Raw genomic sequence first — 144179 nt, 5'->3', positions numbered from 1 at the left:
GTGGTAGGAAATAGAAAATATTTTCTATCGCATGTTTTGTATTCATGTCAAAAATGGAATTACTGCGTGGGGCACACAGTAGCTAGGCGGAGGTTCCAATTAGACGTGCATTGGGTGCGCATAGGCGCCTACTTGCCTTAGTAGAATGGCTCCTAAGTGCTGAATATTGCATTTAACTGGCTATGTTTTTACCTGCACCACGTACCCGGAAATTCAATGCTACAGCCTGGATATGACCCAACATTGAATTTCTGGGGATAACACTGGCAGCAGCCAGCAAAACGCTGAGCACCAACGACTGAATATTGGGCCTACCATTTCTATGTTCAGACTTAACCAGATAAGTTATGAAGATAGCAGGTGTATATTGCTATCGGCATGATTTTTGACCACCAACTCCAGAGCAACCTGGCTCCTTTTCAACTTTAATGGCTAAACTTTGAACATATTTCAACGTACGGCCAAATTTTATGCATTTGCTGGCAGTTGATTTACAAACAAAAACACTTTTTTTGGCCAGTGCTCCATGCTGGATGCATAAGAGTTTTAAAATATTGACGCCCACTTTATGTAATACATTTTAGTAACGTTTTCCAATGAAATAGTTACTTCCAGGCAGGTAAAAAGACAGTAGAAGAGGCAGCTATTCTTGGGGGTGAGGGGTGGGGTGCTAACACTTCATAGATTAGCAGGTCCAGTTATTCTATGTTTGGTTATTTCTATTTCTTCTTTTGTGATATGGGACCAGTGTCAATTGTTTCTCAGAGAGCCAAAGCAAATAATATATATTTGTTTTGTTTTCTTTTTCAGGGGGTCTTTTACAAAGCCATGCTAGTGTTTTTAGCTTGCGGGAAAAATCAGCTGGTGGTAAACGCTAGCGCGGCTTTGTAAATCGAAAGAAGATAAAACCTTTCTTATTTAAGAAATATGTATTATAATTAGATTTCTGCTTGCCTCCAAAGCAACCATTGTAATTCTCAGAGGAATGTTCTGATCTCTATTTCTCTATAAGAAGTTTGTAAACCGCTCAGAACCTAAAAGGTGTTAGTGGGATATAAGCCCAAATGTAATGTAATTTGTATTTCAATACAATCAATACTACTAGTTGTTCATGGGTAAAGAAAGCTTAAAAAAAAACAAGAACTGAGCTGTTAAGAAGGGTAACATTTCAAGCATTCTTGCTGTATAAAAAAAGATTAACACAGGTAGATGCCCTTTTTGAAAATTGTTCACCTCAGTGTGCTCTACACTGGTCTGACTACAAAGGGTCTGCACCAGCTCCAATTGATTCAGAATGCTGCAGCAAGACTAATAGAAGGTTGCAAGCACAGGGTCGCCGAGAGACTGGCTCGGGCCTGTTGCCCCCGCCCTCGAGGTCACTGCCGCTGCTCCCCCTCCACCCGCCCCCCTCCGTCTGCCACCGGGCCGGGCCCCCTGCATTGAAATCACAGACGCTTCTCACCTCCGGGTGAAAGCGCTGCAGGCAGCAGGGCAGCATCGCCCCCCTTTGGCCCTCCTTCCCTCCTTGTGTCCCGCCCTCGTGAAAGTTATGTCAGATGAGGGTGGGACACAGGGAGGGAAGGAGGCCAGAAGGGAGGCGATCTGCTGCCCTGCTGCCTCCAGCACTTTCACATGGAGGTGAGAGGCGCTGTGATTTCAATGCAGGGGGCCCGGCCCAGTGGCAGACGGTTGACGATGGAGGGTGGGTGGGACTGCGACGCCGAGCCCCCCTTGGAGGCCCGGGCCCGGGGAATTTTGTCCCCCCCTGCCCCCCTTCTCGGCAGCTATGTGCAAGCGATGTGACCACATCGCACCATTGTTGCAAAAACTTCACTGGCTACCAGCATAATACAGGGCTAAATTAAAAACTTATCTTCAAGGCACTTAAAGGAAATGGCCCTGAGTACTTGAAGAACAGGATGACCCTCTACACATCTTCAAGGACACTAAGGTCCTCCCAAGGTGTATCCCTAACCACACCCTCTCCAAAAGACATTACACTATGTGATACCTGCAAGGAAGCCTTCTCTGGAGAAGTCCCCACACTCTGGATTGCACTGCCTGAAAGGCTCTGCTTAACAGAAGACTATCTGTACTTCAGGAAGCAGGTGAAAGCTTGGCTCTTCAACTAGACCTTTAATGGAAGAAGTAACTAACTTGTTAGTGTCATTCACATACACAAGGAGTGACATGGGCTGCACATACTGCAGCAGGACATGTTTATCCACTCCTACTCTAGCTGAGATAACATTTTATCATCTCTCTGATCTCATATGCAACTTTCTTTAGTCACCTTATTTTCTAACTCCTCTTACTCTCTTACCTATCTATATGTTAGCCATCTTTTTGACCTCATGTGCATCTTTCTTTAAATTAGTCACCTTATTTTCTAACTCTTTTTACTCTTTTTCTTATCTATATGCTCCTTCTTTGCTTATACCCTATGCTGTCTATTAAAATATTCTCTTACGTACTATGTTGACATTGTAAGTAGTGTACTATGCCAGTGTTTCCCAAGTCCGGTCCTGGAGTATCCCTTGCCTGTCAGGTTTTCAGGATATCCACAATGAATATGCATGAACTTAATTTACATATAATGAAGCAGCCAGTGTATGCAAATCAAGGACTATTCCAGGACTGGACTTGGGAAACACTGTATTATTCTTACTGTACACCGCCTTGAGTGAATTCTTTCAAAAAGGCGGTACATTTATTTATTTAACTTATTTATTTATTAGGATTTATTTACTGCCTTTTTGAAGAAATTCACTCAAGGCGGTGTACAGTAAGAATAGATCAAACATGAGCAATGGCAGCAGTAAAAATAGTCAAATAACAATACAAAGTATGGCTTAGTATACTACTTACAATGTCAACACAATATGCAATAGAACATTTTAATTGATAGTGAAGGGTAAAGCAAAGATGGAACATATCTATATTAATAAATCCCACCTTGAACATTCTGAAGCTCACTCCAAGGCAGAGAAGCTCACTCCAAGGCAGAGAAGCACAAAAATCCTGTAGTCTTCATAGGCTAGGACCAGTCACCCTCACTCATAGACCCGCCCTCAGCCACGCCCCATCTGTACATAAAATGCTACCTCAACATTCTGAAGACAACCTGCTGAAGCCATCTGCAAAATCCCTAAACAGTTCGTAAGTTCATGGTGGTGAAGCCATCCAACTCACCATGTCTCTCTGCCCCGCCCTCGAGGGCGGAACACAGAGAGTAAAGGGATCCATAAAGGCACCCCTACCAACTGGCAACCCCCTCCAACAAACAACGACCCAGGCAGGGGGAATGTTTCCATACTCCTCCCCCTGCCTAGGAATCGCTACAGACTGCTGGCAAACTCCTCAACCACACGACCACAAAAGCCACCCGCAACCCCCCCCCCACACACAAACACACACACACACAACACATACACACACACACACACAAACACATACACACACATAAACACACACATACACATACACACACATAAACACACACACAAACGCAAACACACACACACACACATAAACACACACAAACACACACACACAGAAACACACACACACAAACACACGCACAAACACAAACACACAAACGCAAACACACACACAAACACACACACACACACAAACACACACACACGCAAACATACACACACACATAAACACACACACACACAAACACACACACACACACAAACACACACACAAACACACACACACGCAAACATACACACACACATAAACACACACACATAAACACACACACACGCAAACACACACACACGCAAACACACACACAAACACATACACACACATACACACACACATAAACACACACACACAAACACAATCACAAACACACACACAAACACACACACACACACAAACACATACACACACATAAACACACACACAAATGCAAACACACACACAAACACACACACACACACACAAACACACACACACATAAACACACACACACACACACACACACAAACACACAAATACACACACAAACACACACACACACGCAAACACACACACATAAAGAAAACAAACAAACAAAAAAACAACCTCCTAAAACGCATCTCCGTGGAGAACCATCTCACATTGGCTGACGTCTCTGCAGCCGCTCCTCCTCTCCCCTCAACATCAGTGCCCCTGCCGGAAGACCCTGGAGAAACGCCGAGATGTCAGAGGGGAGAGGAGGAGCGCATGCTGAGACTTCAGCCAATGTGAGATGCTTCTCAACGGAGGTGCGTTTTAGGAGGATTTTTTTTTTTGTTTTCTTTATGTACGGGCTGCTGCTGCTGAATACAACCGCTAATACAAACTGTGTCCGGCGGCTGCTGCTGCTGAATAGCAGGAGCAGCAGCCGCCGTACACAGTTTGTATTAGCGGTTGCGGGTGGCGAGGGGGTTGATGAGGGGGGGAGGGGCTTGGTGATGTGCCACGGTGGGGGGGTCGGGTGATGCACGAAGGGGGGACAAGGGGCTTTCTTTGGGTGCTGCGCCGGCTGGGGGGGGAAGGGGTCTCGCTGGACATGGGTGGCTGGAAGGAAGCAGGGGGAGGGGAGGGGAGGGTCGCTGCACATGGGTGGCTGCAGGGGGGCAAGGAACAGGGAGATAGGGATGGGGCTCCACACACCACATGGGTGCCTACAAGGGGGACAGGGGATACAGGATGGACACTGCAGGGCGGGCAGGGGGACAGAAGGGTTGGTGGTCATCAGGGGGGACAGGTGGGTCCATGGACATGGCTGGCCACAGGGGAGGAACAGGGAAAAGGAGAGGAGTGTCCTCAGACATGGGTGGCTGCACAGGAGAGGAGGGTCGCTGGACATGGGTAGCTGCAGGGGGGGCAGGGGGACAGAAGGGTCGCTGGACATGGCTGGCTGCAGGGGGGACAGGGGAGAGAGGAGGGACGCTGCACATGCGTGCCTGCAGGGGGACAGGAGGGATGCTGGGGGGGGGCTGAGACCACATGGGTGGCTGCAGGGGGAGCAGGGGAGACAGGAAGGACGCAGCAGGGGAGAGGAGGGTTGATGGGCATGGGTGGCTGCAGGGGGATGCTGGACATGGGTGGCTGCAGGGGGAACACGGGGAGAGGAGGGTCGTTGCACATGCCTGGCTGCAAGGGGGCAGAGGAGAGAGAGGGGGTGAGGGGGTTCCTCATACCACACACGCAATTCACTCATTCTCTGTCTGCCACATACACTCACTCACACACTCACTGTCTTTGTCCCTCTCTCTCACACAGTGTCACACAGAAACATAAACACTGTCTCTCACACACTCTCTCTCTCGCACAAACACATACACTCTGTCTCTCTCTCTCTCACATTCTGTCTCTGACACACACGCTCCATCTCTCACACATGCTCTTTCTGAAACATACACTCCAAGGAAAACCTTGCTAGCGCCCGTTTCATTTCTAACAGAAACGGGCCTTTTTTACTAGTAGATAGATAAGAGAGTAAGAAGAGTTAGAAAGAAAGTAAATAAATTCTAATAAATAAATAAATAAATAAATAAATAAATAAGTAAGTAAATAAAGGAATGCATAGGCTTTCAAAATGTGCATACATTTGCCCACTTTCCTAGGGGTGTGCTGGGGAAACAACCCCCCAGATTCTATGTAGCGCGACTTAAGTTGCGTGTGTAAATCCAGTCGTATTCTGGATTTGCTCGCACAGCTTAATTAACAAGCTAATCAGTGCCGATAATTGCCACTTAACAAGCAATTGTTGACTCTAATTGGCATTAATTAGAATTTACACATACAACTATCTAAGCATATTCTATAACATGAGGTGCATAAATTCTAAGTCGCATAATTGAAAAGGGGACGTGGCCATGGGCATAGAATGGGTGGGTCGTGGGCATTTCTAAAATCTATGGGTGCTGTTATAGAATACACCCGATCTGCACCTAATTCAGTGTCGGCATTTATACCGTTTTACTTGGTGTAACTGCCTGCGACTAAATGTAGATTGTGTTACATTATACAGTCGGTGTTTTTGTTGAAAATTATCAACACTTGAAGAGGGTGTTATCTTTTTCTCAGGAACACCTACCTGGTAATGTTTGTTGATGCTTCCAGGGATGCTGTCAAAGGTGCTGGTGATGTTTTTCCGTTTGTATGTTTTTACTTAATTATGTATGTGATGCTTTTTATGTAAGCTGCTTAGTTGTAGGCAGGATAAAGGTTTTTTTTTAAAAAAAATAAGTAAATACAATAAATAAAAAGTGTCCCCATTCTCTGGTGTCCTCTGATAATTTTTTATTATTTGTTGCATTTGTATCCCACATTTTCCCACCAATTTGCAGGCTCAATGTGGCTAACATTGTTCTGTCATGGCAGTCACCATAACAGAGTAAAAGATACAATTAGTATTACATAAAGAACATGGGTGACATAATAGAATTAAGCAATCAATATGCAAAGGTCGTATTCCGAATAATAGATAAAGTGTTAATGCGATACAGTTCTTATGATGGATCCTCACCCAGAGGACCTTCTGTTCACTAATCCATGTTCTCACCCTCCTTGACACAAGATCCCCCCCATTTTTTTTTTTTCATTTCTCCTGTCTCCCTCATTTCCCTTCCATTTATTATTCTCTCAAGGGCCCCTTTTACTAAGCCACTGGAAAAAGTGACCTGCGGCAGTGTGAGTGCGTCTTCTGAGCATGCGCTAGACCATTTTTTGCCATGCCTTTTTTTATGGTGCCGGAAAATGGACGTGCAGCAAAATAAAAATCAACATGTGTCTATTTTTGGACTGAGACCTTACTGCCATTGACTTATTTAGATTTTGCTCACACCTTTTCAGTAGTACCTCAAGGTGAGTTACATTCAGGTACACTGGATATTTCTCTGTCCCAGGAAAGCTCACAATTTAAGTTTGTACCTGAGGCAATGGAGGGTTAAGTGACTTGCCCAAGATCACAAGGAACAGCAGTGGGATTTGAACTGGCCACCTCTGGATTGCAAGACTGGTGCTCTAATCACTAGGCCACTCCTCCATGCCTTAGTAGTAAGGTCTCACACATTACCCAGGCAGTAGGCTTGCAGCGTGTGCACACTGCCATTTACTGCTGAGTAAGCGCCATGTGATAAAAACTAGAAAATATGTTCTACTGCATTCTTTTGGTGCTCACCAAATTCAGAGATATCGCCTGAGGCATGTGGTAGCCGGGCAATAATGCTGATTTGGCGTATGCTGGACACGCGTAGGCCCTCACGCGCTTTTATAAAAGGGCCCCTTAATTTCCTTCATCTTCATTGGCCTCCTCTCTCTCTCTGCTGCTCCCCTCTGAGATCGCTCCCTCATTTCACAGCTCTACCTCTCGGTCTCCTGTTCCATTCCTTACATCCCCCTCATTTCTCTCCACTTAGCCTCTATCCCCCTCTTTCTTTTCATAATGAAAGATGATGCAGAATTGACACAGAATCTACCCTTGAGTTGCTGCAGGAAATTAGGAACTTTGGGTTTAGTGTTCTGTTAAGATTAGTAGTTCAGCTTCCTGTGAGAATAAGCAATGCTGGGTGGCTCTAGCAGTAGGGACACTTTTGATTTCCATGACAATTTAAGAGTAATTGTCTTAAATGAGAAGTTTTGTGCACTGATTACTTTGTGTAATTTTAGGCTAAGAATTCTCTGAAGAGAGACTTGAGTAGTGAGAAGTATCCTTAAATTATATAAAGAGCAACAGACGCTAAAGTCAAACGAGTATGTTTAAGTAGATTATAATGTACATGACAGGATTGGAAGAAAGAGGTATTGTCCAAGTCTTTTGTTGCATCATTGGTGCTCCTGAGCTTCCATGGTTCTAGTGACCGCTTTAACCAAACTGTAAATTACGCATTGTTCTGTGTTTCATATTTTTATGGCATAGGACCTGCTATTTGCAGTGAATTGTTTCCTCTTTTACCCTCTTAGCTGTACTTCAAGCAGCAGGAGATTAAATGAAATAAAAGCTTTCCAAGTTCCTTTTTCTTTAATGTAAAATGCTTAAAAAATAAAACATTTTATAGTACTATTTGGATATTCTTGTACACGTGCAATGGCGAATGAAGCTGAAATGTGAGTTTTCTAACTTTTTTTTTCGGGGTTGCTGGTTGATACATTTATTTAGGAGAACTTGATATACTGCCTTAAACTAAGGGTAGATCTAGGCGGTGGACAGTAAAAACAATAATAAAAAGCATAGAAAGGAACCACAATTTGAGGACAGGAAAGTATACACATTCATTCCATAAAACTAGGATAATACAAAAGAGGGTTATAAAGACAATGAAGGAAAAGGAACAATTTACAACTTAGGGGAGAGGCAGGTAATAGCGGGTAAAAGGGAAGGGAGAACTGAACCTTCGGCAGTAAACATCTTACAAAGTAGTATAGGCCTGATGGAATAACCAAGGGCCCCTTTTACCAAGCTGCAGTAAAAGGGGGCCTGTGCTGGCATCAGCGCGTGTTTTCCTTGTATGCCAAGGCCCTCTTTTATTGCAGCTGATATAAGGGAAGTCTTGCTTTCCTACAGGAAATGGTCATGCGGCAAGTAAAGCACTTACCGCACGGTCATTTCGGGAGGGAGCCCTTACTGCCACCCATTGAGGTGGCGGTAAGGGCTCCCGCGCTAACCTGGCGGTAACTGGGCAGCGTCAAGCACTGCCCAATTACCGCTGGGTATACTCCGGAGCTGCAAAAACTAAATAATGTTTTTTTAGCTCCGGAAATAATGGCACGCTAGGGATGGGAAGTACCGCTGGGCTGCTATGGTAGCCCGGAGGTACTTCCTGTGTAGGAGCGGTAAGCCCGCGTTGGGCTTACTGGCGCTTATTAAAAGGAGCCCCAAGTCTTTAAGGCTGATTTCAATATTTTAAAAGAGGATTCAGCTCTGATATCGTGGGGGGAGGCTTTACACAGTGCAGGCTTTATACAGTAATTCAAAAGGAAAGTGACAATATCAAATAGTGCAAATGTACAGATGTGTTGGATGATCACCTACACTACATCTAACAATTATGGGGTAAATATTCAGCTGCTGCTGCCGGATATTCAATGTTGAGCCACGTGTGGGCATCGGCACTGAATATCTAGGTTTGTGTGGCTGGTTATCCCTTATCTGATTAAGGGGTCTTTTCAGTAAGCTGCGGTAAAAAGGGCCCTGCAGTAGTGGCAGGGCCCATTTTTGCTGTGCGCTATGACCCTTTTTGCTGCAGCGGGTAAAAATGCCAGAAAATAGCCATGCCGTGTGGTAAGATTGCTCTTACCACGTGACCATGTGAGGGGGAGCTATTACCGCTACCAATTGAGGTGGTGGTAAGGGCTCCCACATTAACACGGTGGTAACTGGGTAGCATGTGGCGCTGCCCAATTACTGTCTCATTAGCGCTGTGTTAGAAAATAGGCAGCTATTTTTCCTTAGCGCAGCAAATGGCGCACGCTGGGGCTGGAACTGTGTAAATAGTGCATGCATTGGGCTGGTGGTAGCTCCAGATTAGAGTGCGGTATGCCCACACTGGGCTTACCACCACTTTGAAAAGGATACCTAAGTGATATTCTGCATTTGACTGCCTAAGTAAAACCAGACAAAGTTAGGACTGCTGACTCCATTCCCGGACTGCCCACAAAATTGCTGGGTAGGGCTTCAACGGATAGGGCAGATATTGAGTGATAGATTTATAAATCTGCTTTATGGAACAATTCACAACTAAGCCACAACTATAACATTTCATGATTTTGTCATAAGTCAAGGAAGTAAAGAAAGGGAAAGGGACTCATCTGTCATCGATGAGTTTGAATCATTTCAAAAAGGAGAACTCAGATTGAATATGAACCAGTCCACCTGTCCGTGGCAGAAGCATCCTCTATTCCTTAATATGCACAATTTGGACTTTTGAGACATCAGAATCTCATCACTTTAGTTCACAATTTCCATCTATGTATAAGAACACTTAGTACCAGAAAAATACTCTTATGCGTAAACACTAGATAATTATATTTCAGCATAACAGAAGATATGATGAATTCATGGCCATGTAAAAGGAATCAACATTATATATTGTAGTGTCAAAACCATTTAATCACTTTCAGTAGAAAATCCAATGCTTCACTTTCACTCTCCTGGACACTCCATCAGTTTATGTATTTGATAATAAAGAATTTTAGAGTAGTCAAACAAGATATCAGCATTTAAACATTTTCCTTTCCTTCTACACTTAAAACATATTGAGATTTATCTGCCTTATTTATGCTTTATAAGATTAATTGAAACTTATTTTCTACTTTGTTATGCACAAATTGCATTCTTCTTGGATAAGTGGCATCAGGCAAAACTATATGAGTATTTTATTTCAAAATATTGTTTCTGGTTACTCATAAAATCATTTGACATATCGCTGAGTAAGCCTTGGATTTAAATTATGCTGCAGGGAGTTTGTAAGCAGCATCAAGCAGAGGGAATCACAGAATCTATTAAAGATTACATTTTAATAAAGAAGGGTAGAATTTAATTTGCAAAAATTGCTATCCAAAAGGTCATAGAACTTAATTATGAAATTGGTCACCTAGCCTCTGAATTTTCTATACTGTTGAGGAATTTTAAGTTTCACAGTTGTGCTGGATTGGAAAAATATGGGGTGATGAGTTGCAATGTACATATTTTCCTATCTAATGAAGTCAATTTTTATCCAAGCAATATAAGTATCCCTCTCAGCTGTCTTAACAAAATCCCTTTATTTTAGAGGTCATAGAAGTGTTTAGAATCCTCTTACTAGTGATAAATTTTGTCCTTAGGGATCCTTTTACTAAGCTGTGCTAAAATATGGCTGGTGCAAGGCTACAGGGGGCGGAGCAAGGTGGCAAACTGAGAGGAAGCAGGAGAATCAGCTCTGTGCTTACCTTGTTTCCTTTGTTTTACTATCGCCTTCTAAGCATAAGGGGAAGGTGCGGTTTTTCCTCCCAAAGCCACCTCTACCCTCTGGGTCAACAGAAGCTTGATTCATTCGTGTTCCCGTATCGGGCAGGAAATGAGGGCAAGATCCTGGCTCAGCGTGGGATGCAGGGAGAGTCCCAGCTTTCTGGAGAGACATCTTTATCCCCCTCAGACCAGGTTGCTCCACCACTTCGGCAGCAGCAGACCATGAAGGAGATGACTGAGAATACCCCAAAGAATGACGCGGTGTCTTCAGCAGCCATTGTGGGGGATTCTCCTGGATCTAGCATTGTCGTTGGCTTGTCAGTGGTGAGTGCAGAAGGAAAACCATCCAGAGACGAATCATCTAGACATAAGTACATAAGTAATGCCATACTGGGAAAAGACCAAGGGTCCATCGAGCCCAGCATCTTGCCCACGAGAGCGGCCAATCCAGGCCAAGGGCACCTGGCAAGCTTCCCAAACGTACAAACATTCTATACATGTTATTCCTGGGAGTTTTGATTTTTCCAAGTCCGTTTAGTAGCGGTTTATGGACTTGTCCTTTAGGAAACCGTCCAACCCCTTTTTAAACTCTGCTAAGCTAACCGCCTTCACCACATCTTCCAGCAATGAATTCCAGAGTTTAATTACACGTTGGGTGAAGAAATATTTTCTCCGATTTGTTTTAAATTTACTGCACTGTAGTTTAATCGCATGCCCCCTAGTCCTAGTATTTTTGGAAAGCGTGAACAGACGCTTCACATCCACCTGTTCCGCTCCACTCATTATTTTATATACCTCTATCATGTCTCCCCTCAGCCGTCTCTTCTCCAAGCTGAATAGCCCTAGCCTCCTTAGTCTTTCTTCATAGGGAAGTCGTCCCATCCCCGCTATCATTTTAGTCGCCCTTCGCTGCACCTTTTCCAATTCTACTATATCTTTCTTGAGATGCGGCGACCAGAATTGAACACAATACTCAAGGTGCGGTCGCACCATGGAGCGATACAACGGCATTATAACATCCTCACACCTGTTTTCCATACCTTTCCTAATAATACCCAACATTCTATTCGCTTTCCTAGCCGCAGCAGCACACTGAGCAGAAGGTTTCAGTGTGTTATCGACGACGACACCCAGATCCCTTTCTTGGTCCGTAACTCCTAATGTGGAACCTTGCATGACGTAGCTATAATTCGGGTTCTTTTTTCCCATATGCATCACCTTGCACTTGCTCACATTAAATGTCATCTGCCATTTAGCCGCCCAGTCTCCCAGTCTCGTAAGGTCCGCTTGTAATTTTTCACAATCCTGTTGCGAGTTAACGACTTTGAATAACTTTGTGTCATCTCTGCCTATATCTGGCAAGGCCCCAGAGGAGGTTCCCCCAGATTCTTCTGGAAAAGTACCTCCTGCTTTAGCTACTACCAAGAATTTTACATTTGAAACTCTGGATGAAGCACTGATTCATCTAAGTCTTCCATACAGGACTGTTCTTTGGAAATTTCTTCTTTGGTGCAGTCAGTGCAGACATTGGCTCAGGCACATGAAGACAGTGTCAAGGACTTTAAAGATCAAGTTAATGCAATAAAGGAAGAACCTGGTAAGATTAAAGAAGTACAAGTTGTTATTATTAAGGACAAAAAAGTGTTAAATAGAAGAATGGAGAATTTGGAAAATGAAATAAGACATCTTAACCTTCGTGTGCTGAGTTTTCCTATAAGTGCAGTTTCACCATTGGAAACTTTCAAAAGATATCTTGCAGAAGTTTTGGATTACCCGCTTGAAGCAATACCACCATAGGCGTAGACTGGGGGGGGGGGGCGAGGGGGGCAATGCCCCCCCAAACGACGAGGACGTGGACTGGCGCTAGAATGAAAAAAAAAAAAAAACAAGCAGGCACGCGCTCGTCTCCGTCCGCTTCGCTGCTTCCCTGCCCTCTCTGTCTGCGTCCCGCCCGAAAGGAAATGACATCAGAGGAAGGCGGGACGCAGACAGAGAGGGCAGGGAAGCAACGAAGCGGACGGAGACGAGCGTGTCTATCTACCCCCTCTCTTCCTACCCTCCGGCGCAGGCAGCACCAATCTTCTCTAAGCCTTTCTTGTTCCTGGCAGCGGTAGCGACATACACGCTGCCTTCAGCTCTGCCCCGAAGCCTTCTCTTCAAGTTCCTGTTCCCGCATAGGTGAGAACAGGAACTTGAAGAGAAGGCTTCCGGGGCAGACCGAAGGCAGCGTGTATACGTCGCTACCGCTGCCAGGAGCACAGAAAGGTTGAAGAAGACTGCTGCCTGCACCGGAGGGAGGGAGGAAGAGAGGGGGTAAACGGAGTCACGATCCTGGACCTCGCGGGGGGGGGGGGGGCAGCAGAGGGAAGATGAATGGGACTGGGAGGGTGGGAAGCAGTGGGAAGGAGCAGGAGATGGATGGGACTGGGAGGGTGGGAAGCAGAGTGAAGGAGCAGGAGATGGATGGGACTGGGAGGGTGAGAAGCAGACTGAAGGAGCAGGAGATGGATGGGACTGGGAGGGTGGGAAGCAGTGGGAAGGAGCAGGAGATGGATGGGACTGGGAGGGTGGGAAGCAGTGGGAAGGAGCAGGAGATGGATGGGACTGGGAGGGTGGGAAGCAGTGGGAAGGAGCAGGAGATGGATGGGACTGGGAGGGTGGGAAGCAGTGGGAAGGAGCAGGAGATGGATGGGACTGGGAGGGTGGGAAGCAGTGGGAAGGAGCAGGAGATGGATGGGACTGGGAGGGTGGGAAGCAGAGTGAAGGAGCAGGAGATGGATGGGACTGGGAGGGTGGGAAGCAGTGGGAAGAAGCAGGAGATGGATGGGACTGGGAGGGTGGGAAGCAGTGGGAAGGAGCAGGAGATGGATGGGACTGGGAGGGTGGGAAGCAGAGTGAAGGAGCAGGAGATGGATGGGACTGGGAGGGTGGGAAGCAGTGGGAAGGAGCAGGAGATGGATGGGACTGGGAGGGTGAGAAGCAGAGTGAAGGAGCAGGAGATGGATGGGACTGGGAGGGTGGGAAGCAGTGGGAAGGAGCAGGAGATGGATGGGACTGGGAGGGTGGGAAGCAGTGGGAAGGAGCAGGAGATGGATGGGACTGGGAGGGTGGGAAGCAGTGGGAAGGAGCAGGAGATGGATGGGACTGGGAGGGTGGGAAGCAGAGTGAAGGAGCAGGAGATGGATGGGACTGGGAGGGTGGGAAGCAGTGGGAAGGAGCAGGAGATGGATGGGACTGGGAGGGTGGGAAGCAGTGGGAAGGAGCAGGAGATGGATGGGACTGGGAGGGTGGGAAGCAGAGTGAAGGAGCAGGAGATGGATGGGACTGGGAGGGTGGGAAGCAGTGGGAAGGAGCAGGAGATGGATGGGACTGGGAGGGGTGGGAAGCAGAGGGAAGGAGCAAGAGATGGATGGGACTGGGAGGGGTGGGTGGGGAGCAGAGGGAAGGACCAGGAATTGGATTGGACTGGGAAAGGAGGTGAGCAGAGGGAAGGAGCAGGAGATGGATGGGACTGGGAGGGGTGGGTGGGGTGCAGAGGGAAGGACCAGGAATTGGATTGGACTGGGAAAGGAGGTGAGCAGAGGGAAGGAGCAGGAGATGGATGGGACTGGGAGGGGTGGGGAGCAGCGGGAAGGAGCAAGAGATGGTTGGGACTGGGAGGGGTGGGGAGCAGAGGGAAGGAGCAAGAGATGGATGGGACTGCGAGGGGTGGGGAGCAGAGGGATGGACCAGGAGATGGATGGGATTGGGAGAGGTCAGGCACAGCAGAGGGAAGGAGCAAGAGATGGATGGGACGGAGGGATGGTGAGCAGAGGGAAGGAACAGAAGATGGATGGGACTGGGAGGGGTGGGGAGCAGAGGGAAGGAGCAAGAGATGGATGGGACTGGGAGGGGTGGGTGGGGAGCAGAGGGAAGGACCAGGAATTGGATTGGACTGGGAAAGGAGGTGAGCAGAGGGAAGGAGCAGGAGATGGATGGGACTGGGAGGGGTGGGGAGCAGCGGGAAGGAGCAAGAGATGGTTGGGACTGGGAGGGGTGGGGAGCAGAGGGAAGGAGCAAGAGATGGATGGGACTGCGAGGGGTGGGGAGCAGAGGGATGGACCAGGAGATGGATGGGATTGGGAGAGGTCAGGCACAGCAGAGGGATGGAGCAGAAGATGGATGGGACGGAGGGATGGTGAGCAGAGGGAAGGAACAGAAGATGGATGGGACTGGGAGGGGTGGGGAGCAGAGGGAAGGAGCAAGAGATGGATAGGAGTGGGAGGGTGGGGAGCAGAGGGAAGCCTACTGGAAAGAAGACACTGCATAAAACAGAAGACACTGGGATCAAAGCGAATAGAAAAACTACATGATCAGACAACAAAGGTAAATAAAAGTTTATTTTATTCATAATTTATTAATTGAAATGTGTCAGCTTTTTGAAATGTGCATCTGTGATATTTTGCCTGTAAATTTCATTTCCTTCCTCCATATTAGCATATTCATTTGCATATGTATATATGCAAATGATATGCTAATATGCTCCGCCCATTTTTTGCCCCCCCCAAATGAAACAGTCAAACTACGCCTATGAATACCACCTATTGGAAAAATTAACTTTTTAACCTAAGATAAAAGATTCAGCATCTGTAGGAACGTTGAGACCTAATTTGGATGCCTCTTTGGCTCAGTAGATAGTTTAGATACCTCAGGAGTTCTTCAATCCGCAATTGCTATGGTGGAAAAGGGCTAGTTTATTTGTTTCTTTGGTATTTGAATAAGACCTGAACTCATAGATGCAGATATACTTTAGGAAACCTTCGAAGACGTTTGAGGGTCAAAAGGTTTGGATTTTTCCTGATCTGTCCCGGGCTACCCAGGAGAGACATAAATGATTTCTTGCAATGCGTCAAGAAACTATCTCTATAGGTACAGTTTTTCAGTTAAGATTTTCTTTAAATGTGTTATAATAACGAACAATATGGTTTCATTATTCCTCAACAACTGAGATCCTTTCTTAATGTGAAGAAATTTGCCTAGAGGGGATTGGTGGTTTGACCGTTTTTGGTCTCTGATGTGATTCTTGGATAGATAAGCTTGGTTAAAGTGACAGCCTGATACCAATCAGCCTGTATTAGATTGTTTTTCTTGGAATTTTCAACTCCCTGCTGTTTTCTTTGTTCTCTTCACCCCCTCTCCTTCTTGTGGACTACTTAAGAGCAGAAGTGTATAGTTTATTTTTTGTATGGATAATTTGTTTATATTATTACACTATCCTGCTTATAATCGAACGAGAATAACGCCCAAGTTCCGACCTAAATCGGGAGATGGGCGTTCTTCTCACAAAACCGAGTAAATCCATATAATCGAAAGCAATGTTTCAGTGCGTCCGTGTCGCTCGTACGTGGACGTAAAAACGCCCAAATAAGAGGCGTGTCGGGGGCGTGTTAGGGGCGGTGATACGACGTGGACGGGTACAACGTATAACGAATAGCGAAATGGCTCTGGTTGAGCGGGAAGATGGGCGTAATCTGATGGACCCGAAATAAAAGCGACCAGAGCAAGGGGGAAAGCGTCTTTAGACTCATTAGCGATTGTGTGTAGTTGGAGAGTGGCGATATTGTTGGTGGAAGAGCTGAAGTGGTGGTTGCAGAGAGAAAGCCGAGCGTGTTGAGTACCTGTGACGGTCGTCTGTGTGCCCTGCCTCTTTTTGTGTCTTACCCTTTCACCGTTCCTTACTCCTACTCCTTTGCTCCATCGCCCCCTTCCCCCTCCCCCTATCCTTCCCCATTCACTCTTCCCACGTGTGTACTCTATTCCCTGACCTCCGTTTGTCTCTGTGTGCCTGTACTGTTTGGCGAGTGAGTGGCCAGAGGGCGTGGTGGCTGGAAGTGACAGATCTGTGTGTGTTGCTGTTTGACTACTAATCCTAATACTTGCACTGGTGGTGGGGATATGGATGCACTTAATGCACTTGTGGCATTCATGCTACACGAAGAGGCCACCCACCGCAGGAGGTATTCACGGCCCCGAGTGTTTAGGCCCCGCACCACCTTCCTACAACTCACTGACCAGCAGTGTCTAACAAGGTTCAGGTTTGATAGGGCCACCATTCGTCAGCTGTGTGAGCAGCTGAAACCCCTCCTTCAGCCCCAGACACGTAGGAATAACCCCATCCCTGCCCACCTCAAAATCACTTCCGCTCTCTCTGTCCTGGCCACTGGCAGTTTTCAATCCGTATTAGCTGCTAACACAGGCCTCACCCAGGCTTCTATTTCACACTGTCTCACCCAGTTCCTGGATGCCTTCATAACTCACACCTCACACTACATCACTTTCCCCACCACCCCCCAGGCTCTGCACAACAACATGGCCGCCTTCTATGCTGTTGCTAGATTCCCCTCGGTCATCGGTGTGATAGACTGCACACACGTAGCCCTCAGACCCCCCCGGGCACACGAAGCCACCTACAGAAATAGGAAGGCATTTCATTCTATGAACATGCAAGTTGTATGTGATGCCCAGGGGGAGATATTAGACGTGTGTGCCAGGTACCCCGGCTCCAGCCACGATGCCTACATCCTACAGCACTCGGGCATCTTCCGCAGGTTCGAGCAAGGGGAGTTCACTGGTGGATGGCTACTAGGTAAGTGCAACATGCATGTACCACCCATACTAGACCTCCTCCACTGGGCAACCCTCCGCCCTGGCTTCCTCCACCACAACCCACTATCCAAATCCCCCCGCCCCCCCTGTACCTGCTCCAAGCGATACACACTCATCTATCTCATTCTGCTTTTCTGCAAAGGTGACCGAGGCTACCCGCAGAGGACATGGCTTATGACCCCCCTGATCCACCCACAACCAGGGCCAGAAGAAACCTACAACAGGAAACATCGCAGCACCCGGGGGATCATTGAGCGCACCTTTGGTTTATTGAAAAACCGCTTCCGCTGTCTGGACCGGTCTGGAGGAGAGCTGCTCTACAGTCCAGAAAAGGTGGCCAAGATCTTTGTGGCGTGCTGTATGTTACACAATTTGGCCCAGCGCAGAGGACAGCCTCTCCCAGAGGAGCCACAGCCACCACCAGAAGAGGCCCCAGATGAGCTGGAAGAGGAGCCCCCTCCACCCCCAGCCCACAGAGCAGAGCTCAATGCCTACCAGCTTGGTGTAAGAGCAAGACAAAGACTCATTGAAACAAGTTTTAGGTGAATGTAAGTGAGCATTTATTATTTACATACAGTGCATATGTGTTTGGTCAACCCCACCACCACCACCACCACCCCCCTCCCTCCCACACCCACCCCCCTCCCACCAACCCTCACCCTACAGCATGTCCCATCATTTTCCCCTTCCCTTCCCCCGTCCCCTCCTACCCCTCCCATGCCCTTCCTTTGCAGCTGGTGCTGCACGGGAAGTCTCTTCCCCCTCTTCGGAGCTGCTGCTCCCAGTGTCCTCCTCCCTATCCCCACGGCAGCCTGCGGCTTCGGCTGCACCGTGGAAATCGGGCCACCTTCTTGGTTGTAGTGGTCTGGCCACAGGACCCAGAATGGGAGCAGCAGGAGTGGGTGCAGAGGCTGAGGAGCGCAATGCCCACCTCTTAGCTGGTGGTGGTTGCTGGTGGTCAGTGGAGGAGGAGGTTGATGGCAGGGGCTGCTCCAGCAGCACGGGGGCTGGAGTAGGCGCGGTGCCCTGAGGGTGCAGGTGTTGGATGCTCTGCTCCAGCCGTCTCAGTTGCTGGAGCACCTCCTGGTGGCCTTCACGTTGCGCCTGGAGGAGTTCTTGGTGTGCTCGCTGCTGTGCCTCCAGTGCTTGGCGCTGCAGCTCCAGTTTCTGCTGCCGGTACTCCTCCAAGCGCACGTTGTGGCGGAGTAGTTCCGTGGCCAGCCGCAGGAGTTGCCTCCTTTGGGCGGATGGCCTCTGGCGGGGAGCTGGGCCCTCCTCCTCCTCACCAAAGTCCTCCGGTGCTGGAGGTGCGGCCTCTGCTGGTGCAGGTGGTGGTGGTGGTGGCAGAGCCTGGACAGCTGGTGCAGGTGGTGGTGGTGGTGGTGGTGGCAGAGGCTGGACAGCCGGTGCAGGTGGTGGTGGTGGTGCTGGCAGAGGCTGGACAGCCGGTGCAGGTGGTGGTGGTGGTGCTGGCAGAGGCTGGACAGCTGGTGGTGGTAGAGGCTGGACAGCTGGTGCAGGTGGTGGTGGACGCGGAGGATGCACAGCTGGTGCAGGTGGTGGCGGCTGGACTGCTGGTGCTGCAGGCTGTGGAGGTTGAGGCTGGACAGATGGTGTAGGGTGTTGGCCTTGCAGGCCACTAGGGCCAGCCTCCTCTGAGTCTTCACCTGTATAGCACAAGAGTGAGGAATAGTGTTGGTGCAAATAACCCACTTTTGTCTTTCAGCATTCATATACATTGGTATGTCCCCCAACCTGATGACCCAGCAAAGAGATGGTGAGGAGAAATGGAATTGACACGGGTACGAAAGAGAGAGGCCCGCAGGCAGCTGGGTAGAGGTGGTGGATGAGCAGCCAAGAGAAGGACACCACTCACAACGTTGTGCACAAGCTGTTAGTTGTATAATTGTTAAATTGAACAACATTGCAGCATGTGTTGTGTTACTACTGACTTGCTAAACTGCATAGAACTGCTTTATGACCCCCATTACAGGCTCCTTCAGTTGAATGCATGTGGCCCACACTCAGTAGAGCACAGAGGTCACAGGAGGAACTAGGCACAGTTTGGTAATGGGAAAATAGGAGGGAGTAGTAGGGAAGGACGGCCCCCAGAGTTCTGCCACAGTAGTAACCTACACACACCCATAGGAGCCAACTGGAAAGTAGTATTGGGGGTGCTAAGCCCAGTGACCAACACTCCTCCCTGCACAGCTACATGATCTTTCCTCAATATTGGGGGTGCTCTCACACACACACAGCACCCACCCTGTCTGCTTGCTCCTATAACACACATGACCACTACCACTACTCAAATAGAGCTTACAATTAATTCTATAAATATGGGCACACAGGACAAGTAAGAGGAAACCCAATGACAACGGTAGGGATAGGGAGTAAGGGTAGAGAGCTAGTGAGTAGGGGTTACCAGGTCACAACAGCATCATAAAGGTGGCCTGTTAATATACAGAAAGACAGCCAGAGATACTCCCCCCCCACCCCCACCCACACCCACACCCACCTCCCTCCTCCTGCCCCCCACTCCTCACCTCCCTCCCCCTGACCCCAACTTCTATAACACAAGTGTACTGCAGCACAACAGATACCCCAACTGCATAATGAAACACCTACCTGAGTCCTCAGCCTGGCCCGAGGTGTCCATGGAGCCAATCCCGTGGATGCCCTCCTGGGGTAGGAGGGAGTACACCATCAGCTCCATTGGTGTAAGGTTGGCAGTGTCATTGCCTGGGGGATTGGCCCCTGCCTTCCTCCGAACATCCCTCCTCAGCTTCCGCCACTTCCTCTTGCAGTCCTCCACGTCTCTCCCAGCATGGAAGACAGCATTCAGGCTGTCCCGTACTGCCTCCCATTCCCGCTGCTTTACTGTTGCTGCCAGCCTCTGCCCTGTGGGAGCAAACAGACTCCGGTGCCGCTGTACAATTTCTTGTACCAGGAGCTCCACCTCTGCCTCGAGAAAATTACCCTTCCGGGTCGGCGGCATGCGTGGTGGCATTGTACCAATGGTGTTTTCGAAAATACGGAGTGGGCGTTTATATAGGCGCCAAGAACGCCCATTGAGACGGGGGAATAGGCGTTTCTGATTTGGGCGCTACTTTTTCAATTATACACATAATTCCTAAGCGTGCCCAGCTCAGATAGCGATTAGGAACACATGGTTTTGATTATGAGTAGATAAGTATGGGCGTCTCCACCTGCCTTCCCTTTCTTCATTGCCATTTTACCTGCCATTTCCTGCACTGAGACCTTGCCGGTTGTTCGTAATAATCATTTACAGGGTTTTACCCTCACTTAGCATGCTTGGGTACACCTGTGTATTTAGGGGGTGGGGGGGAAATAATTGTTGGCCCTCAGCCACCACGCCTTCCGTTTCCTGTCTTCCACATCGCCTGATGCTCCCTTCCTTTCTCCCATTCTCTCTGCCTGGTTGTAGCAGGCAGTGTGTGGGGGCCACGAATTTGCTACACTCACCCCAAATCAAGCACCCCTAGGTAAGGGTCATTTCAATCAGGGAGATGTGCAGCTAATGTTCCAGAAGATAAAAGGCGCACTACACAGTCTTGAAACAGACGTTCATGGTAAGCTCTCGTTTGTCTGCCACCTCTTCTCTTTGTGCTCATAGTCAAGGAGTGTGCATTCACTGTATGTATGTAGTCTGGAGTCAGATGTTAGGTAGCTCTGTTTTCACCAGGTTCCTGTGCACTGTACTGTGGGGTTGGCAGGTCCTCAGTGGTGTGGGCCAGCTGTTGGAGGTGCTGTATTGGTTCCCGGTAGCTTCCATCTTCCTTGTTTATGTGGTGTACCCCAGTCCCCATTTATGAAGTGGCCACCCATTCTCAAGGTCCATAGGCGGGGGAGGGGAGAATGATTAATGCAATGGATGTGTATAGCACTTTATGCAACACCTTCCTAAATTGCTCCATAGGTAGTAGGGTAGGGAACATGCACATTACATTGTTTTTAATCGGTAGCCTGGACAAAATGATCGAGGTGGCTACAGGTAGTGCCACTGAGGCCTATGACGTGGTGGTGAGGGAAAGGGGTGTGTGTACAGGTACCAACCCAAAGTAACTGGTGGTGGATAAAGCCTGGTGGCTGCTGTGGCCTAGTGGTTAGAGCACCAGCCTTATAATCATAAGGTTGCTGGTTCAAATCCCACCTAAGGCAAGTCACTTCAGAGACAAAGTTGGACACAAACCCAGAATACTTGAATGTAACACACCTTGGTTCACTACTGGAGAAAGTGTGATCACACCTGCAAATAATGAGCACCATTGTTATTTGTGCCCTTCCCTAACACAAGTATTACATTGCAACTGTGATGAAGTAACCATCCATCTATTGGGTTTCCCATTGTTTCCCTTTTGCTCCTCAGCATTATATACCATAGCTGATGTATTCAATGTGAAAATATGAGCCAGCTGTTTGTAGGTCCTTCTTGGGCCCCCCCCCCCACCCCACCAATGTGGCTTGTGGGTAAAGATATGTGTCCATCAGACAGCAAACACTGTGTATGTGGTACCTGGAGTTATGTGGAAGGGTGTACCTGGCAGATCACACGTGGTACAATATTCATCTCTTATTGATGGCACTCTGTATTGTGGGTCAGTATGGTGGAGGGGAGGGAGGAAGGGAGAGAGAGATGCTGGCTGGCCATTTTTATTCATGAACACAAATATCCAGCCAGCCTCCCCGGCCCAACCCCCCTGCACATATATAGCCATGCAGGTTGGAATGAACAGGTGGCGTTCTGTCTGGCCAACATTCTCAGACATACATCACCTTCTCATTCACACAGCACATTTAATGCTATGCATATTGCTGCCTCCTTCCTCTCAACTCAACAGCACCATTTGGTGATATGTAATGCACAAGGGAGACAAACACACACACACACACCCTGATAGTTATATTATAACAAACATTTATTTGCCCCCCACCCCCACCCCCACCCCCACCCCTACAAAATAACCCCAACAATGCCCTCCTCCCCCCCACAACTCCCCACACACCCCAACAATTCCCTCCCCCACCCCCCACAGAACCCCCAACATTTCCCTCCCCCCACACACACAACCCCAACATTTCCCTCCCCCCACACACACAACCCCAACAATTCCCTCCCTCCCCCCACACACACAACCTCAACATTTCCCTCCCCCCACACACAACCCCAACATTTCCCTCCCTCCCTCCCTCCCTCCCCCCACACACACATCACCAACAGGCCCCCCTATTTAAATTAAGGGTGGCCACGCCCTCTTAGTAAGGCCCTCTGTAGCAGGGCAATGAGCAGCCCCAGCAGTACCCTTAGTGGGCCCTGGAGCTGCTCATTGCCCTGCCGTAGGGCTCTCACCTCCTGCAGCAGCTGGTGCTGGCCAACTATAATCTGCTGCTGGCCATCTACCAGCTGCTGCAGGAGGCGCACTACAGTCACCGGCCCAAAGGCTGGAGGTGGCCCAGGGGACACGGACGATGGCCCAGGGGATGGAGGTGGGCCAGGGGACATTGAAGATGATGGCCCAGGAGATGGAGGTGGGCCAGGCGATGGCGCTGGCTGAGGCGATGGAGGTGCCTCAGGGGATGGAGATGGCTGAGGGGAGGGAGATGCCTCATATGGAGGTGCAGGTGGGGAGGGGTCCTGATGTATGTCCTCATCCTCATCAATGATGAGGACCCCCTCCTCCGAGTCCTCCTCCTCCTCCTCCTCCTGGTGGCCCGCCTCCTGGCCTGGCTGCTCCTCCTCCTCCTCATCCAGGTGCCCCTCCTCTTGCTGTTCCTCCTCCTCCTGCTCCTGCTCCTCCTCCTCCTCCTGGAGGTGGTGGCCCTCCTCATCTTGGCGCTCGGCTTCCTGCTGGTGGAGCCCTGTGTATGTAAAAGGAGTGTGATTGAGATCAGTGCATACAACATGGCTTGCATAGTGCAGTAGCTGGGTGGCGTGAGGCAGGGGATGGGGCAGGGTGTGGTAAGGCGTAGCCTATGCCCATGGGGAATGAGCTGCATCAGATGACATGACACAGAACCCTGGACCCTCCTCTGATACACACCACGCAGGACATGTTGCCATACCAAATTCATTGCTGACCAGCATGTTTGCATTGTGAGATGCAACGAGGGGTTGATGGGCAGTTGTTGTAGGAGTTATTGGGGGGGGGGGGGCAGTGGGAAGGGTGTTGAGCACAATTCTTTTATGTGAGTTAGGCCATAACATGCAGTAAAAGTAGGGCCTCAGGCAACTGTACCAGGACACACTAATCAGCCACCACAGTAAGGGGAATAGTAAAGTGTGGCATATCATCTCATTCATCTCGGGGGGATGGTGGGACGTTGCAAGCACGCTCATGGGAGAACCCCTGCAACCTGCATCCTTGATCTGGGACAGATATGGTATTACTAGGTGGCTATTAGGCACATGGGAAGTGATATTGTACAACACATTTGCTTTATTCATGAAATGTATGTAGTAATCTGTACAGGTGTCCTGTTTTTGAATACTTACGGCGAGCCCTGAGGTGCCTTCGCACCGCCCGGATGAGGTCGGGCCTCTCCCGCCTCACCCTGCGGAACCGCCTCCGCAGGGACTCCAGGTCCCGGTGGACTCCAAAGCGTCTGTAAGATATAAGTTTGGAGAGCAGGGGTCAGGGGTGTTGGTCCTTTTTGTCCTCTGCACACATTCATTTGCTATTCACATACCAGAGAGAGAGGGTCTACAGTGTTGGGGGGGGGGGGGCACCTCCATTGGTAGTGAATCATAGGAGCCACCTTTTTTCCATTTTGGGGGGTGGAACCCCCAGTGGAGATGACCCCTCCCTCCATACATATTTGATATTGGGGGTGGGGTGGTGAAGCACCCACAGCAGCCACCGAGTTGGTTCCTATGCAGATGATGCCAGAGAGGTGGCCATGAGGCCAGACAGTACCGTTTGTATACATTATAATGTATGCTTGTTAAACTACTTTATATGTGTTATCATGACCATGTTATAAAGTATGGTATAGGTTTCATTGGTCTCATGCTTCCACTATTCGGAGGCTCCAAAGAGGGGTTGGAAAATGTGGCCTTCACATAACTAACGAAATTGTCACATAACACTAATATAATAGTCACATACCTAACCTAACGAAATACATTCTTGTAGGGATGTGGGAATGGTGGTCGTTTCAATAACATACAAATTATTGGTGATTGTGCATGTTCCTATATTACTCATGATCCTTGCATGGACACTCCAGTTACTGCTGGTAACATTGATGACGGAGCTGTTATATGTGTAGGTACAGGAGGGGAGGGGGGTTGGGCCATAACCTTACCTCTCTAACCGTTCCCGGATGCGGGACCAGGCTCGCATGGCCTGCAGCCTGGGGGGCAGATGGTGGTGCTGGATAAATAGGCGATGTCGGTGCCTTAGGCACAGCCGGACGAGCATCAAGCTCTCCTCCTGGCCAAAATTGGGCTCTCGCCGTTGTGCCATTTTTCCACGTGTTGGAAAAGAAGTGCCTTATATAGACGACCTTGCGTGAGGGACGTCGTTTCATGCACAGCTCCATATATGGATGACCATTCCATATATGGCCCCTATCAGCACGTGGACGCCCTCGTAAGCATAGACGTCTTTGACGTGCACATGCCTGCAGGAGTGTGAAACGTGCCTTCTATAGATGTGTATGACGCACCCCACCCGACCCTTTTCACATATACACAATATACATTTACTGCATGTTCAGTAGGTGTACAGTGCATGCAGATCCGCACATTCAGATGGGCACATATGATGAATGTATGGGTGGAGCAGCATGATATGTCTGTAGTTGACACATATATGCGTTCGTCATATATTTCCGTACCTGGATGGCCTGAACAACATGTACTGTACTTGCGATACACCTATGTACATTATTTTACACACCACGTGATTTGGTCGTTTGCACCTGCAATAGTCGACCGTGTTAGGGCGCCCAATTTAGTCACGCTTATGCGCTCGTCATTTGATTGTTTTCTTACAGGGATAATCGATTGTCGAAAAACGCCCACACTATTTTTCCATTATACAGGTCTATTTTTGGACGTTATCGTAAGAACGCCCTAATTCGTACTTGGACGATCTTTCCATTTTGCCCCTCTATATGCTTCTTTTCTGCAGCTCCTATGCAAGAGTGCTCTTGTATTTAATTTTGAAATGCTAATTACAAAAAAAGTGGCCAGTGCTGCTGTCAGCATTGTGGCCACTTTTAGGGCTATGTTTACTAAGCGGCGCTATGGGCACGTTAGCGTTTTTAATGTGCGTGAATGGTTTACGTATGTTAAATGCTAACACGCCCATAGAAATGTATAGGTGCGTTAGCGTTTAACGCGCCTTAAATTTACAGGCACGTTAAAAATGCTAACGCACCTTAGTAAACATACCCGTTATTGTGGAAGCAAAATGGCCATATTTGGTTTTCTTTAATGGCCATGGGCTAATTTCCCCATTTGTGCATGGCCATTACTGCTGGGAGCCCTTACCACCATCTTTTTAGGAAGCAGTAAGGGTTTTTATTTATTTATTTATTTATTGCATTTGTACCCCACATTTTCCCACCTCTTTGCAGGCTCAATGTGGCTTATATTACATTATGAATAGTGGAAATCTCTAAGAAAATATACATTTAGTATTGCTTAAGGATCTTGGGTAACATGATAATAGTTAAGCATGATAGTTCCCGCGCTACTCCCATGTTAATCAGGTAGCACACAGTAATGTGCCCGAACTACACGATTAGCGCAGGCACACCTACTCTCTGCCCCCAGACATGCCTCCCATTGCAATAAAATAAAATAAAATAAAAAATAATAAAATTAAAAAATATATATATTTTGCAATGGGAGTAGCCCATATTGATAGCCAAACTATCACAGGATGCCTCAGTGTGTCCCGCAGTAGTGCCCTTCTAGCATGCTGTAGGCCCATGTTAGGTATTTTAACTGTAAAAATTAAAGCATGGTAATTGTTGGGAACTATTACTTCTACCTATCCTTTCTATAGCGCTACTAGATGTACGCAGCGCTATACACTTGGACATGAAGAGACAGTCCCTGCTCGACAAAGCTTACAATCTAATTAGGACATGGCCAGCATGCCCCCTACAGTGACCACATTGAAATGATCTTTACCAAGTGTTAAGTGCATCCATGCCAATTGCAGCAATCTTAAATGCACCCTGACTAAGGTGTCCTTTTAATAAGCTGTGGTAAAAAATGATCATAGCATACCTTTGCGCAGGTTTTTCGTGCACGCTGAGCCCATTTTTACTGCACTCATAAGAATGGCTTCTTTTCTATTTCCTGTATTAATAGCCATGGGCTAATGTTGCCAACAGTTCTCAGCCATTAAAAAAATTAGCATAAGTGCACTTACTGTCACCCATTTTGTAGGTGATAAAGGCTCACGCATTATTTGCACACTAACTAATGTAGCTATACCAACTGATTAGCGCAGGAATGCCCACTCTCTGCCCCCAGACATATCCCCTCCCCCAAAAAATGTAAAAATATTTTTTAGCACGTGGTTAGCATTTACCTCAGGTAAACAAAAGAAGATGAACAACCCCATGAAACAACAGCAGGTAAAAAACAGTGAGGCAATCAAACAAAAAGACTACAAAGATATTGCTTCTTCTTAATCAGAAGAAGCAATATCACAGCTGTGTGGAACAGTTAAGATTCAAAGAAGACTCGACATGGCTGTGTTTCGGCGAACATATGCCCGCGTCAGCAGTTGTGTAAATCTAGGAACACCATATCTATCTATCTATCTATCTATCTATCTATCTATCTATCTATCTATCTATCTATCTATCTATCTATCTATCTATTTCTTTTTCATGTTTTATTCCTCACTGTTTGTTACATACCTGTGTCTCATGGTACACCATTCTAAGCTGTGTTGGATTCACATTACCACCTAACACAGCTTAGTAAAAGGACCCTTAAGTACAGTCCTGCAGTAAAAAGTGTTCTGCGGTAGTGAAATTGGCGCGCACTGGGCCGTTTTTTTTACCACGGCTGGGAAAAAAGGCTTTTTTTTATCGGGGCAGTAAGTGGCCATGCACTAAAATTAAAATTAGCGTGCCGACTGAACCAGACGCGTTTCTGAGCTCCTGCGATTTACCTGAAAACTTTCTCTTTTTGGAAATGCCGAAGAGGAGAGGCAGAGCTGCTGCTGCTGCAGCCTAGCAGCAAAGAACCTCTAACCTTTCCGGTTTGATAGAAGCATACCTGCAGAGGGTTCAAGCTTCGATGTTGCCGTCGGAGAGCGGTTTGCTAGGGCTCCCCGGAGCTGGAGAATGAGGGTTGCCCTTTGAACTGGAAGTCTTTCTGAGCCCCGACAGAAGGGCGCCTCCTCCTCAGCCTGTACGGAGCAGTTCCCCGCTAGCAGCACCCACCACCCCAGGTACCGAAGTAGTGGTGAAGGATGAGTTTGGACGGGAGGCAGCCATGGCTATGGCGGGGACACAGGGAAGTGGTTTACCTCTTTCCCTGCCTGCCCACACAGCGGAAAATCTAAATGATGGGGAACGGAAGAAAACTGAAGGTGAGACACATGTTTCATTTGGTATTGCGGAGGATATAGCACTTGGAAACTTTTTTCAAAAACCTAAAGAAGTGACTTTGGACAGTCTGTGGCTGTTAATTGCAGAGTCGGGGAGAACTTTATGCCCCCAGATGAAGAAAATAAATGAAGAAGTTGTGGTTTTAGGTAGAAAAATGAGGGAGATTGAGAATGAGACGCAATCACTTAAAGCTGTAGTTGTTAAACAAGAGAAAGAACATCTACAGATGCAGACACTTCAAACAACTATGCTTAAAGATTTGCTTAATTTGCGGAGAAAATCAGAAATGTTAGAGAATACTTCGCGATTTAATAATTAATGCTTTATCAACTTCCCTCAGCAACCACTAATTTCTCCCAGAGAAATGTTAAAGAACTACTTCAGAGAAGTTTTAGAGGTTGATGAAAAAGATATTCCACCTTTCTCGCAGGTCTTTTATATTCCTGTGAGAGGAGTAGAAACTCAACAACGAAATGCTATTGCTAATAATCAACCTTTGGACATTTCAGCTTTGCTTGAAATGTCAGACACAGAGCAAATAAAAGCGACAACTTTATTGGCTACAGTGGCGTTACCCTCGGATAAGGTCTGGATTTTAAGGAAATTTTTTCAAAAAAGGGACAAAACTTTTCGTGGTTTAGCAACTTGTGTTTTTCCAGACCTGGCGATGGAAACGCAGAAACGAAGAAAAAAGATTTTGCAAATGAAGCAAGAGACATTACAACTGGGTGCTACATTCTACCTTAAGTACCCCTGTAAATGTGTGATTTCATATCAATCCATGAAATATGTGTATTTTGATCCTGATCAGCTTTCTTCCTTTTTAAAAGAGCGCCTATTTAAAAGATTCTAACAGAAATACACCTGTTTCTTAATTAGTTTAACTAGAAATTTTCTTCTTTGTTATCTCCAGTTTTAGGAATATTGGACTCCTATAGTGGACTTTTATGAAGCTAAAGAGTAAAATTTCTTTCTTATAATTTGACTTGTGATGTTGATCATTATAGTGGAATTTTTCCTGTAACAAGTGATATGCTTGTGTAAAATGTAATAATTATAAATAAAAATAAATAAAAAATAAAATTAAAATTAGCGCATGGCTGTTTACTGCCTGAGCCCTTACCACCACCCATTGACCTAGCGGTAAGGGCTCACACGCTACTTACGCGGTAATCATGCAGAGTGCGCTAATGTGACCATGCTGCCGATTACCACCAGGAACACCCCCCATGGTAGAAAATATAAAACTATTTTCTCCTTTGGGAAAAAAGCACACGTCAGCTTCAAAATTACCGCTGGGTGCATGCGCTACCTGGGTGGTAGTGTCGATTTGGAACATGCAACCTGTGCATTGCTTAGTAAAAGGGACACTAACTGCACTGTGCAGTCCATTCCCACTCTCCACCCATAACTTGCCCAATTGCCACCCTCATAGCCCAGCATGCACTTAGTATGTGAATTATCTTTCAGTCATGCTACTACAGTAACAATTACAGTGCTCATGCTAATTTGCACACTAATTTGCACATTTACCTGCTTAACATGGCTTAATAGACAATGGTAAAAGGGTGGAGGTGTATGGAGGAGTTTCCTAGTGGCTAGTGTAGTGGACTTTGATCCTAGGAAACTGGGTTTGATTCCCACTGCAGCAACTTGTGACTCTGGGTAAGTCACTTAGAGGGGCATTTTCGAAAAAAAACATCCGAGTTGCGATTTGGACGACTTTGTAAAACGGCGAAATCCAGGGGTGGGGAAAACCATATTTTTGAAACAAGTTGGATGTCCATCTTCTCTTTCGAAAATACCATCAGAGACATCCAAATCCTTAGATTTCGACGTCCCTAGACTTGGACGTTTCTGACTTTCAGCGATGTTCAAAACTAAAGATGTCCATGACAAAAACTTCCAAATGCAAGCCATTTGGATGTGGGAGGAACCTGCATTTGTAGTGCACTGGTCCCCCTGACATGCCAGGACATCAGCCGGGCACCCTAGGGGGCACTGCAATGGACTCCATAAAATGCTCCCAGGAACATAGCTCCCTTACCTTGTGTGCTGAGCCCCCCCAAAACCCACTACCCACAACTGTACACCACTACTATAGCCCTTACGGGTGAATGCGGGCACACCTATATATGGGTACAATGGGTTTGTGGTGGGTCTTGGAGAGCTCGCTGTTTCCTCCACAAATGTAACAGGTAGGGGGGGTATGGGCCTGGGTCCACCTGTCTGAAGTGCACTGCAGTACCCACAAAACTGCTCCTGGGACCTGCATGCGTTGTCATGGACATGAGTATGACATTTGAGGCTGGCATGAAATATTTTTAAAGATGTTTTTTGAGGGTGGGAGGGGGTTAGTGACCATTGGGGGAGTAACGGGAGGTCATCCCCGATTCCATCCGGTGGTGATCTGGTCATTTCAGGCACCTTTTTGTGCCTTATTCGTAAAAAAAAACATGTCCGGGTGAAAACATCCAAGTGTTCGTCAGGGATGTCCTTGCTTTTTTCGATTATGGGTCAAAGACATCCAAGTGTTAGGCCCAAGTCCTGCCTTCGCTATGCCTCCGACATGCCCCCTTGAAATTTGGACATCCATGCGATGGACTGCAGTTGGAGACGTCAAAGATCAGGTTTTGATTATACCGATTTGGACGTCTCTGGGAGATGGACGACCATCTTCCGACTTATGTCGAAAGAAGGACGTCCTTCTCTTTCAAAAATGAGCCTGTTAATCTTCCATTGCTTCAGGTACAAAATAATTATGTGTATATAGTATGCAAACCGCTTTGTTTGTAACCACAGAAAGGCAGTGTATCAAGTCCCACCCCCCTTTCGTAAGTTATTTAAGGCCTCTTTTATTAAACAACATTAGCAATTCCCAGCGCTCACAAATTAGATACGTATCAAAAATAATTGTCAGATCATACATAATGATGGAACAAGCATATGATAAATAATATAAAAAATAAAATTAGATACATAAGGAAAAATAATCTTATAATCATATATAATAGTTGAAAGAACATATGACAACAATTTACAGTCAAATTAAAAATGGGATAATTGAAATACAAATCAGGATGGATTATTGAAGGATAAGGTAAAAAAATCATTATGTGTTGGTTAGAAACAAATAAACCTTGATGCGTGTACTTGATAATCATGTTTATTGTTGATGATGCTTCTTGTGAAAAGAGCATGAGCTGGTCTGAAAAAGGAAAGTGGAAAATTAAACCTAACTTTCCGTGAAGTGGTGTGAAATGTGATGAAACAGATAAAAATACCAAAGTGATGTTGGGAAATATGTGAATATACAATCCAGCAAAAGGAAAATTAGATAATCAATATCTGTGATGGCGTGTTAGTTGGTATAATGAAGTGTGAAAAATATCTATATCTGTAATGGTGTGATAGTTGGTATGATAATAAAGTGTGAATAAATATATAGTGAAATAGGAATGACAATGCAATGAAATGTAGGTAAAATATGGACATGGATATGTATAATGGATGCGGTTATGAAGTGTAAATGCTTGGGTTAAAGACAAAAGACTACAATGGTGTATGAAAACCAAGCAGACTGCAGTGGTGTGTGAAAAAAATATCTTATTACTGGTGTTTCTATTCTGTACCACTATTTGCAAATATGTTTATATGTATTTACTATAATCAGCGCAATGAGTCCTATTGCAACTTTCTATAAAAAGGTTATGTGTATATAGGGACACAAGGAGTTATTGAACATATGTGCAGTGGAACATTCTAAAAAACGGCTCAAAAAGAAATAGAGCTATTAAAAGTGTTATACTGTGTAATTACGTAAAAGACATCTGAATGGAAGGTTGTTTGAGAAAGCTTATCCCCCCAAATAATGCTCAGTCTCTCCCTTCCTCACATTGCCTATACCCGTTTAGCCAACGTGTACTATCCTTATGTCCTTTCCCGTCCTTCTGACTTTTGTATCATTACCCTCCATGCATTGTAACCTTTTGTAATTCTGTAAGCCACATTGAGCTCGCACTAGTAGGAAAATGTGCGGTATAAATGTACCAAAAATAAATAAATAAATAATGAGAATTCAATGTATTCAAAAAGTAAGGTGAAACCGTTTAGTTAAAAGTCTTTTAATGAGAATACAATATTGGAAAAAACATTGGACCGTTTGACTGTATAAAGAGCGGCAAGGGTATAACTACTTGCCAAAAATGCTGTGTTGTAAACAGAATTGTACAAAAATGCTAGAGAAGGAATTCCAACCTTACAGTTGACACTGAGCGGAATGACAGAGAACAGTTAATGGCGTATTAAACCATACTTGTGCAGCTGCCCAAATGAAAAAGAAATCAATGGAAGGCATGTGAAGTCTTCCAAATATTATTGATTGTGGACAAATCATTACATTGTGAACAATCAGGAAGACTGGGTTAATGTTAAGGTGTGGTATTATCAGGCTTATTTTCGAAAGAGAAAGACGTCCATATTTCGACCCAAATCGGGAGACGGGCATCTTTCTCCTGTGGGCGCCTAAATCGGTATAATCAAAAGCTGATTTTGGGCGTCTTCAACTGCAATCTGTCGTGGAAACGGCCAAAGTTGACAGGGGCGTGTCAGAGGTGTGGTGAAGGAGGGATTGGGGCGTGTTTATAGGCCGAGGAGAGATGGGCGCCCTCGACCGATAATTGACAAAAGAAAGGCGTTTTTATCGTGAATTTGGGTCACTTTTTTTGGACCCTTTTTTATCACGAACAAGTCCCAAAAAAGTGCCCTAAATGACCAGATGACCACCGGAGGGAATCGGGGATGACCACCCCTGACTCCCCCAGTGGTCACTAACCCCCTCCCACCAAAAAAAAAAACTTTAACAACTTTTTTTTCAAGCCTGTATGCCAGCCTCAAATGCCATACCCTACTCCATCACAGCAGTATGCAGGTCCCTGGAGCAGTTGATAATGGGTGCAGTGGATGTCAGCCAGGTGGACCCAGGCCCATCCCCCCCTACCTGATACACTTGTGGTGGTAAATGGGAGCCCTCCAAACCGCCCCCAAAACCCCTGTATCCACATCTAGGTGCCCCCCTTCAGCCATAAGTGCTATGGTAATGGTGTAGAGTTGTGGGCAGTGGGTTTTGGGGGAGATTTGAGGGGCTCAGCACCCAAAGGAAGGGAGCTATGGACTTGGGATGCGTTTTTTTTTAACTGTTACAAGTGCCCCCTAGGGTGCCCGGTTGGTGTCCTGGCATGTGAGGGGGACTAGTGCACTACGAATCCTGGCCTCTCTCATGACCAAATGCCTTGAATTTGTACATTTTTGAGCTGGGCGCCTTCAGTTTCCATTATCGCTGAAAAACGAAACCGCTCAGCTCAAATCCGCACGAATCCAATGTATTTGCCCGGCACAAACCGTATTATTGAAAAAAAAGATGGACGCCCATTTTTTTCGAAAATACGGTCTGTCCCGCCCCTTCACGTACCCGCTCTCGGAGATAGATGCCCATGGAGATTGGCGTTCACATTTGATTATGCCCCTCCACGTGATCTATGTGGAGGGTGATGTAAAGGGTGGTTTTATGTAATGGATTGAGCATTATTTTGTAATTAAATATAGTTTGGTAATAATCTATTCTTATTTATTTATTTGTAGCATTTGTATCCCACATTTTCCCACCTATTTGCAGGCTCAATGTGGCTTATTAGTTGATAAAGTCCAGATTCCAAACACAAAAGGTAACAGGAGAAGTGGAGATATGAGGGTGCAATGAAAGGTCCAGGTTTCTAACAAAAAAAAGTAACAGGAGCAGTGGAAATATAAATATGTGGGTGATTAAAAAGGGAATATAAACTCGCATGCTGTAATAAGGGAAAACCTATTGGAAGAGAGAAGAGTATAACAAATTGGTATTGGAATAAAATAATTGAATATAAACATTTTTAATACAGGTGCCTGTGCCTATCTAAATTGACATTTGTTCTTTTGTGAAAGATGTCTAACAAAGTGCCAGTACTGAAATAAAAGAAGAATCTGCTTCTGTAATATGTAGCTTGTAAAATGCACTGCTTGAAGAATAAAGCCAGTTGTAAAATAAAAAGGCAACCATTGGTGAGAAAAACAGAACTATGAATCTTACTTTTAGAAAGAACATTGGTGAAAGAAATTATTGTTGAGTAGCATGTAAACTGCCAATATTGTACTAAAAAAAGTGCTGCTTGCTGAAAGAAGTTTATAAAGAAGTAAAAGGGCGCCAAAAGTGAATGCATGCACGATAGTCATAAATTTTATAAATGGCACGGAGGTGAAGAATGCACAGTGAATGAACTGCACAAAAGTTGCAACTAAAAATATTGGAAAAACGTTTTGTGCCATAGCTCGTGTAAGTGACTGTAAAAATATAAAACAAGGAAGTGCACATAATAAATTAAAAACTATCTGTATATAAATGCAAATGAGAGTGAATAGGTTGACGTGATCATTTAAAGATAGTAAAGATCCTTAATATTGTCATTCACACCATTTCCTTGCATACAAATTCACACAAATAACTTCATTAACAAATTCTGAAATTGACACAACATATGGCCACAGCTTTACTAAATTCTTACAAAAGCAAATATCAAAACAGTATCAATCCTTTTCTCCAAGATTAACAAATAAACACCTCTCCAAGAGTGGTTTTCTTCTCTTTTTGCAACATCCATATCACCCTCCAAACAATAGCTAATCTGTGTTGAATTAGCTGACAATAATCAGTACAAGATAACAGAATTAGGGTGGAGGGTTGGTAATGCCAACCCTCCACCCATGATTATGATGGTGTTGTACAAGAACTACATAGTAACATAGTAGATGACGGCAGAAAAAGACCTGCACGGTCCATCCAGTCTGCCCAAGAAATGTGCCACTTTTTTGTGTATACCTTACCTTGATTTGTACCTGTCTTTTCAGGGCACAGACCGTACAAAGTCTGCCCAGCACTATCCCTGCCTCCCACCATCGGCTCTGGCACAGACTGTATAAGTCTGCCCAGCACTATACCCGCCTCCCAACCACCAGCCCCGCCTCCCACTACCGGCTCTATTATCCAATCTCGGCTAAGCTCCTGAGGATCCATTTCTTCTGAACAGGATTCCTTTATGTTTATCCCACGCATGTTTGAATTCCGTTACCATTTTCATCTCCACCACCTCCCGTGGGAGGGCATTCCAAGCATCTACCACTCTCTCCTTGAAAAAATACTTCCTGACATTTTTCTTGAGTCTGCCCCCCTTCAATCTCATTTCATGTCCTCTCGTTCTGAAATTTCATTATCCCCAAATCCCCCTTAGAACCCTATCTGGGATCAAATTTTTCCCATTATCTTTCTCAAGCTGTGACCCCCAAGTCCCCACCTCCCACTGGCCAAAATTGTTCTGCACCCCAACTACTAATTACAAGCCAAAAAAATCCCACATGGGTGAGCTGGGTAGGCACAAAAGTTTTCAAAATTAGCTCACACCTGAACCTTCACTCTTCCTGCCCAGCACCCTCCTAAAGCAATTACAAAACCCAGCCAACAATCACCATTACTCAGCTGCTCCTTAACCCCTCCCCCTTGTCTCACTGCACCAATGAACACTGCCTCTGTCACACCATCACTCTAATCCTAACCTTCCCTCCTCCACTGTGTCCTTGCTTTCTCAACCATGTTATCTACCTTCATTTATATTGATAAGGGTATTCTTTAATTCACAGAGCTCACTTTGTTTTTATTTCTATTTTATGGCACATAAATTGTGGCTGCTAATTTTCAAAGGTAAAGCATGTCAGTGCATTTTATGTGCTCCAAGAGTGCCTGCAAGCTATAGGTCATACCTTTTAATTGAACTAACTTAATACACCTATGACTCTTGAAAGCTAGTCACAGATGTATTTTTACTCCAGTAATAAGGTATTATCTACTTAGGCAAGCAGACTAAGACAGCATCACCACTCTTTGCTCATGCGGAACCTTCCTTAATGGAGCCCCTTTTAAAAAGCAATGCAGTTCTGCTGATAGCTCCCTGGAGCTGTTTGAAAATGTTTCTGTAGTCTAGTTTTAAACTGGATCTCAGATTTTGTAGGCTGTTGCTTAAAGCAGCACTTAGAGAATTCAGACAGGCATTTGCCTGAGATGGATGAACCACCTGTGAGTATTACTTGAATTTAGAAATCACTTTGTAAACCTGAACAGTATTTTAATTGAGAAGAAAGATGTTCAAATGCTTTTGGATGTTTTAAGTTTTGGCATGGCTCTGTGGATTTCTAAGCACAGATGGCTTAAAGGAGAGTTCTTTCAAGAGAACTGTATTAACTGAACGTGTACATTTACAGAAGTGTAAGAATGGTATGCTGGATTTTCCCCCAGTAATCCTGTAGAAATTAATTGGAGCTGGTAGTAAATGAACTTTTCATGAGGGTTGGAGTGGAAATTAAATATTTTAAAAAGATTTAAGATGGTATTCCTTGTAATTCTAATGGAAAGGAAATTATACATAAGGAGTTAAAAATGTCTGTCAGCCTATCTAAGGGAAAATAGTTATCCAAACTTCAATGGAATGGCACTGAATTTGGTATGAGGGGAAACTGGTGAAAAAACACATAAAGTTAAAAAATGGGCCACATCGTACTGGGAATTCTAGAGAAATAAAGTTCCTCCAAACTGGCCTAATGGACTTCTATGGAAGAAGCAGTTTTCCAGCTTCTGAATCACGCAAACTTTGTTACACTGAAACATAGCAGTTAGGGAATTTCCCTTTCAAACTGCCTTTCCCCTTGTCTCTAATCTCCCAGTCAGACACATACAGTACAGAGCCAACAGAGGTACAGTATATCCACCCACAGATACACACAGAGAGCCACACCCTCCATGAATACATATATATACACACCCACCCACAAAAACACAGCCCGTAGACACAGCACACAAACAGCATACATATATAGGAAAGTTGCAAACAATTCCATGAGAGATTTTTGCTCACACTTTTTTCAAGAGTAACTCAAGGTGAGTTTCATTCAGGTACACTGGGTATTTTGCTCACAATCAAAGTTTGTACCTGAGGCAATGGAGGGTTAAGTAACTTGCCCATGATCAGGAGGCATAGCAGTGGGATTTGAACTGAGCACCTCTGAATGTCACATCCAGTGCTCTAACCACTAAGCCACTCCTTCACTCCAATAAGCAAACATTGTCACCATTCCTCTTCACCTGTTGCAACACTTCAATCCTTGCTGGGCTGGTTCTTAGTGATTCAGATGTGTTTTTCATTTTCTTTGTTGTAACTTTCTTAATGGTTGCTATATATATGCAATGTCACTGCTGCACTATCTGCACTGGCTACCAATGAGAGCGAGAGTGGTCTTCAAAATTTGTACCTTTGCATATCAGGTTATATACGGCACTGCACCAAGCTACATGACATCACTAATAGAACTACAACTACCAAACCTCAAGGAGAAACTGAGAGGCCAGCTCATGGTCTACTTTCACACCTGCAAAGGGGTGACCTACAAATCAGCCCACACTGCAGGCTTCTCATGTAATGCGGCCAGGAGGTGGAATGCACTGCCCAAAGACACATAATACAACACTGCCTACAACAGCTTTCACAAAAAACTGTAAACATTTTTATACAAGAAATTCCTGCTGAGAGATGCAACTTAACTCCAAGCTACAAGACATCCTGATAAGCTATACCTGATGGAGGACCCCTTTTACTAAGCCGCATAAGCATCTACACGTGCCCAATGCATGCCAAAATGGAGTTACCACTTGACTAGTACGTGCCTCTTGCGGTAATTTCATTTTTGGCACGCATCCACTACGCGCGACTGAAATTTTTTTTATTTTCAGACGTGCATAACGGACACTCACCAAGTGGCATCTGACACGTGTAGGTCGTTACCGCACAGATTCCTTACTGCTAGGTCTATGGCTGGCAGTAAGGTCAAACACCCAAAATGGACACGCGACAATTTTGATTTTGCCACACGTCCATTTTTGGCAAAAATTTTAAAAAAAGCATTTTTGGTACTTGCGCTGAAAAATATTTCTGCGTGCACTTATTTTCGAAGGAGAAGGGCGGCCATCTTCCAACACAAATTGGGAGATGGCGGCCTTCTTCTAATGCCGGCCAAATCGGTATAATCGAAAGCCGATTTTGGCCGGCTTCAACTGCTTTCCATCGCAGGGCCGGTCAAAGTTCAAGGGGGCATGTCGGCAGTGTACCAAAGGCGGGACGGGGGCATGGTTAAGAGATGGCCGGCCTTGGCCGATAATGGAAAAAAGAAGGCCGGCCCTGACGAGCATTTGGCCGACTTTACTTGGTCCCTTTTTGTTCACAACCAAGCCTCGAAAAACTGCCCGAACTGACCAGATGACCACCGGGAATCGGGGGATCACCTCCCCTTACTCCTCTAGTGGTCTCCAACTCCTTCCCACCCTAAAAAAAAATGTAAAACACATTTTTTTGCCAGCCTCAAATGTCATACCCAGCTCCATCACAGCAGTATGTAGGTCACTGGAGCACTTTTTAGTGGGTGCAGTGCACTTCAGGCAGGCAGAGCCAGGCCCATCCCTCCCCTACCTGTAACACTTGTGGTGGTAAATGTTGAGCCCTCCAACCCCCCCAAACCCACATGTAGGTGCCCCCCTTCACCCCTTAGGGCTATAGTAGTGGTGTACAATTATGGGAAGTGGGTTTGGGGGGGTGGGGGGCTCAGCACCAAAGGTGAGGGAGCTATGCACTTGGGAACAATTTTTTTTTTTTTTTGTTACATTTGTACCCCGCGCTCTCCCACTTATGGCAGGCTCAATGCGGCAGGCAATGGAGGGTTAAGTGACTTGCCCAGAGTCACAAGGAGCTGCCTGTGCTGGGAATCGAACTCAGTTCCTCAGTTCCCCAGGACCAAAGTCCACCACCCTAACCACTAGGCCACTCCTCCACTCAATTTGTGAAGTCCACTGCAGTGCCCCCCTAGGGTGTCTGGTTGGTGTCCTGGCATATGAGAGAGACCAGTGCACTACAAATGCTGGCTCCTCCCACGACCAAATGCCTTGGATTTGGCCGGGTTTGAGATGGCCACCATTAGTTTCCATTATCGGTGAAAACCAATGGTGGCCATCTCTAATGCCGGGGATCTCTAAGGGCGGCCCAAATGTTGAGATTTGGCCGGCCTTGACTGTATTGACCACCCACCCCTCTACCCACCCACCCCTAGGGTGATAGTTCTTATATACCCTCCCAAGCAACCTAATCTGCCTGCAGATAACTGCTCTGTCTCTGTGTTCAGGCTCTTCACCTCCTTTCCTCCCACATTTTTCAAACATAGTGGGTGTGACTTGTTCTTACTGGGCAGTGCCTACCTGCCTGCTGCCTACCATTCCAGTTTTAAGCCTCTAATCCAGCTCTGCCGTTCTATCTATCGCTTAACACCTCAGTCACTACATATATACCCGTAACACCTCAGTTACTACTTATGGCCCCTTTACACATTCTTTTCCTTGCCCTGTCCCTTCCTAATCTTTTTCCCCTCCCCCTACCGCTGTCTACCACTGGAACTCACTGCCCACCCATGTCCTCTCCCATCTTGCTCACTACTGCAATACCCTACTCACCCCCGTCCCTCACCACCTCACCATCTCTCCTGTCCCCCTCCTCCTTCCTAGCTCTCAACCTTCAACACTTCCTTCCTGCCATTAACCCATCCCCATTCCTCCTAAGCGCATCCCGTCTTCGTCGCCTTCGTCGCCCTACCTCCCCCACCCTCCTCCGCACTCTCTTGCTCCTCCTCCTGCTATCCGCAGGAGACATCAATCCCAATCCAGGTCCCCCACACCTGTCCTCGTCCTATCCATGCAAACGTTTCTGGGATGTCTCCAATCTCATATCTATTCCCCTCCTCCCCCCCTCTTCCCTCCCCTTCTCATGTGCACTGTGGAATGCCCACTCGGTCTGCAACAAACTTCCCTTCACCCACGATCTCTTCATCTCTCATTCCCTTCACCTGCTTGCCCTAACTGAAACCTGGCTCTCCCCTGACGACTCTGCCTCAGTTGCGGCTCTATGCCATGGAGGCTATCTCTTCTCCCATACTCCCCGCCTAGTTGGCCGTGGAGGAGGCGTCGGGTTACTACTCTCGCCCTCCTGTAGCTTCCAACCCCTCCTCCTACCACAGTCTCACTGCTTCTCATCCTTTGAAGTCCACTCCATCCGTCTATTCTACCCGTTGCCACTCAGAGTGGCAGTCATTTACCGCCCCCCTGATAAATCCCTCCCTTCCTTCCTCACCGACTTCGATGCCTGGCTTTCTGTTTTTATTGAACCCTCATCTCCATCCCTCATTCTCGGAGACTTCAACATACACGTTGATGACCTGTCCAACTCTCACGCTTCTCAGTTCCTCACTCTAACATCCTCCTTCAACCTCCAGCTATGTTCCACCACCCCTACTCACCGTGATGGCCATTGCCTTGACCTCGTCCTCTCCTCTTCCGGCTCACCCTCCAATTTCCACACCTCAGCTCTTCCTGTCTCTGATCATCACCTGATCACCTTCACACTTCTTCACCCTCCCCCTCAGCCCCGCCCAACATTAACCACTACTTCCAGGAATCTCCAGATTATTGACCCTCCCACCTTATCATCTAGTATTTCTAATCTCCTCCCCTCCATCATGTCCTCCGAGTCTGTTGACGAGGCTGTCTCCGCTTACAATGCCACTCTCTCCTCTGCTCTGGACACCCTTGCACCATCCACCTCCCGTCCCACAAGGCGTACTAATCCCCAGCCCTGGCTGACCCCTTGCATCCGTTACCTTCGCTCCTGCGCCCGATCTGCTGAACGCCTCTGGAGGAAATCTCGCACCCATTCAGATTTCCTTCACTACAAATTCATGCTATCCTCCTTCCAGTCCTCACTATTCCTTGCCAAACAGGACTATTACACCCAATTGACTAATTCTCTCAGCTCTAACCCTCGTCGTCTCTTCGCCACCCTTAACTCCCTCCTCAAAGTGCCCTCCGCTCCCACCCCCCCGTCACTCTCTCCTCAATCACTGGCTGACTACTTCCGCGACAAGGTGCAAAAGATCAACCTTGAGTTCACTACCAAGCCACCTCCTCCTCTTCACCCTTCAACCCTCTCCCTCAACCAACCAACCCAGACCTCCTTCTCCTCCTTTCCTGATATCTCCGAGGAGGAAACCGCCCGCCTTCTTTCCTCCTCAAAATGCACCACTTGTTCCTCTGATCCCATCCCCACCAACTTACTTAACACCATCTCTCCTACTATCACCCCCTCCATCTGTCATATCCTCAACCTCTCTCTCTCCACTGCAACTGTCCCCGACACCTTCAAGCATGCTGTGGTCACGCCACTCCTCAAAAAACCATCACTAGACCCTACCTGTCCCTCCAACTACCGTCCCATCTCCCTCCTACCCTTCCTCTCCAAGACACTTGAGCGCGCAGTCCACAGCCGCTGCCTTGATTTTCTCTCCTCTCATGCCATCCTTGATCCGCTTCAATCCGGTTTTCGTCCTCTTCACTCGACAGAAACAGCACTTTCTAAAGTCTGTAATGACCTGTTCCTTGCCAAATCCAGAGGCCACTACTCCATCCTCATCCTCCTGGATCTATCCGCCGCTTTTGACACTGTCAATCATGACTTACTTCTTGCCACACTGTCCTCATTTGGGTTCCAGGGCTCTGTCCTCTCCTGGTTCTCCTCCTATCTCTCCCACCGCACCTTCAAAGTTCACGCTCATGGATCTTCCTCCACCCCTATCCCCTTATCTGTTGGTGTTCCCCAGGGATCGGTCCTTGGACCCCTTCTCTTCTCAATCTACACCTCTTCCCTGTGCTCCCTGATCTCATCTCATGGTTTCCAGTATCATCTCTATGCTGATGACACCCAACTGTATCTCTCCACACCAGACATCACCACGGAGACCCAGGCAAAGGTATCGGCCTGCTTATCCGACATTGCTGCCTGGATGTCCAACCGCCACCTGAAACTGAACATGTCCAAGACCGAGCTTATCGTCTTTCCACCAAAACCCACTTCTCCTCTTCCTCCACTTTCTATCTCAGTTGATAACACCCTCATCCTCCCCGTCTCATCTGCCCGCAACCTCGGAGTCATCTTTGACTCCTCTCTCTCCTTCTCTGCGCATATCCAGCAGATAGCCAAGACCTGTCGCTTCTTCCTCTTTAACATCAGCAAAATTCGCCCTTTCCTCTCTGAACACACCACCCGAACTCTCGTCCACGCTCTCATTACCTCTCGCCTGGACTACTGCAACTTACTCCTCACCGGCCTCCCACTTAGCCATCTATCCCCCCTTCAGTCTGTTCAGAACTCTGCTGCACGTCTCATATTCCGCCAGAACCGATATACTCATATCACCCCTCTCCTCAGGTCACTTCACTGGCTTCCGATCAGATACCGCATTCAATTCAAGCTTCTCCTTCTTACCTACAAATGCACTCAGTCTGCTGCCCCTCACTACCTCTCTACCCTCATCTTCCCTTACGTTCCCGCCCGTAACCTCCGTTCACAGGATAAATCCCTCCTCTCAGTACCCTTCTCCACCACCGCCAACTCCAGGCTCCGCTCATTCTGCCTCGCCTCACCCTATGCTTGGAACAACCTTCCTGAACCCTTACGCCAAGCCCCCTCCCTGCCCGTCTTCAAGTCTTTGCTTAAAGCCCACCTCTTCAATGCTGCGTTCGGCACCTAACCCTTACCGTTCAGTGAATCCAGAATGCCCCAATTTGACTGCCCCTATCGGACCGACCGTTCACTTGTCTATTAGATTGTAAGCTCTTTGAGCAGGGACTGTCTCTCTTTGTTAAATTGTACAGCGCTGTGTAACCCTAGTAGCGCTCTAGAAATGTTAAGTAGTAGTAGTAGTAGTAGTATTATCAAAACAAAAGATGGTCGGCCATCTTGTTTCGATATTACAGTTGGGTACGCCGCTTGACGGGGCCATCAATAGAGATGGACGCCCTTATAGATGGCCGGCCATGTTCGATTATACCCCTCCACGTTACCTATGTTTTTTGCGCCCATCTTCTGGGAGCTGCTTACCATCCTCCCTACACCTCTCCTTTCTATCTTTCTGCTCTCCCTACCTACTTTGCATTGTTAAGATTATTGTTCCCATTAATTGTTCATTTTTATCAGTTTAATTCACCAATGTGTTAATGTACATAATTCTTGGTTTCTTAAATATAGACAAAAAGGCTATTTCAGCACGATCTTTATTCTGAAAAAGACAGTGAAATGCAGAAAGGTTAGTCAGGATGTGTCTTCTCTTCTGAGCCAAATCGTTTCACACTCTGCTGTTCTCTTTAGGCCAGTTCACTTCAATAAACTGATGAGTCAACCTGTAATTAGCAAAACGAGAGCTGTGTAATTTAACCCCTTTACACACTTGCAAACATTTCCTGGATCTTGTTGTCAGTTCAGGCACATTAGGGGAGTGTTTAAGAAACTAGGACTTGGAAGGTGTGAAGAAACAGTGTGTTTTAAGCCTGTAAAATATATTGGATATTTCTCTGTTTTAATTATTTCTGAAGTGTATTTCTCCTAGTTGGCCAGCAGATGGTGCATGTTTATGCTTAAAGCTGTTATAGGGAACTGAGGGGGGTCTTTTAATAAAGCTTAGCTTGAGTTATCTGCAGCAGGACTCATTTTATTCCTATGGGCCCTGCTGCAGATAACTCAGGCTAAGCTTTAGTAAAAGGCCCCTGAGTGTTCTTTTCCTTTAATACAAGCAGGAAGCATGCAGCAGTTTACGTTTAAAACTTGTTGACTAGGCTCTGATTGGCCTGGAGTTTGAAATTACCCAGTAATGCTGACTGTTGCTTCAGTCTTAGCCTGGAAGAAGAAAGAGACAGATCTCTTTGCTAAGGCTCTGTGACCAATTGTATGTTCTGATCTTCCCATGTATTGTTTGTCCAGTATGCAAATGTTTAATTAGTGTTATAATTGATCCATATTTCAGTTACCTGTTATTGTTTGCCAACACATTTTTGTCCACTGTTCCAAGTTCTGAGAACAAACACAATTGTTTGTTCGTTTTGCCTATCTGTACTGATAAAGAATCCTGGTGGTTTGTGTGTTGGGTTTGTGAGTGCTTTTTGAGAACTGTTGGACCACTGGGAGTGTGGCCCCAATAACCTAGAAATCACTGGGGATAATTTGAGCATGGGAGACTCACCCAGAGTTGGTTGTGACCCAGTTGGTGGGAGGAGGGTGCTAATGTAGAGCACAAGCGGCAGGTGCAGGCGGGCCTGAGCTGTGCTGGAGATAGACCCTTTGAGTTGCTGCGAGGTAACCAGTGGTTTGAGTAGGTAAGAGAGAAGGAAAAGACAAATACCATCACTTAAAAGACTACTGTGTATGCAAACGAGTAATCCCAGACTAACTTCAATAAGCTAGTTTAGCATAGTGAGACAGATTTTGACTGTTTTGTTGTAGTATTGTTCCATTCACTTAACATCACCTCTAACAGTAATACTTAGCATTTTTATAGCACAAATGGATATAAGAACTGTACAGTTATGATCCTGCTACAAAAATAAAAAAAGGCTTACAATATAAGTGGGTGAGTGAAACAATGAAAGATAAAATAACTTGTCTAAGGCCACATAGAATGTCAGTAGCAGGAACTGCTCTCCTGGTTTACCTTGTTCTCAGTCCATTGATCTTATCACTAGGTCATGTCCTCTCCTAATTTGAATAGTTTGCTCTGTATTATGTGTGTTTGAGATGTCAAGGCATATTGCTCCACAAAGGATAGAAAGAGGTGTTTTGGAGAATGTTTCATATTTATACAAAGGCTAATCTTATTTATAAATGGAAAGCCCTCCTTGGTCAGTGTTGCTGTTCATATGGATGTGTGGGCAAAGTGAGCATACTGTACATTGAAGAAGTAACAGTATGCCTTTATTTTTTTACTTCAAATAAATATGTTATGTGATGGAAAGCCTACTTTTATATTTATACTGATTTTACAGAAATTGGAAAGATATATGTATAAGATAGATACAATTTAATTTAAATCCTTTCAAAAACATTTATAGTAGCGTGAAGGGGCATAATCGAACGGGGCCGGCCATCTATAAGGGCGGCCATCTCTAAGGCCGGCCCCGTAAAGCGGCATACTCGACCGTATTATCGAAACAAGATGGCCGGCCATCTTTTGTTTCGATAATACGGTCGGGACCAGCCAAATCTCAACATTTGGGCCGGCCTTAGAGATGGCCGACATTGGTTTTCACCAATAATGGAAACTAATGGCGGCCATCTGAAACCCTGCCAAATCCAAACCATTTGGTCGTGGGAAGAGCCAGCATTTATAGTGCAGTGGTCCCCCTCACATGCTAGGACACCAACTGGTCAACCTAGGGGGCACTGCAGTGGATTTCACAAATTGCTCCCAGGTGCATAGCTCCCTTACCTTGTGTGCTGATCCCCCCCAAAAGACCCCAAACCCACTACCCACAACTGTACAACACTACCATAGCCCTTAAAGGGTAACGGGGGGGCACCTACATGTGGGTACAATGGGTTTCAGGTGGGTTTTGGAGGGCTCCCATTTACCACCACAAGTGTAACAGGTAGGGGGGTGATGGGCCTGGGTCCGCCTGCCTGAAGTGCACTGCAGTACCCACTAAAAAGTGCTCCGGGGACCTGCATAGTGCTGTGATGGAGCTGGTATGACATTTGAGGCTGGCACAAAAATATTTATATATATTTGTTTTTGTGTGGGAGGGGGTTGGTGACCACTGGGGGAGAAAGGGGAGGTGATCCCCGATTCCCTCCGGTGGTCATCTGGTCAGTTGGGGCACTTTTTTGAGGCTTGGTCCTAAAAATAAATGGACCAAGTAAAGCCGGTCAAGTGCTCGTCAGAGCCAGCCTTCTTTTTTCCATTATCGGCCGAAGCCGTCCATCTCGTAACCACGCCCCGTCCCGCCTTCGGTGCCCTACTGACACGCCCCCTTTAACTTTGGCTGGCCCTTTGAAGGAAAGCAGTTGAAGCCGGCTAAAATCGGCTTTCGATTATATCGATTTGGCCGGCTTTAGGAGAAGGCTGGCCATCTCCCGATTTGTGTCAGAAGATGGCCGGCCTTCTCCTTCAAAAATAAGCAGGATAGTAACATAATAGATGTTGGCAGAAAAAGACAAGTACAGTCCATTCAGTCTGACTAACAAGATAAAACTCATTGCATAAGGAATGATGTGATACTTCATATGTATGCCTGATCTTGATTTGCCCTTGTCATTTTCAGGGTATAGACTGTAGAAGTCTGCATGGCACTGTCCTTGTTCTCCAACTTCTGAAGTTGTTATCGAAGCTCTATTCCAGCCCATCCAAATCTGTCCAACTGTGATCAGGGCACAGATCGTAGAAGTCTGCCCAGTAGTGGCCTTGTTCTCTAATTTCTGAAGCTGAATCTATCCAGCCATGATCAGGGCACAGACTGTAGAAGTCTGCCCAGCACTGGCTTTGCTTCCTAATTATTGGGGTTGCCACCCAATCAACGCTAAGCTTCTTTGGATCCATTCCTTCTAACTGGATTCCTTTGTGTTTATCTCACACACTTTTGAATTCCATTACCATTTTCATCTCCACCACCTCCTGTGTGTGTGTGTGTGGGGGGGGGGGGGGGGGGGGGGGGGGGATTCCAGGTATCTACCACACTCTCTGTGAAAAAGTACTTCCTGACATTATTCCTGAGTGGGCCCCTTTCAACCTCAATTCATATCCTCTAGTTCTACCACCTTCCCGTCTCTGGAAAAGGTTTGCGGAGTAATACCTTTCAAATATTTGAACATCTGCATCATATCACCCCTGTCTCTCCTTTCCTCCAGGGTATACATGTTCAGGTTATCAAGTCTGTCCTTATATGTCTTGCTATGCAAACCCCATACCATCAACCGCTTCAAGTCTTTTTAAGTAGGATGTGCAACCACTTTTTGTGTCTCGCTGCACCGCCATTTGCTCGTTGAAGAGAAGGAATTGTGTATTCCTCAGTGCTATATCTCTCAGTGTGTTAACCACCTAAACACTGAATATACCTTTGGAAGAAGGAATTGTGTATTCCTTAGTGCTTTTTCTCCCAGTGTGTTAACCACCCAAACACTGAATATACCTTTGGAAGACTCCTGAAGAAGGCGCTACGGCGCTGAAACACAGCTGTGTTGAGTCAACCATTTGCAATAAATATCATTGTTTAATTAAATCATACGTTCCCCCCCCCCCCCCCCATTGTTTAGATAGAGCCTATCTTCCCCACCCTTTCTCTGTTCCCTCCTATTTGTCTTGTGGGGATTAAGTGCACCTCCACACTTTGTGTGGCGTTTCTCTGTGCAGTAAAAATTAAACATAGAAATCTAGTAAGTTATAATAAACATAGAAGCCCTTTTACTAAGCTGCGTTAGGTGCTTTCATGTGCTTAACATAGCTTAAAAAGGCATACTGCAGGATAAGCACAGGGAAAAAGGAGATCAAAAGCCTCATGGGTAACAGCCAGTGGAGAATGAAGTGACATCATAAAAGGGTAGCCAAAGAGTCGAAACGGCTGTGTTTCAGCATAAGTGCCTGTGTCAGAAGTCCATTTTTCAAATATGCAGTGAATTCTAATATAAATAGTAGTTCACTATTGGCAAACAAAAGGCAGGATTATGCCCAGGTAGACATCTACGAATCTGAAATCTGGCAAATACTTTATGCCATGTTGAGTCACAGTTATGAGTTGTATTTACACAACCCAGCATTTTAAAATGTTCCAGAGCCTGTTCAATAGTGGGTGAGTCAACATCCTCAGGCATGCCATATAGCAAGAGTGCATGAAGTGAACTCACCCTTGCAGCATTACACCAATTTTTCAAAAGTAACATTTCCTTAATATCCATTTTTCCACAATGTGCCAGTCTTTACCCCAAACTTGGGATCCCAGCAGTGCCTCCAAAATGTTATGTAATGCCCCCTTGTGGCGCCTCTGGATTCAGGCCCTGACCTGGATGGAGTGCCCCTTGGGCAGGCTCCATTAGTCCCTTGTGTGGTTGATGTCTGTTGTCTCCATCTGGGGAAGAAAAGTGCTAATGAGTGGGATTAACCACCCTTTCCCCCAGGAAAAATCCAAAGAAATTGCTGTGAACAAAGTTGTCCAAAGATTTAACAGTTTTAATGAACTATATATAGGTTTTGCTATACAATTATATAAAGGCTCTGAAAGATTAGCAATGTTTAGAACTTTGTTTTGAGTTAACCACTGAAATGCATCGATGACTATAATCCATATACCACACAGTCTAATACCAACACTCTTAACCAATTACTTTTTCCTATAACCAGTGCTCTGTTAACCAATTAGTCCAGCATTCTTTTAACCCATTAGTTCTTTTGCCTAAGCAGCATTCCTAACTCCTTTCTTCCTCTCAAGGCTGAATCTCTACGTAGGCATAGCAGTGTGGCCTGGGATCCACCCCTTACTCCATCCTTGTGTCCTTCCAGGGGTTCATCCCCACCAATTCCCCAAGTTTCACCCTCCTGCTGGAGTACTCTGGGCATTGTGGCTGCTAACCTCCAATAGGGACTGAGTTGGATTGGTTGGGCCAGTTCCAGCTGCCAAACATCAAGTACTGATTGCGCCCCCTGGAGCTGTCTCCTCCACTCTAGTGAGCCCCTTGTGCTGAACCATACTGACCGCACCATGGAAGCTTTCTGCCACTGGGCATTGGGCACCCCCCAGTGCCTCAAGGCTTTGCCTGGAGTTGGCTCCCAGGGACCAATATGCCTCAAGCCCACTTCCAAGTGCCTCCTCTGTTGCTGGACCTCAAGTCCAATTGGGTTCCCGAGGCCTTCTGCCTCACCCTGAGCCACTCCCAATGGTCACTGGTTTTCCCATCTTCCAGCAGTACCAGGGTTTTCCCAACAGAGGGCAACCTCCCAGCTCAGCCAAAAGGCCAAGCACAGAATCTCTGACTATAAAAGACTTGAAGACCCAGACCACTGTTCCCAGTAAAAAGGTTACTGTCAGTATGTTACTATTTTATTATGGTATGTTTTCTGATCCTCCCCCCACCATAAGCTTTAGCTATCCTTTGTGTATTTACATTATTAAACCCTTTACATTTTATCCCTTTAATGGATAATATCTCCCAAAGTGTGTAAATGTGGTTCCATCTGTCTGCTTGTCTTTCCTCCAGTGAATAATTAACATAAGGTGTTTCTCACCTCCCTCTCTGCTGAGCTCAGCCATGTAACACTTCATTGAATTGATATATTTCTACTGTAGGGTAGCTGCCAAGGCAAAATGAGAGCTAAAAACTGCTCTTATTTTCTCAATACAATACAGACACAGAAAATTTGCTTTTGAAACTCACTGTGACCAAAGATCTCCTCTCCCCCCCCCCCCCAATTTCTCATTATACCTTCCCTTTGAATGGAGTGGGGGAGAGATTCACTCTAGAATTAGTTGCAGGCCCATTGAGTAGGAAAAACAGATGGAAAGTGATCTGTTCTCTCAGCTCCAACCCCCGTCGTCTCTTCGCCACCCTTAACTCCCTCCTCAAAGTGCCATCCGCTCCTACTCCCCCTCGCTCTTTCCTCAATCACTGGCCGATTACTTTCGCGACAAGGTGCAAAAGATCAACCTTGAGTTTACTACCAAACCATCTTCTCCTCTTCACCCTTCAACCCTCTCCCTCGACCAACCAACCCAGACCTCTTTCTCCTCCTTTCCTGACATCACCGAGGAGGAAACCGCTCGCCTTCTTTCCTCCTCGAAAAGTACCACCTGTTCCTCTGATCCCATCCCCACAAACTTACTTAACACCATCTCTCATACTGTCACCCCCTCCATCTGTCATATCCTCAATCTCTCTCTCTCCACTGCAACTGTCCCTGACACCTTCAAGCACGCCGTAGTCACACCTCTCCTCAAAAAACCATCACTTGACCCTACCTGTCCCTCCCACTACCGCCCCATCTCCCTCCTACCCTTCCTCTCCAAAATACTTGAGCATGCCGTTCACAGCTGCTGCCTTGATTTTCTCTCCTCTCATGCCATCCTCGATCCATTTCAATCCGGTTTTCGCCCTCTACACTCGACAGAAACAGCACTCTCTAAAGTCTGTAATGACCTGTTTCTTGTCAAATCCAGAGGCCACTACTCCATCCTCATCCTCCTCAATCTATCCGCCGCTTTTGAAACTGTCAATCTTGATTTACTCCTTGCCACACTGTCCTCATTCGGGTTCCAGGGCCCTGTCCTCTCCTGGTTCTCCTCCTATCTCTCCCACCGCACCTTCAGAGTTCACTCTCATGGATCTTCCTCCACCCCCATCCCGCTATCTGTTGGTGTTCCCCAGGGATCTGTCCTTGGACCCCTTCTCTTCTCAATCTACACCTCTTCCCTGGGCTCCCTCATCTCATGGCTTCCAGTATCATCTCTATGTGGATGACACCCAGCTGTATCTCTCCACACCAGACATCACCGCGGAGACCCAGGCAAAGGTATCGGCCTGCTTAACCGACATTGCTACATGGATGTCCAACCGCCACCTGAAACTGAACATGTCCAAGACTGAGCTCATCGTCTTTCCACCAAAACCCACTTCTCCTCTTCCTCCACTTTCTATCTCAGTTGACAACACCCTCATCCTCCCCGTCTCATCTGCCCGCAACCTCGGAGTCATCTTCGATTCCTCCCTCTCCTTCTCGGCACACATCCAGCAGATAGCCAAGACCTGTCGCTTCTTCCTCTTCAACATCAGCAAAATTCGCCCTTTCCTCTCTGAACACACCACCCGAACTCTCGTCCACGCTCTCATTACCTCTCGCCTTGACTACTGCAACTTACTCCTCACCGGACTCCCACTTAGCCATCTGTTCAGAACTCTGCTGCAAGTCTTATATTCCGCCAGAACTGATATACTCATATCACCCCTCTTCTCAGGTCACTTCACTGGCTTCCAATCCGATACCGCATTCAGTTCAAGCTTCTCCTTCTTACCTACAAATGTACTCAGTCTGCTGCCCCTCACTACCTCTCTACCCTTATCTCCCCTTATGTTCCCACCCAAAATCTCCGTTCACAGGACAAATCCCTCCTCTCAGTACCCTTCTCCACCACTGCCAACTCCAGGCTCCGCCCATTCTGCCTCGCCTCACCCTATGCCTGGAACAACCTTCCTGAGCCCTTACGTCAAGCCCCCTCCCTGCCCATCTTCAAGTCTTTGCTTAAAGCCCACCTCTTCAATGCTGCTTTCGGCACCTAACTCTTACCTTCAGGATATCCAGACTGCCCCAATTTGACTGCCTCTATCGAACTGACTATTCACTTGTCCTTTAGATTGTAAGCTCTTTGAGCAGGGACTGTCCTTTTATGTTAAATTGTACAGCGCTGCGTAACCCTAGTAGCGCTTTAGAAATGTTAAGTAGTAGTAGTAGTAGTAGTTGAGTCCTGTTTAGCATTAGTATTTGGCAAGCTAGGATGAACACATAATTTGGATCTATGGGTACAAAGCTGCGGTATTTCCCAAGACTTGATCCTTTCACTTCTTTATTTAAACCTGCATGTATGCTCCTTTTGTTTATGCAGAGGGTATTCAAATGTATGTCAGTTTGTGTAAGAAAGAGGATAAACAACACATTCTTCCTGTTTCAATTTAGAGCAAAAGTGGATTTTTAGGAATAGATTACTGCTGAGTCTTCAGAAAAGTTAACCATGAACTGGCCCACTACTGGGCCATAATCAATGCCTACATACCAAGCTGGAAGTTAAAATTTTTAGTCATGTTCAACTATAACTCAAATTTAAATATGTACACATAGATTAATAAAGGAGTCATCTGACTTCTGTATGAAGAGGGAAAGAGAAAACCTGGGATGTGGTCTGGCACTCATCCAGCAGCAGGCCCAAAAGGACCGATTGAGCATTAGGAAGTCACCCTGTTCCCTGCTCATGTCATGTCATGTGAGGAGTGAAAAAAGGAATGAGTGGTGGATTTTTTATTTATTATTTATTTAAAACAATTATAGCCTGCTATTTCTCACAATTCAAAGCAGATAACAATTAATATACACAATCAACAGCATAGCACCCACTACAGCAAAACAACACAAATGCAACTGAACTTTAAAAACATAAATTCACAATTTAAATTCCATTGAAAGCAAGCATAATACTGTGACTTACACTGGAAGAAGTACATTTTCAGCCATTTGCAGCTAGCAAATACTTGTTGGTGCAGCCATTTGCTAAACAGAAATATGCTTGGGTGTAACTCAGCTGGAAGTGCATTCCATAAAAACGGGCTTGCTACTGAACAAAAATGGGAGCAAGTTTTATTTAAGAAGAGTTTTTGGAAAGTAGATATATCCATCAAACAATGATTCTCAGATCTCAAAGATCTAGGAGGCTGATAAGGCCTCAACAGTGAGGCAGTGGCTACAGGTGTCTCATTACAAAAGGCTTTATGCACTGAGGGAGGTCTTTTACTATGCCATGGTAGCATTTTTAGCTTGCGGTAGACATCAGGTGGTGGTAAACGCTGAGATGCCAGCCGATTTCTACCTCAAGGTTATAGTTATAATTGAACATGACTACATTTTTAACTTCATTTATCATCATTTATCATTTATTTATTTTATATACCGTTTCTTATTGCTGTTGCAAAACAGAATGGTTTACATTAAAAAAAAATATATATATATAACTCATAGAAACAAGTAGAAACTCCAATCATTGATAGAAAAGCACAGCAAGCCATAAATGACAAAGAAGGACATAACTAATAAAAACACAATTAACTAAATTAAATACAGTTTAGCCTAAACCTTTACACCTTCCCTACTCTCATAGGTTCTGTTCAATAAAGTTTGTGGAAAAAAAAGTTTTCGAAAGTGAATGTAGAAATTATCTAATCTAATCTCTTTTGGAAGTCCGTTCCAGAGAGTGGGAGACAGAAAAAAGAACGCCGATGCACGCGTAGATTCCCATTGGGCCTTAGCAGGCGGAGGAATGACTAACCTATTATCTGTTAGTGATCTAAGAGTCTGCACAGGAGAATAAGGAATCATCAGATTGGATAAATAACTAGGAATAAGTGAATGAAATGCATTATGCGTCAAAGCGAGTACCTTAAATTTGACTATTGCTTCATTCGGAAGCCAATGAAGTTGGTTTAATAGTTTAGATTTTTTTTTTGTGTGTGTGTTCTTTGTTTCAGTATGCTCTTTGACTTTAAAAGATGTAATCTCCTTCTCAGTTTTTGAGTTCTCACCTTCTGTGTGCTATTTATAATTTATTACATTTCTGGAACAAATGACAAGAAATGCAACAAATCTTGAAACATACCTACCTCATACAAATAGAAAAAAAAAGGAAGCATATCATACGTACCATACCTGTTGCTCAATGTATATACCCTCTGTTCATTAAAGGGCCTTTACTAAGCTGTTCTAAGAACTGGGCTTAGTAAATTCTTATGTGTGCTAAGCCCATTTCTAGCATGGCTGTATGTTTGGCCTTTTTCTATTTCTTGAATATACGACCGTGTGCTAACCAGTGGCGTAGCCAGACCTGACTTTTTGGGTGGGCCTAGAGCTAATATGGATGGGCACTATATGGCTGATATTCATCCACTAGTGGGCAGTGTGGTTAAAGTCTGCTGCCAGTGCTGAATTCCTAAATTCAATGCCACACCGTATCCAGTGATCAGCATTGAATTTCCAGTGTCATTTATGGCCACCAGAACTTAACCAGTTAAGCCAGTATTCAGTACTAGCAGTTAAAGACAGTACCACATAAATAGCAGTCCTATTTAAACACTGAGTATCAGTGATATAGCCAATTAGCCGCTATGAGTTAAAGGTGAATACTGAGCGGAGATAACCGGTTATCTCCCTCTGAATATTTGCAGTTAGCCGGTTAAATGCTATTTAAGCAGTGGTTGCTGCTGAGTGGTTAAATAGCGCTGAATATCGGGAGGTATATATAGAGGTTAGTGTTTCTTGGGGTACTGCTAATAATGATTTAGAATACACTTGATGATGGATTTCTACGAAAATAGTCTGCCCAACAGCTGTCCCGCATCAGCATAAACCACATACTGTCACACTGTCAATATCAAGATTTTTTTACAACCTACTGTGAAATCTGTAGCATACAGAACATAACTAGAATGTTTCCTCTTACATCTTTCCATTGAAAAAATGTATTTCAAACTCTGGTAGCACCCCAATAATAGCAACACAAAATCCCTTCACTGCCAGATATTTTGGAGGTCTTTTACTAACAATTAGCTCTTGTTATTTCTCATAGGACTCATTTTACTCCTATGAGCCCTGCAGCAGAAAACATGTGCTATTCATTAGTAAAAGACCCCTTTTGTGAAGTATCACTAAATCCTGCAAAGTTCTGAGCCTATGCCAGGGGCGTAGCCAGACTTCGGTGGGAGGGGGGTCCAGAGCCTGAGGGGAGGGGGCACATTTTACCCCCCCCCCCCGCCACCGCCCCCCTCCATCTTTGCTGACCCCCCTCCCACCGCAAACCCTCCCCTGCCGCCGCCTACCTTCGCTGTTGCTGGCGGGGGACCCCAATCCCCGCCAGCCGACGTCCTCTTCATCCTGCTGCAGTCGAAAAAGTCTTCTTCCTTCTGTTGCATGCTGACGTCCTGCACGTTGTACGTGCAGGACGTCAGACTCAGAGAACTGAATGTTCTGTTCTCTGAGTCTGACGTCCTGCACGTACAACGTGCAGGACGTCAGCATGCAACAGAAGGAAGAAGACTTTTTTGACTGCAGCAGGACAAAGTGGACGTCGGCTGGTGGGGATTGGGGTCCCCCACCTGCAAAAGTGAAGGTAGGCGGCGGCGGGTTCGCTAGGAGGGGGGTCCAGGCTGAAATCTATGGAGGCCCAGGCCCCATGTAGCTATGCCACTGGTCTATGCTACAAAACTTTAACACCACCAATTCTGAACATACAAATACCAATACCTTTAAAAAGGAGGCAGTGAATATACACAACAGCAATACAAGTCCAGTTGGAAAAGCCAGACAATTCAGGTTCGTATACATCCCCACAATAACCACATGCCAGGAAAATCTCTCACCTTGGTAAAATGAAGAACATAGACAAACCCCTCACCAGTTACAGAATAAAGGGCCAAAACTGTGAAATTGTCCTGGGTAGCCCGTCTCCTTCCTTATCCCCACTCCCCCCCCATCCTTCCCTGTAGACCGGCATCAGCCCTGTCCTGCCCCCTCCCTATTGGCTGGCATCAGCCCTGCCCTCCCCAATCCTCCTCCTCCTCCACCCAGAAGCACCAGATTTAAACAAAACTTTTTCTTTTCTGGGCACTGCAGAGCCAACCTCCCACCAAGAAGACTAACAACATAAATTATAAAACATATTTTTTTAAAATCTGGGCAGTACAAAAGCCCACCAGCATGACACAAACAAACAAAAAAAACAGTTTTATGTGTCATGCTGGTTGGCTCTGCACTGCACAGATTTAAAAAACAAAACAAAAAAAAAACCTGTTTTTTTTTTTTTTTTATAAACCTGGTCAGTGCATACCCCAGCAGCGTTTCCCTGCAGAAATCTATGGTAGTGTCGTCCCCCCCCTCCATGAGGCCCTGATGGGTGTGGTGGAGAGGAGGCCACGGGAAGAGTAGACTTGATGGGGGGGAGAGAGATGCTGTTGTAGTTTCTGGCTGCTGACTCCTGCTTTCTTTTCTCTAGCAGCACGGGGTGGGGCGGGAGGTAGCCGGCTACATTTTAGAACGGCACACAAGGCAGCTCAGAAGTACCAACTCACCAGGCAGGTACAAGGGGGCAGGTGACACTGAAGAGCAGAAGCTAGAAGAACTTCAACCACAACTTCAGCAGCGAAGTTATCTCCCAGCTGCACAGGTCAGATCAAAAGACAACGAAGTTCCAGCATCCGAAGATCCATGGCAGAGGAAATCAGCTGATAGTGCTTGGGGATTCATTCTTCAGACTGCAGCGCGGGGACCAGCCACATGCCCGCTAACAGCTCTGCGCAGCGTTCCGACTCCAAGTCCCGCCCCTTAAGACACAAACTTCCTGTTTCTCTGTATCGGAAACAGGCCATTTGTGTCTTAAGGGGCGGGACTTGGAGTCAGAACGCTGCGCAGAGCTGTTAGCGGGCATGTGGCTGGTCCCCGCACTGCTGAAGCTGCAACAACAGAGGAGGGATACTGGGATAGTGGCTGGTTTTCTGCTGGGTGGGCCCGGGATGAAAATGGGTGGGCCCAGGCCCGCCCAGGCCCACCCGTGGCTACGCCCCTGGTGCTAACGCTAGCATTAGCACGTAGCAATGACAGGGGTGAGAGTGAGGCGAGTTCCAAATGAGCATGGCAGGCAAGCAGTTTCTTGGCAAATAAACTCATTGATGTTTTTACTGCTTGTCTGCCTTGGTCATAGGGAACTCACCTCACTCTCACCCCTGTCCTTGCTGTTGGACTCTTGTGAGACTTGAGAGGACTCCTCCTTGTGTGTGTTTCAAGCATTAGCATGCAGACATTAAAAAAAAAATTAACTCTTGAGTACTTACCCTTTCCTGTTTAGGAGGCTCCCATGTCATGGATGTGCTAATGACAGCATGCTAGCTAATTAGTGTATCCGTGCCCATTCTCTGCCCTAACATGCCTCCTCCAAAAATAAAATACAAAAAATAAATACTGTACGCTTATTGCACAGATGGCAAAACTAAATCAAAATGCTTTAGCACATCCTGTGTTAGACCATTTTTCCTGCATTAGGTGCGCATTAGCATCTAACGCAGCTTATTAAAAGAGCCTCTAACTGCAGAAGTCAGAACGGCAATTATGTTATCAAACCTTTAACTGGGCAATAGCTCTTGACATTGGAAAACTTCACATAGATGAACTGACCCAGTGAACACATAAATTCTGCCATTTACTAGTAATTGATTCAGTGATTGTGATGCTACTGAAGACTGATCTTCTCTTGATCTTTCTTCTGGAGGTTGCAGAAAGGAGAGTTTAACTATGGTTTCCCCTGAAAATCTATATAGCTGAGACAGACAACTTGCCACTGTAGCTTCCAGCATGGCAGCCCTTCTCCAGATCTCTAAATTAGATACCTCTGTCGGGGGAACAATGGACACCAAACTCTTGCCACTTGATTGCCATGAGAAGATTACAGGCTTTAAAGCACCTACCTGGGAGCCTTCCTGCATTGACCTGGGAGAAGGGGTATGTCTTTCTTTCAATATAATTTTTTCAACTCCCTCCATACCTGGTACAATCACTTGTGGGACATATTACTCCAGTGGAGTTAGTTCCTTAATATCCTTGATAAAATTAATCTGGGAATAGGACAAAAAAGAGAGAAGAGACAACAGATGATGGAAAAACTGTATGTCACATCAATCGGTCTTTATTAAAATATACAGCCTATGGCAACAAAGGTTTATAATGTAAAATTAAAGTCAATCCGTGGCACAGAGGACTCAACATGACTGTGTTACAGCACTAGCTTGCATCAGGAGTCAACAGTACCAAAACACAGTGGTGATTCTGATGAGCACAAAAAGCCTTGTTGGATAAGCTTGAGTAAAACTTCAAGAAAATAACCTCATGTAGCAAATAGAACAAAGTGTGTCTGTATTATCTTGAGGTTTTACTCAAGCTTATTCTTCAGGTCTCTTCAGGTAGAAGGATCAATGGAGTATCTATTGGGAGATCTGTCTTGGTAATAATACTTCATGAAGGACTTATTTAGATAAAGTGTTTACTTAAAAAACAAGTCCAATCCTATCTTGAAATCTCCCAGTCCATTGTGACATTATTATCCTTTCACTGAAGCAATACACACAGAGCTCTATGCACTAAACATTTTCTCCATAGACTGAAAGTTTTAAAAAGAACTTGAGCAAATAAGTAGGTGTCAAATCAAAAAAACATCATACTAATTAATCAATATATAATTGTGTACAGAACAATAAAATACATAAAAGAAATACATAAATTATATACTAATACTGGTCAGTAAAAATCATAAAAAACATAATCACTGACCAGAAACACATTATATTAAACACAAAAACTAAAATACATAAACAATAAATCACATGTATGTCAAACCAGCTTCAAGGCAATCAATAATGTAAAAAGGTCCATATCTGCATTTGACCTGCTTGTCTATGGAGAAACCCTGTATCTGAATTCAAGAAAGCATGGAACAAGCAAATAGGATCTCTAAGAGAGAGGAAGGGATAGTAGACAGTATGGATGGGCAGAAGGATAGGCCATGTAGTCTTTATCTGCTATCATTTCTATGTTTCTATAAATGGATCAGGTGCCCAACATGTTTTGGCACAAAGCCTGCCTCAAGGGACTTATTAAAATGATGCACCAATACTTAAAAAGGAACAGTTGATGATATACTTCAGATTAGGATACCCTCTGGGGGAAATTAGGGTGCTCAAAATTTGGGATAACATAGATCCTTATTGCACTATTCAGTTATACACTCTGCATCAATCAAGGCATTTAAAACTAGAGAGAACAGTTTTAACCTCTGTGTGGTATAGCTATAGGCCCAAAGTAGGAGAAATCATTTATACTGGGCTTCAGTGGCGTAGGAAGGGGGGGCGGTGGGGCGGTCCGCCCCGGGTGCACGCCGCTGGGGGGGGGGTGTCGCTCCGTTGGTTCCTTGCTCCCTCTGCCCCGGAACAGGTTACTTCCTTTTCCGGGGCAGAGAGAGCAAGGAACCAACGGAGCCGACGCAGCTCCCAGCGACGTGGACTCGGGGGCGGATAGGCCCTCCCGCCCGCCTCTCGCTTTTAAATCAATTAAAAATGTGCTCCGGGGGGAGGAGGGTGCGCTCCGGAGGGGGAGTGCGCGCCAAGGGGGGGCGCCGTGCTGCACCCGGGGGGGGGGGCGCAGCAGCGACCCACCCCGGGTGTCAGCCGCCCTCGCTACGGCACTGCTGGGCTTCTTAAATATATCTTACAGATCCCACAATCAGTTGGGTTTCCAAAGGGTGGAGAGGTGGAGGGGGGGGGGGTGAAGGAAGGGCTTAGGAAGAGAAAACAAATGTCTGGAGGGATGAGCAAGAAGAGGGGAATAGTGACAGAAATTAACAAGTGTGATGATGAAAGATCCTTTTGAGATAGAGAGGGGTGATGGGAAGAGGGGAGGGTGTCTGAAGGATGAGATGGAGATATGGTATGAAGGATCTAGAAAAGCTAGAAAGGGATTGAGAGAGAGTGTGCAAAGGGACAAGGAACTGTGGAAGCCAGGGTGAAAGGTTGTGGAAACGGGACTGGACAGGAAATGAAATGAGACAACAGGAAGCTAGGCATAGGTAAGAGAAGAAAGAGGTTGGATTGGCAGGAGCTGGGGCTGGTGAGAGAATGAGATTCAGTAGAAGGTAGGAGGGTGCAAGTATAGAGGATGGCAATAGAGGCCTAGAGAATAGATGATGAGGGCCGTAGAGAGCTGAGAAAAAAAGGAGAAGCAGAAGACAGTGGGAGACTGAGGATTGGAGAGTAAAATGAGAGATAAAACTTAATTGGGTTTAAGGATTTATAGCAGTCCTGCTTGTTCTATTTTCCCAACAGTAGATGTGCTCTGGGCCAACTATAGTATTTACAGTGTTATATTTTAATTGGCACAGTTGTTTAGTGTTAGTTTTGGGACTTAGTTACTGCTGTTATAATAAGTTTGCTGTATAGGTTCTGCAAGTCTTTATGCAGGGTTTTGTGTTATTTTGCAAAGTGCCTGGTAGCAGAAGAAGAGTTTTACTGTGGGGTCCATTTACTAAGGTGTGCCGAAAAGTGGCCTGTGCTGGTGTAGATGCGTGTATTGGATGCGTGCAGGTTCATTTTTCAGTGCACCTGCAAAAAAGGCCTTTTTTTTTTTTTTTTTACCAAAAATGGATGTGTGGCAAAATGAAAATTGGTACATGTCCATTCTGGGCCTGAGACCTTACCATCACCCATTGACTTAGCGGTAAGGTCTCACATGTTAACCGGGCAGTAATCGACAGCACACGTACAATGCCGATTACTGCCCAGTTAGTGCCGTGCTCTGGAAATTTTCTGGTGCGCGTAGTGGGCACACGTAAAAAATGAAATTACCACCCAGGCCACGCGGTAGCTGGACTGTAGTTCTGTATTGGTGTGCATAGGCGCCTACGTGGCTTAGTAAAAGGGCCCCTGTGTTTGAACTGACAGCACAATATGAATTTTACTTTGTGTGCTGAATTGTAAGAGGGTGTAATTCTGAATATTTCTTCGTGGTTCAGAAAAAACTGGTCCCACCTCTGGCAATATGCATGAAGTAGATGTACACACAGAAGAACAAAAACCTTTGCAGGCTTGTGATCACATTGGAAACAGCGAAGGTGACTCGAGTGGAAATGCTGGAGAATGCTCTTGAGTACAAAGTTTATTGAGTCTGTTAGTCCATGCAATAAACTTTGTATTAAATATGCATGAAGTATACAGGCCTCACACTGCTTAATTTTAGTACTAGCAATACAATATTTTAATGACATGTGAGGGTTTTTTTTTTAAAATACAAAAGCTGGTATTTTCCATAAATGCTTCAAACATTGCTCCTTCTATTGACCATAATTATCCACAGTTTTTTGAGCAAATTTTGCCCCTCTTACAATTTCCCCTCCCCCCCTTTTACAAAGCCACGTGGTAATGCCGGCACAGTTGCTAACATGGCTTTGTAAAAGGGGGGTAATTAGTAATGTGTATGTCTTAACACTTGCCAAAAAAACCTTTGGAAATGTATTTATTTATTTGCAGAATATGAAAGGCTTTTTACAAAATTTTTTTAACAAGCAAATTTTGTCAGAAGGAATGTCTGTGTGAATAGGCTTTCCAAAGCAAACAGGTTTGCTATTGCTCTGTTGAAAGCCCTGAATAATAAAAACTGGAAGGGACTAACCATGGTAGATAATAAGCCAGCACTTAATGAGAAAGTAACTATTGAGAATTGCTATTATTAACTTAGAATTAGGGCCAAGAACAAACAGAAATGTTACCCATTGTAATTTTCTGCCAGTTGGTATTCAGCCTGCTAACTGGAAAAAGTGAGGTAGTGCCAAATCCGTGGCAGTTTTTAAAGTTTCTCTGGTCTGTTTTCCATGGTATTTAAAAGGAAAATCATCCCTTGCAAACATATTTTGAATTGAAGCATTCCTTTATAGGGGTTAAGGCTTTTCTCTGTAACTGAACATTTTTTTTTTTACTAAAGCAATAATAGGTTTAAGCATTTTATAGGGAAGGATACAACATTTCAATAACAGATAGCACAGTAAATAAAATGTCTAGTCAAAAACAATGGTTGTTGCCCAAACTTAAAGCCCACCTCTTTTCCACTGCCTTTGACTCCTAACCACTACTCACTTGCCCTGTCCTTTAACCTCTCCTATTTATTCCCTTACCCTTTATTTGTTCTGTCTGTTTACCTGTCTTATCTAGATTGTTAGCTCTTTGAGCAGGGACTGTCTCTTTTTGTGTATGATGTACAGCGCTGCGTATGCCTTGTAGCACTACAGAAATGATAAATAGTAGTAGTAGTAGTAGTAGGTTATTGAAAAGTAATGCAACAGTGAAATCTGTTCCCCACAAATGCTAGCTTAGACTTGCACGGGCTTTGCTATCCCTGGTCTCACAGGTTTCCTGTCCCAAACAGCTGTTCTATTTACAACTTGAGCCTCTGCCTTTTATGAGCCTGGAAGGAACATGAGAAAATGGGGATGGGAAGGGGACAGAACCCTTTTTTTTCCTGCATCATCTGCTGTAGCCTCACCTCTTCCATCCTATTCCTATATGAAGAAAGCAGTGAGGAGGGTGAGATTAGAACTGACACTGCAGACAGTATAGGCTAGTGGTTCCCAAAGCTGGTCCTGGAGGCACCCCATCCAGTCAGGATTTCAGTATATCCACAATGAATATTCATGAGATAGATTTGCATGCAATAGAAGCAGTGCATGCAAATCTCTCTACATCGTGGGTATCCTGAAAACCTGACTGGCTGGGGTGCCTCCAGGACCAGGTTTAGGAACCACTGATATAGGCACCTAAAGAGTATGTAGTAAGCTCAAATTCCTTAATGGCAATTATGTGTGTAATTAGCAGCAGCATACGTTCATAATTATGTGCCTAATCTTAGGCCTGAGTACTTACAGTAGGTCAATGGCTGGTGTAAATGCTTGTGCCTAATTGACTATATCCGGTTTGGGATGGTGTCTTTCATACTTTGAAAAAGGACTCAAGTAAAGGGCCATTACAGATATTTTTCAAGGTTTAAATTTGGGTACCTTGAAACAGCATTAGTGAAACAAGGTCCATGTCAAGACCCAAGAGAATGTTGGGGTCTGCTTATGATTATCACACATTAGAAAATCATCCCATGAAAGCTTACCCCCAACTGACTACTTCTGGAACACTCACATCCTTGGGTTTTTCTTACACTAAGACAACAAATAATACTTACTTACTCAGAAGTGAAATAAAAGGAAGTTTATTCTGGAAACAAGTCAATAGTGGCTCAAGCAGAGGCTTACAGAAAGTCTGAAATGCAGAAAAGAAATTATTAGAGAGACCGCCTTGTCTCCAAGCCAGTTCACTGCCTTGGGAACAAAGAAGCCCCCAAACGCAAGTCTGTCACTCATATTTATATAATACATTTTATACAATAATCCAGAAACTAATTACCATCTTAGCACATCCCACTAACCAATCATCTACCTTCTTATTCCACCCACATCTGACTTCTATCCTATCAATTATCAGTTCATACCATAATTCTTAGAATAGCAGTTACGCCTCTCCACCTGACCCTTAGTCATAAAGCCATGCTATCTTCACCCACCTACTAGAAAGTTTTCTCCCACCATACCTTTTGTCACAAGTCCCATGCCCCCTCCTCATGCTACTTCAGCAGTTTTTTGTATCACATATCCAATCTATAACTATTATTTTTGCTGTACCAGTTGACCTTGTGGTTGAGCTAGCAGAATGTTCCAACTTCCCCTTTTCACTATCTAGATATAATGTGGTTTCAAACTGTATAGAACACAGGAAATCTGACCCAAAGATTAATACAAATCCAAATATCCATTAAAGTTATCTTAATTACATTGGACCACTCTATGTATTTATCTACTATAAGCTTGTAACAAAGTTCACAATCAATACATTCTTAAGCTGTCTTGTACAGTATCTGGCTCTAGACATAACCTTAACATTGGTCAGCAAAAATACAGAAAAAAACAGGTTTTTTAAATTTCATTCTCGTGATGCACCTCCCTCCCCAAGATCTTCAATAACCATCTCCACACCCACACACATCTGTGTTTCAGTGAAGGGCCCACTTCCCTTTCTCCCATCGCTTGCCCAACAAATCACGCTAAATGTGTAAACATGTTTTGAGGTCCAGTGTAGTAAGGAGGAGTGTGGGCCACATGGCTGTACATGCATAAAGTCACAAGGCCACCCTGCAGCCTGATCTAGTTAGAAAGGATTGAAAACAGCACACAGAATGATTGGGGGAGGGGGATGAAATTAATCTTACAGGTAATCCTTGTTTCATTATTCAGAGGGATGCTCTGAAAATACAAACATTAGGGGTCCGAGCCCCCCCAAATTCCTACAACAATGATGGAAGGTAAGTTAAATTTTGATATATATTAGACGTTTTATTGCAGTGGTGAAATGAAACATGTCATGGTTTAAAACACACAATTTACAAAAACAATGTGCAATGATTGAAACCTGATGTAAACATTTCAGGAGACCTTTGGGTCTGTGATAAAAAATTCTTTGAATTTAATTGAAGATTAGTGTAAAATATTTTTCCGATTGGGGGTTAGTTCTGTGGATTAAAAGTTTTTGTTATTGCTAGTAATTTTTCATCAGCGTTTTAATTATTTATCTTCTCATTAGTATTTTTTTTGTTTGTGCCTAACAGCTGTCAGTTAGGTGCATAACTGACAGTTTTCTATAACCTTAGCGCATAAGTGCTAGGTACGCCCCGATCCTGCATGCTCCTTCCATATTCAGACTGCAGGAGATAGCCAAGCAGCCTTCTTCAGTCGGCGCACAGCCTACATACTTAATGCCGGGCTGTTTCCGGTGATCGGCACTGAATATCTGAGTGGGTTTTTTGACCGGTTTCAACTTAACCAGCCAAGCTGATATTCCATGTTGGCCAGTTAAGTTGAAACCAGCCAAAGATAGGTCTGCTAGTTTAGCAGCTGAATTTGGTTGCCAAACTTAGCCAGCAATGCGTTGAATATTAGCAGATGGCCAATAATATTGCACAATATAACCGGTTATCCGCTAAGGGCCAGATTCTATATATGGTGCCTAGAAAATCTGCACGGAAAATATTTCCATCTAAGCGTATTCTGTAAGCTGCGTCTAGATTTAGGCATGGTATATAGAATACGTATAGTTGATATCCTAGCGTCTATTTGTTGCATTTGTATCCCACATTTTCCCACCTATTTGCAGGCTCAATGTGGCTTGCATAGTACCGTGATAGCAATCGCCAGTTCTGGCATAAGAAATACAGAGTGGTGTTGTGTTAGAGTTCATGAGTCTAAAATTACACCCCTCCATTTACACCAATGAAAATGTGGCATAAATCCTGGCATGTAGATTTAGGCGCAGAGGGCCTGTTATGTGCATAACAATGCATGTAAATTTTGAAATGCCCATAAAATGCCCATAACCATGCCCCTTTTTGCCTGCATGAATTAAAATGTAGGTGCAGGGTGTTACAGAATATACAAGGAATTATGCACGTAAATTCTAATTATTGCCAATTAGTGCTCATTATTGCTTGTTAAGTGCTGTTAACAATGCTGACTGGCTTCTTAAGCCAATTAATTTACATGCATTGTTACAGAATACACTTGGATTTCAGCGCGGATCTCTAGGCTCTGTATAGATTCCGGGTATAAGTGCTAACATTCAGTGGGAGATAACTCATTTTTAAATATCGGGGGGAATGAATACCAAGTGAAGTTACATGTATAACTGCAAATTAGTGACAGTAAGCACCAATGAACCTCAATTATAGTCATTTATTGATTAACACCAACTAGCACCTAATATAACAATTAATTTGCATGCATATCTGGCAGTATTCTATAACATGTGCATGCAATTTTCCACAGTAAGAGCAAAAATGGGCAGGCCAAATTATAGAATTAGGGTTATGTGAGGAGAAACAGGAAGAGAGGGACTGCAGGAGAAAGAAGAACATTATTGTTTTCTGTTCCACTGTATCCACTCCAGGCTCATTTCCTGGCCTTCTGTCATGTTATTTCAACAGGCAGCAGGTGGAAGGCAGAACACAAGCGCCTGCAGAGAAACCCACTTGCAACCAAATTCACAGCATGTAAGTACTGTGGCAAAGCGTATATGTGAGTGAAAGAACGCTGTTCAGCATATGGGAAAACATGTAGTGGTTCAAATCATTCTGCAAAGGGGTTGCTATAATGCAGGAAGCAAAACACAGCAAGTAAGCCAAATAAGATGGAAGAGATATCAGAAGATGACACGGACTTGCTCAGTTTGAAGTAATTTCCTTAAAAGAGTGCCCTGGTGCTATGTGAACTAAAGCACAAAAGGGGTTTGTGGATTTCAGATTGAATAACATGGTACAACCTTGTTAGCTGGACTCTGGGGTAGCATGTGAATGTCTTATGTCTCAAGGACAAAAAAAGGTTAGTACTGAGAACACCCCTGTGGCCGAGCAGCACCAAATGGAAGTTGCATTCAGGGGAGCTCATGACATCCTTCAGACTTTTTCAACTGCAAGGGAGCATACGTGGGCATACTCATGAACTTGAATTTGAGATAATGAAAGCAAATCAGAAACCATTGCTGTCTGGCTTAACATGTGAGCTTTTGGGGGCAGTGATGTTCCTAGGTCGGCTGTCACCTGGGGCAGATCGCTGCTGCAGCCCCAGCGCATCATCCCCCCCAGCAAATCTCTTCCCCCCATGAATCATGACACCCTCCCAGTGCATCACCTCCACCCCCCCCCCCCCGGCGCATCGCTCTTACCTCCTGGGGGTGCAGGGGGCAGTCGCGTGGCTGTTGTCTCTGCCAGTTCCCTGCCTTGGAACAGGAAGTAATGTCAGAGGGAGCTGGGAACCAGTGGCACCGACAGCCATGCGGTTGCTCCCTGTACCCCCTTGCAGCGTGCACCCAGGGTGGACCACCCCCACCAACCCACCCTTGGTACGCCACTGTTTGGGGGTAATCCAGTTCACCATTCCTACAGAGCTGAACTACATAGAACATCAGTACACCAGATCACTGTCAAGACACAGTCTTTTTTTCATGCTTATCCTTTATTTTGTACCTATTGTATGCTAGTTATATGTTTACATGCTTATTTATATATATTTTTACAGACTATCCAGCTTATAATTGAAAAAGAAAAACGCCTATATTGCGACCCAAATTGGGAGATAGACGTTTATCTCATAAAAACGAATAAAGCGGTATAATCAAAAGCCGAATTTGGACATTTTCAACTGCACTCCGTCGCGGATGCGGACAAAGTTGTTGGGGGCGTGTCAAAGGCATGGTGAAGGCGGAACTGAGGCGTGGTTATCGGCCGATCAGAGATAGGTGCCTTTCGCCGATAATGGAAAAAAAATATGCGTTTTTAGCGAGAATTTAGGGCACTTTTCCTGGACCCTCTTTTTCCACGAATAGGGCCCCAAAAAGTGCCCTAAATGACCAATGACCACTGGAGGGAGTCGGGGATGACCTCCCCTGACTCCCCCAGTGGTCACAAACCCCCTCCCACCACAAAAATATGCTGTTTCACAACTTTTATGTTCACCCTCAAATGTCATACCCACCTCCCTGGCAGCAGTATGCAGGTCACTGAAGCAGTTATTAGGGGGTGCAGTGGACGTCAGGCAGGTAGACCCAGACCCATCCCCCCCCACCTGTTACACTTGTGCTGGTAAATGGGAGCCCTCCACATCGCCCCCCAAACCCACTGTACCCACATGTAGGTGCCCCCCCCTTCACCCCTTAGGGCTATAGTAATGGTGTAGACTTGTGGGTGGTGGGTTTTGAGGGGGATTTGGGGGCTCAACACCCAAGAGAAGGGTGCTATGCACCTGGGAGCTCTTTTACCTTTTTTTTTTTTTTTGTAAAAGTGCCCCCTAGGGTGCCCGGTTGGTGTCCTGGCATGTGAGGGGGACAGTGCACTACGACTCCTGGCCCCTCCCAAGAACAAATGCCTTGGATTTATTCGTTTTTGAGCTGGGCACTTTCATTTTCCATTATCGCTGAAAAACAAAAATGCCCAGATCACAAATTGTCGAATAAAACATGGACGTCTATTTTTTCCCAAAATACGGTTCGGTCCGCCCCTTCACGGACCCGTTCTTGGAGATAAACGCCCATGGAGATAGACGTGTTCATTCGATTATGCCCCTCATTGTATCCCTGATGCAGGCAGTCACTGAAATGTGGCCCTGTCAGATTTTATGACGTAAATAAACTATTTTAATCATACTTCTGTCTTTTTACCTGGTGTTCATCCTGTTGGTTTTCTTTTTTCTTGTCACCTATAGTGTTGCAAACAGCCCCTATGGGACTGCGAAAGATATATAGGATAGTGTTTTGGAGAGAAAAGTATCTTTCTGCCCATCTGACAGCTTGGGGGGGGGGGGGCATAGTTTCCCAGTTAGTGGGGGGTGGGTGCAGAATAAGTCCCATAGCAAAGGAAAAGAGAAGGAACAGCTCCTGGCTAGTTAAATTGCGTTTAGCTGACTAACTGCTAATATTTAGCAAATATTCAGTGCTAACCAGCTAAGTTTAGCCTTTAAGATAGGCCGCTTATATAGCAGGTCTATTTTTAACTGCTAAGGGGGAGATTCTATATATGGCACCTAAAACATTGGTGCTGAAATCAGTGCCAATTAAGCGTATTCTATAATCGGAGTCTAGATTTAGGTGCTGATTATAGAATACGCCTAGTTGATGGTTCAACACCTAAATCTACGTGCATCCATTTACACCAACGAAAACATGGCATAAATCCCAGCACGTAGATTTAGGCTCACTGGGCTATATTCTATAACTAGGTATGCAAATTTCAGAACGCCGATGAAATGCCCATAACCACACCCCTTTTTGCCTGCGCACATTAGAACTTGGTGCACATCATTACAGAATACGCTTAGGGCCAGATTCTATATATGGCTCCTAAAAAATCCGCACGGAGCTCAGTTTCACCTAAGTGCATTCTATAAGATTTATGCATGGTATATAGAATACACTTAGTCGATATCATCATGCCTAAATCTGCACACACACATTTACACCAACAAAAACCTGGCTTAAATCCCGGCATGTATTTTTAGGCAAATTGTGCTGTATTCTATAACTACGTGTGTAAATTTTGGAACATCCATGAAACACCCATAAACACACCCCTTTTGAACTGCACATATATATTTTGAACTGCACACTTCACCATTTAGGCACAGTTCATTTTAGAACGTGCTTATAAAGTTGTGTGTGTAACTTGCAATTATTGTTCATTATTGCTTGTTAATGGCTGTTAAAAATGTTGATTTGCTTGTCGAGCCAATTAAATTCCACCCATAGTTTTAGAATGCACCTGGATTTTGGCACGCAAATCTAGGTGCCATATATACAGAATTTTTAATACTTCAAAGGGTATTAATATACAAACAGATCTTTTTCAGAGATGGGGAAGGTGGTAGAAATAGAGGACGTGAATTGAGGTTACGGGGTGGTTGACTTAGGAAATATTTTTTCATGGAGAGAGTGGTGGAAGCCTGGAATGCCCTATTGTGGGAGGTGGTGGAGACAAAAACAGTGATGGAATTCAAAACACATGGGACATATACAAAAAATCCCTATATGGAAAGAGGATGGTATCAAAACGAAACATAATGGTGCTTAGATGAAACTCAGTAGTTGAAAAGTAGGTCTAGTGCTAGGCAGACTTCTATGGCCTTTGTCCTAAATATGGAAAAACAGGAAAGACTTCTATGGTCTGTGTTCCAATTATGGAAAAGACAGATCTAGATGGGCTGGTGTGGGCTTCAACAGCAACTCCAGCATTTGGGAAGTAAGGACAGTGTTGGGCATTCATGTCATATGCTTTGAGAGTAACTCAGAGGGAGAGGGGAAAGCACCTTAGGGTTGATAATGAGTAAAATGTCGTCAGTTTGCAACATCGTTGTGTGGCTCTAGCCACCTTGTTGAGCACCTTGTTATAGAATTGCCCTCTTAGTACCCACTATTGCCCTTAAATGTATGGCTTCACATTTGTCCCTGACCTATGCTAGCCCCTTCAAAACCACCTGCCTGTAAATGCATAACTCATGTTAGGCCCATTGTGTTTAGATTCTTGAATGGAATTCATAGACCTATTAGGGATGTACGAGGCAAAAATTCTCTTTATTTATTTATTTGTTACATTTGTATCCCACCTTTTTCCACTTATTAGTAGGCTCAAAGTGGCTTATATATTTCCGGAGAGGTGGTTACAGACTTTGGTGTGAACAAATACAGTATAGGGGTACTATTACAGTGACAAGAACAGTAAAGAAGTATCGGTAAATAGGTTGGGGTGATTCAGACAAAATGTCCGAAAATGCTTTGATTCAATCACCTATTTTAATAAATATTAAACCTCCCTATTTTTATGGTCTCCCATTCATTGGCTAGTGAGCTAATGCCACATTAAGGATCAATAATCTTGTACTAGAACCTGCCACATCTCTTTTAGGAAAGTGGTGTCTGCTTCCTTCTTCACCAAAATGGCTGCTGCTCTACTTAATAGAAAAAAATGACTTCTCTTTCCCCATAGCTGAGATGATAGATGGAAGTAGATGAGTTGCATTCTGGAATCCTTCTTCTTCTTGTATTGGCTTGGGTAAAGCCACACTTGATGACTGTACTTCAGTAACATTGCAGTTAAGGGATCCTGAAACTTGGTCTTTCTTAGCAAGGTTTGTTGCTCTCTACACGACACAGTTTAATGGAGGTTGATACTAAAGTAGCTTGACTGCTTGAGTATGTGATTGAATAAAATATGTCATAACTTGGAGCAAATCCAGTTCTTTTTTCCTGATATATCTAGAGTGATCCAACCTTATCAGAGAATTTCCTATATTTGAAAGCTCAGACGTTAGTGATCGGGGGAACCTTTTTTTTTTTAAGGTTCCCCTGTAAGTGTCTGCTCTCATATCTAGGGAATTTATTTTATTTTTTATTTTATTCAGCAAGAAGAATTTCTTTGTGATTAAGTTCCTGTTAGTAAGTTAAGATAGTTTGCTTTATTATTTTACTTTATCTAGTCTGTGGCTGGAAGAGTTAGTCCTGGTATATAGTAGATATAAAATATTTAAGTCTTAACTTTGAGCCTTTTATAGGTTCTTAATTTTGTTTTTTTGAATTTGTGTGTGGGTATACTGTTGCTAGGTGCTTCTCATTATTATTGCACTGAGTTTTTAAAATTTTCTTTTGGATGTAATTTTATGTTAGTGTAATAACTTTTTTTCCCCATTTTTATGCATTTTTTTTCTGTTCACTGAACTAATTTCAAAAATAAGTTTTAAAAACTCAGATTCACCCCAGGACCAATACAATAAATGGAACATTGCAGTACACAGTGGAAGATAAGCACATTTCACTACATAACTTGCTCTTTCAGACTACCACTACTATTACTACTACTTACTGAAATGAAAATAAGCTTGAGAATAGAACACATCTGAAGAAGGGACCCATGTGGTCTTTCAGTACATGTGCATCATCATTGCATAATTCTTGCTGGTATCAGAAATTGCATTGAAACATCATGATTATAAGACCAGAGGATCATCTGCAGGATCATTTTTAATTTGAAAAATGTATCAGTTTTTCCTCTTTATTATTCTCTCTCAGTACACTTCATTGACAAGTGAACAAAATATGAAAAAGCCCAGATCATATCACTTGGATACAGTTAATTGTACTCTCGAGGAAGCTGAGCACAGACCCACTTTAAACTTTAACTAATCTTTGACGAATGCATGTGTATTGTGAAAGCTGAGTTCACAGAAAAGACACCAGACAAAGGATGTGAATTATTTTTGCTTGTTCAGTGAGTTTTATGCAAAGAGTTGAGGCTGTGTGACTGAAGATGCTATGGATGCAGTGCTGTGCATTTGGATCAGGGGTGGGCAACCGTGGTCTTTGAGGACCCCACAACCCAGTTGGGTTTTCAAGATCTCCATAATGAATATTCAAATAGATCTCATGCATATTCATCATGGAAATCTTGAAAACCTGACAGGATTATGGCCTGTGAGGACCGTGGTTGCCCACCCCTGATTTGCAATGTGACTATCAGGCTTATTTTCGAAAGTGATCGCCGGCGATCTACCGACATAAATCGGGAGATGGCCGGTGATCTCTCAAAAGCGGCAAAATCCTTATAATTGAAAGCTGCTATTTTGACACTATCGCCGCTTTCCCGTTGCTGCGCCGGCGAAAGTTCAAGGGGGCATGTCAGTGGCGTAGCGAAGGCGGGACATGGGTGGACATGGGCGTGGCTACCAGATGGCCGGCTTTTGCGGATAATGAAAAAAAAACGGCGTTAATCAGAATTTCGCCGGGTTTACTTGGTCCTTTTATTTTCACGACCAAGCCTCAAAAGGTGCCCCAACTGACCAGATGACCACCGGAGGGAATGGGGGATGACCTCCCTGTAGTCCCCCAGTGGTCACCAACCCCCTCCCATACTAAAAAAAATAAAAATAAAAACCTTTTTTACCAGCCTGTATGCCAGCCTCAAATGTCATACCCAACTCCCTGACGGCAATATGCAAGTCCCTGGAGCAGTTTTTAATGGGTGCAGTGCACTTCAGGCAGGCAGATCCAGGTCCACCCCCCCCCCCCCCACCTGTTACACTTGTGGTGCTAAGTGTTGAGCCCTCCAAACCCCCCAAAATCCACTGTACCCACATGTAGGTGCCCCCTTCACCCATAAGGGCTATGGTAATGGTGTAGAGTTGTGGGGAGTGGGTTTGGAGGGGATTTGGGGGGCTCAGCACCCAAGGTAAGGCAGCTATGCACCTGGGAGCTATTTGTGTATTTTTTAAAACATTTTTAGAAGTGCCCCCTAGGGTGCCCGGTTGGTGTCCTGGCATGTCAGGAGACCAGTGCACTACAAATGCTGGCTCCTCCCATGACCAAATGCCTTGGATTTCGCCGGGTTTGAGATGGCCGGCATTTTTTTCCATTATCGCTGAAAAACAAAAACGGTGATCTCAAATCCGGCGAACTTTGGCATTTGGCCGGGCTAAACCGTATTATCGAAAAAAGAGGTGGCTGGCCATCTTTTTCGATAATACAGTTCCGGCCAGCTGTTGCGCTGCCGCCAAAATAGATCACTGGCGATCTATTTTGCCGGCGCCGTTCAATTATGCCCCTCTAAGAGTGCAAGAAAAGTTCTGGAATTTTACCATTCATGCTTTGATAAACTGCTGCTGAAGCTTTTTTTTTAAACACGCTTCAATAAAGGCACTTTTATTCTAACATATTATAACCCTCATCCTGTTTTTTATATGGTACATCCAGTGGCATCTGGAGCTCTTGTGATTTACTTGAATTGCTGAAAGAAGTGCAATACTGCTGGAGTTTTTAATTTGCAGGTACTAGACAGCTGAATTTAATAGCACTTCTAACAGAGCTGCATGTTTCTATCACTGCAGTGGCACCACTGGGTATTGGTGTAAATTGATATTAAACAGACAAGACATTGATTGTACCGCTGTGTTAACTTTCCAAACTAGATTGAACTACTTGCTCTCCACTGAAATACGTCATGCTTAAATGTGTTTTTCTAAGGAACGTCTGAAGATGTGACTGTATACAGAGCAACAGTGCCTTTGCTTTTATATGTGAAACTATTTGCTTCCAGAGGAGACGGATTAAAAAAAAAAAAAAAAAGGGAAGTCTATGAGTGACTAGGGTTGCCAAAAACTCAAGCACCAAATATTACCAAAGTTTGCTTCAGGTACAATGTTAAACTCTCCACTGAGCTGAAATGTAGTCCCTAAGCTGTTGCTAGAGAGTCACATCCAACCATAACTGTTAAAAAAAAAGAGACTTATAATCCCAATAGCTAAATAAACTTGTGTGTGTCGATAAGATAAATAAGGTGTTCAAGCTGCATCAGTGACTAGGAAAATGAATTTGTTAGTGGAGTTTTGCTATATTGTGATGCATCTTATAAGTAAGATTTCTGTCAAGTCTCCTGTGCACACTATGATATGGTTATATTAGTCATGCTGAAAGAAATTAATTATCTCAAGTTGCTGACAACAGATAGGAGACTCTTTCTGCTGCTTCCCCCTCATCTTTGTGGGAACATATTGAAGAGATTAGGTATGCTTTTAAACAGATAAATCAGATACCAAACAGGACAGCAAAGCAGCAATTCAGCGTTCCTCTCCTGAGTTCCTGCTGCTGTTCCCCGAGCAAGTACCATCCCCACTGCTGAAACCACTCTTCTATGTTCCTCTCCTGAGTTCCTGCTGCTGTTCCCCGATCAAGGTGACGTCAGCCGCTGCACAAGATTTAACCCACACCATACTGAAGCACTTGCTTAGACATTGTATCCTGATGTTACTGTGCTTGTATGTTTACTTCCTCTTTGTCTCTAGGACCATCCCCACTGCTGAAACCACTCTTCTTCATTCCTCTCCTGAGTTCCTGCTGTTGTTCCCTGATCAAGGTGATGTCAGCCGCTGCACAAGATTTAACCCACACCTCCCCAAGGCACTTGAGCCAGAGGCACATGCTGAGAGTGCATGGCAAAGGAGCAAGACCAAGGAGCAGGTCCTGCTGCTTGTGCACAACTTGGGGTGCCTCATTGGATGCCTCTTGGCTTTTCTTCTTCTTAGTCCTCCCACTCCTGCACTCCTTCTCCCTCTCTCTTCTGTTGACATGGTTCCCTCACTGCCGGCCTTGTTCTCAGAAGTTCTCCCCTGCAATATCCCTGTTCTCTTGCGGACCTGTCTGCCCCACTGTCCTTACTCTCACACTGCTTCTAACCTCCTCATTTCCATTACCCCTGCTGCAGTTCCTTCTCCCTCTTTTTCCACTCCTGCTCTTAAGGTTGGCCTGATCAACACACATTCCCTTTGGCACAAAGGCTCACTTGTGGTTGATCACTTCCCAAGCTTTGCACCTCCTTTGCATATCAAAAACCTGGCTTTGCCCAAGCAATTTGGCTACCCTCCTTGAGTCCTAATCTCTCCCCCCCCCCCCCCCCAAGAGTGCTTGCTCTCCATACTCCCTGTGACATCTGCCATGGGGGTGCTATGGCTTACCTGTATTCTCTTCTCTCTGTTTCTCCCTGCCCCACCAAACCCCTTGTCACTTCTAAAATTTTGCTCCTTTAAGTCACTACCTCCAATGTCTCTTTCCATGTGGCCCTTCTTTATAATCAACCTTCTTCTTCTGCCTCTGCAATCGACGAACTGATGCCTTCGTCTCTGAATGTGTCTCTTTTCTCTCCTCTTTGGCTTCTGGGCAACATTAATCTGCCACTCTCTGACTCAGCATCTTCTTTCTATGCTTAACTTTCATTTGCGGCCTAATGTAGCAAGTCACCTTCCCCACTCATTGCACAGGTAATATTCTCGACCTGGTGTTCACCTCCTCTTCCCTTCCCTTGCTTCCCCTGCCTCTTACCATCCTCCCAGTGCCCTGGTCTGATCACTCATTCCTTTCCTTCTCACTCCCTGTCCCTCCTTCATTCCTGGCCGTTCTTCAGTGCCTGTCTCATGCCCTCACTGACCCTGTCCTCAAGCTTATCTGTGAGGATTTGGCCCTACTACCTCTCATTTTTCCTTCCCCACCCTTTTCCATTCAGATTGCCTCTTTTCACTTCTCTCTCCCTCTGCTCAATATCCACTCCTCATACTGTCCCCTCCCATTCACTTTGTGCATACTGGCGCAAGTCTCACACTCCTGCCTCCTTCAACCATTGCTGCATATAACTTCGCTCATCTCAGGTGGAGGTCCATGCAGCAAAACATGAATATTTCAATCAGTGTATCTCAGTCTCTGCCAACCATCCTCAGGCTGCTTACCATATTTTACAACTCTCTCCCATCCACTTGGTCACCCCCTCTTTTGATCCCTTCCTCCTTCCACTTGCTTCCCTTGCTGACTCCTGGCTGTCCAAAATGTCCTCACTTCACCAATTATTGCTCTCTCACCCCCAAATCCCCCTGAACCTTTCCTCTGCCTTCTTTCCCTCCTTGGAGTTTCTGTTAGATCTATCCTCCCCCTCCTTTGCCCTTCTCATGTCATTGCGGTCTTTCAACCTTCCCTCCAAAGCCTCTCTAATTCATACTGTGCACTCTGTCAACCTCTCTTCTTTCTCAGCAGACACTTGGCCTCTGCACTTTGTCAGTTAGCCTCTGCCTTCCCTCTCTCATCTCCTTCCTTTTCTCTGCTCCATTAGAGATCAACCACTGAGGCGGGGCAACATAAAACACTACAAATGTGACAAGAACAGTCAAGGGAGTAGTGTGAAGAAATGACACTTACAGAAACCCGAGGGAGTCAAAGATGTCAGTCACAGAACTTTATTCATAAATAAATTCTGTGTATGACATCTTTGATTCCCTCAAATTTTTGTGTTATTTTTTCACACTGCTCCATTGACTGTTCTTTTCTCTGCTCCAATCTCTCCCTTGGTCTTGTTTCCCCTCTCTGGAAGCATGATCTTGTATGCCCTCTTCTCAAGAAGTCTCATCTGGATCTCACTCTCGCCTTTAACGTTTGGCCTATCTCCAACCTTCCCTTTTTCTCCAAAATTCTCAAGAAGGTAGTCCTCTCTCAACTAGACAGCTTCCTTAAACACACCAGTGCCCTTCATCCTTATCAATCTGGTTTATGCCATCACCACAGCACTGAGACCCTCCTGGTACCCCTTAATGATTCTATTCATTACTTCCTTAATCAGAGCTATTCTGTCATCATCTTCTCACTTGACCTCTCCTCTGCCTTTGTCGACCATACCCTTCTTCTCACTTGATTTCACTCTCTGGGCATCTGTAGCACTCTTTTCTCTTGGTTTTCTGACTATCTCTTTGGCCGCACCTTCCAGCTTTTTCAGGAAGATTCTTTCTCCCCAGTCTATCCAGTACAACCTGGTATGCCCCAGGGCTCCATCCTTGCCCCTGCCCTGTGAGTGTGCACTTGCATATTTTATAAAATACATGGGTGTAACACAAATCTGCCTCTGCTCTGCAAAAAAATTCATCCCTGAGAATGACCACATGTGGTGTCCTTATAAAAATGCACTATCTTGGTGCCCTGTGTACTTACAAATGCATTTGTCATAGGATAATTTTATAAAAGGCCTTTTCCACATAGGAGGCAGTTTTTATACATGGAAAAACCTTTATAAAATTACCCCCCACCAGACCAGATCTTATCACTTTCATCATGCTATTTTTGGTCTGACAATTTCCCCTTGCTCTTTTTTTTGGTTCCAGGTTAGTTGAAACCATCATAGCTGGGAAACACTTCCATGACACTTCTTTCTCAACTGCCCTGAGATTCCTTTTATTTATTTTTCTACTTTTCTACAGGACTTATAGTCCGCTAATACCAGTACAGTTCGCTTCGGTTTACAAAATAAGAAATTGAACACAATGTTCAAGATATAATACAATATGCCATAAAATATTAAGTAAAAGATCGCACTACAAATTTCTTAAACAAAAAATTATTAAGCATCCTTCTAAACATATTTTCAATCCTTTTTTCCTTCCTGTCCAGCCCAACAATTGCAGTGACAGGCCTCGGCCAGGATCCAAAGACCAGGGCACCCTCCAGGACTCAGTGTGCTTGCTCCCTGGGCATGATTTTCATTGAAGCCAGTTACCAGATAAACTACAGCCTTAACAGTGGAGCTTTATGCTATTTATAGATTCTAAGGATGAGCAGGAGTCCTCCAACCACACTGCTGCCAGTGTGTGTGTGTGTGTGGGGGGGGGGGATTAGTGCTTCAGTACTGAGTTTTCAAAGCTAGAGATGGGCAGGTTCCTTGGATTCCTGCAGCACTTGCCTGTCCCTTGCTATTGAAAATGTGATAATGAAACAGCACCCCCTACTGGTATGTGGAGGACTCCCACTCAGCTTAGAGGGAACATTGGTAGTGCCACTGAATATTCATTTTTTATAGCAGATGAACCACTATTTATCTATTTGAATTAGGCCAGCTTAAACCTATATGTTATCCAGATAGCTTCTGAATTTAGCTGCTCTTCATTCAGCTTCCAGACTACTTGTAAGTCTGCCTCTCCAAATATGGGCAACTTTTATCCATTGAACGTACTACAGTGTGGTACAGTGAGAAATTAAAAAACAAAAAAGTAAGCAGTCAATGCCAGCACCAGCTTTATAAGTATTGTTGAATAACTGGCCCCTTAAGTCAAATTGATAAGCACCACCATCTCTTTCATCATTCTTGATGCGTCTTGGCCCTTTTGAATAGGAATCTAAGGGGTTGATTGTATACTTTTGAAAATTGTAAAAACAAAATAACCTGAACTAAAAAACTATCTTAGACAAAGTAGGATACCTTAGATATAGGGCATGCAGAAAGATAAGTAAGACATGTCAAGAGGAGATGATTTAGAGAACTTATTAGAGATCAGTATCTAAAGATGTTGTAGAAGTCAATGTAAACCTGTGGGTTAAATATTTTGAAAACAATAACACCAAAAAAAGCCTTGTTTGGTCTTCCAGTTGGGTTTTCCTGCTCATGTTCATCTCTCGGAAGTAGAGCAGAAATCATTGTGGAGTTCCTGAGGAAGTTTTTGGACGAAACCCTGCAGAGTTGGACTCTTGATGATTAGTTAAAAATTTACTGGATTTTGGATACTTTGCGGATTGCACATTTTTATAGCGAGTCAACAGCCAAAGTAAAATAACTTTTTTGTGAGTGACGCTAGCGCCTTTAATGAAGATAACATGGCGACTTAGCGTCCCCAATTTCAAGAAGAGACAACTGATAAAATAAGATAAGTGTCTCCTTTTTTTTGTGCATTACCTATTGGTAGTACGATCAGTATCCTGCTTATGGTTTAGATTCACCGGAAGATCAGTGGACCCGTAGGTGTTGGTCTGACAATTGACATTCTTTTTAAAAAAAAGTTTTTATCACTGTGGTAGAAGACTTCACCCTCTCATGATTAGAGCACTTTAAAGTGGTTTGGTTAAGTCACAATATGCTTAAAAAACATATTAAAAAACCACGGAGGGGTTCAATGATTGAGATGCTCAACCACCCGTAATGACCATAGGTTGAACATCCGGTCATATTTGGGTGAGTTATTACTCTGAGAAACCCTCCAAAATAAATAAATATTATATTGTACATATGAGAGTTGGATTCCACAGTATTTAAATTAAATTCAATGTGAAATCATACCATCACCTACAGTAAGGTTTCCACGTTTCTACAGTATCTGGTTTGCATTTGGGTGTGGTCCAGGTGGCAGTGTTGCTGGAGCTTCTGTGAACCCAGAGAGATTGCGCATAGGGGCGTTTGGGCTCTGGTGCATTTTGGGAGGGAGAGGGATGGCTGAGAGTGCCATCCCTACAGTAAGACCTGCAGGGCTGGAGCGTGTGCTGGGAGTGTGAGGAGCAGGCTATGTTTTGGCATAATTGGGACCTCGTCCGAGCATGCATGACTTCACTTGCACATGTGCAGAGGCACGGGGAATCAGGCCTGAACAGAACTGGCACGATTTGAGTTGCTGGGCTGGTTCTGTTGCTTAAGAACACTCACAGAGATTTGGGGCATGATGGAGGGAGCTCTGTAGAGCCTCCCAGAGGTATTCCGTTGGGCAGACTGTGTGCGCTCAGGACAGCAGTGCACGCATGCACACTAGACAGGAGTCAGTGACAGGAGCTGGCACGAGGAGGCAGCTGTGCATTTAGCGGTTGAGTGCTGGATTAAAACTAAAGAAGAAAGCCATGGTTTTGGAAAAGAAGGTATGTGAATGAAGAGAGAAAAAAAAATATGTTATTGAATTTAAATATGGAAAGTTTGGGGTAGAGCAAGGTTGTATTTAGTTGGTGCATTTGGCTTCTGGGTCTTGTGGGGGTCTGGTGGCTCAGGGCTTGAGGTAGGGAGTCTAAAGGATTCTAAACTGTCTGGTGCGACAGTTGGGACGGTGATTTGATGCAGGACAGACGTGTGCTGATTTGTCAAAGTGTAGAATTTAGTATTTTATGGGAAAATTGGCACTGAAATAGAGTTTGTGTGTGTGTGTGTGAAGACATGAATGAATTAGTTAAAGTATTGAGCTCTGTAGGCTTTTTGGGCTCAAGGCTGAACAAATGTGGGAGTGAGTATTAAATATTTGAACCCCCCCCCCCCCCCCCCCGTGTTTGACCTGAAATTGTGTTCAGGTTTTGGCTGATGTGGATGTAGTTCTCGGACCACTATCTGAGGCATAATAATTTTCACCTTGGAGTTTAGTGTGAAGTTGACAGGTACAGAAGTGTATAGATGTGTACTGAACACTTAACCTCTGTCTCATACTGCAGTGCTATACTCTGATATTTTGAGGAAAAGTTCTTGATGCAGAGTGTTTTATCTGCTAAACACTTAGTGAAAGCTATTGGTATACAGTGTTTCAAAATGCTTTGGATGCCTTTGTGGGTGATTGCAAGGTTCTTTGATTCAAAGTGAGAGGGCTAGCTTAGGAGAAACAAATTAGTTTTCCTTTTCTGGGTAGCTAGTGAAAAAACATTCACAATCTAGTTTGATTCAGCATTTCTATAATTACAACCCCCCCCCCCCCAATTGGTTAGGGATTAGGCTTCATTTTCTTACCCCCCATGTTTACTAAGCAGCGCTAGCGGCTGCTATGCGCTAATGCCAACATGACCCATTCACTTTAAATGGGCTGTGTCGGCATTGCCGTGTGGTAGCTGCTAGCACGGCTTAGTAAATGGGGGGTTAGTTTGTATAGTCAGAGTAGTAGGTATTCCTGGACCCACCAAAAGTAAAAAAGAAAGAAGAGTAATTCAAGAGAACATGAAGTCCAGCTAAGTCCCCGAGCTGAGGGCTGCAGAATAAAGAGAAGAGAACTGTGGAACAGTAGAGGATAGAAAAAAAAAAGAGGAAAAAAGTGTATATACTTACCTGTATTGGAGTTCAGCATAAGGACCGTACCTGAAAAACATAAAATTAACCGTAAAGTATCAAATTCAAGGGTTAATTAGTAAAATTAGCTAACATTCTGACTTAAAAATTTGATACTGTTATCTAAGAAAAGATACTTACCTGATATTGCTCTTGACATGGTTTTAAAATGTCCTTGAATGATATGTTGTTGGTTTGTTTCTGGGACCTCTGTAAAAGGAAAATGGGTAAATACCACTACAAATGTCTAAAGATGTTTAAAAATTAAACTTAATTTTATTGCCAAACTCCCTGGTTGGCATAGAGTTTATTTGGGGAAAACACCATGACAACTTTGTAACATCATTGCCATACCTTGCTCCAGAGGGCTTATATCAAGATTCCATCATTTGGGGGGGGGGGGGGGGGGGGGGGGGAGAGGGGGGAGTGACATCACCTTGCAGATGCTGCCTAGCTGTCGAACTCCTCCTAACCCTGCAAGCTTTAGCAATAACTAGTGGTTTGAACAGTACTAATTTGATCGGAAAGAATGAGCTTGGAATGTGGAAAGCTCCTGGATAGTGATGAGCAAAACATCTAAGTCAGACCTGAAGACCTGAAGGCATTTGCCTATCAGCCTTTGTGAAGAAAATGGAGCTGGCACAAGCGGTGCATTCATGGTGGTGGTGGTGGTGGGGGGATCCTTTACTGAGCAACAGAATGATGAGCAGGACGAGCATCCTGCAAGCTGAGTTGAACTACAAGGCTGGATGGGTGACTTGAAAGCAACAATTAAAAATCTCCAGCAAGACTTGTAAGTTGTAGAGAATTTTTGTAGAACGGTGGATGAAATGATTTTGAAGAAAACGTTAAAGATCATGATACCAAATTGGTGGCTATTCAAAAGAGAAGGTTCCACGTTAGGAGTCAAAGACCTAGAAAGGGATCTAGGTGTCCTCGTTGATGAAACCTTCTGCTCAGTGTGCTGCTTTGGCTAAGAAAGCAAATAGAATGTTAGGTATTATTAGGAAAGGAATGGAAAACAAAAATGAGGATGTTCTAATGCCTTTGTTTCGCTCCATGGTGCTACTGCACCTCGAATATTGTGTTCAATTCTGGTCGCCGCATCTCAAAAAAGATGTGGAGGGGCATTTTTGAAAGGGACGTCCAAGTTGCGATTTGGTGTATGGTGAAAGTGACTTTAATTTTGAAACCAGGTAAAGATATGGCATGCTAAACAGTCTCACTCCCTGCACTGATCTTGGGAATTACTGCCAAGAAAGCTTTAGACAGCGTATAGTGGACTTACCTGCTTTTTTACCCTGTTGAAATTGGGATAACTGAGAAAAAAATATCTAACATAGATAAAGTTTATATACATAAAGCCTCTAGCTAGCCTGAAAACTAATGGGACCTACACAGATAGCTTTGAATTGGCCTGAGGGGTGAGATAGGGCTGTGCCTTGTCTCTGTTCTTGGATGAGAGAGATTAGATAAAGAGACAGTATCCCTTTAGGTGGGTTTGCATCTTGGGGTTAATTTGGCAGTGGATAAAGAAGCTTTGTATGAGGCTAATTTCCCCTCTCTGTTGAAAACATTATGGGAGGATTTAGAATGGTGGGAGAATTTGCATGTTACATGGCTCGGCAGAGCCCATGTGATAAAAAGGATGGTACTAATTTATTCACTGCTCTCCCGATCTTTTACCAGAGCAGTTCTTTTGAGTTTTGCATCAAATTATTTCCAATATATCTGAGGGTATAAACTCCCAAGGGTACAGACAGCCATCTTATATCAACTGAGAGGATGGCAGTTACTAATGTTAGGTACTATTATATTTTAGCTCAATTTAAAAGAGGCTGGCAAAGAAATAACCAGAAAAGTTGGGTTTGGTTGGAACAGGGTCTCCTAGGGGATATATAATCATGGAGAACTATAATGTGGAAAGCCAATCCTTATATCTAGTTCACACTATGGATTGGGTGCAGTTACAACTCTTAGAAGGTTTATTTTAGAGCGATACCACTTTCAGTAGCAGAAGGTTTCCACCCAGTTAAGAAGATGCAGCCTGTAGAACATGGGAGGCCCAGGAGATTATTACATTGGGAGAATGTATAGATTAGGGTAAAGTTCTTACTTTTTCTGAGTTGAAGAGGAATATAGGTTGAGGCAAAGAGACCATTTTTCTTACAGACAAATCATCAACTTCATAGGAAGGAAGGCTCTCCCAGAGTTATGGAAGGAGGAAACCCTCCTAGAATGGGCTATGAATGGGGCTAGTGGCAGAGGTTGTATCTCAAGATTCTATAAGGCATTGGTGCAGCAAGATGCTAAACCTATTAAACACATTGCAGTATGGGAAGCAATCTTGGGGCAGGAGTGTGACCCAAAGACTTGAGAAAAGATCTTTAAGAATTTATTAAGAATGTCTATAGCAAGTAATATGGTGGAAACGGTTATAAAATGTTAAATAACTAGTACCTTATCCCAGCTCGCTTGAGTCATATGTATACTAATGTTGTTGATACCTGTTGGAGGGTATGGGAAAGGGGAAACATTTGTACATATCTGGTGTATTCTGGGATATGAATTTTGGCTTGTTGACAGACATCATTGGAAGCTTAGATAAAAACAGTCATTGAAGAAAGACTTTCTTCAATGACTGTTTTTATCTAAGTTTATAATTAAAGAACTGTGTCCCTCTTTTTAAGGCCCTTGGTGCTGTTTTCTTTGTTTGGAGTTTTGCTTGTACTTCGTTCCCTCTCTTTGCTATACCAGACATCACTGGAAGACCATTGCTGAAATCGGTGGGATGTAATCTGCTGACTATCAAACCACTGGAGCTCCTGGGCAAGTTTTTGAAATTGGTTATTAATATTACCACAGCCAGAAGGTTGGTTCTAATGGTGGCATGGAAGCAAACTAAGGTTCCCACCCTCCAGCAGGTCCTTCCTAAGGTGGACTTTGTGCACTGTATATCCAAGCTTACGGCCCTTTGAAGGAATAGACTGGTAAACTTTAACAAAATTTGGGACCCATACGTTAAATGGAAGGAACTTTCTGGAGTGAAAAAACTTCTTTGCTTGAACTTTAGTGTGCTGACAAGGCCAGGGTTTTGGTGATCCCTTCTGAACTGAGGGGTGGGAGAGGAACTGTGAGAGTGAGAATAAGGGAGGGGAGGGAAGTTGGGGGGGATTCTAACTTTATGATACGCTTGTTTTTTAAAATTTTATATGCAGAATATTTACAATATTACCAATAAAGGGCTCATACAGGATCTAAAACAGCATGCAGAATAGCTATAAACAGCCTTAGGGCCCTGTTTACTAAGGTGCGTTAATGTTTTTAGCGTGCCTACAATTAGCGCACGTGCTAACCATGTAGGCGCCTATAGGGATATTGTAGGCACATACATTGCTAACACGTGTACATGGTTAACACACGTTAAAAACCTTAATGCGCCTATACTGCTGCTTAGTAAACAGGGCCCTTACAGTTTTCACAGCCTACTTCAGAAATGCAGCCCTAATTAGAAAGTAAACACAATGAGGATAATCCAATATTAAGGCTCTCTAAACTCTTCTATTGAAAGAGCACCACAAATGGAAAAGGCAGCAGGTCATTCACTCTGCTGGGTTTTATCCTTTTAGTCAGTAACCTCCTGAGGGACTTCAAAGAACAGTTGATCTCTTTTACTGTACATCTATATAAAACCAAAGATCACGCTGCCCATGTGAGATGTCTTTCTGGGATCATTATCCCTGTCATATAACTGCTGTGCTCTCCTCCGCCAAGTCCATTAAATAGCACTAAAATCACCAGTGTTCTGACAAGGTTAGAACAACAAGACACTGAGAATGCTTATCTCCCCACAGGAACATTCAGTAATATGAGTAAGATGCATGCAAAATTTAATTTATATTGACAGGCTACCAGGATAGTTGAGGACCACTTGGAAACGTATTTTTGCTTATAAGCTGAGGTTTATTTTTTACTGCTTTTTAAAAGTCTTTCTAATATTTTGCACAAAGTTTGCTTTTTTTTTTTTTTAATATGCAACACTTTTCAGACTGTATTTGAATATCCCCAGTCTTTTTTTCAGTTCACAAATCAGCATTGGTTATGTTGTGGAGTACAGAAGCCCATACATGAAAGACAAAGTTAAAAGAAAAAGGTTTAAGGAAGGGCTAATTCAGCTATTTGCAGAAATTATTCATGAAACAGCCCTAGGAAATATTATCATAGTGAAACAGGGGACTTGGGGTCTCCGCTCAGATAACTCCCAAATGTCTTCTAGTATGGTAACAAAAATTTGCTGCAATCAAATAGCTCTACCATCAGAAACTTCCTGTTGAGTTTCCAGAGACCTGTCCTGATTGGTTTTATTTATTCTGGATATTGCCAGGTCACTCAGGCGTCCTTTTACAAAGGCTCGCTGAAAAATGGCTTGCAGTAGTGTAGGTGCGGGACTTGGGTGCATGCCAATCCATTTTTTAGCGTGCCTGCAAAAAAGGCCTTTTAAAAATTTTTGACGGAAATAGACGTGCGGCGAAATGAAAATCGCCGCACGTCCATTTTGGGTCTGAGACCTTACTGCCAGCCATTGACCTAGCGGTAAAGACTCATGCGGTAACTGGATGGTAATAACCTACGCACACCAAATGCCACTGGTGCGCATCCGTTATGCGTGCCCAAAAATAGAAAATATTTTTCAGATGCACGTATCGGACACGTGCCAAAAATGAAATTACTGTAAGAGTCAAGTGGTAGTCAGGCGGTAACTCCATTTTGGCATGCGTTGGATGCGCATAGACGCTTACGCAGCTTAGTAAAAGGACCCCTCAAGTCCTTTGTCCAAGACCTTGTTTCTATGCTTCCCTCATTACTCATGATACCATTTGTTCTTACCTCCAAGCCTTCTCATCTTTCTATGTCAGGTGGTGCTCTTTATGGTTCTGTTCTGACTGATTTGTTGCTAATTGGGAGAGTGTGAAAAGATCTTGTAGGGAGAGAACAACTCCCTTATTAGATGAACTTCACTGGCGTCTGGTGGTAGCTAAGGCAAAATTTAAACTCATTTTGCTTACTAGAGCACTATGGGAAATCAATTTAAATTGTTAAGGTTTTGGTTTATATTTGAGGCTTACTATGTGTGTCCTGTGTGCACAGGTTTTATGTCCTTATCTGCATCCAATCATCCTACTGGCTTTTGACATCACATTTCTGTCTGTTTGCCACCTTAAGGTCAACAGATACGATCACCCCCAGATCCCATTCTGATTCATGCACTAAAGTACCTGTTCCCCTACACTGTATTGTTTTCTTACTTTTATTTTCAGCCTGCATGTTTTTGAAGCATTAGATCTTAACTGCCATTCTCTATTTCTCAAGCTTCATTACATGTCTAGCTTGTTGTGGATTTTGGTATTTCTGTAAAGAGGCAAATCTTTCCTGACAGGATTTCCATGAATAAAATGCTTATTTACATATGTAAATGGTCTCTTAGAAAATTAGACCATGCCTAAATTTATGCATGGTGCAAGTCAGAGCATGCATGTATAGCAGACACGCTTAGGGCAGAGTGTGCATGGAGCACGAATAGAATTGTGATTTCTACATGTATATTTGTGCTAGTATTTATAGGCACCTATGGGGAACTTTTACTAACATGCTTTAAGCACTTACCCCCAGATTCTATATAGTGCGACTTAACTTGTGTGCGCAAATCCAGTCGTATTTTGGATTTGTGCGTGCAACTTAGTTACTTCACAAGCCAATCAGCGCCTAGAATTGCCATTTAACAAGTAATTATTAACAGTAATTGGCATTAATTACAATTTGCACACACAACTTTCTAAGCATATTCTATTTCGTGCTGTGCGTAAATTCTAAGTTTCACAGTTGAAAAGGGGGCATGGCATATGTGGATCATGGGCGTTTCTAAAATCTGTGTGCATTGTTATAGAATACACCGGTTCTGTGCCTAATTTAGGCGTCAGCAATTACACCAATTTTTACTTGACATAACTGCCTACAAATAAATATTGTCATGTGGATGTGCACGTGTTGTATTCTAGACACCATGCAGAACATTAGGCGTATTCTATAAAAATTTAGGAGTACTTTATGGAATATGCCTAGGCATTTTTTCTGCATGGTATCGGAAGATTGGAGGATGACCAATGTAACACCAATTTCTAAAAAGGGTTCCAGAAGTGATCCAGGAAATTACAGACTGGTGAGCCTGATGTCAGTGCCAGGCAAAATGGAGTCTATTATAAAGAACAAAATTACAGAGCATATACATAAGCATGGATTAATGATACAAAGCCACAAATCAACTACATTTCTTTGAAGGGGTGAACAAACATGTGGCTAAAGGTGAGCAGGTCGATATTGTGTATTGGATTTTCAAATGGCATTTGACAAAGTACCTCATGAAAGACACGAGAGGAAATTGGAAAACCATGGGATAGGAGGTAGTGTTCTATTGTGGATTAAAAACTGGTTAAAAGCTAAAAAGAGAGTAGGGTTAAATGGTCAGTATTCTCAATGGAGAAGGATTGATAGTGGGGTTCCGCAGGGGTCTGTGCTGGGACCGCTGCTTTTTAACATATTTATAAATGATCTACATATGGGAATAACTAGTGAGGTAATTGAATTTGCTGACAACACAAAGTTATTCAAGTTGTTAAATCGCAAGAGGATTGTGAAAAATTGCAAGAGGACCTTACGAGACTGGGAGACTGGGCATCCAAATGGCAGATAATGTTTAAAGTGAGCAAGTGGAAAGTGATGCATGTGGGAAACAGGAGCTTGAACTATAGCTACATGATGTAAGTTTCCACATTAGGAGCCACTGACCAGGAAAAGGATCTAGGTGTCATCGTTGATGATACATTGAAACCCTCTGTCAGTGTGCAGTGGTGGCGAAAAAAAGCAAATAGGTATTATTAGCAAAGGATTGGAAAACAAAAATGAAGATGTTAGAATGTCTTTGTATCGCTCCATGATGCCACTGGGCTGCTGTGGTAGCCTGGCGGTACTTCCTGTATAGCTAGCGGTAAGCCTGCATTGGGCTTACCGCCGCCTAGTAGAAGGAGCCCTTGGCACTTAGGGTCCGATATTCAGACTGCAGAAGTTAGCCCAGATAACTCCCTGGTCGGCCTGAACCCAGATATTCAATGCAGTTCCATTTCTGGTGACCGGCATTGAATAACTGGTTTATTTTGGCTAGTTCAAACTTAACCGGCCAAGCTGATATTCAGCATTGGTCGGTTAAGTTTGAACTGGCCAAAGATATTTCAGGTACCGACGTTGCCAAATAGGGCCACCAAACTCACAATGAAAATCAGCGGATAGCCGATTATATCACACAATATAATCAACTATCCATTAGCTTCTAACCACGAATTTTCAGCAGGTCGTGGCTGGCCAGGACCCACTGAAAATTTGCAGATAGCCGGTTATGGGGCATTTAGCCAGCCAGGTGCAGATCCTGGTTGGTTAAATGCTTTTGAATATTGTGTGTGTTTGGGGGGGGGGGGGGGACTGCTAATTTTCATTGGTGATAATTTTCAGCGGCACTTACTTGGTTATCAGGTAGCCCCAAACAAGTGATTTAACTGGTCAGCAACCGTTTTGAGCTGGTTAAATCATTTTCAATATCGACTAGTTTGACTTCTCCCTGTAAATTTTGCTTCCACACTAAATTTTGTTTCCCTGTGGTCAATCGTCCTCTTGAGTCTTTGATACTGCAACTCGAATATCAATAATCCAATATTTAAATGAAAATGTTCTTTTCATGTTGGAGGGATACCATTGTATTTGAATCATTCAGACAGTGCTCTTATCAAATATTGCCTTTTCTTCCTTTTTCTTTGATGTACATTTTTGAAGATGTACATAGGCAAAACAATTCTTCAGTCTCTCTGAAAGTTTCTCAGCTCAAGAGAGAATTGTTTCTTTCTTATGCAATTATTATACTGGGTCAGAAATGGAATCACACAAACATTTTGAAAAATCACAGCTGCGGAGGAGAACTACGTTCTGATCACATTTCCTTGTCATCTTGACTGTATTAGTGGAAGGATAAGAAACTCCCCTGGGAGGTCTGGGATGTTCACAGAGCTGGAAAATGCACTCCTAACAGCTACAGTGCTCAGGAAAAGTCTGCATCAAAGTTTTCACAGCATTCAATACCTAAATATTTTTTAAATCATATCTGAAGCCAAATTATGTTATTGAGTGACTCGTTTTCAAAAGCTGTAGGATTTAGAGTGATTACTGAGGCACTTGGGGGATATACTGAGCAGCACAGGCTTTCTAATACCCCATTTAATCATGAATAAAGTACATTTTAATCATGATGAATATGGAAAATAAAACTTGTCACTTGGAGCAGATTCATCATCACAGATATAAAATGGATAATTGCTATATATTTTCTGTGATATTGAAAAATGCAACGAGACGTTGTTTCTTTTAAATGATATGTAATTGAAAAGGCCCTTAAAAGCAATTAAATATATGAAAAGAAGTTACAATTTAACTTAGCTTCTGCACTGTCTTTTTCACTGAATATAGAGCCAAATACAAAAAATAGCAACATTCTCTATTTTGCAGTACTTGACTAAAGTGTCTCTCTTTTTTACACGTGATAGTCTCTCACAGAAAAATGATTGAATTAAAGCAAATGTATAAACTGTGAACATTAACAGCCATTATCTGGGCAATCTGAGCCAGTACTCATAGGTTCCAAACTTGAGCTAATTTGACAAGCTTTCTCTGTTCTCCAACTTGTACGGATCAGCTTTTCTCTTACTATTCCAATGGATTTTAATGAGATATTAATATATTGACTATACAGTACTATAAATGTACATAGAGTAGGCGTTAATACTTGCCTTGATCAATTTAAAATTTTACTCTTGAAAATGTATTATATATTTTTTAAACAACCCTTTGATTGTACTGAACACTTCAAAGAAGCTATACAACAAAATGTAAAACTGTATCTTATTCTCACTGGGAAGGGAGGAAGACCTTGACCATTATTTAAGAAACACATCCACCTGAAAATAATGGCATTTGCACACGTATGTTACATAAACATGTAAACACTGATTTCAGAAAGCCACTATTTTGCACATGGAGAATTCAAAGAGCATGGTTTGGGTGTGGCTAGGGTGGGATTAATATGTACATGTGTATTCTCTTTGTAAAATGGCAAACATACATCTATGGGAAGAAATTCCAGTGTTGGGCCGCATTAGTGTTTTTAATGTGCACTAATGATTAGTGCACTCTAAACGCTAGAGACATCCATAGGAATATATGGGCATTTCTAGCATTTAGCACACGCTTATTATTATTAGCGTGTGCTAAAAACGCTAGCATACCTTTGTAAAAGAACCTCTTAGGTTTTTAAAAAGTGTTCATTTTTGCCAGGGTTTTCTCTACACAAGAGAGTTAATTTCTTTATTCCTATGTAGTCTATTTCCAGCTGCACCTAATATGAGTTTTACTGTAGTGTTTCCTGCATTAAAAAGGCAATCATCGTGTTAAAAACCCTACATTTGCTGACTAACATGGGAGTGGATGGGATTTGAACATGAAAAGAGCAGGTGAAGGAGTGGCCAGCTGTGACAGCAAGAAAATGGGGTGGTACTACATGCTAGCTGTCATGACTACTGATGCACAGCTGAATTTATTGCCACCTCAAGAGATGGTAAGTGCAGCTGCTCTGTGGGTAGTCTGGTAGTATGGCCATTGCCCTAATGTGGATGCACGTCTACCCCTCTGACCCTCCCCCCATGCATATCTCTGATCCACTCGATCCCAACCCCGGACCCCCTAACACAACCTGATCAAATTCCTGCACTCTTGATACAACCTGTTCAGGACCCCACTCCCCGATCACACTCCTCACCACCTCAACAGAACCCTGACACTCTCCTGCCACAACAACCCTGCTCTCTAACAGGAAAATCCTGCCCCACAGAATCCTCCCCTCTTTCACCTCTTGACTCCCCTCTCTAGGATTTTCCATGGGTTCAAAATTGGTGATCCAGGGGGTCACCTGGGCAGTGATCTTTCTCTGCTGCTGCCCAGGTTAGTGCTGTCTTCCAAAATGGTGCCTATGACCCCTAGCTTGTTTATACAATACACTTAACAGTGAGATACATAGGGTCTATTTACAAAAAAAAAAAAAATTAAAAAAACCTGCCAGTTTGATGTGCAGTAAGAACTATAATCTGCACTATCTGATATCATAGAGTAGCTATGTAAATGCAGACTTGTGCTAGTCAAACATATAAACGGCGAGTGACCGACTCACTCGCAAATGCGCAGTAGAGACTTCCCTCTCTGTCCCGCCCCCGTGTCAATATGTGATGATAGGGGCGGGACAGAGAGGGAAACTGCGCAAAGCCGCCGAGGTCGCTACCGCTTCCTTCCCTGCCTGTGCCCCGCCCTCGCTGATGTTACGTCACGCAAGGGTGGGACACAGGCAGAGAAGGAAGGTCGACGGCAGCTCAGCTGATCTGCCCTGCTGCGTTCCGGCGAATGGATATAAGTTCAGTAGCGGAGAGAGGGCCTCGGCCGGGTGGAGGGCTGGTGGCGGCGACTCCGGGGGTGGGGGGGACGGTAGCATTGACCTCCGAAAACCCCAATACCAGCCCATTTTAACGGGCTCAACGGCTAGTATTCTATAAAGGCAGTTGTGCATGTAACTGACATTATGGAATCCAAGCTTAGTGTGCATCATGCTAGTGCATAACATCAGAACTGATTCATTGCTCCTTCTTTCAGAGAAATAGTCCTAGACACTACATGAACTCTGGAATACACTTCCACAACATCTTAGACTACAAACATTTCTTCAAAAATTCAAAGCTGATCTTAAAGCATTTTTATTCTCAGATGCTTATGCTTGACTTCTTTTCTGCACAAGTGAGATGTGAGACCTGACCGCCAAGCTAATCCCCATTGTTCTTCCCCTCTCCTCCGCTGTCCTATCGGACATTGTAGTTCTACCCCCTCACCCTTACTGTGATTGTAGTCTATACATTTCCCCTACCCTATGATAGGAATGTAAGCTGCTTAGACATGCTTTTGATGGGAGGGATAAGAAGTTCATTGATAAACACAGCTGCCAGACTCAAGCGCAAAACCCCTCCTAAGAAGCTTACATGGGCTTCCTATTAATGCTCACTTAACTTTCAAAATATGCACAATAGTCCACCGAATCATCTATGGATTCGCACCAGATTACATGATGGAATTTATCAATCTACCAATAAGAAACGTGACGAGAACAGCAAGAACCTACCTAACCCTTCACTACCCCAATTGCAAAGGTATAAAATACAAATCTTCACATGCCGCCAGCCTCTCGTTTATAGGCACACAACTTTGGAACTCACTACCCAAAGACCTGAAACTCATAGGAAACTACCTACAGTTCAGAAAAAACCTGAAAACACATCTTTTCAAGAAGTATTTCCCCCCTGGATCTGCCTAATCCCACACCACCATACATCACGAAAAGTTCAGAAATGGAAAACAATAATATTAACCTCTCTCCCAATATGCTAATATATCAACCTAAGTGTTTATTGTATTTCTGTATTGTGTACTAGACTTCTACAAATCTAAATTTTGTAACTGCCTTTTTAGCAATATGTAAGCCACATTGAACCTGCCATACGGTGGGAAAATGTGGAATGCAATAAATAAATAAATAAACTTGGAAACTAACTTTAGGTGACCTTTTAAGAAATGCCCCCTTTGTGCCTTTTCAGTGCTAAAACTCATGTTAACATGATTTAACTTGTCAATGGCAAATAATTTGTATTAATTGCCATAGAACCAACGTTAAAACAAAAGCACAGCTTAGTAAATGCGGTAGATAGAAATCTGTATTCTGGTATTAATATGCAAGTATGTTAAAGTCAGTCTGCCAGATATTCAGCGCTATTTAACTGGCCAGAATGGCTGCTGACCGGTTTAAATAGCACTTAACTGGCTATCCACCAATATTCAGCTGAGGATAACTGGCTATCCCCTGCTAAATTTTCCTGGTTAGCAGCTAGCTGGTTATATCATGCAATATAACCTGCAATCCACTGATTTTTAAACTGGGTTTAGCGGCCATATTTGGCTGCTTGAAAACCTGGTATATTTTTGGCAGGTCTGAAGATAACTGGCGAAGTCTGAATATTGGCACAGGGGCCCTTTTACTAAAGTGCACCAAAAAATGGCCTGCGCTGGTGTAGGCGCATGTATTGGATACGCGCAGGTCCATTTTTCAGTGCGCCTGCCAAAAAGGCCTTTATTTTTTGGGACCGAAAATGGACATGTGGCAAAATAAAAACTGGTGTGCATCCATTTTGGGCCTGAGATCTTACCACCACCCATTGACTTAGTGGCAAGGTCTCACGCGTTAACCGGGCGGCAATCGTTAGTGTGTGTACACTGTCAATTACCACCCATTTAGCGCCACATGGTAGAAAATAGAAATTATTTTCTGCTGTGCATTTTGGACGCACATCAAAATTAGAATTACCGCCCGGGGCACGTGGTAGCCAGGTGGTAGTTCTAATTTGACGCGCGTTGTATGTACATAGGTCCTATGCGCCTTAGTAAAAGGGCCCCTTAGCCGGTTATCTTCAAAACAGCCAAAAATAAACTGGATCTTCAATGCTGGTCACCGGAAATGGCCCAGCATTGAATATTCGGACTTAGCGCTGACCAAGGGAATTAGCCGGCCTAACTCCCGCGGTCTGACTATCAGCCCCGGTTAGTTTAACACACATGTAGTACAGAAGCTTCTGGTTAATTGGGACATATCAGAGCTCCTATAGTTTGTCCTAATTAAGCAGCTGCCCCAAATAAATGAAGTTGTTCAGGTACCCTGAAAAATGAGTACAGTACAAACAAAAGATAAAAGTAAAATTTTTCTTTTTTTCTGGAACACAACCCAGCAAACACAAAAGTTGGGCACGTGCTACTGCAAGTGTGTCGCATTCCACCTGTAGTGTGTGTGTGCGTTTAAAATGCCTAGGAAAGATCTAACACTCACAGATAAAATTGGCTTGCTTGAACAATTGAAAAAACAACTGGCAAACACCAGTTGTGTTATGCCTTGGACATGTGAGGGATCTGTTTATGGGAGCGTTGTTCAGTGCTTTTTCCTGATTCCTTTTTTTGGACCAAAACAGAAGAAGGGACTTATTGGCCATAAAACATTTGAGTCCTGGTTTGGGCCGGGACAAGATCATCAATCCCAAACCCTCTCACCAACAAGAGAAGAATAGTGCTTTTTACCTCTGTGTACCTCACTCTGTTAACAGTTTCAGTCAGATGCCTATGGGGCCAATTACTCTTATAAGATTGCAAATCCCCGCAAGTTTAAACATCAAATTAAAGCCAGTAGGTAAGAAGCACAAGAAGGTTACCATATTTCTGGTGGGTAAATCTGGGATACTTGTTGTCTATAGTGAGCAGTTAATTTTACTGAGGCAATAGAGGATTCATTTTTGTAGCTAGCTAGACAAAGCCCAGTGGCCAAAATTCCACCTCTTTTGCCCATATAGCACATTGCCCATACAAAACTTATGTAGTCAAAAATAGTTGACACAGGAGGGGGGGGGGGGGGGGGGGTGTGGAGTATAGTTTCACTTTGACCAGTCAGTGCTGATATGCAACAATGTAACTCAGGCTGCTCTAAAACCAGGCCTAAAGTTAACCAAGTACTTTTTATCTGGTTAAATTTATATTGGATATTCAGCTCAATACTCCTGGACTGAAGATTAAAAAAAAACCAAACAAACAAAAAACAACCCTCCCCAAAACTTTACTTGACAAAATTTATCTAGTTACCTTTACTCAGACATGGTTGGTTGACTATCAGTGCTTTCGTTAGTGCAACTCTTAACTTTTTCTATATTGAACTTTGGAGTTAAATTGGGCAAAAATAAATATTAAAAAAAATGTATAAACATCTCTCAAGGCATATGTAATTCTTTTCTTCAGTCTTGGTTTCATATCTGAAGAAGGAGTCTATGTTTATATTTTATATTTATCATCATCTTGGATAATTCTTCTGTTGAGTCAACTAAAAAGCATCACTGCCTGCAAAGAATCCCATTTTATCCAAGAACAATGCAACTGTAAGAAATCAAAGCATTATCCATGAAGTGCTGTTTTTAAATGGAAAAATTCTTGTGGTTCCAAAGGTGATGTCATTAAAGACTATTGAGGAGGAAGAATGTGTGGAAAATAGTGAGTATGTTATAATGAGTTATCATCTGTGCAATGAAGGATGAGTTGAGAGATGAAGATTCCCTGCACTACAGGAACTGAGCCATTGAAAAAGGCATTAGCAACTTCACACTTAAAATGATGATGTGCTCTCAAACTCTCTTGATACAATATCTTGAATGATTGTTCTACCTTTCTTGGCCTGCTGTCATTTGCCATTAAATACAGTAGGTAGAATACTTATTATTACTTTGTATTCATGTGTGGAGGTTGAAGATTTAAAAAAAACATCTACACCAAACTCAAGACTACCTCTGTTTCAGGAAGTAGGTGAAAGCCTAGCTTTTCACCTAAGTCTTTAATTGACTATCTATTCTTTTTGCCACTGCTACTTTTTTACTGCACACCCTGCAACTTAGACTAGTTCCTTATATCTTATTTTAGCTGTACACATAGAGGTTCTTTTACTAAAGTGCATTAAATTACGCAGTTACCACAACTTAACACAAGAAAATAACATATGGTAAAAATGTGGCTCCTATTAGGAGGCGTGTCCAGCATTTCTTTTGCAGGTTGAACGTTAAAATAGTCCATTAGTGTGGTACCCTGGTCTTAGTTAATGTATATGCACTTAGGGACGCTTTTACAAAGCGGCCGCCGGCAGTAGTTACGGCTGTGGTATGTGCCATTTCTGGCATGCCGGAAATATTTTTTTCCTAGCACAGCGCTAACCTGGTGGAAATTAGGCATCTCCCCACTGCATAGCCATGCGGTAAGAGTTATCGGTCAATGTTTTTTTTTTTTTTTTGGGGGGGGGGGGTTACCCACTGTGGTGAAAAGAGCCCTAGCAGATGGGAAAAACAGCCCCCACTGCTACCGCAGGGCCCTTTTTTCCCGCAGCTTAGTAAAAGGACCCCTTAGTGTTTCTTATTTAGGATGCACTAAGTGGACCCATGCTAATTGCAAAATTGTCAGTTAGCACGCAGTAGTTGCCATGCCCTAAATGCAAAATACTTTCCACGCCCATTCTCTGCTCATACCCCACCTAGGAATGCTTCCTAACACAAAATGCCCTCCAATTAGTGAACATCAAATGTAAAAATAAGGCAAAAGCAATTACTATGTTTGCGTGGTAAAAGTTAATGCACACTAAATTGCTCATTAAGGACTAAATTCTATAAATGCCGCTGAAAATTTTAAATGTTGAGCTTATTCTATAAAGAACCCACATCCTTTTTAGAGTAGTGCTAAGGGCCAGAATCTATATATGGCACCTAAAAAATCTGCATGGTGTAATGTTCACCCCTTTCAACGGGAAGTGACATCTTGAGTTTCTCCTGCCAACAGTTCCACTCATCCAGGGAAATGTGATGGAAACTCCAATGGGCTCCACCCCTCTTTTAACAGGAGGTAATCATATAGCATTCTCTCATTCTTAATAAGAGATGGTAGGGAGCCTGAACTCTTCCACAAGAAAAGAATCCATAGAAAAGATTTCTTCCAAATGCTTTATGTATCTTTCAAAGTCAATCTGCATGGCTCCCCTCAGGGTGAATAATCGTAAGACATCTGTTATTTCATCCAACATCCTTTCTCTGAAGCCTTCCCCGGTAACAGGTCATAGCTCTGTTGCCCTCCTTGCGCCACCTGGTGATCCATCTGGGGAATACTCCTTAACAAATAGCTTCATAGGATATGTAAATTAACCACTCAGAAGGCAAATCTTCTCTCACAGGCTATATTTTACTTACTCTGAAGGGGTATTCTTCTTGCAACAAATGCTTTAGCAAGCACTCTTGAATTGAGTCCTCCATTGGGAACGTGCGGGTCAGTTATACAATACTTGGGGGGAGATGCACTAAAAAATCGTTAAATCCCTTCCCTTACCGATTCCCTTAGCGAATCAGTAAGGAACGGGCATGCATCAAGGAAAAGGAATGCAAATGAGCTGCTCATTGTAGCTCACTTGCATTCTCTATTCCATTGGAAACCAGTCGGCCGGTCGAGCATGCGCAGAGCAGCCAAGCGTTATGCTGGCTGCGCTACGGCCTTCACAAAAAAAAAAAGACGTCTCTGCCGAGGCACACTTTCTCTACCTTGAAGTCTTTGAGCCAATCACAACACGTTTAGCTGAGCTAAACACGCTGTGATTGGCTCAGAGACTTCCAGGTCTCTCAGCTGAGTGAAGGACGTCCAAAAAGGCCGTTTTTATAAATGCGGGGGGGAGGGGGGAGGACGTCCAAAACGGACATCTTTTTGGATGGATGTCCTCAACTGCACTCTCCTGCTACGATCAAGCCTCATTGAAGCCTTCTTGCAGCAAGCCGTGGAGGGGGTGAGCGGCGTGGTGTCTTCCTTTCAGGCGGCACAGATTTTTATTAAGTGAAGGACATCCAAAAAGAACATCTTTGGAGTGGGTTTTTTTTTTCAGGTGAAGGACATCCAAAAAGGACGTCCCTGACGACATTTTTTTCTTCCGATTTGCCCCAACGAGAGGTGTAGACCTCCCATTAGGTTTTTCACAGTAAGGGGATCGGAAAACCGTAGTGCATCTCATTATAATAGCCTTGCAATAGCCTTTGGATCATCTGCATTCTGTTTTCGTTAGCTGCTACCGTGATCGGAAAATGGCCTTTAGTGCATGCCAGGGTTTACTACTTGCTTGTTAATGGCTCGTTAAGTTTAGTGCATCTGGCCCTTGGTTAGCCAGCTTCCCAGGATATGCAAATTAACCATTCTAAATGTAAATCCACTCCAATTAGCTTCTGCTAACCACTCTGTAGGGGTTAGTCTTCTTTCAGCAAGCAATTCATTATACTCTCTTCAACTGAGCCCTCCACTGGGAGATGAAGGTCTCAGATGAAAACAGCCACCACCCCTTGGACAGAACTTTATTTCACTTCAACTTTACAATCCTGTCCTCCACCCCCCCCCCCCCCCCACCCAGGGCTTTGGAAAGTATTTTTTCCTGAAGCTTCCCTTTTAATAGTATTCTCCCAATCATAGGTGCCAGCTCTATGAGTGCTGTGGGTGCTTGAGCATCCCCAATATTGAGCAAACTCCATTACTCTGATGAGAAGCATTCATTTGTGTTGTGTGTAGCACCTCCAATCATTTTGAAAAGTTGGCTCCTATGCCTCCAATAGCCCCTCAACTCCAAGCCCTCCTCTGATGACTCTCAACTCTAAGCCTCTCTGACTGTTCTCCGTCTTCCCCCAACTGCCTAACCCATCCCTTGTAAGACCCCCCCCCCCAGGCCTATATGGCAAATCCTGGGGGGAGGGTATAATGGAGTCGGGGCAAGAGCAATCTCTACTTACTCCTGCCCATTTCAGTTCTAGGTTCAAAATGGTAGTCTCATGGTACTATCACTAGGAATCAAGCTGTCATATAATGGGGCCTTTATCCAGCAGCTTAAGCCAGTAGTAATACTGCGAGAATACCGCTAGGTGTTGCCGGTCTCTTTTTGAATCCCTCTGCCTGAATGGACGTAAGCAAATAGGGATAGTTTCTGCTCTGATCCCTTACAACCTCCCCACCCCCACCCCCCCCAACCAAGGATTTGCCAGGTAGGCCAAGGGGGACCTATGGGGGGTGTGGTGGAATTGGGGAAAGATGGGGTCATTGGAGGGCACTCAGAGTGAGGGGGCCATCATGGAGCCAAGAGTTTGGGGCATTGAAGGGGGTTTTACCTAAAGGAGGGGGGGCTTACAAGGTTGATTGCAAACAGCATTATTCTTGAACTGCAAGAGTGACAAACCTGCAGTACTGAGATATCACAGGCTATTTAGTCCTGTGGGAAATTAAAGTGTGATAAAAGCCCAACTTATACCGCACCTTAATAATTACCCCCTTAATCTTTTAAATTGTACTCCATTTCAAGCACATCTGGTAAAATGCAAAGGAAAAATGAATAAGTTAATTAATAAATCATGCTCAGCAAGCTTTTTTTTTATCTCAGTAATTGTTTCATAGCCCAGGTAAAACCATTTGAAATTTGCCCTCTTCATATATAAGGCACCATTACCACCGTTAATGACAAAGTTTTTCCTACAAATGTGCTGGAAAAATCCATGCCAGACTATGAATCTCATTATGCTTTTTATTAAAAGTTCCTCTTCCCCTCCTTAATCTTTATTTTATGTTTATAAATCAGCTCTTGTCATATGAGTGCATTATGAAAAGAGAAAGCGAGCCATGCAGATGCATTAATCAAAGGCATTGAGCTCAGAAGGAAATGTCAGCACTAATAGCTCGTCTTCATGCAGTGATCAGTGACAGTAAAGCTACTTTCAGTTAATTTGCATGGTTTTAGTCATGGTAATTAAAAACCTCAATAGCAATAGGATGTGATACCAAAGAGGAGAAAACAAGGGAAAACAACAGAGCTGAAACAACAAAAATCTAATTCCTTTCATGTTATTCCCTGTACCCTGAGTTAGAATGACTGGCTATGTAATATCAATAATGTATGTAAAGATTCACTATAAGTAGGACTAATCATTTGTTTGACCTGTGCTATCATTAAGCAAAACAGGCTTCACTGCACCAAGCAGGAAGTATTAAGCAGCAAGGAACACAATGCTAAGGATGAAGGATATAAGTACTGTACGCTTGACAGAGATGATATATCTCACAGCCTAGTTCCCTAACAGCCCTCATTCCCAACAGAAAAATACCACACCATTCAAAACAAGAGCAAATTTAGCTTGTGTTTTCTACATTCTGTGGAAAAAAAATGAGAGGAATGGCCTTTGTGAATTGTACAGTGACGCTACTACAGGATTCATCAATAATAGGATATCTCTATCAGTTACCTAGGTAGGATGTTTACCTTATTGACCATGCGCTAACAATACCTGTGCTAAAATATGTTACAGAGGACAAAAGGAAAATTGGCAGAAGTGGAAGACTGTAGCTTACTATGTAGAGAAGTGCTCACAAGAAGAGTAGAGTAGCCGATAGGGCTCTTCCAAAAAACAGGAGGATGAAGGAAGTAAAGTATTTTATCTTTCCTTCATTCTCCTGTTGTTTTTTGGAAGAGCCCTGCTGACTACACTACTCTTCTCATGAGCACAAAATATATTACAGAAAATAAAGTGTAACATAGTATTATAGTAACTTAGTAAATGACGGCAGATAAAGACCTGTACGGTCCATCCAGTCTGCCCAACAAGATAAACTCATTTTACTGCATCTTAATCCTAGTAAATCTGGTGCTATGAGGCATATGGAGTGACATCTCATCCTCACTTTGGCCCCATCGGTGATGGGTCATCAGCTCGCTCTCACTAATTCCTTGAAGGTGTTATGTTATTTTCTTGACTCTCAGTTATATTTTGATGTTTAGGTCTCTTTCATATTCTCTTGTCCATCTTGTATATATTCTATAAATGACCACTGACTGGTTCTTCCGAGCCCCAATGTTGCCCTGCTTGAATTCACTAGACATCACGCTTTTTTCTTCGCTGCTCCTTTCTTTTGGAATTCATTCCCTCTTATTATCCATGCTGAGCTATCTTTTAAAAAATTCAAAACCACTATAAAATTTTGGTTATTTTGTCAGAATTGCAAAATTGCTTGAATTATGGCAAGCAGTGTGGTATTCATTCTTATTGTTGTTCCTCTAATTTATTCCCTCCTTTTCCCCTTTCCCTTTGGTCCTTTTTTTGCTTGGACTATTTTGGTTTAGTCTGATCCTTCTGGATCGCATGTGATTAACATTTCCTGTTTTCATTGTAGTTCTTTTCCTACTTTTAAATTACTTTATCCTGTAACCCGCCTATATCTGCAAGTTAGTTTAGGCAGTATAGCAAGTTTTATAAATTATAAACTATTGTTTGAAATTCATGAGTATATACATAGAATATATATATGCATATTGACACCTGATCTGAAAACGGCATAAATTTGTGTGGGGGAATTTTTGTGCTGTTGGGAACTTATTTTAAAAAGGCACATTGGGTTACAGTTGCTGCTAGTACAGAAACCATACAAAATAATAAAAAAAACACTCAGATCGAAAAACTAAACACTAACAAATAAACAGTAGAAGAAAACAGAGGGAGAGAAGAGACTCGGTGCATCAGGTTAGCACTCACTTCACTGCACTCTGAAAAAAAATATAAATAGAACTTTTCCATGTAAATACAATATGGTGTCTCATCTTAAAGAGGAAAAGGCCTCGAGAAACCCCTTGACAGCTGAAAAAGTCAAACTGGGGTTGGACTTCCTCATCATCAAAACCTCTATGTACAGACTTTAAATTGGCTAAAGAGTATTTAAACAAAACTTAGCTCAAGGGCGAGTCAGTCTCTGTGCTCCCTTGTTGATTAAGACTATGATCACGGTCTTAATCAACAAGGGAGCACAGAAACTGACTCGCCCTTGAGCTAAGTTTTGTTTAAATACTCTTTAGCCAATTTTAAAATCTGTACATAGAGGTTTTGATGATGAGGAAGTCCAACCCCAGTTTGACTTTTTCAGCTGTCAAGGGGTTTCTCGAGGCCTTTTCCTCTTTAAGATAAGAGTACTTGCTTGAAGTAATAGATTTTTTGAGTACCTAATTAATTTTTGACTCTCAACCGACTGATCTAGGTAACTCACCCCATTATATAGATTGAATACAATATGGTGGCCATAAACTGTACAATGAATTATATCAATGCAAAACATAATGAAGTCCCCAATATATCATACTCTTTTATCAATACTTCATTTCCTCAATACGATACATGACGGTGCTAAAAAAAACATCCTCCGGCTCACAGCTATGTACCTGACTAAAAAAGTAATTTTAAAGCCTTTTTAAAATCACCCATCTCATGAATCTCTCTTAATTCTGATGGTAACTTGTTCCAGAATTGCGGCCCTAGCAATATAAAAAAATATACTTTTGAAACGCCTCCAATTTAACAAATTGGTATGTTGGTATGTTGGTACTTTGTAACGATCGTAATGATCATAATGATCTTCTTGGTTGATATACACACAGTGCCCCTTTTACCAACCTACAGAAAAAGGGGGCCTGCTCTGGCATCGGCATGTTTTTCATGCGTGTCGAGGCCTCCTTTCACCACAGTGGTATATATAAGAAGTTCTGAAGTGTTCACCTGCTGGTTGCAGAAGTTCTCATAAAGTTCTGTTGCATTCTATAAAACAACTGGAGTGCAGCGTGGTTATTGGTAAAAGAGTGAGAGTGGGTGCTCCCAGACTGAGAGAAGCAGCACCATTCTGGACCGTTTGACCCACTCCCCAACTTGACTGCAGGCGAATTGGAACTGTGAGTGCGGTGTATGTGTGGTCCCCTGTGACACCGTGAGAGGAACTTTGCTTGTGGGACCGGGTAGGACTCTATGTTTCTAAATGTGTTCTAGCACATGAATGGCTATGTTGCCATTTCATAACAAAGACGTTCATATGCTGCCACAGAGCTGTTTTCCTGTTTTGCCCCATTGATATTTTAGACATCTGTTGTTCTAAAATGGATGTGTATGCAGCATGTCACTGGCACATGAATGTCCATTTTACCGTGTACTGTATTTTAGAACAGGCTTTATGTCAGCGGATCCTATTCTAGGGTACAAGCAGAACTTCAGATTCCCAACTTGGATGTCTAAATACTAATTTGAACATGTTTTCTAAAATGCCACGCCACATTAACCAGCTCACCCATATCCACAAGTTTATTAACCCTTTCACAAAATTCTAACAGGTTAGTAAGGCAAGACTTCATTCTGATAAATCCATGTTGGTTCTTAACCATTAAGCGGTGATTATCCATATGCTCAGTAGGGATGGGCAGCCAGAAAATGTTTGTTTCATGTAATTTCCTGTGTTTCGTTGATTTTTATTTGGTTACTTATTCATCATGGGAGAAAAGTAATTGAGTACACCCTCTTTTGAAAGAGGACACACTATGTGCAAAATGGGTACACTCTTTCAGGAACAGTGTGCACTATGAACGCATGCACAATATTTCATGCATATTCAAGGGGTTGCCTCTTTGCAAACAGTACACACCTGTCGAGAGTGCACACCATTATCAGCAAATGATAAAACACAAATGTTTGTATCTTTTTCTGCTCATTTTCAGTTGATAATGACATGCAGTTTACATGGGTTTGTCATTTCCCATATTGATGAAAACAAATACTCATCCCTAATATACAGTGATTTTATTTTGTCAAAATGACCTCTACCATTGTACCTCATTAGTCTACAGTTTCCTGTCTGATTCTTTTTTTTTTTTAATTGATGTTACATTGACCACCTCCAATTCTCTTGTACCATAGCTGATTTTAATGATAGGTTATAGATTGCTACTAATAGGTCTGCAATTTCATTTCTGAGTTCTTTTAGTACTCTATAGCATATGCCATCCAGTCCAGATGATTTGCTACTTTTTAGCTTGCCAATTTGCTCTATTTCATCTTCCAGATTCACTATGATTTGCTTCAGTTCCTTGAATCACCATCATGCTTCCCATGTTGATAACTTCCCAAATCTTCCATAAATACTAAAGCAAAGAATTCATAATTTTTTCATCTATGGCCTTATTCTCTCTATTTGCCAACTTTAACCCTTCCTCTTTTAGGTCCTCTTTTACTAAGCTGCACTAGCGATTCCTGGCGCAGCAAATGAGAGGAAGCCCATTCAATTCCTATGGGTTTCCTCTCATTTGCCGTGTGGGAATTGCTAGCGTTGCTTAGTAAAAGCATCCAACTTACTTCCTCACAGACTTTCTGCTTTTTATGTACTCGAAAAAGTTTTTACTATGAGTTCTTGCTGTATGGCAGACCTTTTCTAATTTTTATTTGGCTTGCCTTATTAAGACCTTTCATTTAACTTGCCATGCTCTTTTCTATTTTTATCTATTTCCATTTTTTGAAAGTTACCCTTTTAGCTTTAATAGCCTCTTTCACTTTAGCCTTTAACCACACTGGCATTTGTTTGGCCTTTGACATTTTCTAATTCATGGAATATACTTAATTTTTGCTTCCAAGATATAATTTTTAAATAGAGTACACATCTCATGAAGACTTTAACTGTTGCAACTTCTCTTTGTATTTTTAATATAGTTTCCTCATCTGATCATATCCTCCTTTTAAAATTAAATGCTGCATCAAGTGAATAAGAATCAGCAAATGGCAGCTTCTACAGTGTTTCACACACTCTGAGGAAATGTTAACAATCTATGTCAGATAGTTTTTCCTACAAAGATATAGGAGGTCTTTAACCAAAGTGCACTAGCCATCAGATTTTTAGCACGAGCTAAAAACACTAGTGCACCTTAATAAAAGACCTCCATAGTCTCTGAAAGATACTGTGTTTGCGCTTACCTGCCTTGCTGAGTGCTGATATAAAATGGGGCTCATTTTCAAAACAGAAAAACATCCAAAAAGTGGCACAAAGCAGCATTTGGATGTTTTTTTACCCCCAAATCAATATTTTTGAAACCCATGTAAAGACTTTTTCTATGCAGTTCATCTGAAGTGCATCCAGTTCACAAGGGGGCATGTCAGGGGCATGATGGGGTCAAGATTTGGGCATTCCTAACACTTGGACATTGTTCTGACATAATGGAACAAAGCAAAAATGTCCAGGGTTAAAACCTTGTTGTTTTTCAGCACACCTTTGTAAAAGGACCCCTTAGTGCAGCTACATTGCTGCATGCTAACTGATTAGCATGTGGTTAGCAAGTGAGCCCTGTACTGCCCTGGCTTTACAGCCTGCTTCACTAACACAGACTACTCAGTAATTACTGTGGATTCTTTTGGATTCGTATTAGGGAAACGAGACCTTTATTAGAGGATCTAAAATCTACAGTGATTAAGATATATACAATGATCAAGCTATATACACTCAATGATTAGCTATATAGCTAAAAAGAAACAATACCTATCTATAAACTATCATTACATCACTGGTCTCTACATCTAAGCAATGCTAAGAGTTCCTAGACCAGGAAAAGAAGCAATAAAACACTATAATATACATCCATCCATCACTGATCATTACATCATCCAGGCTCTTATCATCAGCTGGGGGGGGGGGGGGGGCTGTTCACAATGAAAGCCAGGAGTTTCTTTGACCAGGAAGTATGGTTCTCTGCGCAGTTCATATGTTACTCAGAGACGAGCGCCCAATTTCACTGATAGAAACTCCCTTTTTTATTAGGCTTAGAACTCATTTTCAGAGCTAATGAAAGTTACAGAATGCTTGAGAATTTCTCTGTTTAGGTAAACAAGCCATACTGTGGGAATGTGGTCACATGTTTCTCTGTCTAGGTCGCCAGTCTGAACTGGAAACAGACTCCACCTCCCCTTTCACATACCAAATTAATTAGAGCTGTGTCTTATCTTCTACATTCCAACTTATTTTCACACAATCAAAGTTAAACAATCATTTTTAAACAGAATTACTTCTAATCAAAAATACAGACTCCAAGTGCACTGGTTGGTCAAGGCAGAGTTGAAAAACAATCATTAAAATTCACTTCCACTACAAGCCCTTAATGTATACAAAATAGGTGGTGGTAGGGCCTCACATGCTAATGACCACATGCTAATGGGAAAATTAGTACATGGCCATTAATATAGCAAATAGGATTTTTGACCATTTTATTGCTGTGGCAGAAATGGCCTCAGCATGCGGGAAAGACCCATGTAAGGGTTCACTGAGGCCAACTTTTAGCATAGTTTGGTAAAATGTCCCCTGTGTACCGGATAAATAGACACCTTGATTTGGTAGGAAAAAAACTGCTCATCAACTGTTATGTTTTCTTGATCTTTTTGACTTTGGGGCTGATTTTCGAAAGAGAAAAACATCTAAAATGTGGCATGAAGCAGCATTTGGACGTTTTTCTCACAAAAACATCCAAATCAGTATTTACAAAACCTATTTTTAGACATTTTTCCATGCTTTTTGTCTGCAGTGCATCCAAATCTCAAGGGGGCGTTTCAGGGTATTGTTAAGGGCAGGATTTGGGTTTTCCTAAGACTTGGACGTTTTTCAGCCATAATAGAACAAAACAAAACTGTCCAGGACTAAAGTATTTTATAGCATGATGTTCTGAGCTAGACCTATTTTTATAACAAAAAAGGCACAAAAAGGTGCCCAAAGTGACCACTGGAGAGAATCAGGGATGACCTCCTCTTACTTCCCCAGTGGTCACTGACCACCTCCTACCCATCCAAAAAATGTGATTAAAAACATTACTTACTAGCCTCTATGTCAGCCTCAGATGTTATACGCAGGTCCATTAGAGAGGCTTGCAGGCCCCTGGAGTAATCTAGCGGTGAGTGCAGTGCACTGCATATAGGTGGACCCAGGCCATACTTCATCCTACCTGTTACACTTTTGGTGGAAACTGTGAGCCCTCCAAAACTCAGCAGAAACCTATTGTATTCACATTTAGGTTCCTCCTTCACTCATAAGGGATATTTTAGTGGTGTACAGTTGGCGGTAGTGGGTTTTGGGTGGTTTTTGAGGGGTCAGCAGACAAGATAAGGGAGCAATGATGAGATGTGTACCTGGGAGCATTTATTTGAAGTCAACAGCAGTGCCTCCTAGGGTGCTTTATTGCTCTTCTGTGATGTCTGGGTGACCAGTCTAGTAAAAATGCTGCCCTTCTGACATCCCAATGGCTTGGTTTTCTACATTTTTCATTTGGATTCTTTTTTTTAAATGTTTCAAAAAACAAACAAATCCAAAACCATACAAAGCACAAAACCTTGTTTGAAATGGTATTGTATTTTTCCTTCTTTCCTATTTTTGGAAGTTTTGTACAAAACGTTCAAAGTCGGACTTAGACGTCATATTGAAAATGCCCCTCTTTATGTCAAACCACACAAATTATAACATTTCCTGGAATGTATTTCATGATATAGCATGATTGAAAGATCTGGGACTTCATACAGTTGATTCTCCACAGAAAGGCTATTTGTATTATGGGCACCTTGGGCATATAGAATCACAATGAAGGCATCAAGTTCCTTGAAGGAAATTGTCCAGTTGTCACCTTGGAGCTGTCTCCTTGCCTCAGTTTTTAGAATACTTTTTTTATATGGCAGAAGATAGTTTCATCAACAAGCAACCACCATATTCTTTCTATGCTGTCTTCTTTTATTTCAGATTTGGCATAGGGCATCAGTCCAGGAGTTTTAAAAGAACATTTTATTGGGCTTGTCTTCATGGAGTAGAAATACTGTCAATAACTTCTCCCCGTTTTTATTTTTTTCCATCAAGATTAAATGATCATTTTGTATTAAAATCTCCATCCTTTAAAGGCACTTGCCTCAAACGTCAATTTGAGGCACGTTTTTCGTACTGTGCGAGTCGTATTTGGAACATTCTTCCTTTAAGGATTCATTCTGAAATGAACTATATGACCTTATGAAAAAAAATTAAGACTTTCTTGTTTGATAAGTTTTAGCTGTGTTATGGTGTTTTTTTAAATGCTATTGTAGATCCTCATTTGTCTGAGTTGTTCTTTTGTTAACCGCCTTGAACCTCTTGATGGAACTAGTGTGGTCTACAAATAGATGATTAGATTAGATTAGACCCTTTTACCAAGTGGCTGCAGGGATGCCAAAAGGAGGGGGCAGGAGTGCAGGGGGCAAACTTCTCCAGGCCCAGCACCGGCAAACCTCTTCTTGCCTGCTTCTGGGTCTGTCCTCTCCTGCTCATGCGTGCCACCCAGGACCCGGATGATTACATTAACGTGATATCGAGTTAATGCAATCATGCAGGCCCTGACTCCTGGCACACAGGAGCACTGGAACAGGAGAGGACAGAGCAAGGGAGCAGCACTGCAGTGACTCAGAGACAGAAAGGTGCAGGTGCAAGGGTGGTAGGCCTGGGGGAGGGGGGGGGAATGCGTGGCAGTCCAATCCTGTCCTGGGCCGCATTGTGTCTCTCTCCAGCCCTGAATGGCAGTAAGTCTACCATGAGCTTACCATGCACCAATCTGGAGCTACCACCGACCCAGCGTGGGCACTGGTGGTTGTTCCACCCCCAGCGTGTGGCATTTCTGGTGCTTTCCGCAGGTGCTAACCCAGCAGTGCAGTGTCACTTGCTACCCGGTTACTGCCAGGTTAGCACAGGAGCCCTTACCACCAACTCAATGGGTGGCGTAAGTGCGCCCCAACGCATGACTATGTGGTAAGTAAAATCTTAACACATGGCCATTTTTTCACCCTTTTTACCTACTGTGGTAAAAAGGGCCTCAGCACGACACATAAATGGACCCCGCTGCTAGTGCAGAGTGCCTTTTACTACAGCTTGGTAAAAGGATCCCTCTGTTTTCTGAGTTAATGATGGCATTGCTGCTCCACTGAAATACTACACTGACTGTTCTATAAAAATATGCTTGGGAGAAAGGGGATATGTTCATTGTTGGATTTTTGATCTTTTACACAATTTTCAGATTATTTCCAGGTTGCTTCACTTAGCCATTCAAATAAAATGTGTTAACATACATAGGAACATTTCTAAAAGCACAGGTGTAGCCCTGTGTTTAGAGTAAAAGGCTGTGAACCAGAGAAACTGGTGTTCAAATCCTGCTGCTGCTCCCTGTGACTTTGGGTGAGTCATAGCCCTTCAATGTCTCACATTACATGGAGGGGCTTTTCTCAATATTAATTCTTTGGACATTTTGCGCTAAATGTCCCAAATCTGAATAGGAAATATAGCCATTTTCAAAGCATGAAAACATCAATCTTTATTTTCAAAAATGGCCATATGCTAGATGTTTTTGTGATTTGTGCATTTATCTTTTTGGTCCATTTCGGAAAAAAAAAATCACGTCCAAGTGCAAAATGACAAAATCAAGCCATTGGGATGTAGGTGGAGCTAGCAATCTTAGTAGACTGGCCACACAGACATCCCAGGAGAGCAATGCGGCACCCTAGAGGGCACTGCTGTGGACTTCATATAAAAGCTCCCAGGTACACATCTCACCATTACCCCCTTATCTTGTCTGCTGAGCCCTCCAAAACCGACCAAAAATCTACTGTACCCACATATTTTTTAAAATTTTTAAATTTTATTTGTTACATTTGTATCCCACATTTTCCCACCTATTTGTAGGCTCAATGTGGCTTACATAGTACCGGAGAGGCGTTTGCAGACTCTGGTGTGAACAAATACAGTGATGTTCACATGAACAATAAAGTTCATGTGGTGATCCCTTCACCCATATCAGCTATTGTAGTGCTGTATAGTTGGGGGAAGTAGGTTTTGGGTGGGTTTTTGAGAGTTCACACTTTCCACCACAGGTGTGACAGGTAGAGTGAGATATGAGCCTGGGTCCCCTTCTCTACAGTCCATTGCAGCGACCATTAACATCTGAAGCTGTCATAGAGTCTGGTAAGTACTATTTTTATTCACATCTTTGGGGGTAGGAGGGGTCCAATGACCACTGAAAGAGTAAGGAGGGTCATCCCTGATTCCCTCCAGTGGTCATTTGGTCATTTAGGGCACATTTTTGTGCCTTATTCATTTTAAAAATGGGTCTAGATCAAAACATTGAAGTTTCAGCCCTAGACTTTTCCATTTTGTTCCATTATGGCTATAAAATGTCCAAGTGTTGCTAAGCCTAAGCCTGCCCTAACCCCAACTCTGACGTGCCCCTGACATACCCCCAACATGCCCCTGCAGATGAATTGCATAGATAAACGTCTGCAAAATGGATTTCGAAAATACCGATTTGGACGTTTTGAGAAGCAATACGCCCAAATGCTGCTTTATGCCACTTTTTGGATGTTTTTCTCTTTTGAAAATGAGCCCCATTGTAAACCATCTGGGGATAGCTGAATATAACTCATCTCGGGCTTCCACTGAAAAGGTGTAAGCTAAAATAAAAGAAAGTCAGTTTTATACAAGTTACTTTGTTCGTTAACATGCATTATATCAATTCTGTGCACAATGAATCTTTAAGACACACTAATGAACCAAATGCATGCTAATGAATGTGCGAAGCTGTCGTCTTGTCTTGATGCTGCATAAACACAACAGCAATTTTGTACGACCTGTCACTCTAAACCCAGGATCATTTCTCTTCTGGAACACTGCTGACACTGGCTGTTTCGTAAAGTGCCAGTGTTTAGGCTGTTACTAAACAAGACCAGCATTACACCTTTTGTGTTGAATCTGAATCCAAATGATTCACAACAGTAAATCATTTTGGGGCCCTTTTAGAAGTCATGGTAAAAAGCGGCCTGAGCTAGTTTTAGCATGGGAAATTGGTGCTCGCTGGGCCAATTTTTTGGCTACAGCGGGAAAAAGGAGTTTAAAAAAATGGGACAGTAAATGGCCGTGCACTAATATTAAAATTAGCACCCAGCTATTTACTGCCTGAGTCCTTACCACCACCTATTTACCAGGTGGTAAGGACTCACATGCTACTCCTGCGGTAACCAGGCAGCATGTGGCAATGTGGCAGTGCCACTAATTACCGCCGGGAATGCCCCCCATGGTAGAAAATTATTTTTTACCATGGGAAATTGTACATGCCAACTTCAAAACTACTACCGGGATCCCACGCTACCCTGGTGGTAGGGCTAATCTGGTGTGTGCTATCTGCGAGGTAGCCCTACCATGGCTTAATAAAAAGACCCTTTTGGGAAGTATGAACTGCAGAACAACTAAATCCAACATGAGGAAATTGAGTAATTGTCAAATATCCTCTGTAATTGTAAATTACACGGAAGGTTTAAAAATACCCACATTGCTATCTTTGAATATTATTATAACGTACGCATTTGAAAACTGCTCATGTAGTTTGCACCTGCTGTTTTCTCTGGGCCGATTGGAAGGTTAAAAGATGCACATACTTCTCAAAATGTCAGGTGTTATTTTCTTCTCCTGACCTAAACATGTTTGTGAGAATGTTTCATCACAGTTCAGCTAGGAGTATGCATGTTTTGGAAACTATGTATATTTGAATGGGCTGAGAAAGGCAGTTCCCAGCGAAGGCAATTTATAAATACTTGTTTACTCTGGTCAGTGGTTTTAAAAAATGTCCTCCCCATGTGACAATCTAAGGGGTGTTCTTTTATAAAGCCGCAGTAAAAAGTGGCTTGTGGTAGTGTGGGCGCATCTTTTAGGAAAAGGCCATTTTTTAATGGGCCGGGAAATGGGCCTGTTCTAAAATTAAAACTAGTGTGTACCTATTTATGGCCTGAACCCTTACCTCCACCTATTGACCTAGTGGTAAGTACATAAGTACATAAGTATTGTCATACTGGGAAAGACCAAAGGTCCATCAAGCCCAGCATCCTGTTTCCAACAGTGGCCAATCCAGGTCACAAATACCTGGCAAGATCCCCAAAAAGTACAAAACATTTTATACAGCTTACTCCAGAAATAGTGGATTTCCCCCAAGTCCATTTAATAATGGTCTATGGACTTTTCCTTTAGGAAGCCGTCCAAACTTCAGCATGCACCAAACTTGGAATTACTGCCGGGTGCATGCACTTCCCCAGCGGTAGTGACGATTGGGCGCACGCAACCCACCCCTTAGCCCTCCCATGCCTTTGTAAAAGCACCCCTAACTAACTGACTTCTCCATATTTAGAGGCTCTTTTACTAAGCTGCAGTAAGCACTAATGCACACTTACCGTGTGGGAAAATGCACTACCGCTGGGTACACTCAGGCATCCTGAGGTAGTTTTGGAATCTGCGCGTGCTTCCCACGAGCTAAAAAATACTTATTATTTTTTAGTGCTGGTGAAATTCTTGGGGCGGAGACTAAGCATGCCCAGCGCTAATCGGTAAGCACAGCAACATTATCATGCGTCAACTGATTAGCACATGGTTAGCGCTTGGTAACTAGGTATCAGTAAGGGCTCCTGTAAAAAAATGGCCACATGCTAATTGGGAAACTATCTTGTGGCCATCAATTGAATAAATGTAAAATGTGGCCAGAGGCGGTCTTAGCATGTGTAGGGTCCTGTGCAGACTGGTTTGGTGGGGCCCCCCCCACCTAGCCCCACCCCCCATTGACAGGAGAAGGTACATTCTTCTGACATTGCCAAATGCCAAGTATCACTAACCTGTGCTGTGCTGCTGCAAGCATCACGTCACAGTAAGAAGGAGAACAGAGATGAGCTGATTAACCCACACATACTCTCAGGCCTGGTCTGGTGACGCTGGAACTTCCCTTTGCTGTGGCCCGACCTAGAGGAAGAGAGAAGTTAGGTCAGAAGGAGGTGAGCCATGATAGAAGTTCCGGCTTAAGCGGACCAGGTGTCAGGACAGTAAGTGACTGTGCCAGGTGCGGTGCGGAGAACCTGGCAAGTATGCAGGCAGCTGAGGCAATTTGCAGGAGTGGGGTTGGGCAGGATGGGGTTTTGCAACTTGTGCAAAATTCATGCTGGGGATGTGACCAGCCGACCACAAATGCGGGGGCCCCTGTAAGCGCGAGGCCCTGTGCAGTTGCTCCTGCCTAAGACCAGCCCTGAATGTGGCCATTTTACAACTGTGCTAAAAGTGGCCTCAGTGCATGGGCAAAACCATGTGCTAGTCATAACACAGGCCATTTTTTAGCACAGCTTGGTAAAAGGCTCCTTAGTTTGCTTTGAAGCCCTTATACAATGCTGCCGCTCCATCAGAAATCCAATACTCAATAAAGAAAACCAATAATAAAGTGTAATTCCATCATAAATCGGTAAGTGCAATGATAATGTTTTTGAGACTGAAAGGCCAAACCAGTCTCTTTCTTTTCTCTATTTTCCTTTAAAATACTTGCCTTTTCTCAATGACATTTTTTTCACTTTTCTGCTTGTCTCTATTTTTTGTGTGTGTGTGTGTGTTTCTGCTCATTCCACTGTTTTCTGTTTCTGACCTTCTCTGCAGAGAACGCTTTAAATGATGGAGACTGAATTGAACAGCCTCAGATTGACTGACAAGTTAAAATACCGAGGCAATAAGGAAGGAAGAATGATTTCTTGGGGATGCAAACTGCCATAACCCATTCTGTGCTACTGATTTGTACTCTGCATTACTATATCTATATAATTTTAAAAATAAAATTCTGCCCATTTATAAATGTAATATAATTAACCAAAATAGTGTATATATTTTAGTTATTTTGGGGCCCTTGTACTAAATCTTAGTGTGCGCTAACGGAATTAGCATGCGCTCTGTGGTGTATATCCTAGTGGCATTGCTACGTGGGGCCAGGGGGGCCTGGGCCCCCATAGATTTGGCCCTGGACCCCCCTGCCGATGACCCTCTCAACCCCCCTCCCGCCACCAACCCTCCTCTGCCGTCGCCTAGGGCTACTTTTGCTGGCGGGGGACCCCAATCCCCGCCAGCCGAGGAGGTCCTCTTCTTCCCGCGAAGGCTTCGTTCTGTTTCTGACGTCCTGCACGTTGTATGTGCAGGACGTCAGACTCACAGAAACAAAACGAAGCCTTGCAGATCAGCCAGGCTTCGTTCTGTTGCTGTGGCAGCGGGAGGGGGGTCGAGAGGGTCGTCGGCAGGGGTCATCAAAGTTGGTGGCGGTGGGGGTTTGATAATGGCTGGGGGGGATTGGCGGCGCCAGGAGGGGCTAAAATGTGCCCCCTCACCTTGGGCTCTGGACCCCTCTCCCGCCGAAGTCTGGCTACGCCCCTGGTATATCCTATTTTATACCTATAGGCCACATGGCACTTAAGGGTCCTTTAAAAAGGCGTGTTAGCATTTTTAGTACGCGCTAATGATTAGTGCGTGCTAAATGCTAGAAATGCCCATAGGGATATATGGGCACCTGTAGTGTTTAGCGCATGTTTATTTTATGTTGCAACAATTTTATTGAAGACTCAACAGAGAAAATCACACTGACCAATAAATGCACCAAAAATATATATCTCAGTGTTTTCAATATAAACAAAACAGCAGTGACAGAAACCTGTCATCTAATTTTCAAAACATTACTACAACACCCCACTCCCAACTCCCCCCCCAACAACAACAACACACACACACACACACACACACACACACACATACACACACACACACACACACACATACACACACACACAAAGCCCAAAGGAAAACCTAGGTCAGAGGAGCACATGCTTATTTTTAGCGTGTCCAAAAAACGCAACGTGCCTTTGTAAAAGGACCCCTTAGAGCACGCTAATATCTATTAGCGCGTGCTAAGGTTTATTTATTTGTTGAATTTGTATCCCACATTTCCCCACCTATTTGCAGGCTGAATGTGGCTTGCATTGTATCGTAGAGGCCTTCGCCAATTCCAGTAAAAACAAATACACAGTGATGTTGAGGTAGAATGAACTTCGTGTGGGACAGACATAGGGAATCATAGAGGGGACGGGTTGTGTTGTATCCATTACGTGCTTTGATTTCGTAGTGTTGCAGGGTTCAGACGTTTAAGTTGGATCAGAAGGGTATGCCTTTATGAACAGGTGAGTTGTTAATGATTTCCGGAAGTTTAGGTGGTTCAGTACAAGGGTCCCTTTGTAACTTGTAATTTGAAATGATAAACCAATGTGATGGTTGTGAATGGTGGTATACAAAATTCTATATAGTTGTTCACAACTGCATTGCTTGACTTTGTTTGTACTACAGAAAAATGAATAAATTGGGCTGAATCAATCCATCAGATAAAATGATGGCTTTGGACATTGTAAAAGTACTTTGAAATGAAATGCCTTACCTTATTTAATTTAGGCTTTTCTCATAAAGACTCAGCATTAGAAAATCACATCTTACTTGAATACAGTTTATTAACTTGTTTGCCCTGGAATTCTTTTTGCTACAGATGGAATATGCATTTTATAACCAAGCAAATTCAATTTGTCTCCTAAATATGCTTTCAAGGTTTTCTAAGAAAATCTGTTCAAGAAATGTCTGGGCTAGTTAGGTTGCTCACAGAAATATTCTAATATTATGGTTTTGAGTTTGTTTTTCTGATCTTGGGTCCATGGGCAATTTACAGACAAGCCACCTGATGTTCAGCTTGTGGCAGTTAGTAGTTTTAAAGCCGCTGACTGCCAGAGGCTGAATCTAGTTGTATCTCCCCACTGGTAATGCCAAGGGAGAAACTGAATTGATGAGCAGAAGAGTTTTTGAGAAAAAAAAAATTCTCTTTTGCCTACTTTATTCCATACTGACAAGAGAGAGCAAGTGGGCTCCTGAACCAGGGGGGATCTGAGTGCTGGACAAAGATAAAGGATTTTGTCTTTTTTCCCTCTTTATTGACAACCAATAATGACACTGTCTCAGGCCTTGTGGAAGGATGGGTCATGAAGCATCAGACAAGGAATGGGGCAAATAAAAAGGAGAGATCAAGAAAAAAAAAAGAGGCATTTGGTCTTTTTTTTAGTGTGGGCGCAAAGGACATTTCAAAGTGGATTGCCCAGATAATCTCAAGCCTGCACTAAAGATCCTTTCAGTTCCTGCACCAAAGATGGCGGCTTTTATGGGTGGCTCCAGTTCCACGAAGGAGGCCCACACAGTTGCTGCATGCACAAAAAGAGTCATTCATCAAGCAAGGAAACAGATGGGTTTGTTGTAATTAGGATGCAGTTGGTTTCCTGGCATATTGTGTATTTGCAGCTTCAGAGTCTGTGGATCTTGGAGAGGGAACTCTTTCTTCTTGTATGTCCTGATAGGCGAGGGGGAAGGGGTGAGGTTTCTTCAAGGACTCAAATTGTGGATGATCACTTAGGGGGTCTTTTACCATAGCATTCAAATGGGGTACAAATACAATCAAGTTTTACATGGGAAATAACTACACATGTTGGTCTTATATATGCTTAGGAGAACTCTTTGAATCCTAGGGAGTACATCTCCCACTTCCTAGCTGGCAGTTGCAATGAGCCTTTTGTGAGTTGCCTCTGCTATTACAGATAAACCATAAATACAATTGCAGAATATTGTGCCAACCTTTTTTTTCCATTTGTATAAAATTGTTTCTAGTACCTGTCAGCACTATTGTAGTATAGGCATGTTTATGTTTATTAAAATGTAACATACTGCTTAACTTCGAAAAACCAAAGCGATTTACAGTACAGTAAAACCCAATTAAATAAAAAGAAACAAAGCAACTCCATAATATTAATAGGAAAGACCTACCAGCAGGCAGGAGATTCGGATCAAGATGGCGGCGCTAACGGTTGTGTGAGCCCTGGGCTCCGCGGTTCCAGCGATCGTAAAAGCAGACAGAAGTTCTCTTTCCGATTAAAAAATGGGAAAGAGAAAGGGGAAAACGCAGGCCCTTACCTCCATGGTGCCAACGTCGACTCCAATCTTGAAGCAAACGACGTTGGAGAGCTTCGGAGTCAGGACTCCGGGCGAAAGAATGCCTACTTCGATGAGTTCGACTCCTTCGGGAACCGAACGCAGCGCTGAGGGAGTGACGCTGAGTCCTCCCGATTCCACCCCCCCTCCACAACCCGGAAGTGTGATGGCGCCGGCAGGACCGCAGCAGTTGGTGAATGCAGCCGAGCTGTTTGCGGAAGGAGGATCTTTCGGCGCACAGACTCCTGTGATGGAAACAACGAGTCGGGGACAGACGCTGGACGCTGCCCCTAGAACCCAGGATCTACCTTCCGAGGATATTGGAGGTATGAAGAGACCAATGAGGGTGACAATGGAGACATTGTGGGAGGCAATCCAGGGGGTGAACAAGACATTACTGCAGATGAATGTTTCTCTTTCTGGCGAAATTAAGGACTTAAAACAATCCTATCAAACATTGACTAAAGATGTACAAGAACATAAAGGGCAAATTGAGGTGATTGAAAATGAAGTAAAACAATTAAAGAACTTAACAACTACTTTGATTAAAGATAAAGAAACCCAAGAGAGAAAAATAGAATATCTGGAGAATAATGGGAGAAGAAATAATCTGAGGTTTCTGAACTTCCCCAAGTCACCTTTAATCTCAGCAGTGGATATGCTCAAGAAATATTTCAGTGATATATTGGGGATTCCTATGGAGGGATATCCCCCTATAGTGAGGACCCAATATATTTCAGGGATAGCGAAACACCCGATTGAACAACCACAGATAACCCCAAGTTTAAACTTGACTGAGTTTCTTGAAAACTCTCTGGAGTTCGTAACTGAGAGAACCACGCTGATTGTATCATTTGCTCTTGAACTTGATAGAAATAATATTCTGAGACTTTATTTTCGCCATTTAAATGAAATTTTTCTGGGACAAAAAGTTCAAATTTTTCCCGATATGGCAAGAAGTACACAAAAAAGAAGGAAAGAATTTCTCTCTTATAGATCTAGAGTTGTTAAATTGGGTGCTACTTTCTTGTTAAAGTTTCCCTGTAAATGTTTTGTAACTTTTGAAATGAATAACTATATATTTTTTTCCCCTTTGAAATTGTTAGAATTTATCTCATCTAAAGAAAATGTTAAGTCGCCAACTGTGTTGCTTCCCTAATTACAGTGCTGTTAACGTCGGCTGTAGACATCCATAGCCCCTCCCGTTTTATTTTTGATTAATTATATAGATTTAAATTTCCTAGTGTCTTGATCCACTTATTGGGGACAAATGTAAACTATTTTTTCCAGTATAATTTAACCTGTTTAGGTTATTGTAATTTGATTACCTTTATTTTATTGCTGATATTTCAAGTTTATATTATTGGATGTAAACAAAAAATTATAAATAAAGAAATTAAAAAAAAAAAGAAAGACCTACCAGCACATACATAGCCGACAATCAATACAACATTCTCCTAGCAGGAAATCACCATCATCAGAGACCCTAGTGTACTGAACCTTCACAGCAAATATCCACGTTAAAGGTCTGTTTAAATAAATAAGTCTTCAATGAAACTTTAAATCTTTTAAAATTTTCCTCAAGAACTTCTGCAAAGATATGACATTATCTGGATGTTATCTGGAGCAGTTATTCGAAGGGCTGCTGATAGGGGAACAGATAACCACCAGATCTGAGCTGTGCCACGGACACATCCTAAGGGGTATGTTTACTAAGGCGTGTTAGCATTTTTAATGGGCCTTTAAAGTTAAGCGTGTTAAACACTAACGCGCCAATACATTCCTATAGGCGCGTTAGCGTTAGACTCATGTTAGCAATTAACGTTCGCTAAAAACATTAATGTACCTATACAGCGCCTTTGTAAACAGAGGTCTAAGGGATCCTTTTGCAAAGGCGCGCTGAAAAATGGCTAGCGGTAGTGTATGTGTGGATTTTGGGCACATGCCAATCCATTTTTCAGCGCACCTGTAAAAGAGGCCTTTTTGCCGAAAATGGTCGAGCGGCAAAATCAAAATTGCCACGCGTTCACTTTGAGTCTGAGACCTTACCGTCAGCCATTGACCTAGCGGTAAAGAATTCAGATGGTAATGTCCTGCATGCGTCCATTATGCACGTCCGAAAACAAAAAAAATTTTAAGATGCACATATCGGACACTCACCAAGAATGAAATTACTGCAAGAGCTATGCGGTAGTCGGTCAAAAACTCCACTTTGGCACACTTTGGGCGTGCGTAGACACGCAGCTTAGTAACAGGGGTCCTAAGTTTGTTAAACATGGCCCCGCCTGCACCTCCTGTCATCAACACCCTGAGAGATAGCACTTAACAGCTACCAGCCAGCGTTCGTAATCTTTTCAGCTCCGATGCCTGTGTGAGATGGAGGACCCTTCTTCATTGGTCCTAGGGTACTAACCAGCTTATAATCGAACGAGAAAAACGCCCAAGTTCCGACCTAAATCGGGAGATGGGCGTTTTTCTCACAAAAACAAATAAAGCGGTATAATCGAAAGCCGAACTTTGGACGCTGTCAACTGCACTCCGTCGCGGATGCGGACAAAGTTGACGGGGGCGTGTCGGAGGCGTGGTGAAGGCGGAACTGGGGCGTGGTTATCACCCGAACAGAGATGGGCGCCTTTCGCCGATAATGGATGCGTTTGTAGCTAGAATTTAGGGCACTTTTCCTGGACCCTGTTTTTTTACGAATAAGGCCCCAAAAAGTGCCCTAAATGACCAGATGACCCCCAGAGGGAGTCGGGGATGGCCTCCCCTGACTCCCCCAGTGGTCACTAACCCCCTCCCACCACAACAAAATGATGTTTCACAACTTTTTATTTTCACCCTCAAATGTCATACCCTCCTCCCAAGCAGCAGTATGCAGGTCCCTGGAGCAGTTGTTAGGGGGTGCAGTGGACGTCAGGCAGGTGGACCCAGGCCCATCCCCCCCCTACCTGTTACAATTGTGCTGCTTAATCTTATTAGTCGTCCAAGCCCCCAAACCCACTGTACCCACATGTAGGTGCCCCCCTTCACCTCTTAGGGCTATAGTAATGGTGTACACTTGTGGGCAGTGGGTTTTGAGGGGGATTTGGGGGGCTCAACACCCAAGGGAAGGGTGCTATGCACCTGGGAGCTCTTTGACCTTTTTTTTTGTTTTTGTAAAAGTGCCCCCTAGGGTGCCCGGTTGGTGTCCTGGCATGTGAGGGGGACCAGTGCACTATGAATCCTGGCCCCTCCCACGAACAAATGCCTTGGATGTATTCGTTTTTGAGCTGGGCGATTTCATTTTCCATTATCGGTGAAAAGCAAAAACGCCCAGCTCACACCTTGGCGAATAAAACATGGGCGTCTATTTGTTTTGGAACATACGGTTCACTCCGCCCCTTCACGGACCCGTTCTCGGAGATAAACGCCCATGGAGATAGGCGTTTCTGTTCGATTATGCCCCTCTAAGTGTCTTGATAGGAACATAATTACTCATCTCTCTACCATCAGTTTAGTTCTCTTAACACCTGTGCTTTATCTCTGACTTACAATATTTTACCTGCTGCCAATAATAAAGTACCTTCCATTCTTATAATATCTGAATCTTGTGTCATTTTCTTAACAGTACATTTAGGCTATGAATTTGGATCTGTAGATAAAGGGAGCATAGTTGCTTTTCAAATTACCCATATAAGGGGCCCTTTTACTAAGCTGTGGTAAAAGGGACCCTGCGCTAGCAGCGATGGCCAAATCTGCCGTGTGTCGTGGCACGATTTACCGGAGTGGTTAAAAAAGCCCCCCCCCCAAAAAAAAAGAAATGGCCGTGAAGTAAGTTTGCACTTGAATTGGCGGTAAGGGTTCTCGTGCTAACCTGGCGATAACGTGCACTGCCCGATTACCACCAGGTAACCTCTGCACTAGAAAATCAGACCTGATTTTTTGTAGCACCAGAAATGGTGTACGCTGGGGGTGAAACTATGAGTACTATGGGATGTATACCATCGAGTCCAGGTGATTTGCTACTATTCAATTTGTTTCCCCTCTTGATGGTTCCTGAATCAGCTGCTCCATTTATTTATTTATTTGTAGCATTTGTAGCCCACATTTTCCAACCAATTTGCAGGCTCAATGTGGCTTACATTTGCCGTAATGGCGGTTGCCTTGCAGACCATCGCCATTTCCGGATAACAGAGTTACAAATAGTATTGCGTTAAGGTGCATACATACTTGGTACTAAACATGTAACATAACATAGTTAGAATGGATCAAGTTGTATATGTACATCATGTGCATACATACATGGTAAAGAATAATACATGATGGTATTGCGAGAAGGCTCCTAAGTAGTGAATTGGATTGTAACGTACATTGGGTCTTCGACTATATAGAGTCCCTATTCAGCATAAGGTTTAAAGTGGTATTGTTTAATCATTAATTTCAGAGAGTTTAATCAGTCATGTGATAAAAGTTCGGTTTTGTATATATCCATAAAGCAGTCCTTGATTTCATCAAGGAACTTTACCTCCCTAGCATGCCCTGATGTTACATTTACCCAGTCAATATTGGGGTTAATTGAAATCACCCATTATTATTGTGTTACACAGTTTGTTAGCCTCCCTAATTTCTGATAATATTTTTGCATTTGTCTGGTCATCCTGGCCAGGTAGACAGTAGCACACTCCTATCACTATCGTTTTCCCCTTCACATATGGAATTTATATCTATAGGGATTCTAACACTGAAATGTAACCTGTATGAGATTGTGTTGAGAATGCTCACTGTGTGAGAAATGGATGTTTTTGTTAGCCCTTTCTTAACAATTTTTGTTTTCTCCTAGATAACAACTAGCCATTCAGGAACCTGAAGCAGCAAAGCGAAATGCTGGCCATTGTTGGCCCGAAGGAGTGGTACTGTGTTCTTATTGATTGGACTCCAGTTTCACATACCAGCTAGCCTTTAAAAAGATAAATGCTTTTTGAGATGCTAAATATATACATATATACATCGGTATAATCTAGAAGCTGGAAGATTGGAAGGTTTTTTGTCGATGATGAACAAATGTGAGATCGTTTTGATTTTCAAAAGCTCTTTAAATCAGTTTTGATTTTGAGCTCATTGAGGCTTTTACCTTCTTTTCCCTCATACATTTGTTATTTTTCAGCAGTGGATTTTAGATTGAATTTGCAAGAGTACTGATTATGTTTAGTACATAAAGAAGTGCATATCTGTTTTTATTTTTTCAGTACTGCAGTACTTGCCGAGTTTAATTTATTGGCATTCCCAGTTTAATTTTGGTCTTCTGACAGGAGTGCCAGTTCAGAGCAGTACACAGAGCCTATTTTTCTCAGAGACAGGCATTTTATGCGGGAGTAGTAGATTCGGACCACTGTCCCAAGTGTAAACAAGGAGGTGCCACAATTATGCATTGCATTTGGTAATGTGGGCCCATCAGAGCATTCTGGCAAGATCTGGAAATATTTTTGAGTAGGGTGATGGGATTTCCGATTGCTCTCACTTTTGAAAGAATGTTATTTGGTGTTACTAGGAACTGGAGAGAGGGCACGCGGGGTGAGCGTATCTTCTTGAGTAAATCCTGTGTAGTAGGGAAGAAATGTATTCTTAACCACTGGATAGCAGACATGCCTCCCTCCCACTGGTACTGGAGGAATAAACTTCATCAACTAATGCTTTGGGAGTCAAGGGGGGCAAGATTCTCACTGAAGAGGTAGAGAAGTTTTTTAAATGTTTGGCAGAAATATTTAAAGATGATTTCCCCAAGAGCGCGGAGTCAAGTCTTGAATGGGCTACCTTGGGGTCATGTAGAAGGACTGGAAAGCATGGGTAGGGGCATGCAGGCTGCACTGGGTGGGGGGGGGGGGAGGAGGGGGTGGGGGAGGATAGCATATTGGGAGAGGTATAGGCTTATGAGTACTAGGGGAGGGGTAAGAGCAATGGGAGCGGAGGGGTGAAAATTGAAAAGTTCTGTTGGAGTGCTGAGAGCTTTATAATGGTGCAATTGTTTGATTATATAAGTGTTTGACTGGAATTGACGGAATGTCATTTATTGTACCTTCAATAAAAATTGTTGAAACATAATTTTGGTCTTCTGTTTCTATTTGCCATCGCTTGTTCTATATTCGGTGAAGGTCTGTCTGTGTTATGTGTGTGAAGTAATGGCCTGTGGTGAGATCAGGGGAGGGGGCAGGGAGGAGATGGGATTGGGAGACCCCTTCTTAATTTCTGCCATTGGCCCTAGCATGTCTAAAACCGGCCCTGATGTTTGCAGTGCCCTGACCTCATACTACTATAAACAGGTATAATTTAGCCAGACATTGAGTTTTCCAGCCAAAATAAAGCTATTAGTCCTAACGTTTTGAGAAAGCACATATGCAGTTATCACTTAAAATGGACAGCATACTTGTTTTTGAATATTGACCAGAGATTTCCTGCAGTGCTGATATGAATTCAGATGTAAATATTTCTCCATCTATCTGGCTATATTATTCACTTCAGCACAGTTTTTTTGTTTCAAAATGTTAGCCCCGTGTATACAGAAATGAATAATAAAGTATTTAATTGCACATACCCTGATATGTATGTGATAACACTGCTGCATGTGATAACTATGACATTGCTGTACCTGAAATACAATGGGATAATGACAATAAGGGTGGTGCAGAGAATGAGAATATTCTGACCACTTGCGATATTCTCATTTCAATGTGAAAAAATACTTCAAGAAAATTGAAATGCAAATGAGAAATGCATAAGGACAGCATTTCCAACAGGTTATTTTATGTTTATCTTTGGATCATAGAAGATCATTAAGCACCTAAAAATGTTATTATATCTGTTTATTATTTGTTAACTACTGTTTTGCCGTCTTCACTCTGACTTGGCTGGTGGTTTAATTTTCTACTGTGAAGAAAAGATTGAAAATGTGTGGAGGGGCATTTTCGATATGACGTCCAAATGGCGAAATAAACGTTTATTGGAAAATGTTTAAAAACTGAAATCCATAAGGAAGAAAAAATGTTTTCCAATATTTGAAAACACACCAAAACATTTTTGAAAGAGGATGTACTGAAAACATCCTAGACATTCAGAGATACATGTTTCCACCAATTGAAAATACACTATACAAAACGTTGTACTATCCCCACATAAAAAAAACCCCCAGCAATGGCAGCATGTTCCCTCCACGTGCAAAACATACATATATACCTCTTTATGTGAAGTAATGTCACTGTGCAGGGAGCCCAAATGCTTTGTGGAAGAGACAGAGCTCCTGAGGCACAGGAGATAAATTATGAAGCACCACCACCACCTGGCCCCACACAATGTCTCTATGAGGGCATGGAGATCAGTAAGGTGTAGCCTAGAAAAGTGAGCGTGAAGCATTGTCCCCCAGGATCACAGTACCACTCATGTACAAGCACCATAAATAGGCAGGGTCACATGCACTGAGGTCCCTTTGTTGTTGCAAGAAATGTTATTGCTTTTTCATAAGAAAGAAAAAAACACAGCTGAAATCAGAATGCATAGATATCAAATGTCAGCTAACTATGGGGCCCCCCTCTACTAACCAAGCAATTCTAAAATGAGGGGCTGCACATATCTACTACTACTGCTACTACTACAAATCATTTCTATAGCACTACCAGTCGTACGCAGCGCTTCACAATTGAACATGAAGAAAAGACAGTCCCTGCTCAAAAGAGCTTACAATCTAAATCAGGACAGACAGACAGGACAAATAAGGGATAAGGGTAGGACAGACAGATAGGACACATAGGGAAAAGGGACTATTGAAGAGAGGAAGACAAGATAAAGGTTACGAGCAGGTGATAAGTTAGGAATTAAAAGCAGCATCAAACAGGTAGGCCTTTAGCCCAGATTTGAAGGCACCCAGGGATGGAGCTTGACTTAATGGATCAAGAAGTTTATTCCAGGCATAAGGTGCGGCGAGATAAAAGGAACAGAGTTAGCGATGGAGGAGAAGGGTGCAATTAGGAGAGATATGCTTAGTGAATGGAGTTCTTGGGAAGGAGTGTAGGGAGAGATGAGGGTGGAGAGGTAGTGAGGGGCAGCAGAGTGAATGCACTTATAGGTAGACCCCCCTCCCCTTGCATCCTGACCCACACCTACATACTGATGGGAGTTGGTAGCAGCTCACTAAAGTACATTGAACCGTCCAAGGCACACCTGCTTTACCCCACTGCCCATCCCCACCTCCCAGTAACAGTGCACATGCTCCATAGAACCACACCATCTTGTCCTCATAGTCACCTCAGCTCACACAGCACCTGTGTAATGTATATCCACCCCCTCAGCCCCTCCCTCCAATCTGCCTGTTGCCATCTATCACAGGCTATGTGCCGAGCATTGCACAACATGTTGTCAAAAATAATAATGTATATGATGCCAAGAAGGCCCATCACCTGAACCCTGTCTCAGCTAACTTGTGTTTTGCAGATGCTTTAGAATACACCAGGACCTTAAGTGTGTCCAGCATGAAGGCGCCATCCTAATCCAGCGCATGCTGGAGAACCTCAGGGCCCAACGTAAGTACCACAGACATAGCACCCCTATAACAGCTCTGTCCCCAATCAAGTCCAGATTATGCAGATACTCTCATTACAGTGTGCCCACAACCCCCATACCTACCAGAATGTATTGCAGCCAAGACCCCAACCTATGAGATGAAATGAAAAGAAAGGAGGGAGAGGGGAAGCCCTTTGGTCAGCATCCTCCAGTGACCAATACAAAAGTATCACAGACATCTACCTAGCACATTGCAGCAGCTATGGCATGGGAAATAAAAGCGTAACCCCAAACACCCAGAGTGGGAATCAAGTCACAGTTGCTGCATTCAAAGCACACAGCCCTAACTGCTACATCAAATGCACATCTAACAAAGGAAAGTTCAGCATCAGTAGTCCCTCAAATGGATGGTCTCTCATGCCCCCTAACCCATACTCACTGGACATACCTCTGTCTGCTCTAAAGGTTGGTATACTGTCCTGTAAGACATCTATCATGGCCTAAGCTAGGGGCCTCTGAAATCTCTACATGATAGTGGGCCCCCAACCCCTGCTGTGGAAACTCCCACCTATGTGTACACTTCCCTTTCCTCCCAGCACCCCCAAACAATGGGTAAGATTGATGGGGTGATGTGCAACCTGAGGCAGGTGGTTTCCCCTGCTGAAACATGGTCCCATGTTGGGCCCTTTATATGTGGTGCTTTTAAAAATACAGTTTAATTTTCCACTTATTTGGTTGCTAGAGGTCATTTAGTCCTCACCTACTCTTGATTTTTGATGTTTAGCCACACCATCAGTGAGGGACTTAAAAGAGCTAGCGGGCGGGGGGGGGGGGGGGGGGGGGGGGGGTGTTTGACACGCAGGACTGCAGTCTTCCTTTCCATTCCCTGCTCCCAGATCATGACTGTAGGGCATCTGGGAGTGGGGCCATTTCCGAGCTGAGTCTAGAGGCCATACATTACCCTGCCAGGTCCTGGGGCCAGGCCGGTTTCTGAGTTGGCGAGGAGATTATGAAGACAAATGTCTGAGAGACATGTGCAATCAATGAGGTAGGTGCATGCACATGTCTCTCTGACAGACCTGGGGGTAAGAGGAAAGACCATCAGCAAAGGGTATGGGACTAGAAGGAATGACCCAGAGCAAACCCCAAGAATCCACAAAGAGGTACCAGAGGCCACTGGTGTGGAAGAGGCAGCTTTCCTAGAGAGGAAAGGGATCAGAAAGAACCCAGTTGCCCAGTGAAGTGTAAAGTACAGAGAGTCCTGAAGCCATACACCGTGAACACTGGGAGGGGGCCTAAGAAAAGGGAAGACTCTGGAGCTTTGTTAATTAGGAGTGGCCTAGTGGTTAGGGTGGTGGACTTTGGTCCTGGGGAACTGAGGAACTGAGTTTGATTCCCAGCACAGGCAGCTCCTTGTGACTCTGGGCAAGTCACTTAACCCTCCATTGCCTGCCGCATTGAGCCTGCCATGAGTGGGAAAGCGCCGGGTACAAATGTAACAAATAAAATAAAAATAAATAAAATAAGAGAAAAAGGGCTGATCCTTCCCTATTCCCGAAGAGGAAGGTTCTACTGTGATGTAGACCAAGGGTTAGAAGAATTCATAAAGGTTCCATGGATCTGCCTAAAGGGGGATTAGGATCCTCAAAATGGAAGAAAGAAAGGTCTCCAAAAGGTGCTATTTGGGGAAAAAATTAGATGTAGAACACAGTATCTGGATTAATTACACACACACACACAATGATTTGAAGTTGGGGGGATTAGAGCCCTCATGATTAAGAATGGGGATCCCTGAACAAAAAGCCCTGCAGAAGAGATTAAGAAAAAAAGCCTGGGCAAAGTGAGAAAGAAAGAAGGAAATGGTGGCGATAAGGGGAAAACTACTGAATAAGGGAAACTTTTTCCACATTGAATAAAGGCAAGCAAACTACAGAGAATGATAAAGACAGTATTAGGAATTGCTGACTCTCTAAATGACGAGGATGTAGCTTTAGAGAATAGCAGGGTCTGTGATAGATATGATCAGTTGGCATCTCCATTGCTTTCTCTGGACAGAATTATCCCAGGGGGAGCTGTAAGACTGGTTTGAAACCCCAGGGTCAGAGGAGAAACCTGGACCAGCTATAGGAAGAAGGAAGATTGTAATATTTAGTAGGTTTAGATAACACCTAGTGAGTAGGGGAAGGACAATATCTTATCAGGGAAACCAGGACCAGACAATAGAATGAGAAAATAAACCCTTTTACTAGATGAAATGCAGCAAACAGGACATGCCCCCCAAAATTTCCTCTGGGTCCTTGGTTTTGCCAACTGAAGCCTTGCCAAGCGCCAGTCTCTGGCGCTGCCGCGTTGCCTGCTCTGCTCTGTCTTCCCCTCACATCCAGCACGCTCCTTTTAGTGAAACTGAGCATGCTCAGTTTCACTAAAAGGAACATGCAGGACGTGAGGGAGAGCAGGGCAAATACCTCTAGCCAAGGTATTAGCTGCGGCAGTGGATGGGGGGCGAGACGGCGAGGGGGGGGCAGTGGCAGAGCAGCAGACCAAAATGTGCCCTCCACCTCGGGCCCTGGCCCCCTCCCACCACGAGGTCTGGCTACGCCCCAGCACACAGATCTCGACATCCCTTGATTTGCCCCAGTCACAGTTTGCCAACAAACAGAAAAGCAGAGAGGGTTAAGAAATTTATTGGAACAATACCCGACGTGGCCACGTTTTGCCCTCAGGCTGCGTCAGAGGTAAAACTAGTAGGAGTGAATCTAAAAATCTATTCACTCCTTAATTGTTCCTAAAAACAGATCCTAAAAGTGTGTTCTCTCTTCTACTCCGGAAGTGCTGTGGCATTCAGCATTACAGAGTTACGTGTGGTGGCTGGCTTTACTCACCACCACACGTAACTCTGTAATGCTGAATGCCACAGCACTTCCAGAGTAGAAGAGAGAACACACTTTTAGGAACTGTTTTTAGGAACAATTAAGGAGTGAATAGATTTTTAGATTCACTCCTACTAGTTTTACCCCTGACGCAGCCTGAGGGCGAAACGTGGCCACGTCGGGTATTGTTCCAATAAATTTCTTAACCCTCTCTGCTTTTCTGTTTGTTGGTATTATTCAGTAAGCAGTTTTTGTGCCTTTTTGTTTTTTTGCCAGTCATAGTTTGGACATTTCAGTTTGTAAAATGGATATTCATGTTGGATGTAGCCGGCTCTTGGACATCCATTTCTCATGTATTCTAGAACAGGCTGTCAGCAGATCCTGCTCTAAGACATATGAGAACTGGACATTTATATATGACACACTGACTTGGGCGTTCTTATTCTGAGTTGGATTGCTTTTGTTGTCCTTTAATAACATAGATATTAATGTGCTCCCACATAGACATCCATATATCTTTTTTGATCCATTGTTATTTTAGACATCTGTTTTTTCTAAAATGGATGTCTAAGTTGCACTTAACCAGAACATGAACACCCATTTCTCTGTGTATTTCAGAACAGGCTTTACAGCAGCAGATCCTGTTCTAAAATGCTAGTGGAACTTCAGATGTCCCCTCTTGGATATTTAATTTCCAGTGACACAGATGCACAGAGAGGCGGAGATCTGCAAACAATCAGAACAGCAAACAACAAGAAACAGGCCAGCAGGTGTAGAAGTGAGCAATTCATTACAAATAAGCACCCAACGTGGCCACATTTCGCCTTTAAAATGACTGCGTCAGGGGTAAAACTAAAGGGGAGTTAAAGCACACCTTCCCCTAATAACAAAAAACTATCCACAAACACTTCAGCAATCTGTATTCAGAGCAGCAGCACTTCTCCTGTACAAGCAGGACTGGCCTTCAAAAAAGTGTGTTAGGCCAATAAAAAAGGTATAATCTTATTTTCCTTTTTTTGTTTGTTTTATCTCTATTTGTTACATTTAAACTGGACTAACATGGCAACCGCACTACTTTATTCACTGAAATCCTGAATGAGCATCAGCTAGTTCATTCACAGCTCCTGCGTGTGTCTAGCAGTTATATTCATGTTCAACTCTAGGCTCATAAGCATTGTACTAAATTCATAAGCCTCTGAGCCTGCGCTGTCGGCTTGTTGATGGCATAAATCGCAGTCACATTATCTGAGCAAAAGATGACTCTTTTGTTTCTGAGCCTCACACCCCATAACATCAAAACCACTATAAAGGGAAAGAGCTTTGAGAAATCTGCGTCCTTGGTAATGCCTTGTTCGTGCCACTCCAGAGGCTACTCCCAGGCACACCATTGTCCTTTAAAATATAGGTCAAACCCCTTGCCACGTGAAGCATCAGAGAAGAGCTCCAATTCCTTGTTACTTGCTGCTGTGTTGCACCTCAGCCTAAGCCCATTGACTGCTCTAAGAAAACTAACAATGTTTTCAGATCCTCCCTCATAGAGGATGATGCTTTGACAGGGCCACTGAGAAGGGGGAGCAGGGGGGGGTGCAAAATTCCCGGCACTGGGGTCTCTCTCTCTCTTCTGCTCCTGATGGGACCCGGGTGATCGCGTCCCGACAGGAGCAGGAGAGAGAAAACTCCGCGCTGGGCCCCCCATGGAGGATGGGGAGGACCCGGAGGAGCAGACACAGCTTGCTGGCTGGGGACCCTGCCAGCAGAAGAGATGTTCCTCCAGTGCTGCTCTTCTTCTTCACAGTCTGCCACATTGCCTTCCAAGCGGCTGATTTCCCCTCAGGCTGTGCATGCTCCGTTTTGAAACCGAGCATGTGCGACCTGAGAGAAAAAGCAACTGCAGGGGCAGGGCATGCGGCAGAGAGAAGAAGAGCAGCGCTGGAGGAAGATTCTTCTGCTGGCGGGGCCTTGGGATCCCTCCCAGCCAAGGTATTACACCTGCGGCAGGCTGCGGCGGGTGGCGGCTGTAGTGGGTGGGGCTGCGGTAGCGACACTCCTTGGGGGGTGGCAGCAGTGGCGGTGACAAGCCTGGGGGGGGGGGGGGCGGCAGGCCCGGCTCAGTCTCTTGGCGGCCCTGTACTCTGAGAAAGTGATTGCTCTATGATGGGGGCAATTCTATAACAGAGTGTCTCTGTGTAGGACCCTTGAATACGTTTAGTGAGATTCGATTCTATAACTGCATCTGGGCATCCCGAGTCTGTTATTGAATTCTAGAATAAGCTGGTATCGCATGCCTTACATTTATGGCTTAAGTGCGTGGAAACATACAACTTAAATGCCCCCTCCCCATGTATTTACATGCTATGTCATCGATATAGCAAAAGAGAGGGAACGAAGTACAAACTAAAGTCCAAACAAAACAACTGCACCATGGGCCTTTAAAAATGGAACACAGTTCTTTAATGAATAAGCCTTGACAAAAAGATCCAAAATGGGCCGTGTTTCAGTGACTAGCTTTGTAGCCTTTACTATATGAATATATAAGGAATAATATATAGTAGAGGAATATTTTCGAGTTATTCCCCGAGTTTTCCACGTCATCACTGTGACCCCTGACGCAGGTGCTAGTCACCAAAGCATGGCCTGTGTTGGGTCTTTTTGTCAAGGCTTATTCGTTAAAGAACTGTGTTCCATTTTTAAAGGCCCGTGATGCTGTTGTTTTGTTTGTTATGTCATCTACATATGCCTATATAGAATAATACTTAGGTGTCCACTAAAAACACACAAAACCCCAATTCTATATAAAGCATGGTGAGTATCGTGCATTAAATTGGGTTTATGCCCAATTTATATGCACTACTTAATTGAGTAAATAGCCAATCAGTGATAATTGGCCGATAACAAGTTAACGTCACTAATAGGCAATAATTGGAATTTACACACACTTTTTAGATACTTTTTAGGCATATTCTAAAAAGAGGCACATGTAAATTCTAACGATCACAGCTGAAAAGGGGGCGTGACCTTGGAAGGAGTATGGGCATATCGGAGGTGTTACTCAAATTTACGCGCATTCTTATAGAATTCGGGGGAATGCACCTACATTTAGGCATGGGGTATCTACACCAGGTTTTCAGTGGTATAAATGGCTGTGCCTAAATGTAGACTCATTGCCCGCCCCCATGCGCTATTCTATACACCATGTCTAGCTTTAAGCACGTTATACAGAATAGCGCTATTCGCCTTTTTTTGGGACTTGTCTAGATTTTTTACACCATTTACAGAATCTTGCCCAAAGTGGGAGTATTCTGTAAATTTATGTACCTAAGAGGCACATAAATGTGAGCACCCAGTTACAGAATTGACCTTTTCATGTGTTGCATCTCTGTCATCAGTAATCTAGTAAAGGCTCAGGTTGCTTACTACCCTGCACACAAAATCAAGATGCCATATCAATGCCTGCATCTGTCTTAGCATTGCCTTCTTGTCCACTAAAGGGGAGATGCATTACACTTACTGGGCCAGCAACCTGGTCTTTTGACTGGTTCCAGCTAGTTTTGTGAGCATATTATCCTGCAGGAGATGCACAAAGGGGTTCTGTGGGCTGTTTTCCGTTTGGGACAGAAGACAATGGAAATGGTATGCTAATACACTTAATGAGCTGATCAGTATTCAAATGAACATTACGAGGGATGCATAGAAAGGCTTGTTTACCTTTGCTGTGAAAAATTTTATGGGAGGTCTGGAGCAGCCATAGCATGACAGTAGCTTCTCGGTGGAGCAGTCTACTGTGTTTGCACACAGATTTCCTCCACCTTTGTACTGAATTTCAATAAAAAGAAATCACGTGGCTCCAGGTATGGAACAGTAAGATCTGATCCCCTGCTAGTGCCTGAGAGAGGGACTCTTTTCTGTAGCTCCGAGTGAGTTTTGCCTGTCAAGCTTCTCTCCACTGCAGCCTCACGCGGGAGCTCAAAGCTCCAGTCCAGACCTGCACCGCCAGGACTCTGGATCCCTCACCGGAGCTGCACCACCTGGATTTGGGACCCCTCTCCCACCGCTGGGCCCTGGGATCCCTTGCTGAACTTCAGCACCAAGTCTGGAGATCCCTCACCCTGAGCTACAGCTGATAAAGCTCTGAACTTTCCCAACATGGAACCTCTCTGGTCATACCGGACTGCTCCGACTCTTCTAGATTGACACTATACAGCAGTGGTGTCTTTTGCAGGAGCCATGCTTAGCCATTTGGGGCAGCAGGCACATAGCAGACATGATTACTGATTGACTGCTATGCGCATGCCCTGCTGCTTTCCCCTACTGAGCAGCAAGGTAGAAGTCCAAGCTGCTCATTTGTATGCACTTTCTTTAGTGAATCGCCTGCTATTTCTACCTCAGTAATTTTCACCAGGATGGAAATAGCTGGCAGTTCTTTCTGGGGACATAAGTGTTTCAGCCCCTAATTCTTTAAGTGTTACCAATTTTGCCTCCGCAGATTAGTAACTATTTGTGCTGTGTCTATTTCTATTCCCAAAAATGATAATACACGCTTTTGGCCTTCCATCTTATTAGCTAGACTGACTCTCAGCTCCCTCACTCGATCTGTGAAAGAAGCCAGAACTTGGCTGCACTCCTCTGCTGCGGTGCCTATCATCAAGAAATCATCTAAGTACAGTAGCAGATAATTTTGCCTTTACCAAACTTGTTCCACTGCCCAGTGAAGGAAGGTGCTACATTTCTCAAGACATAAAACACTGTATTGGTAAGCATTTGTCATAGTAATATCAAATTTGAAATTTAAATAAATGATAGCACATTGGGTGTATGCAGATCAACCTGAATTCCAATTCTGTATCTTTTTTTCCTAGTCACATGCCTCTGTCATAACTCCTAATCATATTTAATGCCTAATCCACAGATGCATACAGGGTTCTGTCAAAAATATCTTTCAATGTCCCCCCCCCCCCCCCCTTTAAGGTAGCAGAGTGATGAATACAGGGTGATAATAATGAACCTTTCTGGGCCTTCTCTGAACCAAAGTCCTGAAAGCCTGAATCTAAGAGCTGAAACTAAAAGCATAGCCTCTTTGAGGCATATTTTCAAAGCACTTTGGGAGGCTAAGTTCCATAGGTTTCTATGGAACTTTGGGAGGCTAAGTGCTTTGAAAATAAGCCTCTTTGTGACCCAGAGATTGTACTTTGTGACAAGCTGCCTTGCAGCTTTGCAGAAAGAGGAACCTAGAGCAAAAATGTTCCAGCCAGGGGCGTAGGACAGAATATGGTTAGGGATTTTTTTGGAGTTATCTGGACTTGCAGGCATAAGATAAAAGGTTGCTGGTGAAATGGACTGTGAAGCAAGTGAATAAACATTCTAATCGGTATGATGTTGCTCTGGACCACCCAGATAATCTTGATTAGCTGTAGAAGCAAAATGTTTAGCAATACTGGGGGCAGGTCTAATGTTTGCAAACTATTAGAATTATATGGTGATAGAAAAAAAGGTATATAACCTGGGTGTCAGCTGGATTTAGTCAGAGATGTGCTTAGAGACTGCACCTGTATGCATCCTGTGTACACTCCCATGAGAAAAGCTTTGTAGATGTTACCATTATTGGCTGTCTGTTTTTCTAACTTGATAAGAGAATAAAACTTAGTATTTTCTCATATCTTTGTGGCGTCCACTTTGTTTCTCCCTAACTACTGGAGTATGTGGAGTATTCCTCTGGGTTGGGAAGAGCAAATAAATAAATAAACAAGGGGAATTCCCCTGGCTTCTTTTTGGGAACCAGCCCCAAAGGAGGAAATCTTCAGATCGCTGAATGGTTTATCAGAAAACTGACCCACAACTTTCCCTCAGAACCCACTTCTTTTTAATTTTCTGCCTGACTACTCCTATATTATCTAGTGCTGATTTCAAAATTCTTGTCACCATTCCACCTTGTGGGGCCCAAATAGGAGATGATGAAACTATTCCTCAACCCATCCAAGAAACATTCCACTTCCTTATCCCTATAGGGATGAATTCTATGTATGGCAATAAGAAATCAGCACTAAAAAAACGCTATTCTATAAACCACGTTTAAAATTAGGCATGGTTTATAGAAGAGTGCTTACACCTTGGAATTGCAGCTAACTTTAGGTGCAGCCATTTGCACCAGCTGAAATGTGGTGCAAATTAATCCACCCTCATTCTATAAAAATGCACATAAAAATAAATTGACACCTGCGACACAATGCAACCAAAGAACGTAAAGGACATTACGTGACCCTTCATCCCCCCCCCTTTCTAAGTTCCCCCAATCTACACCTACCTTACATGTACCTTATCTATCAAAACATCACCTTGTATTCATTCGCACCATGTATTTGTTCAGACCGGAATCGGCTAACGCTGTTTACAGCAATATGTAAGCCACATTGAACCTGCAAAAAGGTGGGAAAATGTGAGATACAAATGCAACAAATAAATAAATGTTAGGAGTGCCCCCATTCTGCCCACAACACTCCCATTTCCATGCCACCTTCTTGAACTCTTGTGTAAAATTTACTTACCTATATTTCAATTAAATCTAATGAGTGTCAATAATTGGTTGTTAACAAGTCAATTATCAGCGCTAATTATCTCATTATTCAATTAAATTGCATTCCCAAATATGGGTGTGCAATTTTTAGCAACTTTTATAGAATTTTATAGAATTCGGAGGTTAACCTGCAAAATTTTCTGCTACTGTCTCAACATAAATAGGTGATAGTGCTACTCAATCATATTCACTTTCCACTACTTTAGAGCTTCTCTATTTTTGCAAACTGTGAATGGTTCTCAGCACATGTGGCAAAAGTGTGTCTGAACTTACAATAATTCTGGAACCTGCAGGAGCCATTACTGAATAATCTGCAGATTCCCTTTTGCATGCCTGAGCACACACTTTGTGTCTCTAAAGTCCTGCCTGTGCTTCTTCCTAAGTCCCTGTTCCCCCCCCCCCCCCCCAAACCCACCTGCCTGTCTCACATAGTTTGCACTACCCCGTCTACCTCCTGCCCTCTATCATTTCTCTTGCCTTGATTCAGCTTAACTCTTCATAAATCTATGTCCTTTTTATCCCAACTTAGCTATTAGCTGCCATGTTCCTTTGAAACTTCTTATCTTAATCGAACCATGCACTGCCCCCATGTTATAAGCTTTATAAATTACAAATTGGTATTGAAATAACTTCCTAAAATTTTCTCCCCAATGATGCTTACCATTATCCTGAATGCTGCACACCAGTTGGCAATGCTCTTATTAACTGGCTCCGGTTTCTTTTTTGTTCAATTTGCATTTGCCATGGCAACCATCCACTTTTGTGTGGCTTCTCTGTCTCCTTATGCAGTAATGTAAAAATGTCAATATACTTGTTCCTCCAAATCTTTTCTTTCACTCCCATAGGAACATGGCTGTCTGTCACATAGCAGTGTAAATGTATTCACTGGTTTTGCTGTGATTAATACCTTAGCAGCGCCTATGTTCCCTGACCCTTTACCCCTGTTTGTTATCTCCCCTTGTTCTTGCTCTGACACATGTATAGACCTTTTGTCATTAGTGTATTTACTCTTTGTGTCATTTCTTGTAACATCCTTTGTGTTTACATTTGCATTAGTCTGTTGTCCACCTGCTTAGAACAAGTTGATGCTTCACACTTGCCATGCAGACAGGGCCGGTCTTAGCAATTGCGGGGCTCTGTGCAGACCAGTTCAGCGGGCCCCGCTCGCCCTCCCTCCCCACCCACACCTGCCACCATAAGCCATAATTTATCAGTTTAAAAGATGGTTTAGAGCTCTCGGAACCCCACCTCACCCCATACCTTGATGTGCATCCACCACGTTTCAGTAGACAGCGGCAGCAATTTTCATATCCCGTCAGCTGCCCAACCGAGAGCCTCCTTGTGGAAGCAGGAAACGACATCAAAAGGGGGCGGGTCACAGCAGCAAGGAGGCTCTGGGCTTGGCAGCTGATGGGGTATGAAAATCGCTGCCGCTGCCTGATACTCTCTATCAAATAGTGGATGCACATTAAGGTACAGAGCAGGGAGGTGTTCTGAGACAGGAGGACAGACGTGCCAGAGATGTAGGGCCCCTAGCAGTGTGAGGCCCTGTGTGACCGCCCTGTAGCCCCTGCCTAAGACCGGCCCTACATGCAGAAATGCTAGCCTCCCCAGCAATGTCACCTTGTAGCTCACCACCCATTGCCATTGCTCCCCTCCATGATCCCTTTTACTGCTAAAGTCAGTACTGAACTTTGCCTTGTGTGTTGGTTAGTATACTCAACCTGCTGCCCAGCTGGTACCTGTGTGGATTCTGGCAAACTGCTTCTGCTCCTCTGTGGACTTTGCTGCTGAGGGCTAGGGGCCAGGCTGTTGCAGTTTAGCAAATGGGGCATGCAGCCATCCCACTCCATAGATCATAGCTGCTGCCCTTACTTTGTTGACAAGCTCCTGTGTCTTGTGCTCATTAGCGTTCACTTCTCTATGTACTGCATTGCCCTTTCACTGCTCCACTGAAATCCCCCAATGTCTGGTCCTGCTGGAGTAGGTGATATTCTACTCATTTGGGAGCTTTGTCTTTGCCTTGCTGTGTGCTTCTGTGTCTCTTTTCCCTCACATTCTCTCCTTTCTTCCTGCCACATTATTTCTTCTTTATCCAGCTGTCTGTGTGTTGCTTGGTCTTCAGTGTCCTCTTGGCTGACCTATGCTGCTTTCTGTCCCAAAGTGAATGGGCTGCTGAACCTTTTTTTACCCGTCTGCTTTTAGAAGCTTTTGTTTATTTAGGCCCCTGCTTTTTGGCTATGTTGACTTCTGCACTCTTCTTGTTACATGTGGCAGCCATCTTTCTGAGGAGAGTTTAAATTACATGCCCAGCTGGTGTCTGACCACTGTACTCTGGTCTGTGAAATGGTACCAGGCCTGGCTCCTGAAGATGATGTGTGTGCTGAATGATGCCACATTAATAGGGAGCAGCAGCAAGACAGGACACTGTGAGGTGGCAGGTGCTGTTATACTATGGCTGATATTAGCTCCTGAGACTGCTCAACTGCAGTTCTCTGGCTCCCACTGGCTTGTCTTAATGCTTGTGGTAGGAGACCAGTGTTGGTCCAATGCTTTGGGCTGCATGTTTTCTTGCCACCTCTTTATAGACCTCAGTAAGGAGATCACTCAAATCATTGCATTTGGCTGACTAAGGGACTCTTTCCCTAGGTTGCGTTGCGCTACCACATGGCTACCACATGACTCTTGTGGTAATTTCATTTTTGGCACATGTACGATACGCACGGCCGAAAAATAATTTTTATTTTCTGCCGCGCGTATCAGACACGCGCCAAGTGGCATTTGGCACACGTAGGTCATTACCGCCCGGTTATCGAATGAGACTTTACCGCTAGGTCAATGGCTGGCGGTAAGGTTTCAGACACAAAATGGATGCGCGGCAATTTTCATTTTGCTGCACGTCCATTTTTGGCAAAATTTTTTTTAAAAAGGCCTTTTTTACAGGTGTGCTGAAAAATGATTCTGTGCGCACACAAAACCCACGCCTACACTACACCAGGCCATTTTTTCAGTGCACCTTTTTTAAAAGGACCCCTGAGACTCTAACAAGCCCTGTGCATTCCCATCCTTTAGTATGTTAATATATACAACCCTACCTGTTACCAGCATTCTGCTTGACTTGCAAGGACTGGGCCCTCTTTTGTGTTGCTCCCTCACTGCACACTGCACACTGCACACTTGCTTTACTACTACTACTGCTACTATTCATCATTTCTATAGCGCTACAAGGCATACACAGCACTGTACACCATACACAAAAAGACAGTCCCTGCTCAAAGAGCTTACAATCTAGATAGACAGGTAAACAGACAAAACGATTAAGGGTAAGGGAATAAATAGGTGAGGATAAAGGACAGGGCAAGTGAGCAGTGGAAAGGAGTCAAAAGCAGTAGTAAAGAGGTGATCTTTAAGTTTGGACTTGAAAACGGCCAAGGACGGGGCTAGACGCACAGGCTTGGGAAGTCTATTTCAGGCGTGAGGTGCAGCAAGACAAAAGGAACGGGGTCTAGAATTGGCAGTAGAGGAGAAGGGAACGGATAAGAGAGATTTATCTACAGAACGGAGTACTCAAGGGGGGGGGGGTGTAGGGAGAGACGAGAGTGGAGAAGTACTGGGGAGCGGCAGAGTGAATACACTTATAGGTTAATAACAGCAGTTTGAACTGAATACGGAAATGGATAGGGAGCCAGTGAAGTGACTTAAGGAGGTGGCTAATGTGAGCATAGCAACTTTGGTGGAAGATGAGTTTCTCTAGGCCTCAAGTCCCATGGTGACAGCTAGAACTACAGTCTATTTTTTGTATATTTTGACTGAGTGTTTAATTCCTATGCTGGTTTTTTTTTTTTTTTTTAGAGACCTCCCCAGATCCCTCTTAGGGTGGCTAACCTGGCAGAGAGCTGCAATTTCTGCTGTTAGTGGGAAATTCAAATTGCTTAACTGCTTTTTGTCTCCTGGTTCCTCAGCCCAGTTGTTCACCCAGTTGTTATCTTGGCTTACTTTGGCTATATCATGGCATACTAACCATGGGATATGCCATAAATTTTCATCTATTTTGTGTGAAAATTTGCTACCCATTTAGATGAGCTGGATAACAAAATTTCAAGAATTTTTGCTATGGATTCTGGCTGTAAAAATGTTTCCAAATGCCAGTAGTTTAGAATTAATGAGCTTCTCTGTCTAATCTTTCAAAAAACAGCAAGACGTTCTGTAAATGAGAACTTGCCCACAAAATTGTAAAATTTCAAGGGTTTCACATATTAGTTCTATTAGCAAAACTATTTACCTATTGGTACACTAGCCTCTGAGACTGAAAAGCAAATCTTCTAGGGATGTTTTTAATAGCACGTTTTAACTGCAATTCCTATAAATCTACAAGTAGAATAAATTATTATCACATTGAAGCTTGATGTCTATAATCTCTTTAAAGTTTCTTTATCTTATGAAAATATCTTGTCAATAGATGATGGGGATAATTTTACAGCAGCTCTCACTTGGGAAAAATGTATGCACTTTCACTTAGAAAATGTATAAGTGTATTCACTCTGCCGCTCCCCAGTACCTCTCCACTCTCGTCTCTCCCTACACCCCCCCTCGAGTACTCCGTTCTGTAGATAAATCTCTCTTATCCGTTCCCTTCTCCTCTACTGCCAATTCTAGACCCGTTCCTTTTGTCTTGCTGCACCTCACGCCTGAAATAGACTTCCCAAGCCTGTGCGTCTAGCCCCGTCCTTGGCCGTTTTCAAGTCCAAACTTAAAACTCAAGCGGACCACGCCCTCTTTAAGAAGTTGTTGAAGACATACTTTGCCAAGACCTACCCCTCACTTTATACCGCTGACTGATACACCCCTCCTGTCTCTTACCCCGCTGGTTCGCCCTGTTAGATGCTTTTCCCCCTGCTTACTCCTTGTATGCTTTTCTAAGCTTACTATTCTGTAATTTTATTTCATGTTTTGTAAGCCACATTGTGCCTGCATGAGTGGGAAAATGTGGGATATAAGCAAACAATAAATAAATAAATAAAAATTATTCTAGGAAAAACACCTGTACACATTTATAAATACCAATACTTTTTCAATGAAAAAACATGCATACTTTTTCAGAAGAAAAATATATGCCTACAGTAATTCTAAAATTTCAAAAGTATAGACGTAAAGCAATTGCCTCCCCAACGCCATGTTCAGGTATGCCTGGTCATTCAGCAGGTACAGTTATTTTCTAATAGGTAGTCTAGGTTAAGAGGCCAACTACATGATTATTTTAAACCTATTTTAAAGGCACATAGGTGCCTGTATATCACTCCACAAAAGCTGAAGAATCACAGTTGTAATGAATCCACATACATTTATACCAGCTTGGCTGCTGATGTAAATGTATGTGCACACAGTACATGCAAGCTCCTTTTAGAAAGAATGAAAAGAAATTGTGTCTTCACCCAAGAGCATCCTCAAACATGCCTGCACCTGAATCAGGAACAAATACGCACATGCTCGTTACTGTATATGCTTATACATGAGGGTAATTTTATAAAGGCATTGAGTGCTCTTGTGTGTCTGTGAACTTTCTTTTCCCTAAACTGAAGTTCCCTTCTTTTATATACTTTTTGAATTGTACACCAGTCAGACCTGCTCGTCAGACAGGACCATATATCAAATATGATAAACAATGAATACTATAAATAATATACACATGAAAAATGTCACTTATATAATAATGTCTGTACTTATTAACTAATTAATTTAAATAATTTTTATTCTGCTCTATGATTCCAGGTGGATTACAAAGTAAAACATGCATAAACCATTAAACAAAGTGGGCATGGGAGATCACCCCACCCACTCTCCTGACATCAGACACTGTCCCTATTAGGGTATATGGTGTCTAATGTCAGAGTGCTGTTCAGCGTGCAACCTAAGGTAAGGTGCAAGCCAAAGGAACGCTCCTTAGCGCACTCCTCTGCACAGCGGTGAAGTGTAATGATGCTACAAGGATCCTAAGGTGTTGCTCTTATGTTTATATTTTATATTTCAATTTTAAATTTGATGTTTTTAATAAAAAAATGAGGCACTGGCTTACGTTGTTGATACTTGGGCTTATAGCCCTAGAGGGCTTGCTTGGATTTGTGTTAAACCTTCCTCATAATAAAATCCCAGTGATTGCTTCTGATGTTAGGAAACTTAGACGAAGATCGCCACATTGTTACATGAAAGATTTTAGATTGTTCTGATGTGATGCAACAATCCATAGAGGTGGTCAAGGACTATAATAGGCCATGGCATTCAGTACATTTAAAGCCCTCTCAATCACATGTTAAACCTATTTCTCTGGTTACATCTTCATGCTTACCATCTCCTATACCTATCCCATGTTGCTCTATAAATGCAAGATCTGTTTGTAATAATATTTTGCACAATATGATTTATGAATCTGATTTAGGATTTGTTCATAGTTGAGACATGGTTGAATGAATCCTCTGATGCATTAGTACTAGATTTATGTCCTCCAGGATATAGGGTTTGGCTATTGTATATAAATATATACATTTCTTACCCTGACTATCGTTGATTCATTTTCTCATTCTGGCCTTGAATGCTTGCTTTACCAGTTTGTTTGGGATCCTGTTGGTCATTTCCTTGGGGACCCTTATACAAAGCCATGGGAGGGCTAACGCATTGGTAGCGTGCACCAAATCAGCACTACTGCCAGGATAACACATGCGCTCAGTGGTAATTCTGAGTTTGGTGTGCGCCAAATCCCACGGTAGCAAATATGGGCTAGATTCTATATATGGCACCTGAAAAATCTGCACGGAAAATAATTACGTCTAGGCATATTCTCTAAAGTACACCTAAATTTTATAAAATCGACAAATTTCTGCACGCTATATAGAATATGCCAAGCTGCTCACCTCGTGACTAAATTTGATTGCGTCCATTTAGGCCACATTTTACTTGGTATAAATCCTGACACCCAAATTAGGTGCAAATCGGGTGTACTCTATAACAAACTGCATAGATTTTAGAAACACCTACGCCCCGTTCACGGCCATGCCCCCTTTTCAACTATGTGACTTAGAATTTAAGTACATCATGTTATAGAATACACTTAGTGAGTGTATCCCCCGCTGTCCCTGTGTTTTCCTGCGCTTTTTTAGATATTGGTAACGTTTGAATTAAAAGACAAATATGTGAGTCTTGAGATTATCACTTTCATTGAAGGGATGCATTTATCATTTGTATGGATGGTCTACACTTTTTTGACATCCTGTAAGCATATGTTTTATATCATTAACATCCAGCCGGTATGCCGAGAAATGCACTGTACTAAAACTATGCATTGTATACCAGCATTTGCCAACGTTAGCTTTTATTTATCTTTATTTTTCACTCATGCTCCTTTATTTCGAATATCTAGCTAACACATCCTTGTTGCATCAAAGGCACTTTGAAACATTTGTCAATTAAGTATTAAACGTGTTACCTTTTAAGATTGCTATCCTACTTAGTACCTACTTAGTAGGAAAGAAGTCTCTGTCTTTGAATACCCCAGGTGAGCTGCTACAATATATATGGTTTTACTGCAACAATGTTGACATTCTCCATTCATAAAGCTACATGTGCTGTGTTAGAAACTGAGTTTTGTTACCACAGTTCATCTCTGCTGTGCTTTAAATGATCACTCTCGGTAAGGTCTATACAGATGCAGTTCTATCCTCTGGTACAGCTATGGAATATTAGTATTTTGTGTTCTTATTCACACATCATCAAGTACAATACATTGCTTTATTATATTGCATTATTTTATTATGTCCATATAATTGATCATTCTTCTTTTATGTAATTTTAATATGCAATTCTTATATATATATATATATATATATATATATATATATATATATATATATATATATATATATATATATATATATATACAGTATATATATATATTATACACCCTTACAATAGAATAGCCGATATGCATTACATTGAAATAGGTTTTAATTATTGTTTTAATTATTGTTTTGGATAATTTAAATTTACATGTCCTTATTTCATGTTATGTTTGTATTTCAATATCATTGTTCTGATTGATTTGTTTATGTATGTTTAATACAGACCCCTGATGCAGGCGCTGTGTGCCGAAACACGGCCTGTGTCGGGCCCATATTGACAGTTATTAATAAAGAACTGTGTCCCATTTCTGAAGGCTCCTGTTGCTTTTGTGGTATTTTGGACTTTATTTTGTACTTTGGACCCTCTCAGTACTGCTCTCTGATAATTGTTAACATCCAATTAACAGCGCTGATTAGCTAGTTAACCAATTAAGTTGCATGCAGTGTTATAGAATATGCTTCAATTTCAGCGCGGAAATTAAGGTGCGATATATAGAATCATGGGGAATATCTTGAAGTTCCAGATGATTTTCTTTTATTATTTTCCTTGGAGACCTTTTAGTAAGTTGCAGCAAAATGTGGCCTGCGGCAGTGCGAGCGCTTCTTTTGGATGCATGCTGGGCCAGTTTTTTCTGCATCCTGGAAAAGAGCCTTTTTTCAAGGGTTGGGGAAAAGGGATATGCGGCAAAATATAAACCAGCATACGTCCATTTTTGGCCTGAGACCTTACTGCCACCCATTGACTTAGCGGTAAGGTCTCATGCGCTACCTGGGCGGTAGGCATGCAGTGCACATCCACTACTGTCTACCGCTGAGTAAGCACCATGTGGTAGAAAATATTTTGTACTGTGTGTTTTCGGCACACACAAAATTCAGAATTACTGTCCAGGGCGCATGGTAGCCAGGCAGTAATGCTGATTTGGTGAGAGCTGGATGCGTGTAAACCCTTACAGCCTTTGTAAAAGGGCCACTTTGTCAGTTACTTCCTTTAAGGGTTGAAGTGTGGATCATCTTATTTTGCAGCTACTATCTTTGAAAAGTGTAAAATATAGATTGCTATATGGTCAATCTTTAGTTTTTCATGCCATTCGAATTTGGAACTTTTTTCCCCAGGATATTCACCCTTTTTCCTCTTATCTGTTGTTTTGGATAAAATATGTTTATTGAATTTTGGAGCCTGATTTGTATAGTTATACATACACTGTACTTTTTCTTTTGGTACCTATATGATTGTCTTGGGTCTTTTTTTACCCACCTTACACCTTTTCTTAAGGGATTTGGCGGGATACAAGCCTCTAGTATAGTATAGTATAGTATAGAACATAAAACATTAAAATAAAAAAAACTGATCTGTAACAAAAGTTTAAACAATATACAAGATATGTCAATCATTTTTCAGTCAGTGTATTGATGACATGCTCAGAGTCCACTGTTCTTAATAAATACCAGTAAAGTAACTACCATTAAATGCCTACATGGCTCCTGTGAAGTAAGTGTATGAAATAGTGTTCCCTTTGTTCTTCCTGTCTAATATACATAGGGGTTCGGATTTTAGGTTTTAATCAGTAAACACTGACGCAATACACCTGCTACACAAAAATAAATAGTTCATTGTATAAACAGAGACAATCACCACTTTCCTAGTATTCTTGCACCCTTCCATTTTGGGTGCAAGAGTACTTAAGTTGTATCTGGTTTTTTTTTTTACTGTGAGCCATTCTGAGCTTCTGAATGTTGAAACAGTATATAAGATCTGCTATGTTAATGGATTATTTTACTGTTAACCCAGCTATTAATAACTAGGTCTCATCACATCTTAATGGTAGCTCATACTGATTCCTCCCCCTTCAGACAAAAACATTCTTTCAACCTTTGGTGGGGGGATTGAACTTGATATACTGCCTTTCTGTGGTTTTTGCAACCACATTCAAAGTGGCTTATGTGGAGGGGCATAATCAAAAGGGACGCCCAAGTTTTGTTGAGGACGTCGTCGCAAAATGACCTGATGGAGGGGCGGGGAAACCTGTATTATCGAAACAAGATGGACATCCATCTTTTGTTTCGATAATACGGTTGGGGATGCCCAAATCTTGAAATTTAGGTCATCCTTAGAGATGGTCGTCCCTAGACTTGGTCGTTTCTGATTTTTGGTGATAATGGAAACCAAGGACGCCCATTTCAGAAACGACCAAATGCAAGCCCTTTGGTCATGGGAGGAGCCAGCATTTCTAGTGCACTGGTCCCCCTGACGTGCCAGGACACGAACTGGGCACCCTAGGGGTCACTGCAGTGGACTTCATATAATGCTCCCAGGAACATAGCTCCATTACCTTGTGTGCTGAGCC

The 144179-nt window shown here is 43.6% G+C and overlaps 1 long non-coding RNA gene across 1 annotated transcript; it reads right to left on the bottom strand.

Moving 5' to 3' along the window:
- Positions 1 to 57458: 57458 nt before the first annotated feature.
- Positions 57459 to 111896, bottom strand: LOC115471197. The gene is made up of 5 exons (XR_003942296.1): positions 111784 to 111896; positions 80624 to 80692; positions 80483 to 80512; positions 62729 to 62805; positions 57459 to 57573 (listed from the first exon to the last, which is right to left on the bottom strand). It is a non-coding gene; the product is annotated as an uncharacterized LOC115471197 (long non-coding RNA).
- Positions 111897 to 144179: the final 32283 nt, after the last annotated feature.

This window comes from Microcaecilia unicolor, chromosome 5, assembly GCF_901765095.1.
Source record: "Microcaecilia unicolor chromosome 5, aMicUni1.1, whole genome shotgun sequence".
Lineage (NCBI taxonomy): Eukaryota > Metazoa > Chordata > Amphibia > Gymnophiona > Siphonopidae > Microcaecilia > Microcaecilia unicolor.
This window is presented reverse-complemented; position numbering and strand designations above follow the sequence as displayed.